At 39.0% G+C, this 141,861-nt stretch overlaps 12 protein-coding genes across 24 annotated transcripts in view; 4 read left to right on the top strand and 8 right to left on the bottom strand.

Annotated features, from left to right (window-relative positions):
- fa2h (fatty acid 2-hydroxylase) overlaps positions 1-15,840 on the bottom strand; it is a 19,939-nt gene extending 4,099 nt beyond the window's left edge. The window contains exons 1-2 of the mRNA XM_079450725.1: positions 15,432-15,840; positions 1,878-1,970 (exon numbers count right to left, since the gene is read on the bottom strand). Of these exons, the coding sequence (XP_079306851.1) occupies positions 1,878-1,970; positions 15,432-15,725 (387 nt within the window). The 5' untranslated portion in view covers positions 15,726-15,840. The remainder of the gene's footprint in view (positions 1-1,877; positions 1,971-15,431) is intronic.
- Positions 15,841-22,701: 6,861 nt separating this feature from the next.
- csnk2a2b (casein kinase 2, alpha prime polypeptide b) lies at positions 22,702-28,350 on the bottom strand. The gene is made up of 12 exons (XM_079450129.1): positions 28,211-28,350; positions 27,008-27,119; positions 26,794-26,895; positions 26,024-26,074; positions 25,622-25,681; positions 25,455-25,538; positions 25,176-25,286; positions 24,846-24,947; positions 24,525-24,625; positions 23,868-24,016; positions 23,694-23,776; positions 22,702-23,192 (listed from the first exon to the last, which is right to left on the bottom strand). Exons 1-11 carry the CDS (start codon positions 28,312-28,314, stop codon positions 23,700-23,702), a joined length of 1,053 nt encoding a protein of 350 aa, XP_079306255.1. The 5' UTR covers positions 28,315-28,350; the 3' UTR covers positions 22,702-23,192; positions 23,694-23,699.
- cfap263 (cilia and flagella associated protein 263) lies at positions 28,245-32,835 on the top strand. Its single transcript, XM_079450130.1, has 8 exons — positions 28,245-29,914; positions 30,011-30,113; positions 30,618-30,773; positions 30,865-31,017; positions 31,089-31,325; positions 31,577-31,684; positions 31,808-31,963; positions 32,036-32,835. Exons 1-8 carry the CDS (start codon positions 29,805-29,807, stop codon positions 32,108-32,110), a joined length of 1,098 nt encoding a protein of 365 aa, XP_079306256.1. The 5' UTR covers positions 28,245-29,804; the 3' UTR covers positions 32,111-32,835.
- Positions 32,836-34,109: 1,274 nt separating this feature from the next.
- On the bottom strand, positions 34,110-37,093 carry znf319b (zinc finger protein 319b). Its single transcript, XM_079450126.1, has 2 exons — positions 36,955-37,093; positions 34,110-36,348 (listed from the first exon to the last, which is right to left on the bottom strand). Exon 2 carries the CDS (start codon positions 36,071-36,073, stop codon positions 34,256-34,258), a length of 1,818 nt encoding a protein of 605 aa, XP_079306252.1. The 5' UTR covers positions 36,074-36,348; positions 36,955-37,093; the 3' UTR covers positions 34,110-34,255.
- usb1 (U6 snRNA biogenesis 1) lies at positions 36,816-39,574 on the top strand. 2 transcript variants are annotated; one of them, XM_079450132.1, is made up of 7 exons: positions 36,816-37,894; positions 38,120-38,316; positions 38,500-38,683; positions 38,759-38,812; positions 38,927-39,032; positions 39,170-39,253; positions 39,369-39,574. In XM_079450132.1, exons 2-7 carry the CDS (start codon positions 38,202-38,204, stop codon positions 39,471-39,473), a joined length of 648 nt encoding a protein of 215 aa, XP_079306258.1. In that variant the 5' UTR covers positions 36,816-37,894; positions 38,120-38,201; the 3' UTR covers positions 39,474-39,574. The 2 variants fall into 2 exon arrangements, with proteins under 2 accessions (XP_079306258.1, XP_079306257.1); XM_079450131.1 differs by having other exon boundaries at positions 37,254-37,889.
- On the bottom strand, positions 39,470-44,467 carry pla2g15 (phospholipase A2, group XV). Its single transcript, XM_079450127.1, has 6 exons — positions 44,056-44,467; positions 42,668-42,824; positions 41,846-41,964; positions 41,668-41,766; positions 41,304-41,528; positions 39,470-41,193 (listed from the first exon to the last, which is right to left on the bottom strand). The coding sequence occupies exons 1-6, from the start codon at positions 44,225-44,227 to the stop codon at positions 40,682-40,684; spliced, it is 1,284 nt and encodes a 427-aa protein (XP_079306253.1). The 5' UTR covers positions 44,228-44,467; the 3' UTR covers positions 39,470-40,681.
- Positions 44,468-45,049: 582 nt separating this feature from the next.
- lcat (lecithin-cholesterol acyltransferase) lies at positions 45,050-53,477 on the bottom strand. 8 transcript variants are annotated; one of them, XM_079450122.1, is made up of 9 exons: positions 53,276-53,477; positions 51,429-51,591; positions 51,014-51,315; positions 50,359-50,438; positions 47,679-47,835; positions 47,261-47,376; positions 47,074-47,169; positions 46,528-46,752; positions 45,056-46,444 (listed from the first exon to the last, which is right to left on the bottom strand). In XM_079450122.1, the coding sequence occupies exons 4-9, from the start codon at positions 50,372-50,374 to the stop codon at positions 45,888-45,890; spliced, it is 1,167 nt and encodes a 388-aa protein (XP_079306248.1). In that variant the 5' UTR covers positions 50,375-50,438; positions 51,014-51,315; positions 51,429-51,591; positions 53,276-53,477; the 3' UTR covers positions 45,056-45,887. The 8 variants fall into 8 exon arrangements, with proteins under 8 accessions (XP_079306244.1, XP_079306248.1, XP_079306246.1 ...); XM_079450120.1 differs by having other exon boundaries at positions 50,359-50,441; positions 51,014-51,174; positions 51,414-51,591; positions 53,276-53,407; XM_079450123.1 differs by having other exon boundaries at positions 50,359-50,441; positions 53,276-53,407.
- On the top strand, positions 47,696-56,056 carry ccdc135 (coiled-coil domain containing 135). The gene is made up of 18 exons (XM_079450117.1): positions 47,696-47,832; positions 49,386-49,522; positions 50,297-50,471; positions 50,778-50,903; positions 50,991-51,185; positions 51,469-51,627; positions 51,721-51,939; positions 52,014-52,124; positions 52,231-52,303; positions 52,393-52,521; positions 52,586-52,714; positions 53,291-53,502; positions 53,709-53,924; positions 54,358-54,468; positions 54,552-54,662; positions 54,747-54,941; positions 55,488-55,627; positions 55,901-56,056. The coding sequence occupies exons 2-18, from the start codon at positions 49,386-49,388 to the stop codon at positions 56,004-56,006; spliced, it is 2,544 nt and encodes an 847-aa protein (XP_079306243.1). The 5' UTR covers positions 47,696-47,832; the 3' UTR covers positions 56,007-56,056.
- A 69-nt stretch (positions 56,057-56,125) lies between these two features.
- Positions 56,126-74,892, bottom strand: ckap5 (cytoskeleton associated protein 5). 4 transcript variants are annotated; one of them, XM_079450114.1, is made up of 45 exons: positions 74,780-74,876; positions 73,432-73,514; positions 72,953-73,146; positions 71,619-71,825; positions 71,292-71,463; positions 71,077-71,209; positions 70,480-70,580; positions 70,272-70,385; positions 70,084-70,188; positions 69,866-69,955; positions 69,518-69,682; positions 69,293-69,421; positions 69,068-69,214; positions 68,884-68,982; positions 68,675-68,785; positions 68,474-68,566; positions 68,209-68,394; positions 67,338-67,432; positions 67,194-67,251; positions 66,941-67,066; positions 66,074-66,213; positions 65,707-65,881; positions 65,422-65,535; positions 65,184-65,312; positions 64,860-65,054; positions 64,560-64,692; positions 64,002-64,099; positions 63,814-63,900; positions 63,287-63,412; positions 63,009-63,158; positions 62,694-62,897; positions 62,458-62,593; positions 62,160-62,353; positions 61,901-62,067; positions 60,251-60,424; positions 60,039-60,159; positions 59,785-59,964; positions 59,385-59,572; positions 59,211-59,286; positions 58,881-59,069; positions 58,652-58,789; positions 58,321-58,404; positions 58,084-58,243; positions 57,836-57,960; positions 56,126-57,044 (listed from the first exon to the last, which is right to left on the bottom strand). In XM_079450114.1, the coding sequence occupies exons 2-45, from the start codon at positions 73,486-73,488 to the stop codon at positions 56,835-56,837; spliced, it is 6,075 nt and encodes a 2,024-aa protein (XP_079306240.1). In that variant the 5' UTR covers positions 73,489-73,514; positions 74,780-74,876; the 3' UTR covers positions 56,126-56,834. The 4 variants fall into 4 exon arrangements, with proteins under 4 accessions (XP_079306240.1, XP_079306239.1, XP_079306241.1 ...); XM_079450113.1 differs by having other exon boundaries at positions 74,630-74,789; XM_079450115.1 differs by lacking the exon at positions 63,814-63,900 and having other exon boundaries at positions 74,780-74,892.
- Positions 74,893-77,103: 2,211 nt separating this feature from the next.
- On the top strand, positions 77,104-80,016 carry cstpp1 (centriolar satellite-associated tubulin polyglutamylase complex regulator 1). Of its 2 annotated transcripts, XM_079450097.1 has the most exons (9): positions 77,104-77,306; positions 77,447-77,549; positions 77,765-77,895; positions 77,972-78,056; positions 78,151-78,236; positions 78,725-78,920; positions 79,238-79,347; positions 79,531-79,594; positions 79,677-80,016. In XM_079450097.1, exons 1-9 carry the CDS (start codon positions 77,258-77,260, stop codon positions 79,840-79,842), a joined length of 990 nt encoding a protein of 329 aa, XP_079306223.1. In that variant the 5' UTR covers positions 77,104-77,257; the 3' UTR covers positions 79,843-80,016. The 2 variants fall into 2 exon arrangements, with proteins under 2 accessions (XP_079306223.1, XP_079306224.1); XM_079450098.1 differs by lacking the exon at positions 77,765-77,895 and having other exon boundaries at positions 77,124-77,306; positions 77,955-78,056; positions 79,677-80,010.
- A 42-nt stretch (positions 80,017-80,058) lies between these two features.
- mapk8ip1a (mitogen-activated protein kinase 8 interacting protein 1a) lies at positions 80,059-93,312 on the bottom strand. The gene is made up of 12 exons (XM_079450096.1): positions 93,010-93,312; positions 92,094-92,205; positions 90,222-90,536; positions 86,433-86,514; positions 84,637-85,638; positions 84,438-84,510; positions 82,960-83,129; positions 82,774-82,877; positions 82,577-82,690; positions 82,186-82,256; positions 81,883-81,981; positions 80,059-81,569 (listed from the first exon to the last, which is right to left on the bottom strand). The coding sequence occupies exons 1-12, from the start codon at positions 93,078-93,080 to the stop codon at positions 81,497-81,499; spliced, it is 2,286 nt and encodes a 761-aa protein (XP_079306222.1). The 5' UTR covers positions 93,081-93,312; the 3' UTR covers positions 80,059-81,496.
- Positions 93,313-94,290: 978 nt separating this feature from the next.
- Positions 94,291-105,680, bottom strand: cry2 (cryptochrome circadian regulator 2). The gene is made up of 12 exons (XM_079450530.1): positions 105,376-105,680; positions 104,220-104,328; positions 102,117-102,259; positions 99,177-99,361; positions 98,314-98,402; positions 98,035-98,175; positions 97,607-97,918; positions 97,376-97,527; positions 96,665-96,867; positions 96,441-96,524; positions 95,901-96,088; positions 94,291-95,779 (listed from the first exon to the last, which is right to left on the bottom strand). Exons 1-11 carry the CDS (start codon positions 105,531-105,533, stop codon positions 95,907-95,909), a joined length of 1,758 nt encoding a protein of 585 aa, XP_079306656.1. The 5' UTR covers positions 105,534-105,680; the 3' UTR covers positions 94,291-95,779; positions 95,901-95,906.
- Between the last annotated feature and the right edge of the window lie 36,181 nt (positions 105,681-141,861).

Genomic DNA, 141,861 nt, shown 5'->3' with positions numbered 1-141,861 from the left:
ACAACTCGAAACCTTGAACTCAAGTTGGGTGCGTTCTTCATTTCTGCTTGTGTAATATCAGTCTACTCTTACATAAAACACAGTACAGTCTGGTAAGCATGCTCATTATAACACTCCAATGACACTTAAGATAGGATGACTTTAGGTTACAAAGTACGAAAGGCCATCTGCTTTTACTGAAGATCAAATATGGTCGGCTTTAAAACACGGTATCAGTCGATTCAAGGTGGTACTGCGTGACTACCAAGTCTTTAGATAACCCCGCACTTTGTTATCTACACCTCCTTTGTTGAATAAGGATGAGAGTTGAACAATGGAAACAAAGATAAAGATTTGATACTTGGAAATGTCATCTGTCAGGCCATCAACAGACACGGGAGGATAAATCACAGCCTTTTTTTGTCCCCAGAGCAACTTTGGTGTGAATGAAAGTACGACCTTAACCAGGTGCTAGACCACACTCCTGTGAATGATGAACCCAGAAATCTGGTTTAGCCTCGATGCCCATCCTGACTCGTTTTCTGTTATGGCAATAGCGATGAATATACACAACTTGTACGCTCTATTATAAAAGTAAAATCACAAATGTACTTATACATTTTAATCATATATATCGTCGCTGTACCTTCTTATCCTTTTTAATCCAAGTTGACAAGCACTTTTTAATACATTTTATTGGTTACATATTTGCAAAATCTAGTGACAAACATAAAGAGTGACTATAGGACACCGGCGACCTAAACTGAAATATGAATTGCCCATTCACTTTACGTCTGACTACTAGTTAATAAAGTAACATTCCTTACGAGCACATTTGTTTGCACATTCAAACACAGATATGCAAACATGGGAATCTCTGATAACTGCAAGTTGTAACCGACTGGTACAGCACGGAGTGGATCTGCTACAGGGAGGTCAGTGCACTGGAGATCACTGACCCCGTCTGTCAAACTCAGGGTGCTTTGGACCAAACAATCGATGCTTTTGAAAGACCTGTAAGTCTACCCACAGGACGTTCACATGGATACGAAAACAAGATTATATTCCTAGAGCTATTCTTCATATTCTTGCTTGAGTCTTTCTCGCCAAACCCTTCAGCCGTGAACAGGCGATCTATACAAAAATAATAAATGAAACGAAAGCTCTTTTTTATAGAAGAGGGAAACTAAGGTCGGAAGGTATTCAGCGTATCACACTGTTAGAGTGAGTGAAAGGCACAATGTTGTTTGTGGTTTCCTGTCATTTGAACTGAAAGCTTTGCATCCAGATGTCAAGCAAACAACTGTGAAATAAAAAAGGACAGATCACCCAAAAATATGTGAAATTATTAAAATTAGACCAGCGCCCATTCACATTCCGTTCCAAACCTGTATGACTTACTTTTTTATGAGGGACACAAAAGAAGGATTTTGAATAATGCACCGGCTGCTTTTTTATTCCTTCACAATAAATGGGGACTTGAGCTTTCAAGCTTCTAAAAGCACACAAAAGCAGCATAAAAGTATCAAATTTGTGAATCAATTGTTAGAACCGGTTTCTAATCGGCATCTATCGAGAGACAGAATATATCTGATTGAAATTCAATTGGACAGACCTATTCTCCTGTGAATTCTCATGAATGTACCGAGCAGAACTAGTGTGGATGTCCAGATTTACTTATTCAGTTTGTCTCACACCCAAAGCTATCAAATGGCCTCGGAAGACTTTGAATATAGCACCTTTATTTCTGAAATAATCAAAGTTGTGTAAATGATGTCAGAATGATAATTTTTGGGTGAACTATTCCTAACATAATAGTCTATTATTTAATATTGCTGCATTGTTCTTGGTTGAATAGATGATCCAAATGCATAGTTGTCAAGATTTATTTTACGTACCGTTTCTTCATCAACTTTAGTGCATTTATTGATGCCTGAGCTTTCCTCTTCTTCTGTCATGTCTTCTGTGGTCTTCTTTCTCTGTCTTAAAGTCTGGGAAAAGAGAACAGCAGGTCAGTAAAACGGTAATGACAATATTTGACAAGATGAGATTTCATGTTACTTTGGTCTCATCTCCTAAAGCGACGGTTCACCAAAAAAATAAAACTCTGTCATCATTTACACACCCCCGAGTTGTTCCAAATCTGTATAAATGTCTTTGTTTTGATGAACACAGAGAAAGATATTTGGAAGAATGCTTGTAACCAAACAGTTCTTGGTCACCATTGACTACCATAGTAGGAAAAATGACAATGGTAGTCTAAAGTGCCCCAGAACTGTTTGCTTTCTACATTCTTCAAATTATCTTCTTTTGTGTTCAACAGAACGATGGGATTTATAAAGTAATTTTTCATACTATGGTTGTCAACGGTGGCCAGAACTGTTTGGTTACAATCATTCTTCCAGAACAAAGAAATTGATACAGATTTAAACAACTCAATGTTAAGTAAAGAAAACCGAATCTTAATATTTGGATGAACTGCTAACTATTTTAAAATACCTTGACATTGTGATTCAAAGGAGAGTCATTACAGTTTATTTGATTCAAGTAACTTACTTAAGATCAAATCATTTCTCAGATTGCTTCGGTTTACTGAATCAACCAATATAGCAAAAATGTTTGAAAAAAACCTTTGGTGTGTGAACTATTCCTATAAATCACATTGACGTAAACTTGCTGTTGTTTGAAAAACGTCTTCTGGTTCGCATTCTTTTGTTTGCCTTGTTTCGAAGTCATTCAAATGTATTGGTATGAATTCCAACACTATGACACAAAGGCAATACAATATACGGGAGGTTCACGTCATAAGTGCATTCAAAACACACCCAAAAACAAAAACATGATGCTAAATGTACCAAAGTACATTGATGTCTGCTTGGTAGGGCTGCTCGATTATGACACAAATCACGATTATTTTGTAAGATCCCGATTATTTAACACCATTACTTATAAAAAAGAAAAGAAACTTGGCTTTTAAATCTGAATATAACTGAAAAATAAATGTCAAGAAATGGCAATCTTGAATCACTGTAAAGAAAAAGGATTTATACAAGAAAAGAGAGGATCCTTGCAAAATCGGGAAGGCAAAAATCGATGATTACGACTACATTTTCGATGAATTGCACAGCCCTACTGCTTGCTTGTTCATACTATACACACTTCAGAGAACACACACACGATGTCATGTCTCAAGACCTTATAGTCCTGAAATCACACCCTTCACAGATGGCTAGTTTGGTGGGACAGGTGAAATATTAATCAGGTCCCATGTCACACCGTACCATTCTAACCTTAAAGATGTGATTAACCCTGCCCTCATCACACCTACACACACATTAACGCGAACACGCTTCCATGGCAACCTAACACCTAGGTAGGGAATGCAAGCCAGGCGCATGCTCGGCCATACTGACAGTAACACAACATGCTACATAGGTTGATATGAGTCTTAGGAATAACACCTTGGATGTTCTTGTGATGTGACTGACTGATGCCCCTGGGCGGTTTAAAGGATAGCGATACCACCGGGGAGATGTTACTTACTGTTTGACCACATTTTTATGCTTACTTGTATTCATGTAACTAGCAAAGAATTATGTTATGCAACGCAAGGGTCATGGGTTTGATCACATGGGAACAAACATACAGATAAAACAGGTAGAGATTGCACGATATAGACCTCTTGGGTCTCGGTTTGTTAAAATGAAGGATATTTTGATCATGTTTTAAGCGGTCTATATATTTTTTGTACATCTTAGTATAAAAAGAATCAAATAGGGCTGTAAAACGATTAATCACAATTATTGCATCCAGAATAAAAGTTTTTGGTTTACATAATATGTCTGTGTGCTGTGCATATTCATTTTGTATTTATAAACAGAAAAACATAGACTTATACAGTACGTATATACACACCGTAAATACAGTATGTGGGTCAAAGACGTTAAGATATCCCCATCAAAATACATTTACAAAAGTGAAAAGAACTTTTAAGTAAGGGATATATAGAGGCAGCGGTTGTTATCGAAGAAAACGTGAAGCGGAGGGTCTTGTATCACACTGAAGGGGCTTGTTTCGGTCTTATGGTAAGAAACGACGTTCAAATGTCACGAACAAGCAATTTGGTTAAATCATTTGTAAATATAATGTCATATATGTTATTAAAAGACATGTTTATAATTAATTTGCCAAAGAAAATTGTCAAAAGGATTTGCTGCATGCAGGTTACTGAGAGGTTTTTATCTGGGAATATATGTTATCTGGACGCGACCGGCCAATCGGCATCAAGCATTCCAACAAGCCAGGTAATAATGCCATGAATTGATTTTGGTTGTGAATATGTCTGACAAGATTGTTACACTGAATGACATTTAAGTGGGCGTCTTCTGTAAATCAGGGGAAAAGTTCTTTTTGTTAAGAAAAACAGTAAAAGCAGTATTACGTTTTTTTGCTCAAACCTTTTTTCGTTCGCATTGATTCACATGTATTTATATTAAGGAAATATTTTGAGGTATTTATACATAAACGCTTATTAATTTTTAGATTTTTTAAATATATGCATGTATGTGTATGCGTTTCCAAATACAAAATGAATAGGCACAAAGTACACAGAGATACAGTATATTATGTAAACACAAACCTTTATTCTGGATGAGATCGATCGTCCCCAACGCCTTACTTATTTGTGAACTAAGAATGGTTTCACAAGCCATTTTAAGAAACATATGCTCTGTTTCTACTACAAATGATTTTGTCATATACAATGTGTTACATATTTTTACAAATGTTTTAAGTGACTAAAATGATTCTTACACAAATCACCGCAGTAGATTAAACTACTTCATGGCCAATTGACTGACCCACTTTACGATCAATTTACACAGAAATTAATTCTGCTCATGCTTTATTACTGAAACGCATTCACTGCTGAAAATGTGTCAAAACTGTGCAAATTTAATGTGGGTTTGGTCAAAAGATTTTCATGAACTTCAGCTTGATCATCCCGAAGACCATTATTCACATTATTCCTTTTAGGTCTTTCTTTCACCCCATCTCAAACCTTGAGGGTTTCTGAACAGGCAGGAGGTACATGAACCACTGAAACCACTTTGGGGCGAATAAAACCGTAGGCACATTCTTCTTGTGTAAAACAAAGCGGACGAGCCTTACCACATATTCCAGGCGACTGTGTGTCAGTCCATACATCACACAGATATTTCCATACATGTTTCTTTCAGGTAAGACATTGACTGTTGACATAACACCAGTCAAACTTCATTCTGAGCATGTCTGTGTTATTGCTGTCGGTGCTTTCAACATCCATTTTCAGGCTTTTTCAAGTTAAAAAAGTCATGATTTAGTAGAAATATTGGAAGTATTTTTGTCTATTGCACCTGGACACACCTTGCTCGCTGAAATGCATACGTGACTTCTGGTATGCTTCACTGTTTACAATGCGTCACGCCGGTCATTAGGCTAGAAAAACATACGGACCAACAACAGAAAGAGGCAAAGGGAACAAGGTGCATGAAGCTCCGTACAGGTGTGACAGTCAGGTATGAATGGAAGAACACAAGTATATAAATCACCTGATTTTTTCACACTTTTATAATGCTCTCGTATGCAAACAAGGAAAAGAGGCACAGAATTCAACACCGGACTGGGACAATACACACAGGATTTAACTCAGAAACAAACAGTGGTAGTTATAGACACAGTCACTATCAAAGCGCTGTAGTTGCTAAAAACCTGCACGACAGGCCTCTCCAACAATACACGCAGATCCACGACAGAAACAAAATAAGCTTGTCTTGCACATACGTGCTGTTATCTTGATCATTTGTGTTCGAGCAAAGAGATCGTACAGTATACATAAACATATGAATGGTGTAAGTACCAATTTAGAAACTGTGGAATGAGATCTGGTCTTCAATAAACTTCCACGGCTTGTCTGTGTCAGTGTAATACACATTTTTTAAAGTCATGGTCAAACGGGCACGGTTCATGTGAAAACTACGAGGGCAAATGATTTGCTTTTGTCTAAGAAGGTGTGTTTCATTCCAAATGGCACGTGACATCAGATGTGTGTCGCCCTTCTGGTTAGAATGAAGGTGATGAAGCAAAAACCAGGTTCAGGTGTGACGTGTGGCCTTTAGTGGTTTGGAACATTTTCAATGTAAAGAAGGTTTCTTGTATCCCAGCTTTAAGTAATCTGTTTATAGGTTGATTTCCATGAAAGGTGAGACACTTTGGTGCTATCAAAACATGACTGTTTGTTGGAGCCTCGTATCTAACAGCAACAATGCATCAACCAATGGGGTGTTGTGGGGCAGGACTATCTGTTTGTTGACCAATGGAAGACCACAAAATTGTTGTTTGGTTTGGTAAGTGTAGAAATTACACTTTGGTTATAAGACAAAGATAATTTTTTTCTGGGAATAATGCAGAAAATCAGGCACTGAATTTTTAGCACACAAATACCGTATAATTATATATAAACTCCAGATAAACAAAGAAAACCTCATCAAAATTTCCTTAAAAGACAACAAGTTCTCAGAAGTGTGCCTCAAAACCACAATAACCACGCTCCGCCAACCATGAAATTCACCACAAATCCAAACCACTCTCTATTTCCTTTTTAATGTATTTAAAATAGTTTATTAAAGGGATAGTTCTCTTAAAAAAGTGAAAGAACTCAGGTTGTTCCAAACCTGTATATTTCTGCTAAACGCTAAGGAAGATATTTGTAAGAATGTCAGTAACCAAACGGATCTCATCCCCATTTACTGCCATAGTAGGGAAAATAAATGAGATATTTTTGTTTACTAACATTCTTCCAAATATCTCCCTTTGTGTTTAGGAGAACAAGACATTTATACCGGTTTACAACAATCTGCGGATGAATAAAAACAATGACCGAATTAACATTTTTGGGTGAACTATGCCTTTAAGCGTTCTGTTTGTCATTTGTCTGGAGGATCTATTGAGAATATGCAATAAATTACATAACTATGTCTTCCGAGGTGTATAAAGACCTTACATAATGAAGCTTTTGTTTTTATTAACTTAGAATTAGCTTTTTCTATCTACATACACAGCGGGTCCCCTTGCACGGAAATCACCATGTTGTTTCTACAGTAGCCCTAAATGGTTTCATAAATATGACCAAAAAAGAGAAAACGTGATGATATCTTTGTTCTGTATCAGCCACCGGACGGCTTTCAAAGGGAGGGGTGAGGGGTGGAGTGAGCCGTAGGTTGTAATTAGCATCCTCACCGCTAGATGCGGTCAGGAGAGGTTTTGCTGTCTGATGGTGCGAAGACAAAAAGAGAGGAGGAAAAGAAGATGAATGATGTTGTCGTCGGTCTGGGCGGTTATTGACTTCACCCATGAACAAGCAGTCGAGTGGAATCTATGAAAATATTAGCATAACTCATTAGACCTGTCTGTTAGTGTATGTAATGTAGTATGTCATTTTCCGGAGTGGTATGCAAATATCGATGGACTTGCCTGTGGAAGCAAATGTGAAATTTAATAAATGACAGCATGCAGACCGATCTAAATGATAAATGTATCAGGTCCAATATTTTCCGGGTTTTCACATTGTGTGAGACAAGATCTAAATCAAGATTTAAAGACGGAGGACACAGATTTACTCATACAATTCTTCGTCGTTCGTTCATTTCGAACCCCTGTTAACGCTAGGACTGTGTGGAGATCAAGGTCAGAAATGAGTTAGGACTCAGGCCATGGGTTATGAAAAAAGCCTCATGTGTGAAAAATATGGATGCGAAAATAGTTCAACTGTTGTTTATTATTAAAACTATATTGTTAAGAGCAAAACTATAAAATAAGAAATATAAAGATATAAATAATAATATATGCTAATATTTTGAAAGATAGAGATATTTAAATTATTTTAAAACTATCAGCAAATATGGCACCTAAAAGAAAAAGGTAAAAGTGAAATCAAGCAGGATTTTTCTACTTTTTAATTTGGCAACTTTTTCTTGTTTAAATTGGTATCATGTGTAATGTGTGGATATGAGATGCAAGAAACATGCTTGCGCAATATTCTGAAAATGGAACTGAATTCCATCCTGAATTTGTCTCCGTGAACAATAAGAAGCATTTATGGAGCAGTAAGGATTTAGGGGACTGAATGACAAAGTCACATAAATACACAGAGAGAGAGAGAGAACAAAAGACATGGAAGAGAAAATAAAGAGAGCTCAGGCTGGTACAGTCGGAACAGGGTTGGCAGTGTGTTGGACTACATTTGGGGGTTGAGAACATATACCAGAGAGGGCACAGAGGTCATTAACATCCCCCAACCCTGTACCAACCCTACACACATTGTTCCATAACCAATCTAGTGACAAGATGTTTAGTCAGTTTATCATTAAACTGATTTTAAAAGAAATAATACATACATCAAAATAGTAACTCAAAAAAATACTCACGATACAAAACACTAAATATTAAGTATGAGAACATAAAAAATATATCTCTGAGAATCTTTGCAGAAATAGAAAAGGTCACCGCCACAGAAGTTGCAATATCAATGTGAAAATTAAAAGAAATAGATGGAACAAGTTACTTACAACCCAGGTTTCACAAATGTATCAATAATGATGCGGATTGTGACAGCAGACCGTGTGTTTTTCAATTTACTTCAGCCCACCGCATTCCTGGACAGAGATGTAGGAACAATATGTGGCCGCATACCATCCGGCAGAACACACACCCATATTGTTCTCAGTAATAGTTAAGGAGAAGCAAACAGAAGACAAAGTTCCTAATACCGTCAGAATGGTCGAAAATTGATTTCATTATTGAATCAGAATTGACATAAGTATGGGAGGGAACGATCGGTATGACTCGTCTTTGTGACAGCACAAGCGATAGTTCGGCTCCTTCAATGTGAGCGATGGTTCCGTGATGCTCGAAGAACGGGTCGTTTGTTCAAGTGCCATTGGCTGGCCAAGCCTTGTGGTGAGTCAGTGGTTGCCGAGCAGGGCTTTCCAGTGTAGTTAGGATGCCGTGGCCAAAGTTCACATTTACATTGACTGAGATCATAATAGGGTGAAACTCAGATTGTTGGTAAATATAAGTTCACATATAAAGATAATTAATTCAGCTCATGCTTAACAAAACCACAGTGAAAGTGAAATGGTCTTAAATGACATCGTTCACTTCTTAAATATTAGTTAAATGAACTGTGCACCCTTGCTGTAGCGTAAAAAAGGCTTTACCACATTACCTCACCGGTTTCAACAGCGATCGGGGCAAGGGGGTCACACGGCACGTGAGGGTTCTTCCGAGTCAATGATTATCCATTATCCATTCAGTGCCAGGACACACAGTTGGACGGACAGATCTTGATAAGAGAGGACCATTTGAAGCTGTCGAAAACATCAGCATGTGAAGTGGCACTGACCGGCAATAGCGAAAAACATCTGGTGTGTGATATTTAAAGGCAGACTTCAATAGGGAAAGTTAAATTCAATCATTTCAATAACAGACTAGGTGTCAATTTCATCCGGATAGAAATGAAAAGCTGCAGCTTTTTCATGGAAATGAACAGGTTTTTAACTTTGGAAAAGTTCACCCAAAAAATTAAGATTATATTTATTCACTCTATGTTCCAAATGTGTCTGACTGTTTAGAAGTCAAGTTGTACATAGAAAATTTAAATTAAGTTTTGAAGAAAAAAGCCTGGGCCGTCTTTTCTATATAATAAAAATGAATGGGGGCTGGAGCTTCTAAGCTCCAAAATATAACAAAAAACATCACAAAAGTATCCTCAAAGTTTTTATTGTTGTTGTTAAGTATACACGGTGCACAACAACGAAGCTGATCCCAGATCTGTGGATCTTAAACAGGTAAAATCCTGGTCCGTCTTTTCTACATCATGAAAGTGAATAGGGACTGGGGCTTCTAAGCTACAAAATAAAAAAAAACATTCTGAAAGTATCCTAAAGTATAAACGCACGACAATGAAGCTGATCCCAGACCTGTGGATCTGAAAAGTGTAGGCGAGCCGAGACTGGTTTGTTCAATCCAAAAACAGGGATGTTGATGGTTGGCAAGTCACATCACTCGTAGAACTGGCCGAACCTGCTGGGCCAGATACTGGAAATCCTCACAAGTATGTTCTCTCTCTCTCTCTCTCTCCCTGTCATATTCTCTTCATACCTTTCCTTATTCGCCAGGCCATATTTATCAACAACTCTCCGTTTCAGGAATTAGATGTGAAGGTGGGCAAACTCACACTTAACCAGTAGTCACTATCAGAGATGGTCTGTCCAAAAAACACCCATATTAAGACATTAAAACAAGTTACATAAAAACATGAATTATGGATACTAGCACGCGTTTTTGAAAGAAAGCTGTAATTTGACAAAACAAAATGGGAATGTTTAAAATGCCGTTAAACATTGAAGACTGTGTGATTATGAGACATAAATCTACGTACAAGAACAATAAGAGTCCCTCCCTTCAAACAAGGGTGCAAAGGTCTCTACCTTTGCAAGTTTACACACATGTGCCTGTGATACACAGATCATATTCACGTGTGGCTTCAATCTGAAACATTACAAAACATTATTACAAAACTGAAAATGTATGCAGCCTATGAGTTTGGAAGACGATCAGCGATAAAAAAAGAATGTAAAATATTTGTTTGGTTTTATCACAGGCACTGACATCCGCGTGCAAGTCTCTCTGTTATCGTCATCGACCTAAAACTTTGACTATAATTCACTTTTTGGAGTCTTTTTTTGCATGCAGGTTGCTGCTCAACAGCTTTGGGGAAACTTCGCTTTCATTTAGGCGGTCAGACTGGTTAAGTTACTTAAATGGTTGGTTAAAAACAAACTATCAAAATGAAGCCAATTTACAGAAGCTATTGAAGGGGACAATACAAAAAAGCATGAAACTGAATAAAAAAAAGATTCTCAGGGCAGATAAACCCATGATCATCGTTTCTGTGAAATGGGGAAGATCTTGGTTTCATGATGAGGCATATATCTGAAAGGCATTATTCTCAAAAGATTGTAAACAGAGCACTGGTGTGACATCCCGTTGAATCAGATGACTTTTTGCTTGCCATTTGTCACCTTTGATGCATCTTTTTTAACTTTGATGGGTTCGACACAAGGGTTTCTGCCATTTATACTGGATGAACCGGTTGCGTAAAACATGCTAGAAATTTTGAGGTTTTCTTTACCCCATCAGTGCTTTTAGGCAAACCACCCTAGAAATACCAGACACACAAATGAGGTCCAACAAAAGGTCCTTTATTGCCTTCCTTGAATAATTACACCAACTGGTTCTTACATATGTAACCATCACTGGTCAAACTGGTTCAGGATAGCGTCTTTAACAAGCATTTTTAACATGCTGTTCAGATTTCAGCCTGTGTGATCCAGTAAATCAAAGGTGAAGATACAACATCATCAACATAAGCTCAACATACAAATCAAGATATGGGAGATCCAAGTGCCTATTTGAAAATCTTTTGTTTCAATACAAACCCCTTTTCCTCAAGCTACAATTTGAACAAAACTTGTGAATCAGATTCAGTTCATACAATGATTCTCCATGCATTGTCCACACAGCTGGACAATACTAGACTCAACTCTCGGTGCAGATATGTTTGTTTCAAACTAAACTTCCCCAATAACTGATATGCTAAACTTTTCTCAATGAGGATTAGTGTGCATTTAATGTTCAAATGTTTCACTCAGGAGGAAAGGGTCTCGGGGCTCCACCCAGAGCCATGGCTACAGGTGTCTCCTGGTGACGACGGTCTTACGAGTCTTGTATTCAACATTGCTTCTCACTTGGGACCCCTCCAATAACTTGATGCAATTAATGAGCGTGCAAATCTTACTTCAGGGACCAATGGTGGCCGAACCATCTGCTTTTGCAGTGCGTTCTAATCTATAAGTGACCGACATGACAATCCAACCTCTGAGCCTCGGCTATGATTGGACCTTCCGCCCCATCCATGTGATGTCCCAATACCTTTCAGCAGCTTCCAAGGTGTGCGTCCGTGCAGTCTGACACAATCTCCTCTGGGAAAGACGACGGAGGGATGCAAAGTGAAGAGGTTTGATAACACTGGAGTAACTAAGTATCGAGGCTGTCCCTGTTGGCATAGCAGCCCACAGTAAACATTACCCACACCTGAGGATAGTACCTGTTCGCCTTTTGGTCATAGGCCTACCAAGGTCATTGCATGAACCTCTCTTTTCCAACAAGAGGACCTCTCACTATCACGAGACGAAAGTAATGAAGGACTGCATGGAATTGCAACTGTATTGAGCATTCCAACCGAGATGGCCCTTGGTAAGATTGACATGCGCCTTTGTGTTGGAAGCACTGGAAAACAAAAAGGCCATTGAAGGAGAAATGAGACTCATATTCCAGCCTTCATATATCTTTCTCCAAAATGTCTTATCGGGCAACCGGACATGTGTTCACCAAATGTTTCGGCTGGACTTGGCTAAATTTAAGAAAGCATGTTCACAAGAAAGATAAACTCAACATGACAGGGAAGCTTAAAAACAGTAAAGATGATTTCCAGGTTAACAAGGATGTAATGTGATGAGTGCAACAGGAAATAAAATGCAAAGCGGGCCTGGATTTCAGGAATCGATGTCTGCTGGGTAAAACACAGAGTCAGATCACTCAAAATGGAATATTCAGTTTATTTTATCTACCCTATTTTATAACCCTCTTGTCATTTCAAACCTCTCTTCTGCAGAACACAAAAGAAGATATTTTGAAAAATGTTGACATTTTGACTTGCATAGGTTTTTGGTTACCAACATTTTTCAACAAAAAAAAATTGTGTTTTGCAAAAGGTAAATCACAGAGGTTTGAAATGACAACAGGGTGAGTAAAAACTATTGCTTTATAGGCTAGACTACTGCATGCCAAGTCTTTCTTCTTCTTATACAGTTAATCACAGCCGTTTCTCTATTGGTCCAGTAAAGAGTAATATAACTGTTATGAAAATTAAACCAAAATAATGACATAATCCAAGAATCCAATCTTAATTTACAAATTCAATTTATTTTGCATGCATGTGTCAGAACCTCGAGGCGTAAAGTGTTGTACATGTAAGTAATGTGTCACGCCACGATGCTTCGTATAGCACGTCTAAATGATGTCAATAAAGCTGCCATTCAGAATATCGCACATGTGGGAAGAAGCCTTTCTCCTTTTACCCCTGTCCACAGTGACAGACAAAAAGTGACACTTAGCTTTACAAAAGTGGACCTTATGACCTCATCAATATAGTTACGAGTTAACTTCCATTTCCGGAACCCAAAAAGAACAAGCTTCTATAGCGATCTATAAACCCAACTACTACTTCAAGCATTTTAGTATCGCTCAAATTCTCGCATATACACAATACGTAGAACCTTATGGTACTGTTTGATCATGACATTGCAGAAAACACGGCTATAAATGTTCACCATCTCATCCTTTACTCATAACATTTCCAGACACAAAGCCGGCAGCACACATGACTAGCAGCCCCTGCACCAAGCCGGCAAGTCAAGCTGGTTTTACAAGTGATCGCTAAGCAAGAGACAGATGATCCCCAAGGCCTAAGAACTCTCAAATTTGCACTTGCAATGTCACAACAATTAATACCATGAATACTTGCACGTTTAAGAACTTTACAGCAGGTCTAGCGAGTTTGACAGTACCTGACTGATGAGTCATTCTCGGTTTCTTAGTGGGAGCGAATAGCAATCAACAGTCTTGAGATCTTGGGAGGAGCTGGTACAAAAGGCAATGATTACTAAAGACTGATAATAAAATGATAAGAATGATTAAATACTGTTGAACTTTATGCAGACAAAGCTGGTTTAGGGGGGGCCATCTGTTTCACTTTAGACTCAAAGAAATGGTCAAGCATCATGTCTTTTTCGATGTTGATCTTCAGTGTAAAGTATCCATTACTCAAATTTTAGATCATGGCGAGTGCTGAGATTACAACATGATTATATTAAATATGCATACAATAAAATCAAAGCCTGGGGTCATAAACTGGAAATCCCCTGATATAACACAACACTCACACTAAGGATGGAATTAAGACAATTACTTTGTTTCTTTTGGGGGATTTTCTGCATTGACAAAGGTTTCTATTCCAAAATGAAGTAACTGATGACTGAAAATGCTGATAGCTCCATAATTATTCATAATCATCTTTCGAAAATGTACCAAAGACGTTCTGCACCCCAAAATTTTAGGCTTCTCAAAAAACATGAATAAAAAATTTATCCTAAATATCACCTAAAGCAGTGTCCTCGAGTTGAGGGGTGAAGGGACGATTTCTCACACATTTAAACAGATCAGAGTGTTTACACTGCAATCATTGCAAAGCAAAGACGTTTGTGTGTTTCAGAAGAGGGACTCACAGATCGCTTAAATGCTTAATAGTCAACCAATTCAGTTCAATTGAGCTTTGAATATGGACCAGGATGCTGAAAGTCTAACAAGGGCTCAAATCCACAAAATCACCACACAAACACGGTACAAAAGATTTTACACAGCGAGTTAAGTTATCATTAATGACTTGTTTTATCTGTTAATGTGACAGACAAAAGCTGTATAAAAAACGGCAATAAAAACGTGGAGCTTCTGAACAACCTCCAATAAAAAAACGGACTGTTTCTTCAAGAAAAGCAGGTGGATTCGGTAAACGCATTAGCTCACAATATGCCTTGCAACTCAAAAGAGCTTATTTTAAATATCAAACTAAGCAAATCAAAGATCTTTATGACACAAATACGCAAGATGGCCATTCGCTTTCGTAAACCTCAAAGGATGACAGAGGTTCATGAACCTTAAAGTGACATGGAAATTATCCTCCTCTGCATTTGTGTCGTGGGTCATTTTGAGTATGTCACTGCTTGTACAAGACAGACCGGTTTGATTGTCTCACAGACATACTCATTTACACCTGTTGCATTTTGAAATATCCACCCTTCTTGTGCACTTTAGGCTTGGCCAGCACAGGTGTCAAAAAATAAAGGCAACACCTAACTGTTATACAATATACAGAAATATACAAAGTTTAAACTGGGAGGTGAGATATGGGTCCTCCATCACCTGTCCTTTAGGGAGCGACAGGTGAGAGGCAAACACAGAGAAACAGGCTTGTTTATCAAACAAGAGGCATGAAATATATACCTGCTGTCCAAATATCGCCCAATAACAAAAGTGTGTTTCACGATTTTCATTTCAAACTTTTTTCTCGTCTTCATGTGAATTGACTGAACTGTTCAAAGCGAAAATGTACGGTTTGACAGTCGAAACTTTTCAGTGTACCGCAGTTCCTGAACCAAACTGACATCTTCAGATGTGACAACTCGACTTCCTCTTATTTTTGACTGAAACACTCTCTGCGTGTATGCGTGACGTACCTCCGTATCTTCGTCCGTGCTGTCTCTGTCGATTTCGCCGATGTAGTACTGCTCCATCCACCTCCGGGCGTTCTCCGAGTGCCTGTGCGGTGGTCCATCCAACTCCTGGCTGATGTCCTTGCCGGAGCGCCGGAGAAGGAGCGCCTCTCCGCCCGGGTGCATCCGAAGGAAGCCCGTCACATCGTACACCCGCGTCCCTAACAACACCCAGCAGGATTCCTTGGTGCAGTGCTTATCTACCTCCTTTTCCGAGAAAAAGCGAGGCGGCAGAGAAGGAGACATTGTATTTTTCATTTAGGGGGTAGTCCGCGAGAGGATAGAGAAAGATGAAAGCGCGCAGGTGGGACCCCCACTGTCTTAACCCTGTGCTTGTTGCCTACAACTACTGCTGTCACTCGACTTCGCGTCCGAGTAGAGTTCAAACCCAGCCTGCTCATTTGCATATCATGAATAATGCATGACGTAGACCGGAGCACCTTTTGCACGTAACACGATTTGAAAAGTTATCGACAAAGTTATAAAATTCTCTGTTTGATCGCACACGATATCCATTGTGTGTGTTATTTAATATACGTTCGTTATAAAATGTAAACTATCGATACTTGATGTGTACTTCCTCGCATGTGGGCGTTGCTGATGATGACATAACCTTCCTGTTGTGTTTGCACATTTGGGTGCGTCTGAGAGATACGTGACTTGGTCAATGGGAGAGATGGTTTGTTTATTTATTAAAAAAAATATTTAGGACTAGAGAGACCGATGTGATGGATACATCGTTTTAACTACGGTCCAGCTCTAAATTTGATAGATTGTTATTTTAGAAGAAAAATAAGCCCTATTGAACGTGTCGTTTTATTATTTGTAGTTATTTGTTTTGAGACATCGCATATCTGTCCTTGATATGCATTCTGTGGGTCAAAATGAAAGGTTGGAATTGAGAATTGGGTTTATGACACGCTTTAAAATGTAATTGTTTGGTTTTGAGGTTTACATATGCTTCTTACAAAAACACACATTGGCTGAACATACAACTTCAAGAGAAGGAGGGAAAATGACAAACAAAACGTAAAACAGTGGACAATGAAAGTCAATGCTTATCTATTATAATAAATAAATTAAGGGGTGTAGTGTACTTTTTTTATTCGTATACTTTGTTTAAGCTAAATGTTCACTTATCATAAACATGAACTATGTAAACTTCCTTTCAAAGTCCATATTTATTCCAGCCGTCTTTGGGGCTCAAGCTCAGTTTTATTCTATGGGCTGTTCAGATTCGTCTCATGGGGGCAGTATTGTAAAGTAAATAAACAGGTTTATCATTAAATAAATGGACTGAATTTATTGTATAATATTTTACAGTTCGTTTCTACAAGAAACTCGTCCTTGGATTTCTTAAATCCATTTGAATATATTGGTGGAAGTTCTTCGGAAAGTAATTCTATTAAAATATTTTGCAAGCATTCTAAATATTTACACCTTTCAACAAGGTGCACGTAAACTGTGGCATTTGCCAACAGAATAATAGGAGCCAGTTAACAGGGAGGACATTTAGTGGCGTTGGAGTTTGCACTTGTGGTGTTTACTAATTTATTGCAGCTCCATATTTTATGGTGTTGAGCTATACGAATTTACAACTCTGTCTGAGATAAAGCAACGGGTTTACAGAGACTGTTCTAAAACATGAAATATTGCGGTAACACTTTACATTAAGGTACCCTTTATGAAGCATTTATAAATGTGTTCATTAATGATTAATAAGTCATTTACAAATGCATAATAAAGCAGTTATAATTTCATGAATGAAAAGGGGGATTCTAATGAAATACCTGCCAAACAGTCAGCAGGTATAAGAAAATCAACATAACACCCTACAGTTTCCAGTCTGACAGCCTATATTGCATACAACATCAAGATAATAATGCTTTCGAGTCAAATACATAAAGAATAAATACATTTATTAAGCAGATGTTCTTCAGATGTAAAAGGTTCTTTATATGGAACCTAAAGGTTCTTCTATGGCATTGAAGTACCTCTTGAAGCACCTTTTTTAAGAGCGATTTAAAATCACTCTTCCATGGAAAGCATGTGAATAAATGTGGGTGATAAAGCTTGATGGAAGTTAGGGGTTAAGGATGTTATCAGGATCATTTCTACAATTTCCATTGAACAAAACGTCTTATTTCCTACATTTGAATAACACGTTCGGCTTTCTGTACCTGGTCAGGTAAGGCCTGTCTTTGAGGTTATGCATGACAATGGTTAAGCTTTTGTATGACTGTCAACTAACTGACAGCTAAACAAGTCAACAACATTGCGGTCAATGTAGTGTTTGGGGGCATGTGCAGATGTTTGTTCAGTTTTGTGCCGCCGTACATCGTAGGTGTGCAAAACCTATGAATGCCATTGTCGAGCTCCACGTTTGTTGACCGAGCATCTTCATCTTTTCATGATGAGTTGAATGCTCTACTACACAAACATGTAACCCACAACCAGCTTCTTTGTTATTGTATTGCCAGTAAAGCATGAGCTGGTTTAATTTATGCTAGTGGGCCATACAAAAGCTTCACCCCCCAGGATCACGTCAACCATCACATAGTGCTCATCATTCTGAGGACTTTCTTTTGTTCTCTCATGCAAGATTCTAAATTTACCCACCATGTCACCGCTGCCGTGGGGCTGAAACGCGAGACACCCTTGCCCATTGTTGTGTCCAGTTTGAGGCAGTGACTGAGGAGAACTGACATCACCTGGTGATGTCCTAGTTAGAGGGCGGAGCTGCGCTGTTTGGTCCACGGTGATTGGTCACATCCTGTAACATCTGAAGAGACAACTTGTATAAGAGATGTATGCTCGGTGTAGATGGGTAAAATTTGCAACAATTCTGCATCCGTTGGACAACAACCTTTGAGTCGGATCTTATGGCAACTGTTGTGCCGGTGAGTGTGTTGTGAGTGCATTTTTGGTCTGGATGAGATAATCTTGAAGCAAACTTTAACATTTAATTCATACTTAAATTTTGTCTTAAGGATGTTTATTTGACATTGTGCATGCTTAGATTTTGACATAAAGGAGCTGAAGCTCACACATTTAATTGATCAAATATAAAGTTTTGCAGAAATGACACTAGTAAATTTAAACAGAAACACAATCGTTCATTTTATTGTGATTTATTTGAAGTTTGTGTCGTTGTTGACTGGATCAAGTTCTCTCTGTGATATTGATGTGGATGTATCGTGTCTGTTCTTGGGGGTGATCAGGTGTCAAGTAAAATAATCTGTGTCTTCAGGCATGTTGTATAGGTCTGTGTGTGTGTATATCTGAGGCTTTGTATTTCTGTAGTTAATACATCTTTTAATTTATTTTTTGGGGGTTGGAAACTAATAGCTTGGCAAACGTTTTAATCATTTTGTCATTGGATATCAAATCATGTTAGCTTCTTCCATGATAAAACACAGACATTTCACATTCATATAATTTGATCTTTTTTCCTTCAGTGTGCATCCTGCTATGGGAGCAGCAGTATCCAGATTTTTGGAAGGGGGCATGGTGGAGATTACATGTCCCTTTTTAGTTACAGAGGGCCCCGATGGAGTCCTCGTCCACGTCTTGCATGCCATGCACCAAAGATGACGCTACGGCAGATATATCGCATGCTGCGCATAATGCGTCAGTTGCGCATTAAAGAAGCAGCTGCTGCAGCCGCAAGGTGAGAGGGATGTGGGGTCTCTATGCTTGGGTCATTCTTAAGTTGACGGGACATTTCATGTTCTACTAAAATAAAATAAAATGAGATATATACTGTATATTCTAGATATAATTAAATCAATCATTATTATTCATATTAATCAGCAATCCTATCACTATTTACTAATCTGATGATGTTCTTACTAAGTGAATGATGTTATATTGTAACATACAGTATGTCCAAAACTTAACCAAACTCTAGAGTGATTTTGTGTCTCTGGTTCACAGAAAGCAGGGGTCTCCAGCGGTCACTCCAAGCTCACCCACGGTCATGTCGGAGAGGCGCTGCTTGCCCGCCTGTTTTCGCCGCAGACGCAGCAACAATATAAAAAGAGTGAGTTAAGCATCCCACCTCTCCAAAACCTCCCAACATCTTCAGCCCTGTGGCAGCTTACAAATTGGGGACCGGAGCCACTCCTCTCTCTCTCCACAGAAGACAAAGCAAGGGATCTTCAATCTTGTTGGATTCTTTTGTTGGGAGGACGTAACATGCATAAAAATCAGTTTTCTTTCGGATGATGGAGAAAATGCTGAGCAGATCTTAATGTGTCCAGAGCGCTGGAAAGATATTTTCTCTTTGTACTTTTTTACCTCACATAAAAGGACTTGGTTGAGTTTTTTTTGTAAAATTCCTGTAGGGTCAGTGTTTCTGTACCAGTAATAAAACAAATGGAAAGTCTTCATCAGGGTGGAAATGCGAAACAGCTATTTGTTTGTTTATTTATTTATCTGTTTGTTTGCTTCCTTGTGAGACTGGGGGCCCAAGATTTCCTCTTTTTAAGAAGTGTGATGTTAACTGAGCTACAGGTGTGCATTACCGTGCTGAAACTAACACTGCTACACAGCTCGTGTGTGTCAGTGTTGTGAAGCTAATGATTTCTCTGAATCTCACCTGAGCAACATTTCCATAATAAAACAGTGGTGAACTGAAAAACTGAGTTCAAACCCATAAATGTGGAATACTCGTACAAAGGTTTTAAGACCACTCATATCTCTCAACGTTTCCAGTTTCAAGTTGATGGGGTTTTATATCTTTTAAGTCATAAGCAGATTATGACCGTAATATCTTAAACAGAAACAGTGGAACTCAAAGGAAATCACATAATGATAAATTAAATGCAACAGCTTCTAGTAGAGAAGTGGAAAGTGCTGAACCTACAGAAAAAACATTGACAGTCTGGAGTTCAAATGAAGTGTTATGATCTATTTTGTATTTTTCTATTCATTTGAGTTAATTTTAGGTAGATTTTCGATTTAATGATCTAACAAGATTATAGCAAAAATTTGACATTAATGGACATAACACATTGTGTGCTCACGGTGAAAATGTCATGGGTAAGATGTGTTGTAAACGTGACCTGTCCAGGAGTCATGTTGTGCGACAAGAAGCCAGAGATCAGGTGTCTTCTTAGGCAGGAAGTTAATCTTGCAGTCACACTTAATCAGACTTGTGAAACTGTCTGATGCTATAAATAACACATGTTTTAAGGAGCATAGTTTCGCATGTATAAACAATACTAAAATAAAGACAGTTAGTCAAAGGAGCAGCAGTGCTATGGGAAGGTCACAATGTCAAAATAAAAACAATGCAAGGTGTTGTTGATTTTTACGTGCCATCTGACACAGCCCTTCTTCCAGGAAATGGTCTAATAGGTGTCTGTTTAGCAATCATTTATCATGATTCATTTGCTCATGCTACAAATACTTGTAATAAGTCATCTTGTAAGAATGCGGCCGGAATGTTTGGCTACCTGAGGCCTCCTACCTCAGACCATATGTAATCGATAACAAATGCTTTCAAATGGCTCCTGTGTTATCATCTTTACTTGGTTTGTTTGCCCAACCGTCATTTGTCAGTATATAAGTGTATAGGTAATGTACACAGGTCAATTTTCCACTGGAACATGGTAGTCACTGAGTGGGTTTTCAGTTTTCCTGAAGACCTCAAAACCCTAATGTTGACTTGATATTTTCTATAGGACGTAGCTATATATGACACATTTATCCAAAAGTTATATAAATACATGTTGTCTAAAGGGAAACTATAGTGTTTGAGAAATCACCTAATACTTTGAGCATACTTGGCTAAATTTAAACCAAATCGAGCACAACTATTTTTTATGAAACGGGACAAACTGGTCAAACATAATGCCATGTTTGTAAAACAATAATATTCATATTCATGTTTAAACAACAAAATATGAATGTTTCCTGAGTTGTTTCTCTGTTGAAATTCAATACACACTAAACTGGAATTTCCACAATACACACAGAAATGCACTCTTCATATTACACTCAACTAGATGTTAATGTCAAACACAGTTTGCATGCTATTTAAAAAAATGTATGTGAGAGTCTCGCACAGTAAGCTATTGGTCAAAGCCTCGCAAGGCAAATGTAAGCAAACAAGTCTTGGGCATGAATAATGATGAGTCTCTGTTTAACACTGTAACTGAGAAGAGGTTTAAAAAAAAGTCCTAAACACATGTGAACAATGACCTGTGGCGGTAGACCGGACTTGTGCGGACCGCTGAGAGCAAAGGAGGTCTCGGAGAAACCGCGTCATCCCGTGAGCCAACATCGGACATATGAGACACGGGTGGCACAAAGGGCCGTTATTGAGACTCCTCCTGCCATGCTCATAGGCAGTGGGTGTGGAGTTGATCACAGCGCCTGGTAAATAAGATCCTTTTATTCACACTCTTGCCATTCAAAACTTGTGTGACTTTTCTTCTGTGGAACCCAAAAGAAGATATTTTGAGAAATGTCTCTGGGGTTCGTGTCCACACAATGTTAGTCTATAGGTGCCAATGTTGTTTGGTAACCAGCATTCTTCGAAATATTTTCTTTTGTGTTCTGCACTCTCACGAGTGTGAGAAAATGAGTTCTTTTTTATGAGAATTTTCCCTTTAAGAACTTAACCTGTTGAATAGAAAAGGCCTCGTATGACACAGCACATGAGTGTGGAAACGTGCCAGGGCTAATTAATGAATCTGGCTGGCAAAATGCTGGATATCACGTAGCCATACTATTGCTAAACATCGGCGATGAATGGATGATCGAGTTGCACACAACACGGACACAATAACCGGTTCTCTTCCACATCACGCAACTCATCAATGAACTAAAGAAAAGAACACCTGCAACAATGCTAGAGTGTTGTTGCCAGGGTGTTGCTAAGTGGCCAATAAGCTGTTTGGAGTGTTCTAGATGCTTACTTTTTGCATTTACATTTATGCATTTGGCAGACGCTTGTATCCATAGCGATTTACATTGCATTATCCTATAAAATTTTTTTCTAAGCATGTGCAATCCCCTCGGATTAAACCAACGACCTTGGCGTTTTTATCACCATGCTCTTACCACTGAGCTAATGAAAATAAAGATAAATGTATTATCGATATTATAGTCATCAGATATGCGACTAATCTGGTCAATGCAAAATAATGAGCTACAGTAATGGCACTTGCCATGTGATTGGTCAAAACCCTTTTCCCCATCACCACACAACAACAAGGCACATAGATCTAAATAAAAATCATTTATTTCATTAATATAGTAATCAATCTAACTAGAGCAAAGAAAAAAAGGTCCACCATGCCACTTTAATACTACAGTATGTAGAGGCTGCGCCAAGGTCTGAAGACTGAACAGACAGACACGCAGACCAATAAGAAAAGAGGGGGCCGGGTTCATTCTGGTCTTCATTCTCCATGCCTAAATTGAGGTGGGAGGGGCCAGTGTACCAAGGGTAGAGTCATATTCTCTTTCATCTACACCTGGGAGAAATAACTTTGACATCTTCTAGAGGAACAGGCCTGTTTTAGAGGAGCAGACCAAACCTTGACAGACACAGAAAGCTGAAGTCTGAGTGCGAGTGTAAGAAGGTGTGTATGTCTGGGAAACAAGGTGTGACAGGTGCTGCTTATATCCGAGTTTCACTGTACACTTGTAGAGGTTTCGGACACAAGGGATAAAAAATTGAGGTAACAAACATCTTCCTTTTCTTTTCGTTGCCTGAGGGACAAAGCAGAAAAATGGCACATTTCAGTTTTAGAAATGTGAGGGAGGATATCTTTAGGAAATTAACGTTAGTTTCACACTAACAATACGGTGAAGAAAATGTAATATCTTAACTTCTTGTTACAATTTAAACAATTTCAAGAAACATTTTGTTACCTCCAAGGCTATTTTAGTTTAGCCTTGAAAACTTATTTTTATTGAAATCTAATAAAATCCTTTCCTAAGAAATATTAGAAAGACTTATACTAAATGAAAACTTGAAATGTTGCCTAATAAACTGAAATAAACTTAGTAAGTTGAGGCACCAAAATTTCAATAATAAAGAAAACAACAATAATAATCTTATAAAGCAACATAAAAAATAAACAAATAAATAATAAAATGACAAAAGCATATAACAAAATAACTACAAATGTAAATTAATGTACAAAATTTAAAAACAAAAGCTCAATTTAAATATGAACAAAAATGAAACTCTCTAATAACTCTGGTTACCTGCTCTCATCGGGGTGCATTGGTTCCACTTGACACTATATTGCCATCTGTATTATTGTGAGACTGCTCCTTCACCACTGGATCTAGAAAAAACAAAACACACAACTTTGCATAACTCAGGCACTATGAAGTGTTGTCTATACAAGTAGTCAGCAATGAGGGCAGTGAACTCACAGAAATAAGGGTGCTCCATTGCTTCGATCGCTGTCAGTCTCTGCTGATGGTCGTAGCGTAGCAGCTTGTCAAGAAGGTCCAGAGCCTCTGGACTTACCAAATGCTGGTTCTCCGTCTGCACAAACTGTTCCCAGCGTTTTCGTGTTTGTCTGTGGGTTTGGGCAAGACAGCTTAACCAACTACGAACGACTATTATGGCAGACGTGTGACACACATTTTTTAACACTTGTTTGTAGACTGCACTATTTATTTATTTGTATCATTTGGGGGTGCCTCGTGTATTTGTTCACCCTATATAGATATGCTAGTTGTTGTTGTTGTAAAAAACAACATTTAAAAAACAATCACCTGTTATACCTTTCAATAAATTAGTGTTCATAATACATTTATCAAAATAATATAAATTAATATGACAAATATAGCGTAGTGAATAAAAAACGATGAATTCTTTACACACAACTGAATTAAGTCATTGTTAAGGATAAGAGTCCCATAAAGGATAATTCTATCCTTAAAATTAACACTTACAAGTCAAATAACGTAAAACTGATATTACCCACAAAATCGTATAAATCATTATTATAATAATTACTGTATATGTTAATACAGACAATGACGTTTGGAAAAGTATCCACAGCGCTCTCTGTTGGTACTTACTGGCCAAGCAAGTCTTTGAATCGTGGATCCAGTTCAATGTGGTATTTGCGCAGGTAGCCAAAAAGCTCTTCTGTTCCGAGAACTTTTGCAATCCTTACCAACTAGATCCAGAGAGAACAATTAATAAAATAATTTATTAAAATTATGATTTATTTCAATCACACATCGATTATAAAGTTTCGTGAACATTTTCTTGTAATTTTACCAATATTATAGAAATGTGTGGAAAATATTCTGTGCAACAAATAAATTAGACAAAGCTAATCTAAGCAGTTCCTGATACAACTGGAGAATGTTGACCGTTTTTTATGTGCTAAATACCTGATCGTAGTTGTCTTGGCCATGAAAGAACGGCTCTTTTTGAAAAATCATACTAGCCAGCATGCAGCCGAGACTCCACATGTCCAAACTGTAATCATACATCTGTTCACACAATAAGACATTCATGTCAAACTCCTCCCAAAAAATGATAAAATACTGAATGGTATTTCAAAAATGTTTGACGAATTATTTAACTGGCAACACTGACAGACAAACTATTTTAAAAACATATTAAAAATGCTAAACGAGATATGTTTACGTTACATTTGGATTAGATGAAAGATGAGATTCGTACAAATTCTGCATAAATTCTACATTAAAAGTTTTTACCTGGTAGTCCACAAGCAGTTCTGGACCCTTGAAATACCGCGACGCCACTCTGACGTTGTACTCTTGTGCGGGGTGATAAAACTCAGCAAGACCCCAGTCTATCAACCTCAGCTTCAAACACACACAGAGAATGCAATATGTATAAATATTATCTGCGAATCAATGCATCAAAACTTCCCAGTTCCACAAAAACCTGATACGCTGCTGCCATCTGCTGGTACACAGACTATATGACATTGCACACTGCTTGAATCCACACTTTTCCAGAGTTATCTTTACCTTCCTTAACTGGTGGTCGATCATGACGTTGTGAGGTTTGACATCCCGGTGCATGATGCCCATACTATGGCAGTAGTCCAGAGCCTGTTATGAACAGAAAAAACAGGAGTCAGCACAAAACGTCATCCACGTGCAAAACTTGAAAATAAGCCAGACGTCAAGCTTACCTTTATTAGTTCATACATGTAAAACCGTATATCATAATCTGTTAACTTTTGATACAGCTCCTAAACAAAAGAAAAAACAGCAATTAGATAAAGAGCAATGTATGATGCACCTAGCTCACCCCAAAATGATTTTTTTTTCATCATTTATGCGTCCTCATGTAATTCCAAACCTGTATGACTTTCTACTGCAGAACCCAAAAGAAGATATTTTGAAGAAAGCTGGTAAAAAAAACCACTTTTTTAAAATATCTTCTTTTCTGTTTTTCTTATTTTTGGGTGAACTATCCATTTAGATGTATAAAAACAACAAGCCCACTGGAATACTCAGAAGAGAGTATATAGAATAATAATACAGAATAAAAATGAACCAGATCAGTTTAATATTCATTGCAATTAATATACCTTAAAATCTGTATTATTGATGCATTCAAAGACAAGCGCAGGTGTTCGAGACTGGAAGGAGATTGGTCAGCAATATGGAGAAAAAGAGAGATGACATGACAATTAAAAACAAAGCAAGCCCTTTCATCGTCGATGCTAAGCATTAATAGACATCACTGTGCGTTCTCGTTGTGATCAGAAAAACAGGAGGAACACAGGAGGCACATGGAGGGCAAAAGCGTCACAAGCATTATTCAGATGTAAAATCTAATTTGAGCACATCCCCACAATGCTCTAGGCTTTTCTGATGTGATCTCATGTGCCTGATCTCATAATACCCAGAAATCATTTTCTGCGGCTCACTTAGGTATGCACAACATCTAATACGGCAATCGGCAGAGGCATATTCTAATGTGAAATGCAGTTGTGGACACGGCTATTGTTTGCATTGCAGTTTTGACTAAGCAATGACCAAATATTCAATACACAAGAAACGTACCATGTATTTACACTTAAAGAGATTTTTCTTTTTTGTTTACAGCCTCATAAATATTCATAAGCCATTTTGTGAGATCACATCCGCAATGAACTGGTTTCAGCTTTAAACAAATCGTCTGCACCTGTGAGCAAGAGAAAGCTATTTGTCTCAAACTGTCCTCCCACAGCATATATGAGAAAGAAATTCAAAGATCTCCTGGGAAAAACTTGCGCCCTGATAGGACGAGCATCTTTGTCGACAGCCAATGGAAAAGGGGGGGTGGTGCTCGTGGGAGGGAACATGGACAACATACCACAGGATCCTTCACTGTGTCCATCAGCTGAATGATGTTGGTTCCTCCTCGTAGGTTCTCCAAAATCTTAATCTCTCTCTTGATCTTTTTCTTCTTGACAGGCTATTTAAAAAAAACAATAATACTCATATATAATCTCATATATTCATATAATTAAATACACAGTATATAATGAAGTGTTACACACTTATTGATGGCGAATTGAAAACCTCACCTTGAGGATTTTGACCACAACCTTCTCGTTACTGTTGACGTTGATGGCCTCAAAAACCTCGCTGTATTTTCCTCTTCCGAGCTTCCGCACCAGCTGGTAATCCTCCTGGTTACTGCAGGCGGTACACGGTCAGAAAGAGAATATACATCAGATATCGACATCTCCCACCCGCCGTGCGCCTTCTGGGAGCACGGAACACAGCCGATCATCTGGGAAAATGACCAAGCCCGTCATTTTCCCCCATCGGCTGAAGTCTGACTGACATCTCAATCGAGGGACGGTGCCAAAGACGACATTTTAAGCATCGTGCTGCTGTCTTGAAATTGCTCCTAACTATAGTAATAAAGAAAATGCTACTACTGTGACAGAGGCTGAATCATTGAGGATCAGATTATGGGTTTGTGATGACATGATGGCATTTAAAGGGACAGTTCACCCAAAAACGATAATTATACCATTTATTCACCCATAAAACATGTATATGAATCTTGTTTCCGTGACACACAAAAGAAGATATTTTGAGAAATGTTTCAGTGGGTTTTGTGTTCATACAATGGACGTCAATGGGGACCAGTGTTGTTTGGTTACCAAAATGTTTCAAAATATCTTCTTTGTGTTCTACAGATTTGGAATGACATGAGGGTGAATAAATGATGCAAGAATCTTCCAATCTTCCAGCTTTATTTTTTAGGTGAACTTTGTAATACTATGTGAATATATATGTATTGTACAAAACCAAAATAGACCCATGTGACTTTCTCTTTAGGAATCTGTACAACCAGAAAACATTAGAGCATCGGAATGATAATTAATGTCAATTGCACAATATTTTCATGGAAATCTGTAGATGATAACCACTGTGATCACAAACACAATAGTCATGTTATCCTCACACACAGCCTGCTCGATCGCAATCTGATGACTTTTCCAGCGAGATCGATACCCACCCTACAATGTGAACCACTGCGCAAAGAAAAACAGCATGACAGATACACAACACTCACAGCATCATCGCACACTTCTAACACACAACGATCGTATCTCGAACCCCAGTAGTGAGCTCCCTAGCTAAACAGCATTTCGCGGACATCACAACAGCTTCAATGCAAATTCATTCAAACTCGCCCTCGGAAATCCGACAACGTTCAACTCACTGGGACATACGATGATGCGTTTGGACGTTTATGACGTTAAATCTCTCACCTCCATGTGGGCACGTGGGCCTCATAGTCCCAGTATTCCCTGCTCTTCAAAGTGTTGACATCGGCATAAACCCGGGACTTACTACCGGCCACTGGGCCGGGCATGGCGGGCGAGGGGGCTCAGGGTGCGGGAGAAATCCGATCGCCAAATCCAATCCAAAAAAGGATCGCTCGCGCGAGGACCACAGATATGGTAGATCGGGTGGGTGTCCGGGTGCGTTAATGTCCGATATCGAAGCCTCAAAAAGATGGAGCGCAGTGATCGCTGAGTATCGCTCTTCCTCCGGCTCGGTTTAAATCGCCCGGTCGAGGTTGAAAACGAATGCTGCTGGATACACCAGATGATCTGACGAGGTTGCATGCAAAGTCGGGGTATAATCTATATCGGACCCGTGTGTGCTAACTTCATACAAGTTCTGCGGTTTAAAAATAGATGTTAAGGCGGGGGGGTTTGTTTAAATCTAATTACTGTGTTAAACCCCCCCCACCCGCACCCCAGAGGGGCCTCAAATCCTTAGATCCAAAGCATAGAGATCCAAGCAGAAGCCAGGACGTGTCTTCCCAACGTGGAAGATGCTGTTGGAAAACAAAGTAACTGTGCTGAATATAACAAATCAGGCTCTAGGCTTCAGGATATTGACGGTATAGCCGGTTATAGTGAGAGAGAGGGGAGGGCGGTGAGGGACAGATCGATATGTGCCTCGCAAACTCTACCTGACCCCCGTAAAAAGGTTTCCCAGTGGCGTCCTCCGGATATTGTCGATATGCAAAAATTGTGAAAAACGTTTATAGTTCCATGCAGTTGGTTATAATCACGGTTCGGGGTTCACAACGGTCCGGACTTTTCGTGCTGCATGAAAAACGGACCGCAACGAATTCACCCGGAAGTGCAAGATAGCATTTATCAATTAGCATTGAATAGCCGGAAGTAGTTGTTGTCATGGCCCCTGGGTATGGGTAGAGACAAGGAGGGATACAGCTACCTCTACTGGGCATGCGCACTTTAATACAGCGTAGGTTTTGTCACGCTGACAACAGTAAATTACAATTTGTTATGATTGTAAGGTTAGGTGTAGCCGTTACCTAATGTAATTTTTTTTTACCTAATGTAATTTATTGTCAATTTATGGCGAAATATTGCATCACTTCCGGTCGTAGCTGTATCTAGCAACAACAGGATGTCTGTCCGTTGTTATGCGCCTGTTTATGAAAGACTTGCGTGGATACGTAATGCACATGATCACGTATAAAATGCATTTTTTTTTTGTTTTATTTCCCCCCAACCTATTTAAAAAAATTGTATGTATTGTAACTGTTCGCGCGATTAAAATGTAAATGTATAAAAAAATAAAAATATTGACATTCGTGACAAATATTCGATTGATATTCGATGTATTGCTGTTTTAACTGCTTTTATTTGGGCGTTGTTTATATTTAGGAGATTTAAAACGCACAACCATTTCATGCAGTTTTTCAAGTTTTACCATCGTACACATGATAAACCGTTTATATATGATAACAATCTATAAATATATGAATATCTTAGTTAGAGAATATCACAATAATTTCACGAGTTTGTAAATAGTTAACATTTTATGAGCAAAACGAAGGCGACAAACGAAACCAATGCGAAGTTTACCATAGCAACCATGGCGGAGGCGAGAGTGGACAGTAAACCCGACGCGGAACTTGTCGAGTATTTAAAGTAAGGCACAACTTTACTCCGAAAACTATATTAATTTCGTGTTCTTTCAGCAAACATTAAACGTAAACGCATTCGTTTTATATTCTTCCACATAAGACGCTGTAATGCAGGGCTACAAGCAGAGATCGATTTGTTTGAACGCTATACTAGTAGGATGGATCTACGGGCTGAATCAGAGATCGCATCACAGATGGGAACGGTTTTGTATTGCCTTAAAAAAATGTCTTATCGTGTGTAAAATAAATGTAATTTTGTGTGCTGTTTTTGACGTGATCTTCATTTAGGTCATGATCGGGTATTACGCGTTCAAGACACCTCGGATGAAGGATATTTCCCACGACCGGAAATACGAGTGTGGATTTATTGTAAACATAAACATTAAAACGGTTGTAAACATAAACATTAAAAAGTTGTAACATAAAGCATCAATGCTACTTAAGATTTAATAACTTTAAAAATAGTTATTAACATTAAAACAGTACCGTTACAAAAATAATGTCCTGCTTAAGGTGGGAAATATCCTAAATCCGAGGTGCAGCGAAGCATTATTAATTTCATGTATTAGTATTATTTTGTTGTCGTTTCATATGAATCATATTTAAAGTAGCACTTAAGTAGCATTCATTTAAAGTAAAATACTATTTTATGTAATAAAACTGTAAATTGTATGCTTTGTCCTTTTTTCATTTTATTGTGACGTCAGAGTGGAGGAAAGAAGACTAGAGTACAGACTCCAGGGAGACAACAACTGCTCACACTTGAGCAGAAATGTGCTGTCGCCCAGAATGTGCACAAACAACTGAATGAAGATCTGAAGAGATTACAAAGCAATTCGGAGAGACTGCAGGACAATTACAAGGTTATTAGACAAGAGACAGAACAAGCTAATTTGGCTCAGCTACAAGCAACCCCACAAGCATACTGTGAATAATGAATCCGATTCTCTTCAGGCCACTCTTGAAGAAGCCGATGTTCACTTGGCAGAGGTTAAAAAAGAATGTTGCCAGTTTGATCGTGACATTGGTAAAGCACTGCGGGACAAGCCGAGTTTGATGAGGGTTGAGAAGGTTATCAGATACATTGAGGACAGAATTAAAGCCAAGGTAAAATAATATATCAGTTTAGGCTTCTGCCAGGAAATGTTATTCAGAATTACGTTTCAAAACCTTTTTAGGATAACCTGATGGAGAAGTTGGATCGGCAGAATGCAGCGCTCCTCGCACACAAGAGAAAACTGAACCTCCAACTAAAAATACAGGAGAAGATGGGTAAGGGCTTGACGGCCTTGGACTTTGAACAGCTCAAGATTGAGAACATCAGATCTCGGAAGCAACTGGATGAACAAAACCACAAGCATATGGATCTCAAACTTTTCGCGGGCAAGACGTTGCATGCTATGAACTCTAACAAGGTGAGATGTTTAATCCACCATCAAAATACATATCTAAAGATCTTCAATTGTAGCACTGTGCAGACCACAATTTTAGCACAGGAAGTTTTTTGTTGGCTTTGCAACGCCAGGCTTGTCAGAGCTAGAAAATATCATAGCAAGTATATCAAAACCGTGTCACACAGATTTTACATTTTAAGGGTTTTGTGTGATGTCTCTAGCATTGGCTTATTTTTCCAAATTACTACATACAGTATGTCTCTGTCTTACAGGAAAATCTTCAGACCTTGACACAGGAGTCAGATGCGCTAAGCGGTGACATTGCATCACGCATAAAGTTAATGGTGAAAATTGAGGAAGAGACAAAGCAAGCAGAAGAGGTCTAGATATTTAATTTCTTAACATGCACTTTTACTTTCCCCCTTTTTACACAGAACTACTTTAAAACTAAATTAGTTATATTCTATTGGCCATGTCATATCATGAATTATTTTTCCATAAAGGAGCGAAGCAAAGCAGAGGCTCTGAACAAGAAGTTAAGGGGCCAGTTGGCTGATTTTCAAGTACCACATGTACTAAAGTATATTGAAGTTAAAGACTCCCACAGTCAGTTGGAGAAGAATGTAAGAGCATGGGAACGCAAGGTGGAGATCGCAGAGGTGAGGACTGAAAAGTTACAGAATTCTAAAATGACCACTCTCATAATTCATTTTCCTGCATTTTTTTTTCAGATGGCATTAAAAACATACACTAAAGCATGGGACAAGCTTCGAAAGTCTGCAGGAGCCGGGCCAGCGCGTGCATGAGGAACAACCATAATAGCAGAATTGCGATTTTTTTAATGCTTAATTCCATCATGAAACACCAGAGTTTTGAAAAACAATCAGAGTAAACAACAGACAAACACCAAAACGTTATTAATGAAAAGGTTTATTAGTTAGTGCTGTGTATATTAAATGCTACATACAGATATTGTATCATGAATGTCACATCAACCGCCACATAGTCTTCTTACTAGCTCATCCACAATCTACAAATTCAAAAAAGCTAAGTAGTACGTGCGCGCAAAAGCGCAAAAACTGGGAGTACAGGAGCTAACACAGCAGGCATGCACGGGGTGAAGAGGTCTCAAAGACCATAGCAGAAGGCCAAACACTTTCATACAGACAGACCAAGGTCTAGCTTCTTTAACCTTCCACTGTGGTCTTGACACATCAACCAAGCATATAGATATTTATATTGATTTTAAACAATATTAATAAAAAAGATGTATATACAAACATGAAAACGTAAAATACGCAACAAACTTTGTATTCAAATCCTCATTGCTATTTTAATCTTAATGCCCCTTGGTGTTTTAAAACAATGTATAAATACACATTATTAAGAGAATGTGGGGGAGGCAAAGGGGTCACATAGATGTCACTGATTCAGGCTACAGTGTTATTGTCACCTCTTACCCCACTGTACAGGATTTGATAAAAGAAAAAAACCTTCAAGAGGGGTTTACGGTTAACATAAAAATTTTGTGAAAAAGCATACGTGTCTGTTTTCTTATACTTGATGGGCACTATGGGTTAAAAAAGACATATCACTTGAATTCAAATTATGTTTTTGCATTACTATCAAAAGTACTTTGTATCAAGAAGTACCATTTCCCATCTATATTACATATACATTTATGTACTATGAGTGTTTCAATCAAAAATAGTAAAACGGATTAGTTATCTAATGAGAGTCCAGAAAACACATTAAGAATAAAAACTGTTCAATGATGTGCCATAAAGAGCCAAATCAAATACTATGATCCTTTTAAATTTTTGATCTTGCGTCTTAAATATATATATTTATATATATATATATATATGTATATATATATATATATATAAGAATAACATAAAAAAAAAATGGGCAACGGGCAAACTGCTGGCAAGACATGTTTTTGGCAGGTTAGAGATAAAACAAAGGTTAAAAATGACACTTGGGTTGCTATACAGTACTTGCGCCCGGTGAAGATAGTAAATGGGGGAAAGTGATCCCTAACGCAAAATAAAAAACATTAGGTGCTAAAACCTTTCTAAAAACCTTGAACACACCACTTACAATCCAAACTACATCTACGAAGAGAGGAAAAAAATGAACGCATGAATAAGAACTGCACGTAATGAAAAGCTATGTATAAAATTGTGATAGAGTTTAAGAAAGACAACGTAGGACTAATAAACAAGTTGCATACATACTAACTATGTACATACAGTAATACAGCCTTTTCAGGATTTCAGGTGATTTTTCTGTACGGATTTCTGTGGTAAAATGAATTGTTCGTATACAAGAGTGAAGTTTACATGTCTAAGGATTCTATATATATTTACGTATAATCTCTGTGAAATGTGAAGATAGTTTGAGGTCCTTATTCTTCTGCTGGTTAACAACCGCTCCCCTTTAGAGGTGCAGTACAGTACGCTGATGGTTTTTGGTACAGACCATTAGATACCAATACAAGGGGAACGTCCACAAACATATAGTAAGAAAAAGTTCATAACAGCACAGAATATACGATAAGCTGTGGGGCAAACTAAATGCAGGAGACTGTCAGAGGTTAACCAATGTTGTTGCAAGTGTAATATACTCAGATCACAAAAACGGTTTTGATTCTCTGAAAAAAGGGGCGGTGTTGTAAGATCCAACTGAAACCACTCAAAAGTATCTTTTCTCTGCAAATGCCCTACAGGTCTAGAGAAATACTGTTATCTGGAATAGTGATTTGTTTTTCAAGACCCAAAATTTTAAAAACCAAATAAGAGGAAATATATGCATGTATGTATCATAGAAAACAAGATATGATTAGGTTATTGGGTCTTAGACCCATATACGGGACATTTTGAGTAAAAATGTTGACTCGGGAATACATTTTGATAAGTTTGCTTTAACCTTCAGAATGGCGTTAAAGATTACTGAATAAGCGAGGACACCGGATAGCCCCCGCCTTCGGCCGTGTGCTGAACCGTATGCTCCTGAAGAGCTCCTAGATCAGCGAAACGTTCTCCACACCATACACACTTAAACTGGGCATCTCTCGCATGCACGCTTTGATGCTTGGCCAGGTGCTCTCGTTGCTTGAAGCCCTTGTCGCAGCTGGCACACTTGTAAGGCTTCTCCCCGGTGTGTACGCGTCTGTGCCGCTGCATCTCCGAGGAGTACTTGAAGCGTTTCTCGCAGTCGGGACATTTCAAGGGTTTCTCCCGCAACGGGTCGCATCGGTGCTGCACGAACTCTGAGGAGGACAGAAATCGTCGGTCACACAGCGAACACTTGAGAGGCTTGTCAGAGCAGTGGGAATTTTGATGGCGCTGTAGCGTGGTGGCCTTTTTGTACGCCTTTCCGCACACGTCGCACTTGTAGGGCTTGTCTGGATTCGTGGGTGTCGATGACGGCTCGCCACATTTGTGACGCAGAAGCTCCCCGGACTGACTGAAGCCTGTGCCGCAGGAGGCACACTTGAACAGGTTGTCCATGCCGTGAACATGCTGGTGGTACAACAGGTGGGACGGCTGCAGGAAGCCTTTGTCGCAGAGGTTGCATTTGAAGGGGCGGTCGGCGGAGGCTTTGTGCGTGCGCCGGTGGCGCACCAGGGCGTACTGTTGTTTGAAGCTCATCTGGCAGTCTTCGCAATGAAACGGGCGTTCTTCGGAGTGCGTGCGCTCGTGCTGCCTCAGGTCGGATGGACGCTTGAATCCCTTCCCGCAAGTGGCGCAGCGGAACGGACGAGCGCCTTGCGGCTGACACTGGTGGTGCAGAAGCTCGGAAGACTCTTTAAAATGCAACTCGCAAAGGTTGCACTTGAATAGATGCTCGCCCGAGTGGGCGTACATGTGGCGCACCAGGTGAGAACGATGCTTGAAGCTCTTCTCGCACACGGCACATTTAAACGGCCTTTCTGAGCTGTGCGTGCGCTGGTGATGGGCTAGGTGTGAGGATTGGCTAAAGCTTTTGTCGCACGTTTCGCATTTGAACGGCTTCTCGCCTGTGTGAACACGCTCATGACGGGTCAGCTCAGACAAGTGACGGAAGCCCTTGGTACAAACAGAACACTTGTAGGGTTTGTCAGGTTGAGAAGGCTCGAATGTAGGCTGGCCGGAAGTCCCAACTGCAGCGCTGCCACTGGATGATGCTTCATCGTTTGATGGCTGCCCTGCGTTGCCACTAGTTGAAGTGGGTGTGGCATTTCCAGAGGAACCTGGTCGGTAAGTCTTTTCACATATGGAGCATTTCATCGGGTTAGTGCTGTTATGGGCATTATGATGCTGCGCTAGAGAAGTCAACAGGGAGAATCCCATCTTGCACACTCCGCACACAAAAGGTTTCTGCTCCACCTGCACGCACTGGTGTTCCAACAGATCGGTGGCTTGGTGGAAGATCTTTAGACACTGAGTGCACTGAAAAGACCGGTCCTGGCTCACCATGCACTGGTGCTCATGCGGATTAGCCAGATGGGAGATGTCATGGCCGCACGCGCCACACTTGTGTCCGCCATCATTGACTACGTGCAGTGAGGGCTGCTGCGCTTGTGCCGGATGCTGCTGTTGGTTGTGCTGCTGACTATGATGCTGCTGCTGCTGTTGCTGCTGAGACTGCTGCTGCTGTTGGATAGCCGTGTCCGGCTGTAGGACGATGCCGTAAACGGCACAGCCCAAAGCGTCTGTCCCTGGAGGTATGGTGTGGACGACGGGAGGCGGGGCAACAGAGTGCTGCTGCCATGCCTCCGTCATTCGTGCTCTAGTGTACGGGTTCAGTTTGGCGCCGAAGTTGGACCTTTTGCCGTGCGAATCCAGGGGAATGTGATCGTTGGACTGCCCACGTTGGGAGAGGTGAGGAGGCAGAGAGGAACTTATTTAGACAGCTCTTGGGAAGATGACAGATGGAGAAAAATAAGGAGGACTCTAAAATAACCGGGTTTTGACCATCCGCCCAATGTGCTTTTGATGAAATTAGAGTTTGACTCTGTGAACTTGTTCAAGCTTCTTTGTCATCTCCTGATTTAGCCCTTTAAGGAACAAAGAAGAACACAGGAAGAGAAATTACAATGAAACCTCTATAAACCAATGCACTCCAAATCCTAAAAATACACAATAATAAATGGCCACATTACGTGTGGCTGAGGATTTAATATGATCTGACATAACCGCCCATCATAAACCAGTCAAATGTCAACAACGAAATTATGTGGCTTAATTTTGGCCCCCACACAAAGCCCAAAATGCTGTCAAAGGAAGCCCGCTAAGCTTTGAGAAACATGTGTGCACAAAGGGACACACTAAAGTTGAGAGAATGTAATACACGTGGGACATAAACATATATATCGCTTTACTGAATTCTCCCGCATTTATTGGTTTATCGGGTTGCATAAATGACCGTCTAAAACAGAAGTAAGCAACAAATAAAAGTCAACAATATGTATGTCAGACATCGGTCCCAAAAGATTATAAAACAGGCAGGTTCCAAGCCACTCGGGAGGAAAACACAGAAAGCTCTGCCAAAATGGCTAACGAATACTCGCAAACTGGCTAGCATGCTAACTTTAGCTTTGGCACATTTTCCCTGAATCAAACACACACTCTAGTTTCTAAAATATGAGAATAATTACATTTACCTTCTTTAGAACCGTGTACCATACATGTTTATTTTCAGTAGACAAAAGCTTCGTATGGTCATTTGAGCCTGCGTAAATCCTCCTCCGATTTGCGGTCTCTGCTAGCTAGGCCGCACCGCTGCTCCGTGCCTACAAAACACACCAAAACGCCGCCAATGTTCCGGATTACTCCGACCGCTCAGTAGAACTCGAATTGCTGGGTGTTTTGGGCGCTTGAACTGCATTTAAGTGAAAAAACGAGCCCGATACATAATTTATTTTATTTCGGACCGAGATCGCTGACCACCGAACCCCCGACAGCCGCACGGGAACCTGTATAACACATAATTGGCATCCTCGCAGACCATACCGGAACTAAATTTATTTTATTCAAATATTGTATTCGCAAACCCCCAACATAAATTTGCCTTACAATGTAACTATTACTATACGAGTCGAGTTTATTCTAAATAGGAATTTTATTGGGATTTATTAAGAAAGTTAAATGATGGATAACAGCCTGCGAAGCTTTAACAAATACAAACATGCCCATGTAGGTGTGGACTCTCTTTCTGTATTCAAACGTTTCAGACATGCGAGGTTATGTTCGTATACTTTAGTGCACTTAGGAGTTGTTGCTTCGTATAATGTTGAGAGTTGCTGCGTGTGTTTGAGAGGCGGAACGAAAAGCGCGGATCTTTCGAGTGGGTGTTTGTGGACAGGGGATCTTTGATAAAGAAGAACCATTTGTATCCAACGGAAGTGCTTTCCGCATGACAGATTGTCATCACGGATTTGAGAGGGTGTTTTCCCCAAAACAGTTTTAATGTTCCTTTTTTTGGGATTTCTTGTTTTAGAATGATCGTTAGTTATAGTAGCAGCAGCTCTGAAGAGGAAGATGAAAGAGATGATGCTTCGCCTCCTCAGAAAATAGCCAAACCTGACTCTGAAACCAGGTTTGGTGCGTTTGATCATGTGTATGCTGACTTTGGTTGACCCCACGAGTCTCTTTCACCAGTCTCTTACAAAAATAACAATAAAATTGCTCAATGTGACATTTGTATTAACAGGAGCAGTAAGTGTGATGTTGGTCGTGAAACTATTGTAAAACAAACAGTAATTAATCCAACAGAAAACTTGTTCACTAGAATTGTACTATAGTAAGTTAATGGTTCATTTTCCTAAGGGATGAGCATACGGCTCATGGGTCTCTTCAAAAGAAAGGCACCTCGACGCGTCGTCTGCCCCTTCCTGAGTCCGTCAGGGAGATGTTCAGAGAATCAGAGGAGCAGTGGACTGATAACAGTGAAGAAGAACATGGAGGAAGACTGCGCTCCTTCCAACACGAGAGGGGAAACTGGGCCACATATGTGTACTTTCCTTGTAAGCATTTTGCCTTGTTGAAACAATAGAAATTCAAATATATTTCATGTTTATGAACGGGAATTGAATTTCTTTTAATGGAAACAATATCGGCATCTGTGGGTCTTCGCTGGAAATGAATTCTATCGGTGTATTGTTTTTTAGGCACTGCCATGGTCTAACTGACCTTTGACCTCTCTTTAGATTTCCCAGAAGAGGGATTCCTGGAGCTGCTTGATGATATGATAGCGGCCGCCGGTGCTCACAACATTCCTCTGACCCAGTGTGATGAGTTTCATATCAGTATCTCAAAGACAGTGGTTTTACGACATCACTGGATCCAGCCATTTGTTCAGTCCATTCGGGCCGGGCTGACACAGTTTCAGAAGTGAGTTATCCTTTAAAAAATGTTTTATCAACCCTTAGTTATCTCCTGTGTGTCTGATCAAGATTGTTTCATCAGGTTTTTCTGCTTGGCTGATACACTTAGGGTGTATTGTAATGCTGAAAAGACAAGGTATTTCATTACTGTATATGTTATGCCCACATCTAGTATCATTCATTTAAAACAATGGCCACTGCACATGCGTTGTTTTTAAAATATCATAACATAATTTGGGATGTCATACAGGACTTTCCTTGGTATGGAAATCTCCACTGGGAAAACTCGGTTGCTCGAGCTCATTAAAATAGTGGATCAAACCATGAACGAGTTCAACCTTAGCACCTTTTATAAGGTTAGTACATATGATTGTATTTGTAAACAAGGTTCCAATATGTGTGGAACATTTAAACTTTACAAGAATAAAGACTATCCGAAACACTTTGTAAACATGGCCACTAAAACTCCCCCACCCTCTTTCTCTCTATATAGGATCCATCTTTCCATGTAAGTCTTGCCTGGTGTGTTGGTGATCACACAGAAAGACTGAAAAGGACATGTTTATCAGATCTGCAGGTATCAACTCAGATTTGCATCACAAACTAAACAAAGATGAGACAAGTATTGATTGAAAGCAAAGGTCATTGTGTTGGGGTTTGAACTATAGTAACCTGTGCTCAACTCTTCTCAGGATATTGTTGACAGGCATGAAGATGGTCCATTTCACATACAACTAAATTGCAGCGAGGTTCGCTGCAAATCTGGAAATAAAGTTTTTCAGGTTCCCCTATTGTAAAACTCACATCTTTAGTGATCATGTGAATTTGTGACACTTCCAAAGTGTACTTTATTTTTAAAGCTTGTATTTATTAAAACATTTTATATATTTGTACAGAATTTAATGCTTTTTTTGCAGTAAAATACACTGAAAGAATGATCTCTGTTTTACAATGCTACACAATGTTTTTGATGAAGACAAATGTATTGTACAGAATTGCAATGTGGTGTATCCAGAATATGTACTTGTAACTTGTTTAAATGGTTAACAGTAGAACATCTGACTGGTTGGAACCTCTTTTAAAATGTCAGCACATTAGTTAAAATCATACCTGTTATGGGCAACACACCACATCCTGAAATTCAAAGATCAAGTTCCTCTCTCCATTTCTTGTGTTGCTTTGTAGAATTTTCAAAATAAAACTGGCCCCATTTCAACTTTCTAGTACACAATTTAAGCTTTTACAATAAGTAAGTTAATGGAATTAAAAGCATGAAACGAAATTATTAATTAAGGATCATGTTAATTTCTGAATCTACTAAATTGACGCACATTTCACACTGTATAAATTAATATTAGGAAATGCATCATGAATGAATGCTGAATATAAAATTGTTCATGATATGTGCATTTACCAATGTTAACAAATTGTACCTTATTGTTAACTTCTCAAACTTTTAAAAGGCAAAAAGCCCTTGTTTAACAAATCATTGTTTTATCATATTTAATTTAAATAAAACAAGACCATTCACACAGAGGTTATGCTGACATGAATTGGGCAATAAGATATCCATCAATGTTGCACTTTCTACATTCAAAAGCACAAGAAAAATGTGTGTAAATCAATACACAAGTCAGAAAAACAGCCAATTGCACAAAAATACTGCAATGTCAGTACAATTCAGATATAAACGCTTTTGGAAAAATCATTGGCCCTAGGACAAAAAGTAGGACAATTTTAGGAAACAGATTTACGACAGGGTTTTACTTCAATATTACATGCTTTAAAATCTAAATAACATTAAACTTCTATAAATTTTATTTGATCCCGATAAAACTAAATTCCCAACAGGGTATCTCCGAGAGCCCATTTATCGCAATGCGATAAGGAACATGGCTCAAAAGTGATCAACCACAAGCGGTTCACATCCGCCCAAAAAGCAGAACCGCATCATGTCTCTTTGGCAAACAAGAATCGTCATTTTAAACTTAAGGGCTAAGTGGCATCAAGGTGAGAAGAGCACTGACTTTATATAGGAAACAGTGGTCATGTTTAATAACATGGCAACGTGCTCATTTCCAGGCAGCTCTTTCATATACACAGGCTGTGTCTGCTGACCAATCCAGCGCTTGCACTGTATCGCGCTCAGCAGGTTAACTGTCCCGTCACCTTCTCCGTTGATGACGGTGGGTTCTCCATCCGGAAAAGTTGTGTAATTGAAGCTCTCAGCTGTAGGGATGCCGCTACCATACAGACAATGAACGGGAACACCTGGAGGCTTCAGAGCGTTGACCAGCGGTTCTGTGTCCTCCCTCATAGCCCAGCCATCTTCGTACTCAATGTCTTTGAAGAAGCGCTGATAGTCTTTGACGGTGTAGGTGGTGTTGGGGGTGGAAATCATGACCTTATTCGAGGGCCACGTGTTGGCGTAGGGCAAGAGCCAGATGGTGGATACGGCCGTTCGCTGCTGGGTGCGAATCTTCAGTGGACTAATGACAGGAATGCGATTGTTATCACCTGTAAAGGAACCACAATATTTAAAATCGACAAACAAGGAGAACAATTCTTTAAAAATGATTTATGCTTGCTAACCAATAGAAGACCAGAACCAGAATTTTAACCCTTACCTGTTGCCACAACTCTAAGAGTTTTGGCCACTCCGGCCCACGGGGGGCCAAGAGACACAAAGGCCTTAATGTAGCGGTCCTTCCATGCCTGTGGTTGGTGATTAAGGAAATACAGCGTATACATGTTCCCCATGCTGTGAGCTATAAGGACCACGGGACCTCCAGCCTTTTCAGCCATCTCCTCGATCATTTGCTGCAGTTGCAAGAAGTACTCCTTGTTCTCATCTAAAAGGAACAGACCAGAGGTCGAACCTCAAACATCCTAACACCAATCATATTTATTTTATATATTAAAAATCATCTGCAAAAACAATGTCATGAATTGATGATGTCAAGCCAGACTGTAAATACTACAAACACATACTTGGGGCTTTACGCCAGTCATAGGGAGCTCCGCGTATGTCATCGTCCCTGGTATACCCCCACTCCACCAGCGACTGCACTATGGTGAAGAAGTACAAACCTGAAAAAAACAAGGCATTTGTCAAACAATGGAGTTGTTCGTTATTACATTTATACTATGAAAGATAGTTGCTACTCACCCAAACTTCGTTTACTGGGATCCAGATATTCTAAACTAAACGTCTTGCCAAACCCAGGCACTCTGACATCCACCCCTGGAGGAGCTTCAGTCAGATGAGTGGTCTGATTGTACAGTAGCCTGGTATAAAATATAGATTTATGATAGACGTATTGCTTATAACTGTCAAGGCAGATCATAGGTACTATTATACAACTTGTAATTACAGGTTTTATTGAGTAAAATAATGATTTGAAATTGTGTTAGATTTTTTATAAATGTTTTAAATTGCCTTGCTTAAGCATTTTAGAGCTGGAGTAAACAGCCAGAAGGTTTCATGGCAGGTGCCGTTGTGAAAACTATTTAGGCATGTTTTCAAGCTGTGTCAATTCTTTTTTATTTTGTTGGCAAACATGATTTTTAACTGAGAATGTAATACATGCACCCATACAGAAAGCACTTTTTTCACTATTCCTGTTTGCTCTATGTATAAGAAAAAATATAAAACAGCTGTTCCCAAACATCATACCAACACCCTAGACAGGTACTATCTCGAGACCCAGCTAAATATTTTTAAATGGAAATAAGGGGAGAAATACAAATTCGCCAATTCTTAGTAGAGAGTAGTTTTGCTTATTTTCCTTTTCATTATTTGAATTAAATTCAAGTTTACTTGCAATACCAAAATACGAAAAGATATCAAAATCATTGTCATTCCTAGTCAGTAACTTGACTAACTGTTTTTCTCCACAAAAACCAAGGGACCTCATCTCATTGTGGGTCCCATCCAAAGCTTTCTGAAAGCCAGGCCTGGTCACATGACCCCAAACACCATCAACTTTACCTCATGTTATCGATCCAGCAGTCAATGGCTACCGGCACCAGTAGCTCCAGGTTAAGCCATAATGTAAAGTAGTCTTCAGTCTTCTTGTAGCAGATGTAGTGCACCACACTAGGCTTGTCAAGTCGGGCTTCCAGTTGATTTCCAAGGTCTCCTGGAACTACAGAGAAAAATCCCATCTAATCTAAGAACGGCACTTTTATACAAGTTACAGTTCAAGTCATAAATAATTATATTGATAACACATTCATATTCATCAGTTATCACAGGAAGCTCAATATGCAGCACTTTACTTAAGATCTCCTGTGCAAACATCTACAGATATGATTAAAGACTCTTTGATAAAAAAGCTATGATGCTACCATCACTCAATAGAGATTATCCACTTAACACCTCTTGATCAAACATGATCACTCATCTCTGCCAGTTTCTTCTGGTTTGAATACCTTCAGTATTTTCCTGCCAAGTTGTGTTTTTTAATCACCAGCCGGCGCAGAATAGTTTCCACCACATATTTGATATCAAAACCAACATATTTTGAAACCAAAAATGGGAATTTAATGTCAAAATGCACCTTGTTCCCCTTGTATGAAATCCACTGCAAATACTGCCTCGTCAAACACTACACAGTGTACATAAGATTGTTTCAACAAAAAATGAGTATGACAATCTAAGATATGGCTAAACTGTGCTGTAGTGTTAGTTTAGCTAGGTTTTATTTTAAGTGAAGATATTATAACAAGGGTTTATTGGGAGCGCACTAATACAAACACCACGTGGTTCCAAACTGTGATTTTCTAAAATGACGATTTTTTATTATGTCATCAGGACTTTATTGTGTTTTATTGTACAAGTTAGCTTTATTTTTTGTTATTATGGCCTAAATGAAAACCAACCAACCACAATTTAACCGGTTACGTAAACATCCACAAAAATAACAGCTACTTTTTTGTCATGTCATGTCATATGACCGCGTCATATGAGAAACCGCAGAAGAAAAAAACCCGACTATCAAGAATATGGCTGAAAACAAGACACCTCGGATCTCATGATCATTTTCTACATACCATACATTTTTATATACATCTTCTTACATCCGGTTTCGTTATTTTTCGAACGATCTCTTATAGGATTCAATGCACCGTGGCGGCTGTCTGACAACATGATTCATGTTTTGTTATATAAATATTGACAACTGGCCATTATGACTGACAAAAACAGATCAGATGTGATCGTAATAACGTTTTATATACATATATCAGTACAGTCTGTAACAACGACCTTGTTTCAAAACAGCACATCCAACAAGTAAACATATGACATGTGCGAAGAACAGACAAACCACAAGGAAATTACAGCACGGAATCTTCTGCGATAAAAACAAGACTTACTGAGAACCACGGGCGGTCGATCCGAGCACGTTCTCCCCTGCGAGCATTTCTCTAAACTTCTGCCGTCGGTAAATGACAACAACAAGCACGACAGCAGGAGCGAAACGAGGATCGAGCGATGGCTGGAAAGCATGTCTTTCAATGGATCAGACCTCCTTACAGGACCCGTCATGAATTCATTTTACCCGTCCACCGTGAGGTTTAGCAGCGACCCGAGAAGTGTCTGTGATGAGTCTGAGTGACACTGACAGCGCGATGTAGACGGACAGTGTCGCGATCGCGTAATGTGTGTTTTTAAAGAGGCTCGACGCGATAAACAATGGCAGAAGTCATCGAGTTGGTGGGCGGGGCCGGGAGAGTGGATGGGCGGGGCCGGGTTATGCCGTTCGAAAACGCAATAGCTGAGTTGCCTAAAGAAGCAATCGAGGCTTATTTTATTATTTATTAATCCTTTTTTTCCTCTTTGTGTGATCTGAATAATATTGCAACTTTCGAAGATTTCTTTGAATAAAAAAATAAATAAAAATCGAGGCTTATTTATTTGAACACATGATCTGAATAATATGCACGAATAGTTAAACGTTTAGACACACGTAGTCATCAGTTATTATTACTATTTTAACATTTTAAAATAATTATGAGCACTTCTAAATTATGACGTCATGCAAATGGGGGAGGTGAATCAACCAAAATAAAGTGAGACTAATTCATTATTTGTCAATTAACATCTTATGTTTTAACTGTTTCAAAGTAGCTCCATTTTCCTAGATTGTAAAATCATGATGTCATCAAATCAAAATGTAATTTAATATTTTTTTTCATTGTAAAAAAATGAATATATTTGTGTAAAACTGTGCTAGGCTTTAATGGACTAGTTTTGATGCATTTATGTATTTTGTTGCCTATTTTGTTATAATTGCTTCCAATGTTTCCTCATCTGTAAGGCGCTTTGGATAAAAGCATCTGCTAAATGACTAAATGTAAATGTAAAACTAATTTCAATGATTATAATTTATTTGATGATCATGAGAAAAATAAATGTAGTTAGGTGTGCAAAGTCAACAATTTCATTGTAAATAACATCCCAACATGTAAAAAATGTATCATCATATCACATTATTTAGTAAATATTACATTATTTTCCGTCTCTGCTTGTTATTGAGGATTTTAGATCATGATAAAACTGCACATGACCCATATTGCTCTCGGTCACTCAGTGTGAGAAGGATGTTTAAAGATCAAAAAGGTTTGAGGGGAAAAAGAGATAGAAAGGGACTCCCAGTTTACTTTAGCTATATTTAAAAGAAAAAGTACCCTTCTAGAATAGGAACATTTTTCTAGCTTAATGTTTCTGTGTGCACACCGGGACTGATGTATTCGCACTTGATTGCAAAAAGCCAAGCGGTTTAAAGGGTACAGATATCCAAATGGTATATTCGGTACTGTGTAGACAAGTGTTAGTTTATTGAGGACAGATTTGTACACAACTATTTTGGATAAACATGTGTACGGTCATCACCTGTATTAATTCGTAACACTTTAACAGTATTGTTCAATACAAAATTCCCCTTTTATATTGGAAATATAATCAGCAAAAACACTATCTTATACATATACAAAACATAATTCTTATACATCACACACTTCAAAAGCTATAGTATCTATATTGTCAATGTACAGAATAAATACAGATGATAAATTCTGTATAATACAAAACTATAACAGAAAAAAAGACTTATTGATGTTCATGACAAACTTTTGCACAGAGATATCACATCAGTACAGTTCTGCAATGCTTTATACAAATGTTACAACATCTACAAGGTGGAGTTTTAATTCAGCTCATCGGGAATGACGTTCCCGTCCGCCAGGAAATCTCCCTCCAGAATCCTCTGGATGACTGTGAGGACCTTTTGATTAAAGATCATGTCCAAATGAGCTATTCCTCTGAACTCCGTCACATGCACGGCCTGTTCCTGTTTTCCTATCCATCGCTTACAAAGACTTAAGCTGCGACTGTCAACTGTGTCATCTCCATCATCGTAAATAAAATCTACGGGATCCATGTTTGGAAACTGTTCGTCATACACGTATGTCACAGGCGTAGGGAGGCCGACCCCATAGAAGCAGTAGACCTCGACTCCAGGTGCGGGCAGACCGGCTGTGAGGTTTCTGGTATCCTCCCACATGTACCAGCCATCCTCAAAGTCAATGTCTTTGAAGAAGCGATGATAGTCCTGGTTGGTGTAATTGAAATAAGGGGTGGAGATAAAAGCATGGTCTTTGGGCCAAGCTTCTTCAGAGGGGATCATCCAGGGGTTTGTGGTTGTCATCCGCTGCTCTTCACGGATCTTGATGTTGGACACGAAGGGTATACCATCGTTTTCACCTAAGAATGCATAAAAATAAAATTCCCAGCTCTATTGAATTATTTATAAATGGAATGAAAATTGATGATTTGTTCACATCTACCTGATGCTAAGACTCTGAGAGGCTTGACCGCGCCACCCCATGGTGCTCCGAGAGAGATGAAGCCCTTTATGTAGCGGTCCTTCCAGCCCTGAGTCTGCTGGTTGAGGAAGTACAGGATGTAGTTGTTGCCCATACTGTGGCCCAGAAGATAGACTGGTTGTTTGTACTCATCATGCATTTCCTCCACCAAACTTTTCAAACGCGAAAAATAGTCTGCCTGTTCATCTATGGGATGCAAAAATGGTTACATAGAGTGTGTTAGTAGAACACAGAACTTATAAAACATTAAATTAATTCAAATGAAATAAATTTAACTGAATTGATTTAGAATAGATTTCATTTTTATAACATATATTAACAATGAACAATACTTCTACAGCATTTATTAATACATTTTTAAAATCAAATGTTGTCAATGTTAACATTTGTTAATGCACCATGAACTAACATGAATAACTGTATTGACATGAACTCACTTTAACAGACTTTATATTTTTAGTTTATAATAACTATATACTGTGACTCTGTTTGCAGGGGTGTTCTTACTTGGAGCAATTCTCCAGTCATATGGAGCGCCACGGACAGTCGCATTTCGCACATATCCCATGCTAACCAAATGCTGAACCAAGGTATGAAAGTAACCTAAAAAAAGATCAACATAAAAATAGATGTTTTAAGGTATTTGTTGTAATATGGTAATAAATGGATTATGGTTCAGAGATGTCATGCTCACCTGTCAGCTTGTTCAAGTCCAGAAACTCTATAGGGTGGGTCTGTCCAAATCCAGGTACCCTGACCTCCACACCTGGTGCATTAGATGTCTTGTGAGTTGTCCTGTTATACACAATTCTATAGACATGAAAGATACAGATAATGTAATGATAAGGCAATACAATATGATGTATTTAATGAATTCAGAAGCGGGGTGTTAAAATATTTTATAAGGGTGCCTCTGGTATGCCTCATTGGAATGGCTACTACATAGTTTTATTAAACACTGCTTGCTTTGCACGAATTTTCTTAGGTCTAGCATCAGAATTTGAGAATTTTCCAAACACAACAAACAAAAGGTCAATGACCCGAAATGGAGGGCAGCCATAAAAAACGTGTGAGGTCACCATTTTTTATATGCGATCGAAATGAAGTTTGACCTTATATTATCAATCCAGCAGTCAATTCCAACGGGCACGAACATGTTTAAGTCAATCCAGAGCGGGAACCAGTGCTCAGTTTTCTTGTAACACATCCAGTGCACCAGTGTGGGCTTGTCTATTTTGGCCTCGAGGCGATTACCCAAGTTTCCAGGTACTGGGGACAAAAATGCAAAATTTTGTTTTTGTAATCAGGTACATAGTGCATAGTTTTGTTATCAAACATGGACCTTGAAGGAAACCGTGCAGAAAATATGGATTTTTTTCCTTAGAAATCTTACACTTCAGGTTGTTATCTTGTCTACTTTATAGTATGCCTCAGTATTAATTCATCATGAATTGATTAAGCAATAATTAATCATAAAGCTTAAATAAAACCACTTTAGAGTTAAATTCAACTATAATAGCTTTTAAAGAATTGCTTTGCTTACCTATAATAAGAGGTGGAGTACTGTTCGTTACGAGGTTAGGTTTGGCTGTCGGTGGGAAGATAACGTTAAATAACCAGAATCCAGAGGTCTGGTGAAGTACGATGAGAAAAAATGCTATGGATCTGAAGGACCGAGAATACTCCATCGTGTCTATCGTCTCTGTTGGGGTCTCTGCTCTGACTATTCAGTACCGTTCAGCGGATCTTTTAATGCGTTCGTCCAATGAGTCAATGCGAGGGGCGTTCAATGTTTATTATGTAAAGTCACTCTTCGTGTGCCCTGCCCCTGTTGTGATTGTGTTATATTCGGTGACAGTAGGCGACAATAAGTACAGGTACGCAAGCGTGCATAAAGAGGCTAACTTTAGGAAAATTAACATTTAAAGTCACGTCACTGTTTTGTAATAACATAAACAACCGTTATCGAAACATAACTTCCGATAGAGCAAGGACAAGGTAGTTTTAATTTAATTCAACACAATTGATATAGGCTACAATATATATTTTTTATTAACAATAAATATTATTATAAATTAAACAACTACAGACCAAGTTAACTTCGGGCCAGGCGCGTGCGTACTTTATGCTAATGTAAACGACACATCTAATGAACATCCTTACGTCATTAAACTTCTGCTTTCGTCTTTGCCAGATTAATCGCTAGCAATTGTAATGTCATTTATCTCCATGTTAACATAATGTGATGGGATTAGATGATGATATCAAACCGATGATATTATTATTCCGGATTAAATGAAGGATTGTTAATGTTGTTAATTTATTCCCCCTCATTCTTTAAGATGATCCCATGAACTCGAGTGTTATTTTCATTTCTTTCAAATTCTGAAGTTCTCGAAAGTTTTATATGAGGAAAACATCTGGCGTGCACGCCTCCTCCGTTTGACGTCAGCGCGTCCCGCTGTTGTTATGGAAACCATGTTGCGCGTATTCGGGTCAGAAAACAAACGGGCAGATTCTCTTTATTAAAACGTAAGTTTAAACAGGTATAACTGCCTTATAATTGTGAAATACAATCGCAACAAAATGCAACTACGCTTGTTAAATTTTACAGTTGCTTTCACTTTTAAATAATTTTAATAAGATAGTGTTTATAGGTATTGAAAAGGCTCTGTGCACGAGACAAAGCAAAGTTTGACCTTAAAGACTGACTGAGCATTGCTTATATATTAAAATCCATGTCCTTTGGATAAAAGTAATGTAATAATTTAAGATATATAACTTCTCTTGTAATTTACACTCTTGAAATGCTTATTTAGATGGAAGTTTTACTAGAGCTGGAGGAAAGTGTTGTGACAGATGGTGAAGAGGAGGATAGCGAAAGAGTTCATGTGGAAGGTCTCCGGACACTGGAGAGCAATCTGTCCAACATTCAAACAACTTCTACTACACACACGTAAGGTTACTACAGTTCATTGACTTGGGATACACTCATGTGTGCATGAGCCCTCATGTTTAAACATTTCATCAGAAGCGTTACTCTTACATGATCAGTCCAGGTCATGCACCCATGCCTGCAAGGAAATCGCCTCCTACTCTTAAATGTAACAGATAAGTAGGGTACACTGTAAAGAAATCTGAAGAACAGTTTGTTCAAAGATAAATTATCATTAAACATTGACAAGTCTTTATCCTTACAGAAAAAACACTATAAATAACAGCCTCATGCAAAGCATTGCGGGAACCAAAATTAGAAAAAAACTGAAAAAGGTTTATGTGGATTTCTGGTTCCCATAATGCTTTGCCCGAGGCTGTTAGTTTTTCGATTTTTTCTGTATAGATAAAAACTTGTTAATGTTTAAGGATCATTTATCTTTGAACAAACTGTTGCCACTAAATTAGATAAATATAAATCAACAGTAAGTTACCGGCAACTAGATGCATAACAACAGCAAAAACGTTTACAGTGTAGGCCTACAAGCAGAAAAGCAGAAATCAAAGTCCGAATGTTTTTCTTAAAAAACTATAGACATTTAATTGATCATTAATGTTCATCAAGTCTGTTTTATCAATTGATATGCACTGTTTTTACATGACTGTAATAAAAAGGGTTGCTTGAAAAAAAACATATTAACCCTAAACATTCATTAACATTCAACACAGTATTTAATATATATGCATGGAAATATTTATATATTACACTCAGTGGTGTTTTTTTTTGTTGCTTCAGTGCAAAGCAAAGATCTCAAATGGACCCTTCCAAATGTCCGTCTTCAAACATTGAGAACTCACCACAGGAAAAACTCATGCTCGCAATGGCTGAGAACTTTCGGCAACAGTATGCTCTTTTGTACCCCGATCGCAGACCACTTCTGCTGTGTCCCGTCAATGAGTGTGGAGTTCAGGTACATAAAAAGCAAATACCTTTGTTAGGCATACATTGTACTGTAAAAATGTTTTTTATAAGTTTCAGCAATCAACTAGTCAAGATTTAAAATACTAAGTAATGACTTTTATAGGTTTATACTGTATATTAAGGAAATAATAAATACATTTAGATTATTTTTTAATTATTATTAAAAACGATGTATTCATAATGAAGGCAGAATAAACGTATATTAACATTATAACACATTTTTGTATTATTATATAACTTTTCTATGGTACTCAGTTTTATGCATTGTGTCTAATTTAGTCCATTATATCAACAGAAATTTGTCAGCACCACCCTGCGATGCACTTTGCCTCCTTATCCAGAGCTGTACTGCTGGGAGGGATGTGCCAGTTTTGTATCCGATTACCTTTCCTTGGAATTACTGAAGCCACCATTTGAAATAGTGAGATGCTCATTTCATCATAATCTGTACTGGAATTTATACAAGTTGTTTGTGCAAACATATATATTTCATTTCTGTTAAATCTAGCCCAAGCAGCTGTCATCTCCCACCTGGGTTGTGCAGACACAGAGGGGCACGTGTTTTGATTTCTCCTGCCTCCTGTGTAGTCTCTTGTTGGGCGCGGGATACAACGCTTACTGTGTCAGTGGGTACGCCAGTAAAGAGATGTGTCTCCTTGATCAGTCGCACCAAGAGTGTCCTCAACTGCAGCCTGAAATCCAAGTAAGACAATATGCATTAAATTGAATGTGAATTTCTTTGTAGGATTGTGTTTTTTCAATAAGCGATACTGTATGTCATACAGTTGCAATAATACAATAGGTGCTAGTTTCAACAAAAGCCAGACCTATACCTGTGAGGAGAAAGAGTTAGTGTTTTATTATTTCTTTTTTCATTTATCTGGCAAGTATTCACAGAAGAGATGGGGTTTAAGTAGTTTTTTGAATATACCCTGTGAGCTAATACCAAGTGAGATAAGATGATTCTTTTTGTCTGATCAACTTAGGGTATTGAAGACCAACAGATGCAGAAGATGAAGAAATACTCTGTAAAACCACCACGTGATCTTCAAAGCTCCTTTGAGAAACATCAGGATAAGAAACGGCATGCGGATGCTACAGCAACTGCCCTAAAGAAACAAAAAGAAGCAGAGAAACTTCAGAAGGTATGACATTTGGGTGGGCAACGGAGACCAAAGTGACATTGCTCAGACATATTTAATAACAATTTAGAAATGTTTGAATACATCGGTTGACAGGAGCAAGAATGTCCCCCGGCAGACCCTCTTCTGGGCCTGAGGGTTTATAGCTGGGTTCTAGTGCTTTCGGGGAACCGGGAGGTCCCTGAAAACTTCTTCATTGACCCACTGACTGGAAAGAGCTACACCACCACCAATGAAATCTTCCAGGGCATAGAGAGCATATGGAACCATCAAAACTACTGGGTCAACATGCAGGATTGCCGTTTTGGTTGTACGGTCAGTATTTCTTGGATTCTGTGAAATAATTTTCAAGATTACAGGAAGTTTACGGAGTTTGTTTGTGTTTTAAGGAGATGACATTTGACTTGAGCGATCTATCAAAGTGGGAGTATATGTTATGCGGCCCTTCTAGCCAATCACTATCCATCATTCCTGAGCCAAAGGAGACAGAAGACGACGAAGTACGGCAATAGTTTTTTATTTCTAATCGAACTACAGTTACAGATTAACATTGTGGTTGTGAAATTCTGTCTATTTTCTGTCTAATGTACTTTTCTCCCCATGGAGGATGAAATGGAAGATAAAAAAGTATTTGAGATGCCTCCATCTTGGGTGCCTAAAATAGACATTTCTCCAAAAGGTGATCATATATAGATATCCGCAGCTTCTCAGCTATTTCTTAATAAATGTTTTGGTCATGATATCTCTATGTTTATTATCATCATTTAGATATGGAAATGCGTTATCCAGGAGGCTCGAAGGTAGTCCGGTACAGGAAAGCCAAGCTGGAAAAGTTTGCACCTTATCTTCTGAAAGATGGTCTTGTGACCAGACTTACCACTTTCAAAGACCTTGAATGTAAGAACTTTCATCAGATAATATTGAACGTGTAAGCGAATATTTAAAGTTTGGCTTTCTAAAGGCACCCAAGCGGACACTGTTCAGGAGTGGTTTAAACATCGAAGCGATTGTCTTGAGGAGAGAGAACTGCAGACAGACGCCAATGTGACAGCTGAACGTTTTAGACCTGGAAGAAGCGATGCACTTAAATGTAATGTCACACACACACAGGCTGATATAACGGTGCATTTCTAATAAAAACCTTACCCTGATTTACAACTGAATTATAAGATACGACTTCATGGAATGTGTCAGTAAAGACACTTGTAGGTCTTAAACAGAGATGGCGGTATTGAGGCAAAAGTTATGGATTGCAGCTTTATAATTGTAAATTTAATAATAAATGTAAGAATTTTACAAAAAAATGTACACACCTCAACCTTAAATAATAAAATGAATCCTAACAATGGACTTTTATTGCGTAAACTTTAGAATCTTAAACTTAGCTGAAGAAATATCTCATACAAATACTGTATATCTATTATATGAATGTATCTGGGTAGTTGACGTAAAAATCGTAAATGTATCCTATGGTGTGATGCAGCTAAATTTAGAAAACAAACAGTTAATATTACATTGTTTTATATAAAAAAATGGCATGAGATTTATCTTTATTTTTTCAAGATTTTTGCCGTCTCACCATAGGACACATTTGCACATTAGTACACATGTAAACTACCCATCTAATGTGTCTAAAGTATCTAATACTTACAATTTCACTGTTTAGACCATAGGTACATAACTTTGGTCCCTGAAACTGAGCATCAAATGGACTTTTATAGCCATACTCGCTCCGACGGTCTAGCCCGCAGAATCCAGAAGCCTTTTGAAATGACAGAAACCTTTGAAGATCGGACAGACTTCCTCTTTTATCGACATGTTGTTTATGGAAAGCGGGTCAAAGTGTCTCAGTCTGGACGAGATCTTGAACCTCTACAGGTAACAAACAGACTTTAACCTTTAACCCACTAAAACACTGAGCGGTTTAACACAATATTATCTTAGAGGTATAACATTAACCAACAATACTAAAGAAACGTCCAGCGTAACAACTGGTGGCCTTGCTTATAGTAATTGTATCAAAGTCAACTTTGCTATGTTGACCCACCTTGGGTTCATGGCACTTTGTTTGTGTTGTTAAACAGAAGGTGGAGGAGATGTTCCACAGAGATCCTTCTAAACGGGCCTGTAAGGAAGTGGCTAACAGGGTCTTTATGATGTCGGAGGGGCAGATTCACGTGACCTATCATCTAAAGCAAAATAAGATAATCCCATTTTGGCTGAATTTCATCAAACCCAAAGAAGCAGCAGGATCGGAAAAAGCACAAGCTTTCACTCCAGACATGGTTTCCGGCTTTCAGGTCTGATAACAAGTTTGTTTTAGCACCACCCAGTTTAAGGGATAGTTTAGCATTTTCAAAAATGAAAATTGTGTCATCATTTACTCACACTCGTGTCATTCCAAACCTGTACTGTATGATTTTGTTGTGCAGAACACAAAAGATCATTTGAAGAACATTGATAACCGATCAACATCGGCCGTTATTGACTTTCATTGTATGGATACAAAACAACAAAGACATTTCTCAAAATATCTTCTTTTGTGTTCCACAGAAGAAAGAGTCACATACAGGTTTGATATTTTGATATTAGGGTGAATAAATGACAGCATTATTTGGGGGGGGGGGTGTAGTGTCCCTTTAAATCTCACCGTTTCAAAGTTCTCCCTCACATCATTGTCAATGTTTAAATTGGCTGCCATCCTGTTGAAAGCATGTTTATTTTTTCCTGCAGGTTGATCCTTCTACGAAACCCTACAAGAACCTGAAACTGTATGAAATGCTTGTGGATCTGATGAGAGATGAGGAAAATGTTGTGCTTCAAATTAAAGATTCTGAGAAAGAGGTATTTAGGGAAAGAAAACATTCGGTTCGCAAATAAACATGTTTTTCTGAGCATTGGTGTTGACCGTTGGGGATGCGTTTCAGGTTAAATCAGTACTTTCTGCAAGAGAACAGGAGGAAAAAAATACAGAGCTTCAGATATCTATGTACAACACCACCAGAAATGAGACAGCACGTCGACGTACGGAAGAGACGGTGAATCAAAGATTAAATGAATCATGAATTATTTGATGTGTTCCACAATACTCCTCGCGACATTTTTTTATTCTCATTCCTCAGGAGCGTATAGCAAAAGAAAAACAGAAACAGCAGCAATTGAAGAAACTGGACCCGTTGGAGCCATTTCTGGTCGGGCTGGGACCCTCAAGACCCCTCACACTCCAGGCTGCTTTTCAGATAAAAACAGACTGTCTGGCTGAGTTTAAACAGCAGTTTATTAACAAAGCCAAAATCCTTCAGAGCCGACTTGAAAAGGCATGTCTGCCATTTCAAAACCTTTAAATGACTTTTCTGTGGAACACGTAGATGATATTTTGAGAAATGTCAGTGGTTTTGAATCCATATGATGGAAAATCAATGGATGCCAGTGTAAACGTTCTTAAAAATATAATCTTTCGTGTTGTGCAGAAGAAATATCCTCATGTCATATCAAACCTGTATGAGTTCAAGTACATTTGGTAACACTTCAGTATAGGGGGCAATTCTCACTATTATAGTTGTTATTAGCATGCATATTATTGGCATATTGGCGGTTTATTAGTACTTATAAAGCACATATTCTGCATGACCGTACTCTACATCCATAATCCTACCAAATACCTAAACCTAACTACCTTAATAATTATTATGCAGCAACAAATAAGTTTATTAGGGAAAAGGTTGTAGTTAATGATTTGTTAATACCGAAGTAAACATTTGTTTTTCAAACACGGTTTTAAGAAACCAACGGTCATGCACTACTAGTTTTATGGCGTTAAGACTTTGGTTACACTAGTTAAAATGATCTCAATCTTTGTTCAGGCGACTGAGGAGTTGCAGAAGAAACAGTCGTGGTACCAGAAGAACCAGCTCAACATAACCAAAGAGGATGAAGATGATTACCATGCCTACTGCTCTGATGCACTGCTCAGAATCCACATCCTCAAACAGAGACTCGATTGGTATGTAATCTCAGATCAATGATTTTTGGAGTATTTCTGTAGTGGTTGATCGTATAGGTGGAACTTCACTGAAAGAAGTTTGTGATTAAAGGGACAGTTCATTCTGTCTTCATTTACATGTCTTTGTTCTTTAGAACACAAAAGATCATTTAAAAAAAATGTAGGAAAGCAAACAGTGGCACTTTACTGAAATTTTTCCTACTATGGTAGTCAATTTAAAGGTGTAATACAAAAATTCTGCGTTAGAAACCGTAAACCTGTATTGTTTTGTAGTTACAAGGAGAAGGCACCGAAGATGTACCTTGCACTGGAGGAAAAGCTGAAGAGAGATCCAAGGTTGAACCAACATTTTAAAACGGCACTATTAAATAAAGATTAGAAATGTCATTCTACCATTTTTCCTGAAAATAAACAATCCAAATACATTTTTCATACATTTTAAGCAAAGCTTGACTCTTAAGTCTCTTAAAACAGTAAAACACCACACATAGCAACGTTGTAGTTTGTTAAATATAAAAAAATGTTTATTGCCATTTTCACTATAGATTATACACTGAAACCGAAGCAACACTAAATCCCAGTTGGATAATACAAAACAATGCGTTGATTACCAACATTCTGCTACAGTGTGCCAAATGTTGGAAATGCTGTTAAAGAAAAACGGAATAACGTACTTTAGTAATGCAACCTTTATTTACATAAAAAGATCAAGTACTTCATGCCATGCTCCTTAAAACAAAGGAATCAATCCTTCAGAGTTATGAAAGCTTCAAGATAGCTTGAGAGAAAAGGCGGAAAGAAAACAGCAAAAATGGCAAACGGATAGAAGTTGACAGACCAAGAGACATTTTAAATCAGGTTCTCTAAAATGTCCAGTTAAAAAAAGGAAACGGCTTCAGTTACACATATTACAGCATTCTGCACAAAGAAACTGTACACTGGAAATCCTAAATGACACGTAAAAGCCTGCTGTGGTTAGCCACTATGTACAAAAACAATTGTGCACAATACTAACATACAGAAAAATGAGTTTACTTAATATTATACAATGTAGACAGATTCAAGTTATCTTTTGTCCTATTCGCATAACCGCAACTATGCACGCGTTTACCCTGAAAAACGTTGGGGATTGTGAAGTTCGGGAGGGAAAGCCTAAAACGTGTTGCCGACTATCTGGTGCGTAAGCATATATAGGCAGAGCTTTCTTCTACTGGCGTTTGCTCTTGATCCTCTCCAGCCTCTTTTTGAGGTCGTCGAGGTTTGAGGCGGAGGAGCGGGTGGGGCTGTGGGAATGCGACTGCTCCTGCTGGAAGTGCTCGCGAGACTCCTTCAACTGAGAGAGTTTGCTATGGAGCATGTCTGTGCAGGACGCCACCGATGGTTTCAAGGAGCTGAGGGGTGGTCGCTCTTCCTCTGGCTGCAGAGAGACAATTTATCAAATAAATACTTTGCATGGGAACAATACACGTAAAAAACAGAATACATCGGCTAACAAACTCAAGATGAACAGTTTGAAAGAACGACAACACCAACATCAAGGGCCCGATTTTAATGATCCAAGTAAGCGCATGGTCTAAAGCGCAAGTGTACTCGGGGCGTGTGCGAATCGTAATTAGCAAGGGCAAAGTGATGCAAGTGATAACGGTCTCACGGAGGAGTTTCGGAAGCATAAAAGGAGGAGCGACAAGTGTGAAAGGTGAGAGAGGACCAGGCCTGGACTTTGTCATGTTTTAAAATTTTTGTGTGACCGGCAGTCTACCTTGAGAGATGCGAGACCGGTGCACGCGTAGCTGGAGTCGTTCATTCATGGCTCTCGTCCCAGTGACTAAAATAGGAGTACTCTGACCATCTTTATTCGATTTGTTTGCTACGATTATTGAGTTTAGACGGATTAAGCTCATCAAAAAACACGGTTTACATTGTCCATTCTTAATCAGAGTATTGTCTTAATTGTGTTAATATCAGATTAGTGTTTCCAAGTAAACGTAGTCACTGGCGCAGTCTATTTCAGTTGCCTCAAAATAGCAACCCGCCAACAATGTCCCTGAACACACCTCGCTTTCAGACCAGCAAGCCCAAGGGCGCAAATGCACCTGCTTTTTAAACAAAGTGGCGCAGGACCTGAAAATAAAGCGAAAACTAAAAAAAAAAACGCCACTCCTGACGCTGCATTGCGCCGAGTGTATGATAGAGCCCTAAGAGACAAACCGTTGAGTTCTCCAGGCCACGCCGTTGCCGCAAGATCTTCAGTCTTTCGTAATAGGCAGCAGCGTTCAGATCGTCTCCATTACCAAGGGAAACAGAGCTGGGGTCTGTGCTGGGCGGGGGGATTACTGTGTGATAAAACAAATACATCAGTGAACTAGCATTTCCAAAAACTGATGCGAGAGATAGCTGTATAACTGACAGTATATTGAAGTACTACATGTGTGACTATTCTCAATTTTAGGTTTCACCTGTAGAGGTTGGGATTCGGCCTTTGCCTTCCCGCTCTGACTCAATCATGCGAAGTCCTCGCTCCACATAGCTCTGAAAAAACTGTGAGGTGTTTCTCAGGAAGGGCTCTATGTCGGCATCAGAATACTTCTGCTTGTACTCGTACAGCTCCGTCAAACCCTGAGAACCAATCATTTGGATACGTTAGTTAGCTAGAGCCCATTAACATGTGAAAATACTCAAGGCTATAAACTCACCTCTTTGGTGTTCTCCTTGGAACCGATCTTTTTAAAGATTTCAGACAGGATGTCACTCACGTTAGCCTTGATCACTTTGTCATCCTGTAGAAAATGAAAACAAAGACATGACATTTTATAACATTAGTAAACAACAAAATACACATATCAAAAAACAATTTGATCGATTGAGACAAACAAAAAACAAGTCGGTTCTAATGCGCCGTTTCATCCATGATCGGATGCAGTATTTAAAAACAAGACTCGACTTATTTAAGAATAACACAAAATATTAGACTTTGTTCCACTTTTTTAGAAAGCACACCATATCAGCTGTAGACAGCACACATACCGATCTGAGGGAACCCTTCTCTGTGCTCTTGTCAGATTTGTGTCCAGAAAGGTTTGCCAAAAGTTTGACCACCTTCCTCAGGTGTACCTCCAGCTCAGACTCGTTGCGATTCTCAATCATAGACATGTGATCTAAGATCTAAACGACACAGACAAGTCAATTTCAGAAGAAAAAAAAGAGAGCAGTCACACACAATTATCTTAAAGTTACCAGTCAGTCTTAAGTATACCTTGGCACCGGTGAGTTTACAGAGTGTGTGTAACAGTGTTTTTAGAGTCCGGTGAGGAACGTCGCTCTTGAGCTGTTTGAGCTTCTCTTTAGGGAAGACCTTCATGAAGTTGTGCACGTCCAGCAGGATGCGATCTAGATTGATGCTGTTGATGGTCTGAGGCAGGAAACGGATCATTCTCCACAGACACTATATGATAAAGAACAGCGCAAAGATGTTGCAACATTGTCACCAATACTACGTTTTATTGTGCATTATTCCGTGCTTGGTGTTTATAAAATGTTCTCATGAGCTATTCAAATTAAATATTAACATGTGCATAAAGTGTACCTTCATAACAAGCTCAGAGAACATGGGCGACCCTGCAGTGCTGGTAAGACTGTCCTGCAGAAGCACCAGCAAAGCACTGAAAAAGAAACCAGTACATTTAACCTACATGTCTACATCTCCAGAAGACAAATACAGAATGCTAACGAAAAAGCGGAGGCTTTCAGCGCTCCTAACCTCAGGATGTTGGTCTGGTCCGACTTCTCAAGCACTCGAACCATAAGCAGGTTGACAGAGCGAATGAGCTGCTGTCCGTCCTCGATGTCCTCCACTCTGGAATCCAACATCAGGGTGATCAGACCGTGCATCAGATCCTTCAGGACGCCCATTGAGGCCTCTCGCGCCAAACTCTCCATTGAGAACAACTGAACACATAGGCACGTTGACTCAGATGCTAAACACAGTTAATATTTGTCTGTTTTACAGACATGTAATGCATTTTAAATAGTAAAACAAACAGCTATTGTAAAATTCCATTACAGATACAATTGCCTATAAACATCCTGCAAAACAATTTGCACGAACAAAAACATAGGACTAGTCAGATTAAGAACAAACTTAAATTTCTAGCACTCACAGACAGCATGTTGCCTATAATGCAGCTGTAGAGTTTAAAGATATCTTTTTTGTCCAGGCGATCGTCAGCCATGTGCGTGTTATAAATGAGCCGCAGCTGCATAAAGGTGGCGATGAGAAACTGGTCAATGTGCCCAGACATGGCTTCTGCTTTGTCTGACTGTCTCAACACCTCGTCAATCTGCATCACAAAAGAGCACAATTTATGTTAGCACATAAACCCTGTGAGTGAAGATTTGAGAGCCAGATGCCCACCTGTGCCAAAGCCTGGATACTGGTGTTAATATCTCCACTGGCCACTTGAGAGATGACAAAGTTGATCGTGGAGGCAGTGCTATTGTGAATGTCGTCAAAGTGAGGAGAGACCGAACGAATTCTGCAGACAAAACAATTGATGTTTAAAAATGCCAATTTGTAAGTACTTAAGCATCATTTCAAGTGAGCTCATCATCGTGACAAACTCTTACTTGCGCTCAGGAATCATGACTGGCTCCAGAACTTCATCCAGTTTGTGTTGCACCAGGTCGGGTATGTCGCTGGCGCATGTATGGTTGTTCTCGAACACGTCCAAATCCAGCTGAAACTCTTTTGGGATGGATGGAGCCGACTGCTCCAACAAAGCGTTCTGCGCCCGAGCTTGACTGTTGATAACAGAGGGTGGGCCAATTTTGGGAAACATTAGAAAACTCCATATTCACTTTAACATATGAAAGTCCTTAAAAGGAACCTTGGGTATAGAAAGATGCATAGCTTAATATATTACAATGGCATTGACTTTGCTACACTATAATGTCACATTATTCATAAACCGTATTACAGTGAGGCCACCATTTTTTTGCATCAAAATCTTTGACGTCAAATGGTTGCAACCTAAACCAGTTTTGTTAAAGCTGCAGCGAAACTCACACGTTTTCCGTATGTTTGACATTTTACTTTTATATAAGATCAGACATATAAATACACAGGGACAGTAGGTGGCGGTATGTCCTATTGACACAAGCCAGCCAGCATTCAGTAAGCACCTGTTCAAGGTAAACATGCATTAATTCATAGTCTTTAAGACTATTTTAGACATCATCCTCCACCATAATTATATATTTTATACATTATGAGAATATACTGATAAACAATAATAATAATAATAATAATATGCTTACGTCAGCTAATGACCGACAGAGTGAAGACAATAGGCTACTGATGTAAATCAACACCAAAAGGTCAAAATCTGGATGGAATGCACTTTATAAATGGTAAAAAACATTGTTTATATTAAATTTGCAATGACTTGGGTTATTAATATGCATGTTTGTATCGTTTCTGACAAACAATATAAACTACACCAATAGCGTCTTTATTATGTATATATAAGGTTTATCCTACAGTACCTTACACTGAAGAACTGATAAGCGTGTCTGGCTGCTTGTGCTTGCAACCAGTTTACGTCATCGAAAAAGAACATGGCAGCCTCCTTAGGTAAAAATGAGTATTACATTTATTTTTAAGAATCGAAAATATTTGATCGGTTTCTAAAGACAAATGCTAGTAGTGTTAGGCTATTACAACGTTTTAAGCCATACATGTCTCTATACCCCGTATTGCCTTTAAGAACTAGGTTACGGTTTGTACGCACAAAAACTGGAAATGGTGTTTCCTGGTTCTTTAACCACTTCACTGTTTTTGTTTTCAATGAAACTTGCAACAAAACGAGACCAAATATAACATTTCATTATTCAGCTAGTAGGGCTGGTGATGTCAAATAAAGCCACATTTTAAATTATGATTTTATTGTATTTGGTCATTGTTTTCTTAAAAGTGCAATCCAGATGCATTAACCTATCACCCAGCCTTACAAGCCAACATTTGGGGGGGATAGTTGTCTCAAACTCCAGGTTGACAGTACAGGATGAGCAGTGGCTACAGAGGTACGGCAGTACTTACATCCTGTACGTTCGATACATTATTCTGTCCACGGAGGGCAGCAAAGAAAAAAATCGTAACGGAGAAGAGAAAGGAGGCTAGAATGAGACTAGACAATGCGCTTTACCGTGACATAGAAAGATAAACAAGAGTAGAAGAGAAACAGTTGAGCTTTTACCCATAAATACAACAGGACGTACCGGAGTTTGTTGGGCACCTCCTCCTGTGCAGGTTTGCGGAGGAAGGTGGCGTTGGGATTGGTGGGTTGTTCTTTCTGGACTCGCTCCTGTTTGGGCGGGGCCGCGGGAGACTTCTTTGCGGAGCGTTTGATTCGTTCCTCGAGCATGCTCATTTCTTTCTCTGAAAGCTAGATATGTGAAAACGGCATAAGTTAAGACTTTGTATTTGCATTTATAAGTCTTCACAACAAGGTCAATATGAAGTCTGAGGGTGTCTTACATTGCCGATAAGCTTGAAAACTTGTTCCCCGCAGGCGTTGTAAGCAGCCAGGACAGTATTGAGCGCAGCGTTGCGGACCGTGGTGTCACGGTCTCCAATGTGAACAGCGATTTCTTTAAGGGCCTTGGATGGAGTCGGCTGACACACATTCATGCCAAAGTTTTCGATCAGGCACCCAAGCTCCTCGAGACATTCTAAAGAACGAACATGACAAAACATACAGCATGTTCTGGGTCATAATCCGTGATCAATTATGCTCATCATGGTGCATCATGCTAAATTGTTCAGTTTTAGTTACCAGATCTCTGTTTGGAGTTCTTAGATTTGGTCCCGTCCATAAGGAAGGGGAAGACTTTACTGGCTGCGTAAACTTTACACAGCATTGTCAGAATGGCACGTACATCTTTGCGCACCCCATCCTTCGACTCCCCAACCTGCCCGGACAAAAACAAATGTCACGACAAGCTGCAATGTGTCAAGAGGATCATCTTTATTTTTAACTTTAAAAAGCTGAAGTTTAGACTAAAGAGCCACCTTAAGGATCAGGTAGGGAATAAAAGACGAGGCTTCGTAGTCGTTGAGCTGGTAGTTCCTCTTGCTCAGCATGGTAAAGAGCAGCTTCAGGAACTCCAAAGCTTTCATCAACACACTGGTGTTCGTGTCAAAGAACCTGAGTGTGAACCACTTCAACACCAGGTCCAGACAGCTGATCACAGCTTCACACTCAGGTTCCATGTGCTGAGAGTCAGTAACAAAACATACATTTATTTAGAAAACATTTGTCTACGGGACAGGAAGTGATGTCATCTGACCTCTCTGAGCTTTCTCACAAACAAACTACATATTTACCTCAATCATGGCTCCGATGGCTTTAACGTGACGTTGAAAGTCGAAGTGAAAGAGCTCATCCAGGAGCCACCTGGGCAAACATGTTGACAATTGAGTCTTCAGCTGTTCCACGTATTCGTCACGAGGCGTCATGAAGTTCCACTTCAGAATCTAAATAGTAGTTTAAGAACCAAACATGCCAATGAGCTGCATTGTACTACTAACAAGACTGACATCATAACTTGATCCTGCCAACACCATTCATGGGTACAATATTAGATGGACTGGGAGATGCTCACCTTCAAACCTCTCTCTTCCTTCATCCTCTGCTCTTTGCCATTAGGAACAAGGATGTAAATGGGTCCAGATTTATCCTCCTCATCCTTTGCACCAGCCTTGACAGGAGGTTTCTTACCCACAACACCCTAAGTAGTAAAATACTCAACACTTAAATCTTGAATTGACAAGGTCTTGCAGACACTTTGCTACGAAATAAACACCAGCTTTCCCCCCAGAATTGTTAGTAACGTGATGTTCGCAGTCATACTGAACTTGAATGCTTTCAAGTACATCTGTAAAATAAGGCGAGAAGTGATCTAAGTCCAGGTTCTTACTACCCAGTATGAAAGTACTCTGGGTTGACACCTCCAAAGCACTTCAAAAATAAAATAGAATTCCTGTTAGCAGGTGAATTGAAAAGCCATCTACGTAATTTTAGCATTGTGACACAACACTGTATGTTACATGCAGTGCTACCACACCTTCGTGTACCATGTCACCTCACACCAGCCCTGTTGGTGCTCTTTACTCTGAGGTTATTCAATACCTGCTGGCTGCTAGGCGTGCCTCTGGAGAGCCTGTTTTGTTTACTATTATCTTTATCTCCCTTCACTTTAAGTTCCATACTTTCTCTCTAGCAAATGCAACAAATACATGCTTCAGAATAAATCAAACTCCAAAATGTGGAATGAATGATACAACATGGGGTCCATGAGATATTAAAGTGTGCCACACCTTTTTAGCTGCAGGACCTGCTGATTTAGCTTTCTTTGGGTCTGGTTTAGTTTCTGGTTCACTGAAGTCTTCACTGGGAGTCTGATTCCTGGCAGGAGCTGTACAATAAGGACACACGATTTAGTTGAATTTTGTCTCTAAGGGGATAGTTCACTCTTAAAATGAAAACTCTGTCATTATTTACACGCCCTTGTGTCATTTCAAACCTGTTTGACTTTCTCTCTTCAGCAGAACACGTTTGACTTGCATTGGTTTTGTGTCCATACACAGAAGAACTTTTGAAAAATATTGGTCACCAAAACCGTTGTTTCCAGGTTTAAAATAACAACAGGGTTTAGTAAATTATGAAATATGTTTTTATTTTGAAGGTGAACTAAATCAACAAGTTTTGAGGATTAAAGGTGCTCTTAAAGGAATATAGTTTATTCGGGTTGCCATATCTCTACCAAACTCACTCTAGAATAAGAACATCCAACAACCATTAACCATCTATAGCAATTATTACTTTAATAAATTCTGTGATGTCACCGGACTTGTGGTTAAAAAAAAAGAATGAACCTGAAGCTGGTTTGGCAGCAGGGGCACTGGGTGCAGGTTTAGAAGCTGCAGCTTTGGCAGGAGCTACAGCTTTGGCTGGCACCACGGCCCTGGCCTTCTCCAGCATGCCAACCACCTGGTCCTTTGAGGCCGGCTGCACAAAGACAATAGAGAGAGAGTGACGTTATGTGGCTGCTTCTGACAATGCATTCCTATTAACCACCTGTTCTTTATGATAAAGATCTAGAGGGTTCAAGCTATTCAGCTACCAGCCCAGATCTTTACCGAGGCCTCATAATATGCTCCCCATATCCTACTTGCCTTAAGTTTGCTGGTAGCTTTGAACATCTTTTCATAGCCCAGGTGCATCATGAAGGTGGGGAGGGCGTCCTGAGCCTTCTTGCGCACATCACCGCTACGGTCTTCGAGGCAGGTGTACAGGTTGGGAATGCACAGCATGAGGTCTGAGGGCACCGCACGCAGGGTGGGCAGCTTCTCAGCCAGCCAGCCCAACAACTACAGGGGACAGACGTTAGAGTAAAGTCACTTGCTGTGAATTCCCATGATAATATAATCAATTCAATATTTTAACTTAAAAAGAAAGGATGTCAATTTTGTTATGAGAGTCTATCAGAAATGCTATACCTCCTGTCTGAGGAAGGGATTTTCCTTCTTCAGCTCCTCGGACAGGTCCTCTCCTTCAAGCCACTCCTTCATCCCCGTCTGCTCCACCCAGGCGTTCAGCGTTGCCATGGCAGCAGCGCGGACGTTGGCCTGAAGAGATAAGTCACATTTCTTGCAAATAAGAAAACCTTTGGCCTGAGCAGTGAATTTTCAAAAACAGTAAGGTATGGAAATTATAAATTCAGGCTGCATATCATACTTTGCTGTCTCCGAGGACAGTGATGACTGGAAATCCCAAGATCTTGACGTGCTGTTTGAGAGATGGACCCATAGCAATAGCTATCTGCTGTAGGATAGTCAAGGTTTGCTGGACCTACAGCCACAAACACACATTAAACATTGTAATGCAAAGTAGTACATTGAATAAAGTGGACGCCTCTACTAAGCCACACCCACTAAGGTAAAATCAGGAAACCAAATTCAAATATGAAAACAGTGCAGTCAGTATTGACATCAGATGGTTTAAATACATAAACCGCATTACCATAAGTTTGTTGGAGTCATTAAGGCGGCCCTTCAGTGCCACGGGCAGCTCCCCGATGTTAGCCTGGATGAATTTAGCCTCGGAAATGACAGCGGCAACCTCATCAAGGCCTTCCTTCCTGACCTTCCAATTCTTGTCTTCGATTTTTGACACCATGTCTGATGTGATTTTATCACTATGAATGAGAAAAGTCACATAATATTAACTCTATAGTCTTCACTTTAAGTACGCTGCCCTTTGAGCATTTACATATTGGAATTCAACAGCTGCTTTTATCCAAAGCAATTTCTCTTAGACATTTATAATTGGTAACATCTCAAAGTTGCCAGCCACAGCAATTATTTAAAACAAGGAACCATTTGATAACCTGATATCAGTTCTAGGCAACAGATCCATGATGTCTCCAGCTCCACCATCAACCTGCTCTTCATCTGCTTCTTCTCCCTCCTCTTCAGGTCCCGCTTTTTTGTTGCCACGGATGGAGGCAGGAGGAGTCTGACCCTGCATCTATGAGGAAAGGGATGCAAAGGTGAAAGACCTTATTTGATATTATCAGGCATGTGATCAGCCAAGGACGAAAAATAAGACTGCACTCACTCAACCCAGATTCCCACCCAAAATAGTATCTAATTAAATGTTATATAAAAACAAGCAACCGTTTGCCAAAACTATGTTTTTCACTAAGCAAAACAAAAACAAAGAATACTGTGGCCTCAACATACTTCCTTATACAGCCACTAGATGGCGCATCTACATTCATACAGCGTTTGTCAGCATGAATCCACGTGTATTAAAGGTATGGTTGCATGTTGCAGTTTTAGTTCATTTAAATGTATGCATTCAGCACGCACAGTTTCAAGCCATTAAATTGTGGAATGGCCTATAGACAATGGGAATGTGACGTCGCAGCGCAATGGATCCTGTGACTTTGGGACACCGACACTGCGGTAGACACTTCAAAATAGTAGAGGTAACTTAATTTATATTATACGGTTAAAAATACATTAAAATTTCTAACTCTTGCGGTAGTTGCCTCACCCCCATAATCCCATCATGAATGAAAATAAATGCAATTTGTTGATACCATGTGCTTATAAATAGCTAGACATGAAGCCAGGCAAGGAGGGGCGATTAAAACAAGGTGTGCTTTGGTGGATATTCACAAAGGTTTTATTGTGAGTCTCTTTGAAGAGGTCAATTTCAACTTTTGCGTTGTCGAGAAGGAAATGTTTACCTTTTCAAACTCTGCATCGATTTGTGAAAGCAGCGCTGGTTTTTCATCTTCAAAGAACATGCGGAGTGGAGCGCCCATATACAGGTACATGACTCCTAAGAGAGTGATCGCTGATGTCCTCACAGCCTGAAATGAACACAGCCAATTACACAAAACGTCAAACAAAAAATGCTACTAAGCTAATAAACTCTTTCAAATATGTATTGTTGTTAGACTAAAAATGATTTAAAACATGACTAATAGAATTACTTACAGGATTTGTGGCACCCAGAGCGGTTTTAACATTGTTGATGAATGCCTTCACATTTATTCTGAATAATTGGAAACATGATTTAAGAGTTACAAACGATACAAGACAAACATAATAAATAAATAAAACCAGGTGTAAGGCACTCACCCAGCAAATCCAAACTCCTTCATGGCATTGGCCAACCAGTTGAGGGTCTCGGCTTGATTTTTAGGATTCTTCTGAGCAAAAGCCATTGAGACCATCTGCCGAATAAAAAATAATTCAAGATGAAGCTTAACTAAAAGCAAACAAAAACTCTTTATTTGCAGCTTCACAACCCAATTAGGATTGGGCAGCGCCTACCAAATTGGCATCGGACGATACAGTGAAACATCGCGATGGACGATGACATCGCCTGTGGCATTATAAAGTAAGGCGCATCTAGGCACGAGCTGCCCAAAGAGACAATTTACAGTGCGAGCTGGGCAGTTATAAATTTAGCCATGTGTTATCTATTTATAAGTTATCAAGTGAGGCTTGTTTTCTTTATCCAAAGCAAGGTGTGCAGACACGCAACTTCTCTTTATACTATGCAAGCTCCACATTTATAAAGTCAGGCAAGTCTGATCTGTAGCAGCATGAGTCACATCACAATAGTGAAACATTTAAAGAGTTTGGTTCCAAAATGAGATAACACGATATTTGAATATTTTAAAACAGTTTTTTATTTTTAATATCAATCAAACTGCAGGTGGTTTGTTTTGAGCCACAATAACAAAATACAGCCAACTAACACAATAAAAACAAAGACCATGATTGTTGAATAAAAAACTAAAATCGTGTTCTCATTTTGGAACCAAACACTCCATTTGTTTTAATCACAACGCCGGCTCAACATCGTCCATCGCTGATGGCATCATCTATCGGCTCAACCCTAAACCCAATAAGATGAGAGACCCGTCTTAAACGCTACATTTCTTGAGATCAAGAGGGTAGACCCCGTCCAATTTGTTTTAAATGTCATACACTTTAAACCAACCTGTTCCGCAGTCCATGGCAAAGAACAGGCCTCGCCAATCGCAGTCAGAGCCTCTTTGGCTTTGCTTCCACACTTCACATCTCCGATCTTATCAACCAGACCATCCAAAACAACCAGCGCGGACGTCTTTGAGAACAAGCCCTTTTGCGCGATCAGACCCACAATATGCAACTTCATTTGCATGACCTAAAAAAACAAAGACATCAGAATCTAGCATCTAACATAGGCAAACATCTGAACCGCAGGCTCCTCTGCATTTTATTACCTGAAAGTTGGTCTCTTTCCATCCAGGTTTCTTAGCCAGCATTCTGACCAGAGCCTGACATGGCATTTCAGATTTATCCATCTGCTCCACAGCCTGAGAACAACATAATACGACAGATAAAGTCAAGGTGCAAATTTAATCATAGTATCACAAAAAGCTAAAGACGCATCATAGGGGAAGTGAGAGATGTGCACAACTAACCCTCTGAAACTCTTCCATGCTAGCGAGTCTTTCTTTCCAGTTGGCGCTGTCCAGCAGTTGCATACAGGAAGCTGGCAGCACAGCAGCCGCCTTCTCCTCGCATACTTCCGTCTGATGTGAAAAAAAAACACTGAGGTCAATCAATATGTTCAACAACAACCCATTTCCAAATATATACGGATACGCCAATGCATAAACTGAAGACTTACAGATAACTCGGTCTCTACGGTTTCCTTCATTTCTGGAGCTTTCTTAGACTTGCCACTGGGGGCAGAAGCAGGTTTGCCCTTCTTGGGTGGTCCAGAAGCCTGGTACATCCAATAAACAACATAAATGAGTCTAATCTTTTACTCATTCTTTCAAACAAATGCAACAGCCAGCAGATTACTTTACCTTTCCTGGAGGAGCTTTCTTAGGAGGGCCCGATGGTTTGGCAGGGGCTTCAGCAGGAGGGGGTGCTTTCGCAGCCGGCTTCTCTTTCTTCTCTCCTCCACCCTTCTTTCCTCCAGCAAGTTCCACTTTATCGGCACATTCTTTGATCTATAAATAAACAAAATTGAACAACATAGTCAGGTACAAATTGTTATGTAAAAGATAGACGATAAAATGTGTATCTACCTTGTCCAACTTGAGTTTGTCAACATCTGCCAGGAACGGGTTGACGGCTTTCTCCCCCACCACCTTCATGGCAGTCCCCAAAGCCTCAAAAGCAGCATCTCTGACCTCTGGGGCAGAATCATTCACTTGCTGCAAGAAGAGTACAACGATTTAGTACACAGAGAAGTCTTCAAGACTGTCAATTCGGAAAAACCTCCATTCGTCTAGACATCGTGAAAGCCATACCTTGAGGAACGCTGCACAGAAGGGCTTCAGAACGCTTTTTGGCAATGTACTCGGGGTGCAGTGACGGAAGCTTCTCGCCAGGAAAAGCGAAGCCTGTTGCTTGATGGAGGGGTTCTTGTTGTCCATCACCGCCAGAACATCCTCGCTGATGTTTTGCAGGGTTGTCTGCAATACAGTTGGAAGTTCATACATCAGTATGTAAAAAAACAAAGTGAGGTGGTTGCCAGGGCATTGCTTAGGTAAATGGTTGCTCTCTAGCACATGACAGTAGCACTCCCCATGTTTTAAGTAAGACAAATAGTAATAACGTTTACTAAAGATTTGTGATTTTTTTAAAGAAATACTCACAGTTAGGAAGACTGCATCGATGGCCTCTTGTAAGGCCTGTACAACCTGAGGTTTCTTCTCCTTAAACTTCTCCAGAATGGTTGGCACCACCTTTAAAGATTCAGGAGATTATATGTAAGCTAAGCATCAGACGAAAGAGGACAAACTATGTTTGATCAAATATTACTTTTCTAACTAAAGAAAATCAGCCAAGAACCGTATGCATTGCGAGCACTTACATGACCTGCATATGTTCCAAACTTCTTTCTCAGTCCTGTTGTCAGTCCTGCCAGACATTTAGCTGCCAAGGCCACTAGCATCACATTGGCATCTTTACCAATAACCTACAAAAAAAAAATGATTTTCTAAGGTCTGTCCACAGAGGAAATCCAATTTATCAGAGATCACATTTGAATATGTGTTTGACCTTTTTAAGTGCTCGAACTAGGTCCCCATAGTCTCCATTCTCTAGTTTTGGGTTCTTGGTCAAGGCTTCCACTGCCTCCAATGCTTCCTTTCTCTCCTGCCATTTCTTAGCTTCCTGTCACAATACATTGCAGGAACAAAATGAGCACAGTTGGGATAAAAAAACAAGCCAATGATTCGAATCAAGATCTTGTTGGTGTAGTTCTCACAATTTTATCATAGAAGTCTTTAGGAAGTTTTGAAAGGATCTCAACGGCTTCCAAGAGCTCATAAACATCCACCTGGGCTTCGGTTTCCTCATCAGCCTCACCTGTAGGAACAAAAACACATTTCAAACTATTCCAAGCTTATTTGAACATGTGAAAAATGTGTTTAGCTTGTTTTCTGTACACTCACCAAATTTCTGCCTGGGTGCATAAACAGAATACGTACTGTCTACATAAGCAACACTGTATATCCAATTAATAAAATGAAAATTCACTACATTTTAAACAGTGTAAGGCTGGAAAACTGCCAGGCATGAGCTAGGCAAAATGTCCTGCTTTTCAATACAAAGTCTCCTAGCACCACGCTGACTGTAGACATTACTATGGCAACTGGTGAAGATATAACACATATTGAACACACACGCTTCACAAACAAACATGATTTCATTACATAGAGTTTTGAAATCTGATCTTTAGAATGACTGATAAGATCTTTTCAAAATATGCTTTTTACAGTAGTATCTAATGGCTTGTCCCTGAATCGCTACTGAAGACTGTATGATTTATCGTTTGTGCAGACGTCTTTTGTTTTATTCTCACCATCTGCTTCGTCTCCTCCAGCTGCTTGCTGCTTCTCAAACTTGGCCTTCAGATCCTGCTGGGAACGCAAGAACCTGATCTGCTTCGGAGGTGCTGTTGGCAGCTTCACCCATTCTTCCTCCAACTCTTTCAGCTAGTGGAAATGAATCAAATACATTTTTAACTGATCGAACTGACCTGATCAAAGTAAAAGGCTCTCCGGTTAGCAGCTTTACCTGTACAGAGTTGATGTTTTGGAGGGGAGGTCGCAGCGCATCACGGATCCACCTATAGATTTCCACAGCGAGTAATTTGGCCTCGTCTCGAACTGCCTTTTCTCGAGACTCGAACTGTTTTGGCAAAACTTTCACTACGGGCTTCAGGGTTATAATCTTTGATCCGAATTCACTGCGATTAAAAAAAACATGTTAGTAATCTACAGCGCAAATAATTATTTGGCAAGCCTGTGAATTAGTAAGCAACACTGACTTCCGCATTTCATTCAACACTTCGGTTAACATGGTTCTAAGAATGCAAATATATACAAAACACTGCCTTCTCACCAAAGCGCTTTCCGTAACGTTTCAATACAGGCAACGACAACTTTAGGGTTTTTGTTATCCAATCCTTTGATCAACTCATCTTGGACGACTTCCGCCTTCTCGATCTCTATGTACATGAGGCAGATTTCCATCCCCAGCTCTTTAGCCCGAGCTTTGGGCTGATTGAAGACTTTGCAGACCACACCAGAAACCACTTCCCCTGTTGTTCTATGAGACAAGATTCACTGCCATTAGAACCCATTTAGAGACTGTGGATAATGGGCCAAAGGAACAACGATCAAAGTTATATGTGGGGGTTTCTACATGCTTTGTCTGCTCAGCTGGAGTGCATGTATGAAGTATCGTCCCTGGTTTGTGCAAATGCCCACCAAACATACCAGCATTATGCAACTTTGCTTATTTTTTAAATAAACATTGATTGACTGAAGCACACTGAACTGGTAAATACTAGTTTTAAATGGAACATTAAAATCACACTTGAAGCAAAAACACCATGAAATAAACAAGTTGTTCATCAACTTATGCTTAATTAAAAATCAATACGCCATAATTTACAACTAACTAACTGAATTTCATTCTGTTATATTTAGACAGGCACAAAGAGGCTACTCAATAATAGATAGCAGCCTTGGGAACTGCACAGCAAATGAAATGAACTTTAACTGATGGGCTTGTTTTCATCTTATTTGGGAATTGCTCTGCGCCTCATGTGAATCTGGATGTGCAATAACTTTGATACTGAACCCATTCAGAAAAAACGAACGAATTTGAATGTATTAGTTATACAACACATCAAAACAAGCTTTTGATAAATCTGTCATTTTGGAACTCGACAGCACCTGGTCCAATTTACTGTCACTGAATGTTTAAGGGACGGTTCACAAATTTTTTTATTGAAATTCTGTCATGAATGACACACACTATAATTGTTCCAAACTTGAATAAATAAACACAAATAAAGATATTTGGACGAATGCTTGTGACCAAACAGTTCTTGGACCCCATTGACTACCATAGCAGGAAAAATGAAATTGGTAGTCAAAAGTGGCCCAGAACGGTTTGCTGTCCAACATTCTTCAAAATATCTTCTTTTGTGTTCAACAGAACAAATAAATCGGAAGTATTCTTCCTACTACGGTAGTCAAAGTGGTCCAATAACTGTTTGGTTGTAAGCATTCTTCCAAATTTCTTTCTCTGTGTTCATCAGAACAAAGACATAATACAGATTTGGAACAAATCGAAGGCAAGTTAAAGACAGAATTTGTATTTTTGGGTGAACTAACTATCCCTTTAAAGTACATTTCTGTGCAAACTATTGTCCAAAAGTCACTTACCTGCCAGCCACATGTGCATTCTCAATATATGCGAGTGCTGCCTCCAAGCCTTTAAGTTGGGCCACGGCATTGGACTCCGTTACAAATTTTTTGACAAGTCCCAGATATTTGCCCCATTCTGGGCTCTTTTCGTCTTCTATCCTCTGGAAAAGCTTCAACGCTTCCTCGTATCCATTTAATCTGGCTTTCCAAATCTTAAAACCGACCAGAACGTAGATTATTATAACAAGGATATAAATAAATGTAACTCACAGCAACAAAATTATTTTCTTCAGAAGACTTTTATTTATTAAAAAATACGTTTTATTACATACAGCACAAAGACAAGCAAATAATGTGTCTTACATGCATCTTTACGAGTAAAAGCAACTTTGTTGACATGGCGAGTTAAGACATTTTTTTAAGTCACGCCATTTTAGAAGGCCAAAAAAATTATATATATACACATACTGTATAAGTCTTGGAGGATGACGACTCACCTTGTGTTCACATTTCTGGTCTACGGGTAACTTCATCCATTCACTGTCATCCCCCATGGCTGTTTTCTGTTTGATCTATTGAACTAAACAGAAAATGGAAACTTTGTTCCTCACATGCCATAAAGCATACCAAAAGTTATTTGAATAGTAAGTTTCACACATGGCCAAAACAGCAAACAGATCACAAAACTCATTCAAGTTTCCCAAGCGGCATACATAGTCCTTTAAACAAAACAAAGTAAAATGACGAGTAGTTGTTATGACACTCGATGAAATACAAAAACGTTTGATCCAACATGACGCATGCAACAAGCACGTCCATTACCTCATTTACAAAATGATGAATTGAAATGACAAAACTCGTCAGACTTGAAGTTTGTCTAATGATAAACAAGGTTTTAAATATCACGTGGACTTCGACAAAAGCCTCCTCAGCAACACAGACAACTAAACAGCAATGCAAATCATTCAGATCAACAACAGCCAGAGTGAAGCAACATCCACTAATGCATCTCTCTTTAGGGCAGCTTCATATTACACATCGACCCCATACGCAATGTAAATCCTTAACAACAAAAGGCTTAACGCGATGAACATAACATGTGAAAATAACACACTAAAGTCACATGTAGAAAGATGATAAATTAACCATGTGCCGCCAATTCTGCCCGCCCAAATCAAACACTAAAAGCAAACAAACACCCATGCGTGCAATATCTAAGGTTTAAAAAGCATAGAAAAATAACTGATGGTCAATGGGTGTAGTTACGGGATTTGAAAAACGTAATGCTGGTTCGCACTGCATCACGTGGATAACATTATGGGGTGCAGCAGAGCCGTTAGTGACCCGCAGTTGCTGTGTCTACAGCGGACGCTTTTAGCAGAATAAATCGTTCAAATGTCGTTTTATACCACACACGACAACACAAATATAATCCTCGTGGCTTCCTTAAACCATTCCAACGTATGGTTCGTTTCATTTCTGAGTGTAAATATTAGTCATTTTAAATATACCGGTTAGCCGTTAGCATCTACGCGGGCCTGACCGACTGTACGGTGCCCTGCAACAGCTCAAGCCATCACAAGATTGACATTAACATTGCCGTTTTTGACACCTTATTCCAACAAACCCATCAATTTACGCAACGGCTTGTATCGTTATCATCTTGTTTGACCGATACATGTAAAAACGACTCACGCTATTATTTAGCACTGATGTAAAGGCAGGTTGATATTATTCGATCCGTCACATTCAACCTCTAACGAAGCAGAAACGCTAAAATGACTCGTATATAAAACCTCCCTCGCCACCGAACACGGACATACGGGAAATTGTTAGTTAAATTACCTGCTTGAAGAGAGGGAAGACAGGACAATATTCTTATAAATTAAGGACGGTCTTCATCAGCTGGGTCCGATATTTGGTCATTACTCTTCGGGCTTTGAAACGCCTCTGAGGGCGGGGGGGGATTGGAGGCGTGTTTGACTTCATGCGGCACCGCGCAGATTGATTGATCCGTGACATCACGATACCGCGAGAGCGATTCCAAAACAGTGCTTTAAGATTTCTCTCGCGGCACTTCGATGTCATAAAGCCGTTGGTGTGCGTAGTGACGCACGACGGCGAAAACAAATAGAGAGACAGAGGGAGGAGACGCCTAGCACCCATTCAAACGTTGAAATATATTATTTATAGTGTATACTTCATTTTGGTGCTATTGTTTAATGTACTTTAAATGCCATGGTCGCAGATAATCGGACTGATCAACTAATCATAAATGCGTAAATTATGTTTATATAATGTTCTGAGGGAAAGATACATTTGTACTGTGTGTGCATTTAAATATTGAATAATGTGTATGTAGTCAAACTAAATTATAAAACTCCCCGGTTTATATAATACCTAAAAGAGTCCACGCGATTGCCCTTTATTGCACCAAGTATATGTGCAAAAATAAAAGACGCAAAAATAGACTGTTATTCTGTATTTAAAGAGCACGCAAACATGGGTGCAATGAAACTGCGCAGCACGCGAAGGCAACGCCCACAGAAGTGACGAAACACAGCCGAGCATTTTTCAAAAAAGAGGACGTGACTCCACCCAGCGCTCACGTCGATTGGTTACATTAGGCTTGTTTGAGATGCGCCTCGCTCGCCTGAGATGTAGGTGAGAGTAGGCGGCTGCAGTAAGGGGAGGAGTCAAAAAAGACCTTTGAAGTCGGACACTTTCTGAATCTCGCTGTTTTCTCGCCTGCTAACGTGAACAATAGAGGAGATCGCGTTAGCGTTTTTTATCGCAGACGAAGTGGATGTAATCGAAATACCACTGTTTTTACATGAAGATGGTTACAATAATAATCACAGAATGTACTGTCAAATAATGTACAAATAAACAGCTCACACAACAACATGTAAGACATTTTCAAGGATTATATAAACACATGGCAAATGAAGTAAATAGCAAGTTGCTTTTGAGAGACAGAGGCCATAACAAATGTTATTTTAAAACAAGGAGGTTTCTGCCACCATTTCAAGTCCATAGTATTTTTCCATACCATGCAAGTCAAAGCTGTGTAGCAAACATTCTTCAGAATTTCTTCCCTTGTTTTAAGACCCAGACACTTCTCAGATGAAACCACATCGTTTTCCCCCTGTAAAGCTGCTTTGGATGCAAAGTGTAAAAGCGCTATATTAATCGAATCGAATTTAGATATGTATGTGTGCATGTATATTTTTTATTGATTGATTTATTAATTCACACAAACATACAATAGAATAAAGTGAAAATTACAACAAGGAAGAATTCTAATGAAGAGAAATATAAAATAAACGCACGTCCTAATTCTTAACTTCACTAGGCGTGTTTTGTTTTTGTTTAGTTTGCATGTAAATATAAATTAACAGATGCGTAATCTAATTCTTAGAATAAAGCGAAAATGCATCAGTCGACATTCTCAGCCAATGAGCTTGAAGCTGTGTCGTCAGTCAGTCGTTTCCCATCATGCTTTTGAATAGCGCAGTCGGAGGAGAGCAACTGCGCTCGACTGCTCAATCCGACACAGCCGCCTCGCCGTCGCGAGAGTTTTTTGGCACACGTCAGCATGACATCAGAGCAAGGCGGACGTAACTCGGACACTTTTCTAACCGGCATGCAGCTCGCGGTGATCACCGGTGATCGGTTCTGCGCAGATTTTGCTCATCTCAAACAAGCCTTTTATCTCCAGTTGAATATTCGCTATAATGCCAGAGCTGATTTGTATAAGAATGTATCTGCTTTGTGGTACTTTTGTAAAGTAAAAGAAAAATGTTTACGCTAGATTTAATTTAATCTTTGTTTTAATGTTTAACAAATTGATACAGATTACAGAATATTTATTTTACATATCGTTGAAAATTATGTACACGTCGATTGCACCACAATGTTGCTTCGTTTAATGGGTAAATGTATTTATCTTAAAATAAAATAAATCAATTAAACATGTCTAGTTGTCTGCTGATGTCAAACATATAATATGCTTATGCATACTACATATCATATCAAAATACTAAGATTGTCATACATTACATTATGTCATTTCATCTTTCCGTGACGTCTATATGTCGCATTTGTTCTATGTTGTTATTTATCTATGCTGAAAAACATTTAAATACCTTTGCACGGAGGCACTCACTTCCGGGACCTGTCGTCACGTGACTTGCAGTTGCGTCGCAGGAAAAGCGTCTCCTTGACAATGATGATGACTACTAAACCGCATCATTCTGTATGGGACGCGCGCAGAGTCATGCTCCGCATCTGCATCCCAGCTTCTGAAAATAACCGAACAATATGAAAATGAACACGGATCGTTTCAGCCTCACAGTTGACGAGTATTTAGGTATGTTACGCTGTTTATTGTTTGGTTTGTTCTGACGTGGGCAGATATCAGCGTCAGTCGGTTCCAAGATGCCTGCTTGCAGAATGATTGACAGGTGGATTGCTAAGTAAAACCACATTGCTTTTCGTTTTATTTTACAGCTGAAACAAATGTCCTGTTCTATCTGAATGATGCAGTCACACAGCTGCTTGAACATAAGGAGGAATACACCCAGTTTGGTGTGGTCCGGTATGTTGCTGAATAGTAAGTTTCTGATTTTATATTCATACTTTAGCTACTTTACAATATTCATCTAACCTATAGTCAATAATTAAAAATATAGTAATAATATATTTATTACTGTATAGTACATGGTGCTGTACAGAATAGCATGATCGGGGCATTATTATTCTGATATGTTCATATGGTTAGTGACCTGATATTAATCAAAAGATTCACACAATTACATAATCTTGTAGTTTTACCAGTGTGAAGAATGGAAACCATGTGCTCTTCAGGGAATTCAATTACATCAAGGCAACACCTCATAACAGAGTCTCCTTCATTCATATTTTCTGGAAATGCTTCAGACAGATTGGAAAAAATGCAGGTAAGCAGTCGCAGGAGAGACAAGTTATGACAATATTACATGTTTTTAAACAAATGCAGTTTCCGTTTGATTGCAGATTTACTGGCAATCTCCGAATACAGTTCACTTTTACAGCTGTTATGCCCAGACTTTCCTGTTGAGATGGTACAAAATACAGCCAGGTAATTTCACATTTGTTTTTGGATGATTCTTTGCCTTTTATGTTATAATTGGGTAATTCAACATATATGTTCCTGTTATTATAATCCTTGACAGGATTGTTCTTATGGAGGATGCCATAGACTGTCTGATGTCATTTTCAGATTTTATCTACTCATTCCAAATCCAGTTTTATTATGAAGGTAATTTTCTTATGTTATTATTATTTGCATTAGAAAAAAATAGCTGTGAAATGAACTCAGATTTAAGAACCTACTTTACAACAAAGATGAAAGGGTTTTTCTTTCATTTTCTTCTTACATTAAGATTTTCTCAGCTCCGTTTTAAGAACATGCATATTTCTTCAGATTTTATCAGTGCTTTAAAAGGAGAAAACGAATTTTTGATCTATTATTATGCACACAACTTTCATATTAATTGAAAAAATTATACTACAAAATTAAAAAGTCATCAAAAATACACTTACCGGTATACGTGTCAAAAATCTTCACAGTGCACAGATAATCACAAAACATTCCTACTGTGTGCTATTTAATTGTCTTGTCCATTCTGACGTTGAGACTTTTACAGAAGTGTAACAAAGACGGAATGACATCACCACTGGGGTGTATAAAGGGTTTCCATGGTTACTGTACTCTCTGCCTTTCACCTCCACTGGTCCCTTTCACAGAGTTTGTGCAAAGTGTGTCTGTGATATACCAAGACCTGCTCTCGGGGAAGAATCCAAACACTGTTATAGTCCCAACCTCCACCTCAGTGGAGCAGTTATCCAGCGCAGCCAGTGAGGAGCAAGAAACCCAGAAAGGCGTGGATTCCTCCATCTTTAGTGAATGCATAGAAGCACTTTGCGAGAGGCTCAAACACAAGTAAGAACAACTGTAATATTTTGTTTACTTTTAAAATCATAGAGCACAGTTATTAGGCTTGTGTTTACAACAGTAAGACTGGGGGTAAATGCAGTAACTTATATTTAATCATTTATCCAAAGTGACTTACAAATGAGGAAAGTCAAAAGGAATGAATAAAATCGAAATAAATATTTCAGCGATATGTCGTTATAAGAGATTCAATTGGAAAAAGAATGAAACAACTTTCTCTGTTGGCATAGTCACTGTGTTTCGGCTTTGTAGGGCAGTACACACCCTGTCTGTTGGAAAGTGGTATTGATTTGATCTTTTCTTAGATATCCTTCCACTGCTGCTATTAAAGAGGTACTACGAAGCAGTCCGCAGCAGTCTTTCCATGGCTTTCTGATGGCCTTGGCCAAACATGAGGGAATAAACCAAGATATTGGTACGTGTAAAATCCTGTATAGTGCTGCAGCACTTGTGTACTTGCATATAAAACTCAAAAATTATAATTCTGTCATCATTTACTCACGCTTAAATTGTTCCAAATCTGGATTCATCCTTTTTGGCTGAACTGTCCCTTTAAAAAATACTCATAATAATTTTTCTTCCGTCATATGTACACCAGGTGCACTTCCAAATAAATCAGACCTGCTAATTGATCCAGAAATGGACCAGGAGCTGGAGAGACTGTGAGAGAAACATTTATTCAAAATGTGTTTGGCTTTATATGTTTATATTTACATTGTTTATGTAATACTGTGATTCTTTCAGCATAGCTCAAGTCGCCATCAGCCCCACATCTAACAGCAGCAGCAGCGCCGCAGGACAGAAGGAGTTGTCCAAAAAGGCCTCACCGCGCAAATCCCTGCACCAACGGAAGAGGATCGAAATGGAAAGCGACGGTTCCACGGAGGAGACCGATTCTTCTGAGAATTAAAGGAACTGTTCACCTAAAAATGAAAATGAATGTACTCACTTTCAAGTTGTTCCAAATATGTATTTCAATAAAATTCAATAATTCAATAAAATATCCCATGTGGATGCGTTAAAACTGTAGATATTACATTAAATGTAACAAAATCTAAATAAATAGAAAAATCGCTTCAGTTCCATTTTAGTTGCTTTCTTTACAAATACACAACAGGACAATAGGTTTACAAATAGGATTTAATTTCATGGGTTCCACGGAACAGTTATGATCATTCGAAAAACAAATGTACAGTGATAAAAGAAACAGGCACAACTTGTGATTTGCAGGATCATTTTTTTTGCAGACACATATGGTCCTAGCAATTGAGAACCACCTTTCAAAATGGCTGTCCCTACTGAAACGTCTTTCCAAACAGTTAAACACCGTCTTACGAAATACAGATTCGGTCCGTCTATTCATTTAACAAGATTCTGCTCGTGTGAATATTGCATATTAGTTACTTCAAAGCGCATGCTGTGCGGTTGTGCCATTTTGAAAGGATTGGTGAAGACGGGTCCATTTTAGGCATTGACTTTGAAATGCTCCTGCTTTGAATATCAGGGAAACAAAAGAAAATAAAAACAAACTTTTCATAACCAGGCGGCCATATTCCTCAGGACCATTATTCTGTCATTATGACAGTAGCTCTGCAGTATAGTTGCTTATCATTCTCTCCTTATATATGTTTCAGGTGCCAAAATAATTAAGGATTTCTTTCTTTTTAGCGATAATTATAAATAAGACATCTTATATAATATTTAAAAAGAAAATAAACTTATTTGGTTTTCACAGCTACATACTTGAGGGGTACTGAGATTCAACAAGAATGCAATAGGCCCAGACTCTGTTTAACAGAGCAACGTATCTGAAAATTTGTACACACAAACAATCAATACATAACCGAAAAGCATTCACAGAAGAAAGCATGGATGCCATATTGTATTCGCGATGCCTAAATAGACGTGTGCATCTGACCAAAGACAAACAGTGTAAATGACCTTATTACAGCATTTATGTTATTTGGGGGCTTTTTACACCTAAAACTGTTATCACATAGGCTATATTGTTCCTTGTTTTCTATTGATATTCCACCCTGGATTAGTAATTCCCACTGTATACCTTTGGCACCCGAGTTCTCTGGAACAGGGCTTTATAACCCAGGTTAAATCGGAGTTAACCAAGGGTCAAAATGTTAACCCAGGGCACGATTACATTTCATACCAGACAGACACCAGACTGATAAACCACCTGTCCCAGAGAATATGTCCAGTACAGCTTTAGTTACAGAAAAACCCTCTCCTATCATTGTGATGTCTTTGTGCTTTGAACAAATTCAAAACCAAGCTTTGCACATATTAACTTTAATAAGTAACACTGAATATTTTTTAACGTCGTAAGGCCTTACACCAGTCAGTAATACTCAAGGTCAACGTAGTTGTACTGTAGCCAATATCTGTTTTGTAAACACCCGGGGTGTTTCTTTGATTTGAACATTTGATTTGTCTTAAATAGACATCAACATTATATAATCAACATGACACGTTACAAAGAGGCATAAAACCACCATCATGCGACACCTCATATAGTATGTGATAATGCAAAAGGACGAGTAGCTGGAAGGTCATTCGAGGAAGATATCTTCTGTCGGACAGGAATATTCCACGTGTTGTTTGTAGAAGTGCTGAAAAGCTTTTCTGTTTGAAATAATAAAAGCATTAGACATTACTCCGTGACGATAAATATGGCCTTATATTCGCTAAATGTATGCAAAGAAATTGTGCAGATGAAGAAATGGATCTAGAATCATTACACATAGCTCACTAAACTGAAAGCATAATTCAATCTCACTTTTTTACCCTTTTCGACTAATTCAGCAAATCGATTCTCTGCTTTTTTGAGCGATCAGCAATGATATTCTGCTTTTCCAACCAATCAGCAATAACATTTAGCTATTTCTGACCAATCAGCACAAAGATATTTAAGCACATACAGTACTGGACAACTTACCCCAAAGACTCTGACAACTTCGTCGTGGTGTCGTCTGAAAAGAAAACGTGACAGGCAAATCTCTGGGATGCTGGATGTTTTGTTATTAAGCCAAAATACCTGAAATACACACATGAAGCAGATTTTATATTTATTTAAATCAGCCAATAACATCCATTTTGTATTGTTTGTCTAACAGGGCATTTTCCTCCCTGTAGGGGGCACTGCAGTATGGCCACACTAAATCACTAAACCAATCTGGTCACAATAAAAAATTATTTGGAAAAAATAGCATGTTTGCTCTATGTTTCTGTTCATACTCACTTGTTGTTCTTTGGATGACATCCGCAAAATGAGATGTTCTTCAACTGAAAATAGTGAAAGCACTTTTCACCCTGTGAAAAAAAACAGAAGTGTGGTTTAATCAGTAGTGGGGAATGAACCGTGTAAGCCGCTATAGCTTATGATGTCAATGCAGTGTGAGGTTGCACAGTTTGTGAGATTAACTCAGAGGCTTGCATCATCGAAATTGGGCTCAAATTCACTCACAGGGGTTTAGGGGACCATAACCCCCTTTATTATGTCTAGAGATTACCATTCAGATTTAAGATGCTTCAGGGCATAAAAGCAGAACCAAAAATGTTGTTTCACTGAATGCAGAAGAGCTTTTTGGTGGCACCAACTGAGCTATATGAATATTCAGAATGATACAAACCCTTCCAGATGTCTGACAGTCATCCTGAACAATAATTTTCACTCCTCTTGCATTAATTTCCAGAATGCATGGAGAGGGAGGGCTAAACTGCACTTTTCTTCTGTTTGATGCTATCTGTTGACATAATCACATTACATATGACCACAATATATGTTCATTTAAGACAGTGTTAGAATAAAGAGAAAGGGTTAGCATACCTTGTGCATAGCAGCACAAAGCACATCGTTCCCTTTGTGGTACGGCACTTGAACAGAACCGAGGAATTTCACCCAGAATTTATCCATCCATTCACCTTTATCCTCTGATAAGAAACAGGAGCCATTGGGGCCACAAGGAACAAAAACTCAAATGTTTCGATACAGTACATTATAGGCAGGGTTTACCTTTTTCGTGTTCGTCTTTCGTAACCTTGACAGCGTAGAATGCAGGGAAGACGCCTCTGGATCCAGTGCGCATGTTGTAGGCCTCGCACCATAGATCCTCAGCCTGAACCTCCACTAGTAAGGGGTCGTCTGTCTCCAATTCTAACTCGTCATCATGACGAGGAATAAACCTGTGAAAAAAACACAATTTTAATAATGCTAATGCTAAAATAAAATTATTGTTGTTATCCATGATTTGTCAGATTTACTGTCTTACAAAAAAGATAGCATAATTTCTTAAAGGTAGGAATAAAAAGTTTATTCAGATGCCCGATTACAGAGATTTACTTACAGTCTTCTATAGACAAATACGTTTTAATGGTTAAATGTTATTCGTGATGGATTTCTGACTTCTGAATTTCTTACATGTGTAAAAAGTGAATAAAGAGTATTTAGTTGTTTTATATTTGTTATTTACCTAATAAATGTTAATACAATGTTTAGTTTTAAACAAGATTTTGACAGTTTCCTAAAATATTTTAGTTTTCTCTTTATTATGACAGGTCAATTTGTTAAGCACTGTATCTATAGAGCTTATTTATCACCGTCAAGCCGTGCTGAATAATGCGCCATCTTGGGAGGATGGCTGCTAGCGCGTTCAATGCAGTTTTTGTTTTTTCAGTTTTTTAAAATGGAAATATAACTATGGTAGGTCGGTCTTGCTGTGTTAAAAACTGCAATAGCATTACGCAGAGTCATCCAGGAAAAGCCCCTGGTTCTTTCACTTTCTATCTCTTCATATATCAAACAAAACAAGTAACGGTACATATCAAAACAATAGTAGCAGTGGAGTATTAACCTCCCAAGATGGCGGCACAACATGCAACATGGGGCATGATGTCAGCTTTACATTCTCTATACACACACTTATATAAGGTAGTGGCCGAAAGTGATGTATGGAGTGCATTTATATTTGCTTTTTGGCCTCTCGGGGAGCTTAAAGCATCAAAATATGAGTAGAACGTGAACAAAACACGAATCTTTTAAAGGTCCAGTGTATGAATTTTAGTGTCTAGTGGTAAGGTTGTGAACTGCAAAGCACTATGGTGGCTGACACAGAATTATCACGTTTTTGCCTCTTTGCCAAAGGAGATAACGTTTTTCCAAAACACGCTCTTTGTAGAGCAGTTTGTCCATTTAGGGCTTCTCTAGAAACAACATGGCGAATTCTATGCAAGGGGACCTAGATAGAAATAGCTCATTCTAAGGTAATAAAAACATAACGCTTCATTATGTAAGGTCTTTATACTCCTCTGAAGACATAGTTATGTTTAATATATAGCATTTTTGTCAATAGATCCCCTAAAAACACGACACACAGCAGCACTTTTAAAAGTTATTGTTTTGTCCATTTTGTACCATTCATCTCATGTTTTGATGTTTTATTCGAACCTGAGGGGGCATCACTTTTGCCAACTACTGTATACAGTATATCTCACCTGAAAACTGCCCTGTGACTCTGTTCTCTTTCCTCTCCATTAATAACACACGAGAAATGTCCAAACTCAGCACCTAAGAGTAAAAACTCAAGTCACAACTAGAAGAACATCAAAATAAATGGACATTTTCCTGTGAACTCAGTGGATTTGATCATTTTGATCCCAACTGTGACCAAGCAAATCAAACATGTTCACTCACCTGAGAACCGTGTCCGTCTGTTCACAAACACATTCATGAACTTCCGAGAACGTGGCATGTCGGATGTGGTGTCCGTGGTCGTGTCTGCTGACAGACCGGAGGTGTCTCTCCTCATGTCCCTCGCTCCTGACTCTTCGTCATCTGCTTCCTCATCTGCTTCCTCGTCGTCCTCATCGATGGCAGACTCGTAGACGGTATTATCGCTATCGCTATCGTAACCTTTGTAGCAGTCTTTGATGCTCACTAGCTCAAGCTTAGCGTGCTCGTCCACCACCAGGGTGTACTTAACAGAGTCATACGTCAGCCCGGAGGCGTCCGTACTGACCGCGGCGGTCTTTAAAGTCCCCGTGTCCTCCTTTACTGCTTTAGACTTGTGGCTTTCAGTCCACTTAAAAGTGTCCCCTGGGTCACTGAGACTGACAGTCCTGCAAGGGGGTGTGGGGGGGTATACCTCATCCTCCTCGCTAATGGAAGGGTTGGCGCAACCCGTTAATGGATAATATTGAAGGGGTGGCAACTCCGTGTCCGAACTGATGGACATACGATTGCTGTCGCTGCTCTGGGAGAGAAATGGACGGTCCTGTTCGCCGTTCACCGGCGTGAGGTGGATCTCCTCCGTGGCATTTCCTTCCGATATTCGATAGTCCTTGTTTTTATCAACAGACGGCTCACACGTACCCCCGTTCTCCACGGGATACTTCACTTGTTCCCGATAGCCGTTTAAAGTATGATAATGGGCTTTTTCCTTGCAACCGGTGTCAGTGTTGACGACGCCCTCTATCAGGGTCACCTGTCCGGATTTTACCCTCATGACCGTCTGTGTGGAGGGTGACTCCGTGGTGGGGTTGTTCAAGGACTCGGATAACTTGTCCTGTTTCTTGTCGTGGACGGCCGTTGCTCTGTTGGTGGTGGAGGTGGGGCCTCGAGGTTTTGCATCAGGCCTGGGTTGAACTTTGTCCCCATCGGTGTGGCTAACCTTCTCAGGTTTGGCCGCCACATCCCCTGTTACACACAGAGAGAGTGCAATGTTATTAGAGATTATAATTCTTTAGTAACACTTGTCTCCAGCGGTACCCATTGACTTCCATTGGTTTTGTGTCCATACAATAGAAGTGATTGGGTACCGCAGTTGTTCGGTTTCCAACATTCTTCAAAATATCTTCTTTTGTGTTCTGCAGAAGAAATAAAATCATACAGGTTGGAATTGACATGAGGGTAAGTTAAATATTTTTGGGTGAACTATCCCCTTAACATACAAAAAGACTACATCACTCATTGTTAGTTCATGCTAGCTAATGCATTTACAAATGTTAATAAATATCTTATTAAGTCAAGTGTGCAATCATTTCTGTGCAACACAATATAGAATTGCAAGAATTATTCGTTCTAACCAGGCTTCCGAAACACTCCTTCTCAGACGCAAGTGACATCTGATGGCTAAGAAGATTAAAACTAAAATCCCATTATGGTAATTCAAGCACGTAAACATGTTTTTATTTCGTGGGCCACGACAGCAGCATGTTTGAGGATCTACATTTTCTTCGAGCACACAATAAATATTTCATGGTCATCAACTATAAACCTTTATGATCAGTGAAACGTCAAGCAACTATACATCAATTACAGAGATGACAAGCAGACGTTTGTTTGTTGGTTTAATAAGTGCATTTGTCAGTACACTTGTATGCTAATTTCTCTAGTCATATTTCAAACTCGCTTCTATGCATTAGTTTTATACAGTCTCAGCAACTCAGACAGGATCATTTGTGTGAAACGCGTGGTAACGAATGACTCACCCTTAATGTGTGGAGATGAAGAATGAGTTTTCTTCTCTTTCCTCCGGTCTTTATCGCCAAATGAATTGTTATTTATTGTGTCCTGTGAATTATATTGAGAACAATAATGAAGGACGTGATAGGAATAACATTGTGTTCTTTAAATAACCCTCAGAACATATGAACAGCATGGGGGTTGTTAACCAAACAACATTGACAAAGCAAAATGACACATTTTTCAAAATATCTTATTTTGTGTTCCAGAGAAGAAAGAGTCACATACAGGTTTTGAATCACATGAGGGCGAATTGATGATGACATCATTTTTGGCTGAATCTCTTTAAGCTATCACCATCTGACACCATCACGGAACACCACCATTTGTTCTTATTTCTAAGCAAAGGAGTCGAAAAATCCAATTTTCTCACAATAACATAAACAGACAGATTGAACTTCACTCCTTCTTAGATCGATGATTTTGTTAACATTCCTGGCAGATGCGACAAAGTACGACACAAACATCATGAATTTACAGGAAAAGCAATACGACACCAGTTACCGCTGTCCTATCGGATATCGCATACTTACGATTGACTGTGCTGCTATGATGCACCTATAAGGCACTCCTGTGTCGCCATAGCAACGCACTCATCGATGATGCAGGAATTTGCCGTGCGTGAGCTAGTGTCACTGTATGCGTAAGTGTGGGGGTAGATGGGAAAGCACAGTGCCGTTCGTGATGGTAGAGGCAGACACAGATGGTGATGATGCTTTATACAGTGAATCTAAAAATGGTACCAGTAAAAGGAAACAGATGGGAAAACAAAGTAATCAACTAGTTCTGCGATAAAAGGCTGCGAAAATCTAATAATAATAGATATAATACTGAAGTTTGAAAAGGAGTCTCGATAAGATTTTGTCTAAAATAATACAGAGAAGTGTAAATTAAACTCAGCATAAAATCACAAGGTATGGGAATTCATTTTTGTAGTTTAGGAAGTTTAAGAAGTTACTCTATGAAAATGTTCAAATATAATACACTGACTGAAGAACACTAGACTTTGCAGTATACAGCCGTGGACAAAATTAAGAGACCACTCCAAGTTTTCATTTAAGCAGTATTTCGAGATGCATTGTGGTCAATCCAGTCCAGTGTCTGTTGAGTTTCAACGAAATCAAAGTGACAATGTCATCCAACAGCAATGTGAAAGACTGACAACATGAAAACTTTCCATAAATACATGCACAGATATTACTGTTTTGCTTAAAGGTGAATATGCAAAATATCTTTTCTGTTATTTTGACCTGTTTCTCCAGTTTCCATTTTATGCAATTAACCGAAATAGAAAGAATCGTTTTTTTTATTACCTTCCCTTTTGATTCTCAGTGGATACAATCATTTCTTGACCTCCATGTTTAAGTTAATATCCTCAAAAATATTTCATAGAAATGAAGATGCTGTTGACTGGCTCCTTCCTCGGGCCACTATAGATATCTCTTGAGAATACTTTATAGTTTACTGCTCTAACCCTGTTCACTTTCTGTGGAAAAGCTCTTTGTTAATTCCTCAAATGCTCTTTGATCCCACGGGCCGCGCCAATACCGCAGACGTGGAGCAATCTGACAAGCCACGATTTCAAGATTAAAGAGAGAGAAGCACGTTTACAGTCATCTTATGTAGTCGTGAAACAGTTTGTTAACCTGGATATGATTTTGTATGCATTAAAAGGTGGGCTTGAGGTCTGTGCTCAAGCTCAGTCTATCATTAAATGGCATATGTAAAATATCCCACTATAATGTTTGACAACATCAGGAGATATTTGTGAAATTTGCTATGTACTATTATATTATTATAGAATTACTGAAGAGGAAAAAAGTTGAACATTGTGTTTGTATAGGCTAGATATTAAAAAGACTCAGTTTGAAGGGAGTGCTCCAAAAACTAAAACGATAGCCCATGGTCACCATCTGCTTTCAATGTACAATATTAAAACAGACGCTCAGCCAAAATATATCTTGAGTCAGTAGAGAACAAAAATGATGGGGAGTGGGTTATTGAAAAATAAAGCGTAAAGGTATTGAATGGTGTGACAGCAACATCTTTGAACATTTGCTATGTCACACCGTACGAAACATGGATGGTACATTATATTTGTCAACTACCGAGAACAACAAAAGCATAATTTTTGGATGAACTGTCTCTTAAAATTGTTTTAGAGTTCTAATAAATTTTATTTACTATAGTGCCTATATGTAACTTGACTTTGGTGCCCATTCAGTGAATGGAAAACAGATCATTCGATGTTTTGTTCAAAAACACATCAAATCCCTTTTTAAGAATGCATATTATCAGAAATGTCATTTTTAAAGTCTACTGGGAAATATAAGATATGCCAGTAAGCAACATAACCAAAAACAGAATTTCAGGTCATTTTGAGTTCAGTCGGAGTTGTAAGTCTTGTAGGACACACCACAGTGATGGCCAATTACTTAAATCATTCAGTTCCCTGTCTAGTAGAACAGCAGCATCATTACCCATGATGCTCCGCAACAGAGAGCCAGAGAAGAGCTGGACGCCGATGAATAGGTGCAATACTGTCAGAAACATACAATGTTTTATCTATAAGGCATTTGATGTCACTGGACATCTAATAGTAAGGATGTCTACATTTTCCAAAAGGTCTGAGACCACATTGAGATTTGTAAACTCTAAACTCATTTAAAGATGGTATTCTGGGTTACAAATCAAAATGTTCAAACTGTTTGTAACGTTGACAACATTAACTGCTTCATAAACAAGGCCATATTACATATAGGTTGAAAAAAATTAAGAGACCATTACAGTTTTTCTGAATGTAGCATCGTGTTTAGGTAAGATGATTATTTTTGTTTCATTCTGTGTGTACTAATAACAATATTCCTCCTAAGTAAAAAAAAACATTTGCATTCATTTGCAGAAGAAGAAAACAAGATAAACAGGTCAAAACAACAAAAAGATGCTTTGTATTTTTTTAGACGTCAAATACTGCAAAAAGCCCGTTCATATTCACTTTTAAGAAATACATCTATAATATCTGTTCATGTATTTAGGATGTTTTATGCGATAACCTTGACAGTTGACAGTTTTTCACATTGGATGATGTCACTCCTGAGGTATGATTCTAACAAATTAAACGCGAACAAACTCTGTTTGTACCCCATTGTGTAACACACAGATCAACAAGTTAAATCAAATGAATGCTCTTCTCTCTATAAGCCACAGCACCATATGCCAAAACCAATTCTATCATAAAGACCAGGCCTCAGAGGACATCCAACAACCACGAGGGTCAAACTCCCATTTTGTGTTGTTTTTCACAGTTTGGCCCATTAGAGTGCCGCCCCCTGTTGTTTGACCCCCGTAGGTCAACAGGAACGATCCACTCTCTCTCTCTTGTCAGATTGCGTTACACATGGAGGGCGTACAGCAGTGATTCATAGCAGGTGGGCCGAGCGCTCGCAAACAGAAAACGTCAGCGTAAGCATCACCGGCCGGTAGTATCAAAGAAACCCGACGCTACGTGTCACAGATTAGAGTAAGGCTGAAATCACGAGAAGAGGCTAAACATACCCCCCACCTTACCTTTCAATGATTCCCTTGTGAATAAGGAAAGGGCATACAAGGATGCATACAAGAATGTTGATTCCTGTATGTGCAGTATGGAAATTAACACATTTTACATTTCTAAGCCCTGTCGGTTTGCATACAGATCGGCGCCCGGCCGCAACCCTTTCAAAGGCCGAAACAGAAATCAAAAGCGCTCTTCTCACCTGAGTCCTTGGCACTTGGGGGAAAAGATTCAGGGTGGTGGGTCTCTTGGGCCGGTAGGTATCCATGGCAACAGGAGGGATGAAATCCTTCAGCTTTGGCTGGATGACAGGCAGCCCAGCTCCCTGTTCCTCTTTGTGGTTGTCATCCACGGCATCAACGGGATCTAGCGGCCTGTCGTTCTCCTCTTCCTCCTCTTCCTGGATTCCTCCCTCTGCATCAATTAGGTCCAAGTGGAGCATCTCCGTCTGCAGTTCCACCACCCCCCTCCTCCGGCCGCTCCTTGGCATGCCATTGGCCGGCTCAGTCATGTGATCCTGGGAAGAGCAAGCAGCAGAGCTTTAGAGGCGAGAGAGAAGGAGCTGCAGTCAGAGGCAGCCGGCCAATCGGAGGAGAGGGGTGACATCAGCCCGTGGCTGCTGTAAGGAGAGCTAATTCAATCTCGGAGAACAATAAGGCGTGTCACACGACAGACAAGATAAACACACGCAGAAATTCAACAACATTGATGCCGTTCAATAATATAGAGCAAAATGTAGTACAATAATATATTATATCCATGAAGCGAAAATAATCAGATGCGATCCGGCTTTGACTTCTCTCCTTTGCTTTAATATTCAATGACTAAGCTGATAATTAACTTTGGCAAGCCTCACTTGACCTCACCCACGTTCATTCAAACACCTAAACAATCTATACACACTTTCAGACAGCAAACGATTTCTTTGCAGAAAAAACGATCATGTTCTTTGACCTAGAAATCTATTTTCGCTGTGGGGTAAACAGCTCGGCAGAAGATCCTTCATTCAGCATGAGAGTGCATGACTGTGTGTATCATACAAAGCTGAGCAACTGTTTGGTTACGAGGTGGAGAGAGAAAAACGGTGACTAGGGCACACACACCCACATACACGGACGTCATTTTATATGGTAGGGAACTCCCTTCGATTTCTGCAAATAATTGTTATCGTAGTCATTTGAATTACTCATCACATTCATTTCAGATCCATGGTTTGGGTTTTACTGCCATTTTGGAAACATGGAGGAAGCATAACATCACATCACATCACATCACACACCGTCACCACAGAGGTTGAAACAGGTACAATAGGTAAAGTAAATAGAGGATTCCTTATTCCAAACCAAAAGCATTAAATAAAAGCGTGACATTATGTGTTATAAAGTTATGCATAACGTTATCCTGACTCTTCAAGTATTATCAGACATTACAGTGAGCTGTAAATTACATAGTTGGATTGAAGCCCATAAGATTAGCTACAGAACAGATGCCGATTAACCCCTATAGACATGTGCAGGTGGCAGCATGGCACACCTTCCAAAACCTCACACTATAGCCCATGTGTACTTTAGAGTTCAGAGACAATAAAATGGTGAATAACAAACTGTCTACTTTCTCAGGAAATCTTTCTTTAGGAAAGGTTCATGAAACCAGAACTGATATAAAGCATGAAGATGACAGCATGCTTGTAAATTTCAAAATCAAAAATGGAAAGAACGTGAAGAGTTTAAATAAAGTGGTGTCTTTAAATATATTTAAAAGAATATATCTAAAAAATACAATTGTTATTGAGATATTATTAAATTACACTTGAAATATACGTAAGACTTTATACTGTACATTAGAATGATAGGTGTGTTGCGAATAATAATCCATAACTGATTATGACATTTTATAATAATGATTATTTTAAATATTAAAGATAAAAATAGTAAAACTAGGTGTATTATGTAAAAATGACACATTTGGCATAAATATAGAAAAACAGGAGAAAATCAACGTGAAATTTAATTGAAATAAAAAAGTGTTATTATTCTAAAATGAATATCGTGGATATTTAGAGCAATAGACTTACTTTAAAGTCGAGGTCAAGGTGGTTGAGAGTGATACCGTTCTCATCTGTGATTTCTGTCACCTCTGATAGGTCGTCATCCTCATATTCATTCAGACTGATGTCATTAGTTAACCTGCAAAGGGGCAAAACACCCACACAGACATTGACACACATCATACGTCACACCTCCACGAGACTAGCGTCAGATCGTGTGCAGAAAGGGCACGGTTTATCTGATAAGTTCACAACTGCTGCAGTGATGTAACCTTCTGCTTTAATCGTAGGCCAAATATGTTGCTTAAATATACATTTGATTTAAAATAAGTATACATTGATCTTAAACAACATTTATTATAAGAGAAAGGTTATAGTACATTTTGTGTGCGATAGCAAACACAAACATGGTTTGTCTATTTTTCATTTTCCAACTAAATATAGTGATATTTTTGTTCAGCCTAATCTCTTGAAATCAGTCTTTGTTTTTAAGTGCTGTCAAGCTTGAGGCTGTTTAGATATAACAAGATAAAGATAAGGTTTAAAAGCACTAAGACATGCTAAATTTCCTGTATTTATATACTTGTGAATGCCAGTTTTTGGAAGGCAGTAAGAAATACACGATCATTTAACATTACGATCAACTAAAGATTCAACAAACCATAGTGTGTAACTTTCGTAGTTACTTTTACAATTTTGTATCGTCTATAGACTAAACGCACATCTCAAAGTACGTCTCATGTTAGAACAAAAGCAACATCCACACATATTCAACTACAAAAGCCCTCCTCTCTCACTCCGTCCCACAAATTTCCTTTCGTACACACAACACTAACATTTCAAAACCATAGAATCCCATTTTAAAGCACCAAAAGGTGATCCAAGGTCAGTTATGTAGAGCTCAAAAGGCCGAGATGGGGACACGGCCGTATCACTACTGTACCATTTTTCCCACTGTTCCTCCATCCAGCTGTCCCCATCCTCTCTGGAGTCCATGGTCAGGCTGAGCACCATCTGCGGGGCAGGGCGGGGTGGCGTTGGACCCTTCTTGGGGGATCGAAGAGGCTGGCAATTATGGCACTTTTTCCTCCACCACCCGGCCGGGTTCTGGTTCCTTTCAGAAACGTCCTACAAAAGGTCCTAAGGGGGGTTACATCAGCCACAGGAAGCCATAGCTGCCGTGGATATCCTCACTTCCCCTGGAAAACATTCTACTTTACAACCCTGACACTCCTTGTACTGCTCTGCATGTGTCCTTCAATGAAGCCATTAAAGTCAGTGGTGGATGACAGAGCGAGAGAGAGAGAGAGAGAGAGAGAGAGAGAGAGAGAGGCGTAGTCTCTCTAAAAGTGGTGCCTAGTGAGTGATGGTCCAGATCAATGCAGATCAAGTTGCCACCTCCACAGAAGAGCAGGCCAGCAGAAGACACGTGATGTCAGTGGGATCGATGCCATTGATAACAAATGAAAAACATCTGCAAGGCCACCTTTGGACATCTATGATTTATATAGAATCATTACAATTCATTACTGTATTGTTGATTACCGCCGCCGTTAATAATTCTGGATGGGAAAGTCAAGCACTTATATAATAATCAAGCATATGAAGACATCATCAAGATCTTATTTTACAATGTGCTGTGGGTCAAACACAGATAATGCACGCTACTGACTAGTAGATCGGTTTCATTGGAGGACTTAGCAGATGATGTGGAGGACAAAGAGAAATTAGCTGAAGAGGCAGAGCGAGATAAGATACAGTTGGAGTCTTTCTATGGTCATTATGCTCTATAAGAGCAGACATTAGCTGACCTGGGCAAGAACTGAGAGCTCTTCCCTCATTAGTGCTGGTCCCACAGGACCCCATTCACATCAAGTCTGCATGCAGTAGCTATATTGAATTACTACAATACATGTCTGAGATGAACACCATACCAATGCTGTATAGTGCACTCAGCAGACCACTGATGCAATATTGTGCATGTTAAACATGGCAAACAATTGAAATACGATAATTCACATCATTTAAAATTAGACATCCAAACAGACAAAAATACAAATGTGAGTTTAGGCCAATGAACATGTTAAATGCGGATTATCAGATCTGGATGTTTTTTTACTCAAAAAGCTACAAAACATATTTCAATTTCAAGAGATTGATAAACACAGGTAGCAAAATTTAGCAATTTACTAATCTGTAAAAATAAAACAAACTCAAACATGTTCTGAAATAGGTTAAAGAAATTTATTTGATATATTTTATTCTAATGCGATACATTTTAGATGCAATAGAATGCAGAAACATTTTGCTCGTCGCTGAAAGGAACATGCAGTGAAAGGCTTCAATAAATTACTGCCGACAAACAGAACACATTATACTATCCCGTCAGCCATTTAATGAAAATAAACTCTTTTATACATTACAAAAAAGAATAAGGGACAAAAATAAATAAAACTTCTCCACATCGTTGGAAAAGGATTAGTGTGACCGAAAACGAAGTGGAATGTTAAATTTTCAGACGGATTAGAAAACCTGTAAACAGAAAATGAATCGCTTGGTTAAGAAATAAAGTTTATTGAATTATAAACGGACAATTTTATATTATTAAGAAAACCTCAGTGCAGCAAGAGAAAACAAAATGTTTTTAAAGTTTAAATGTTGTTACGTAAACAAAACGTATAGGGAGAAACTGCTCAACCAGAAACCAAAGAAATCGAATTCTTCATCGCTTGTATGAACTAGTTGGTTGTGGTTTGCAAGCCATTATAGAGACTGACTACATTAGAACTAATACCAACGTTACGCATAATTTATGTCGTAAAACCCCAGCAGGTCATATAGTATCTGAGGTTTCATCATACGTATTTATTGTACGCCTTCATACCAACAAAAAATACATTACATTAGGTTAGAATTCATGAATAATGTCTTTGCTGTTGAAAGATTAGGTTTAAAAAACATTTCAATGGCAATATCCACTAGTTCCTGCAAGTCTCTTTCTACGCTAGCGATAAACTTCAACCTAGAACTGCTCACCTATAAACGTATTGACTGAATCACTCATTTTAGACCTGTTTGAACTTTCTTCCCTGGAGTACAAAAGTATTTTTTTTTGAAAAAAGTAGCAATTTGTTCCTTTTAATTTCAATGAATGCAGACCAGAACTTTAAAGCTTTCAAAGGAAGCCAAAGGACCACAGATCTAAATAAGTGTGTTCCTCGCACAAAGCGATTGCATGAATTTAAAGGACTTTGAATATAACGCAAAGGTCATACCGAGCACTTTAATGGTAGCTTTTTGGTGAATCACCATTGGATTTGAAGTTTGGAAGCTCCCGTCCCAGTCCTGAATTTCTCCTTGTGTGCTTTTCGAATGAAAGGAGGGCGAACAACATGAGGGCGATGAAATGACCATTTTCTTGTCTGAACCATTTCTACAAACCCAGATTCAGACCTGTATCTTGATACAATAATGTTCAGTTTTGAGCAATAAACAAAGGCAGCTTTATTGGAGGATGGATGCTGAAATTGAAACTCTAACACCCTGACGAAATTGCAGCCGTTACATTTTCTTGTGGAGTAGTTTCAGTTTTGCTGCAGCAGGTGGCGCCATTTTACAATTTTCTTGGCTGTTTCTGGATGATTCAGGGAGGCAGAGTCCTCAGATTCCCTCTGATATTGAACTGACAACACAGTCTTAATCTGTCAATCAACCTGTACAGAGCAGAGATACAACTCAAAATCATAAACAGTATCATCATTTCATACAAAAAAAAGGCAATATGTTATGTATATAAGGGATTGAAACATTTATAAAGCAAATATTGTGCGGTACCTGTGATCACTGCTTGTCCTCTGTCGTCTGCTCGATTCCTTTGGCTTGGCTGGTGTGCTTGACTTTTGATTTCTGTTTGCCCGTGAGTTCCGAGGTTCGGACCCTCTTTCTCTGGACGTGGGGGGCGGAGCTCTCTGAGCTGGGTGGGGACAATGGTGATGGGCTGGGCTGTTGTGGGGAGGATAGACCTGCAGAAAACAATGGTGATGGAGCTTCTAAATCAACATGTATTGCAATACACTAAAACGATAATAGTATAACGTCATATTTTGACACGTCTGATACTCTATTGCCTGAATAAATATGCAAACAAATTAGTTTTGAACATAGTCATGTTAATCTAGCCAATATTGATTCATATGAAATGACACAGCAGACAGAGACAGGCTTATTGACATTGCAAAACATGCAGTGAAGAGATCCATCTTCTTGGGATATTTTCTCAGAGTCCCATTTGTTAACATTCTCTTTACAAACCAACCATTAACGATGACACAGATTAATAATGTCATAATAATTCATTTACTGAAAGTTTCTCACCTCCAGTGCTGCTGCTGGCCTGAGAGTCATCCGACATCGGTGGCTCCGCCTCTTCCTGGATTGTCGGGACTGAGGCGAGCAGACCTGTCGAGAGTAAAAGATATGAAGAGATTTGTAATGCCCACCTGGACCCTTAAAATGTTCATGAATTGTGGTTGCTGAAAACGGAAAAACTGCTAAACAACAGGTGAACAAAAAACATCATGACTGTGCGCATCACTTACTAAGGCCTCTGTAGTGTGAGAGCTGCTGGTAAACTTGCTTCATGCGTTCGATGTTGAGCCGGCTGCTCTCGGCGTGGTTGATCATGGGTTTGGGGTAATCCACGCCCACGATGCAGTTGGCCGCCTTCTGCACGGATTCCGGGGCGTTCCACGGCTCGTAAATGTAGCGGTTGGGAAAGTCTTTCAACTTAGGGATGTACCTCCTTCATGTAATAACAGAATGTATCGTATAAAAACAAAGATTCAGAAAAGGTCACACCACATTGTGTTTTCATTAAAAATGTCTGAACAAGCTGTTGTGACTGGTTGCTAGGGTATTGAAATGTGGTTGCCAACGTGTTTTGAGTGGTTGTTTCCTACTTGTCAGAGACAGAAATGCACAAACAAAATGTTTTCCCTAAAAAATAAAGCTTGTGCCTTTTATTCCATGGGGTATTATCTCACCATAATGTTATATCTAAACATGTTAATCCAAGTATGAGCAAGAACAACACTGAAGCTTGCTTTAGAAATAAAAAAAAAACAATGAATTATATACAGCAGCTGGTACACTTTACAATGTCACCGTGTTTCTTTGAAGTATACTCAGTGGAGACACAGAAGCTTTTATGCAACACAAATCTATGATTGTCATAATATGTACCACCGGTCAGTGATATAACTCATGCTGTGTGACTGTGTTCCAGATGCGGTTAGGGCTGGTTTGTGTACCTGATGTAGTCGCCGCTGGGATCCGTCCGGCGACCGAAGCCAACGGGACAGTAACAGTGAAAGAACTGCTGGAAGAACGCGCTACAGGACAACCACATCCAGCTGCCCGCGTTCACGCTCCAGTCTGCGTCCAACAACAGCTCTTCAAACACCTGACACAGAGAAGAAAGACAGAAGGTTACACACTGCAAACGAATCACAATCATCACTGTGATGTCATGAGTGATTTACTTTCATTCCGCTCTCCCAGCTGATCCACAGGTCTCCTCGAGTGAGGAAACAGGCCACGGCGTGTCGGGCCAGGTGGTGGATCCAGCCCTCCTGTCTGAGCTGGGTCATGATGGCATCGATCCATGGGAACCCCGTCTGACCCTTGGCCCACTTCGCCAGCGCCTCAGGGTTGTGATCCCAGGGGATCTGCACGCAGATGGGGTTTCCTTCCATACGGTCAAAGTTGGGATTGATGGTGGCCGCCGTGTAGAAAAACTCTCGCCATAGCAGCTGGCCGAAGAGCGAGAGGGGGGGACTGGAGCGTCTCCGAAGCTGGAGAACAGCAAGAGATCACATGACTTTTTCAATATTAACAGTCTGTCAAATCCTATAAAAGCAGTGATTTGTAGTGCATATAAGGTTCACATTTTGTTCAATATATCTCTCACCTTCATATAAAGTTCCCGCAGATTGTAGTAAAACACGCAACATGACAGACAGCCGAAACGTAGGTATGGACTGAGGCCGGTCGGGCTGGCAAACAGAGACTGAGCACCTATTCTAGGCCTCTCGAAATTCGCTACCCAAGCCTGCATTCAAACATGATATATTTTTATTATATTGACATGTATACTACATTTGTTTATCATTTTTTATTAGATGTTAAACAGTTGTTAAACCTCATTATTGAGGTTTAATAACATTATTGTGTATACACCACATCTCACCTTTCTATCTAAATGTTTGTTGAGTCTCTCCAGGGCTTCAGTTTCACCTCCCTTCCACACATGTGGGCTGTCGGCATGCGTCCTGAAACCTGATGGACGACCGGTAAGAGAAACAATTCATTTTTTTAAAAGACTTCATAGTCATAGTACAATACAATAGAATTTCAAGTGGCTGAAAGTAATAAATTACACTATAAACCTAAAACTAGAAAATTAAAGTAGAAAATAGATACATTATAATATGTAGAGAATATTGTACATAAAATGTATTGCTCTTTAATAAATAAAGTGTTTATAAGTATAAAACAAATTGTATTTCCTTTACGTTTTTAGTAAATTATATATAATTTTTAGTTAAATGTATTAATAAACTGCCTCTTAAAGGCATAGCTCACCCAAAAAACGTAATTGCTTTGTTCTGCTGAACACAAAGGAAGATATGAAGAGTTTATTTTCAAAATAAGAGGAGAACTGAAGTTGGTTTGTTTTGATTTAAGCCAGAATAACAAAAAATACAGCTAACTTACACCATAAAAATATGATTGTTAAAAATTGTAAAGACCGAGTTCTCATTTTGGAAACAAACTCAACATATTTTAATTGTAAGAAAAGCAAACAGTTCTGGGACACTTTTGACTACCATTGCAATTTTCACTACTATGGTAGTCAATGGTGGCCAAGAACTGTTTGGTGCAAAGCATTCTTCCAAATATCTTCCTCCGTGTTCATTAGAACAAACAGATTTTTACCGATTTGGAACAACTCGAAGGTGAGTAAATGATGACACAATCTTCCTTTTTGGGTGACTGACCCTTTACCAAGAATCTAATAATGAAAAAAAAAGAAGTTTTTAAAGGATGTACCCAGCTCCTCGAGGGACGGCACGCCGTAGCGGTCGTCGTGATTGTCGGCGATCTGTGTCCGGCACCTGGCCATCTGCTCTTGAGTGATGGCTGGCAGGGGCTTTCTGGGCAGTTCGAGTCTGTTCACGATGGCTTGAAATCTTTTGAATGTGAGGGGGGGACTGTGGTTGTTCATTTCTATGATCCTGAAGGAAAAGAGAACACGGCTCAGTTTCCATCATCTTAAAGTGGCTCTTTTCTCTTTAGATGAATGTTAAAAAAAGGACAAAAGGAAAACTGGTCATGTTGACTAAGTTTCATTTTTTGCAGATCTTAAGTGATTGGCAAAGGCATCGGTGATTTTATTTACATGGAGATACGATACACAAGGTCTGCGTTATGTTCTCATGTTTTAAATGATTTACGAAGTACATTTTAATTAGGGCTGTTGAATATAATCCTTCTTATGATGCTGATGTGAAGGATTATTGTATTAATGCATTAAAACAAACAATCGATTATAAAAACGCAATTCAATATAATTTGTGCCAATGGTTCTTGTTTGACTGTAAATAAAGTATTCCTTTGTCTTACTCATTTTGACACAAACCATATAAATACACCTTTCAGATGTAATTTCAGAAGAGCATCTTAAATTACAGGTATCGTTGCAAATTCGGCTGTGTGTTGAACCTGCCAAAAGTATTTACGATAGTGGTGGATCAAAAATAACATCATCAGAAACACTTAATGTGTTTGATTTCCAGCAAAATGTTGAGCTTGTCTTTTGTCGTTTTTGGAAACCAAATATTATGTCGAAATCAACATTTATTTGGTGATAATTATGTGGAAATACAAGCAGGGCAACTACAAATCTGAATGACCGTCAAGCTAAACCTCCTTACATGGACATTTAAAGCTTTATTAACTGTAGGAAATAGATTTTATTGCATGTTCCACACCAGCAGTAGCGCTGTAATAAATCCCAGAATCTATTCCTACGGAAACAAGGTCACTAAAGCTGTCATTCTAGATCAACCGCGAACGTTCGTCTGCCGACGTGTCCAGAGACAACACATTTCACAACATTCCAGCTCCTTTTTGCGAGGAGCCAACAGTCTCACTGACTGTCACATTAGCAGCCTTCTCTCTTATCTATATAATAAATATATCATAGTTCTGATCTTATACAACTGTCTATATCTGTCTGGGGTGGAGCCTCTGCACACGGTAGTATGCCGCGTGTTTGCTGGGAGAAACCTGGCGCTCGGCTCGCACATGTTTGCAATGGTGACTTGCATGCTGAGCTAATTCACCCTCCCAACCCGTGCAGCACATGTTTCACAGTGTGACCGTCAGCACCGCCGTTCAGTCACTTGATGGCAGCATGGAGTCTCTTCATTCAAAAGCCTAGAAAGCTTTTGACGTCACACGGCACATGTGTTTATACAAGAGCATGCATGCAAGCTCATGCTATTCCCCTCAGAATGAGGAGCAGAGTCCTGGCGTATCACCAGCATCTCATTTATGTAACTTGCGCAGTTAGGCCACTCGTTTTAAATTACACATCACAAAAAGAGTGAAAACTGCACGTTGATCCGAGACGGACGCAATTCTTCGGTTCTGTTTGGTGGTTTTGGAGGTTTTGAGAGAGCAATTTGCATATAAACATAGTACTCACTAGGGATAGTTCACTCAAAACAATCTTTACATTATTAAGTCACCCTCATGTCATGTCATTCCAAATCTTATCTTTCTTAGGCAGAACACAAAAGAGGGTGAATGTTGGACTTCCTGTATGAAACCCATCAAAGCGTTCCTCATAATATCTTCTTATGTGTAACACAGAAGAAAGAGTCATATTCAGGTTTTGAATGACACGAGGGTGAATAAATGATGACAACATTTTCAGTTGTGGGTGAATTATCCTGTAAATGATTGGTAAATTTCCCACTTGTTTATGTTCCCACTTATAACTCTGTTTTAATAATGCATAAATGCCATAACAATGAAAAAGTGTGTTCCACAACTTATTAACCAATCATTTTACTTTTCCAAGTAGTCAATAAGCACTTAAAATACCAATTCACACAAATTATTAAATCAGATTTGAATTACATTAATTTGTGAACAATCTCGTTTCTGATCCGATGTGGGACCTCAGCATTTATCTGTCGAATACTTGTAACAGCGCTGAATCGTGGGTTGTGTTTTAAAACTATTTTAACACAAATTTATATTTCTCTACAAAATACAAATGTAAACACATTTAAAATTGTTCCACATAGTTGAGTACATATGACATTATTCAATACTAGGGCCATACGGTAACTGCAGATTTTTTGTTAATACTGTGCTAAATGTTTGGGAAAATCTGTAGATTCCACATGTCCCTGGTATTGAGTAATGTCATATCCCTCTGCAATAAAAATAAAATGCACATTGTAATTTCTGTGAGTCGAGCCTTTCTATTATCGAAGTATTTTGGGAAATAAGTCAATAATTGCACCTTTGCGCCACTTAAATTTTCAGTCAGGGGTTACAGTGCTCCAAGTAGTCTGGAGCCCTGCAATTCATAAAAAAAGCCAGATTTGAGCAAGTTTCATGAGCAAGTTTCTCTCTAGAGAAGAGCAATATTTAGCTGCTGCTATGTAAAGTGTTTTCACTTCTGTTTTCCAATGACTTAAAGAGCAAAAACTCGGCTTATATTCAAGGTGAAAACCCAGATGAAGGCTTGCTAGCCACAACACACAAACATTTCTTTAAATGCCTCATTGGCTCAACGGAGTCTATGTTTAAGACGCTTTGCTTGAGCAACGGCAGACGGGGAGTGTTTGAAAACATTATTCTTGCAGCCACAAAAATCATACACGTCAATGTAAATATAAGCTTATCGTGTGCACATGCTTTTAGAAAAGTCTGCTGGTATCAGAACAGTTTAGAAAGCACTCCATCACCCACCTATCGGGATTGTAGAGCGTGTGAATATTCCGTACCACGGTTTCCACACCGTACTCCTGCGCCATTTTGATGATGGCCGTATCTCTTTCCTTCCCATAAGGCTCAGAGTCATATTCGAACGTGAGACGTGTGACATTCCATTCCTGAGGAATTGATCAGATGTAAACAAGATTAAATACATACAAAAAAAACGCAGGTTTTACTTCTTAAAATAAGTTAATATGCAAGTTTTGTAAACGTGATGTCAAAACTCTGTAAAGCACACGAAGTCAACCGGCAATTACTTTTAGTGGCAAATCGTATGTTTCAGCCCCAAGAACAGTGCCTGTTTTCCCGCAGCTGTTCGGAAAAATGTAAAGCAAGTTATGGTGCTTCCACCCCCTGATCTGATAAAGACCAACCTTGCATAAAAAGCACTATTAACCTGCCAGACCGACCACTGGAAGTCTTTCAAACGTGTGGGTACATTACCATGATCAGCTGGTCTGGCTGAATGGAAATGTCTGAATGAAAACTTTTATAACAAAACCAACTTTAAAGGGATAGTTCACCCAATAACCAAAATTCTCTCATGTTTCACTCTCAAGTTGTTACAAATCTGTATACATTTCTTTGAGTTGAGTATCTAACTTTGTATATGCAAAGACTGTGTGGGTTTAAAAGATGAATGTAATAAGTAATGGAAAATAATGGAAACCCAAGTGTCCATAGTATTGTATCAGTAAAGATGCATGTGTTGGTGAATTGGGTGTTGTGAGTGAAAGTTGCACATTGGTACTGTAGGTGGCTGCTCACCCCATATTTTGATATGTCGGCCCCTACATATGATTCCAGATCCTCTTTTAGTATACTACAGTGCATATGATAACACTAACTATCATACTTCCACAAAACAAAAGACACAACCTAAAGGAGAGGGTCATTTTCTCTCTCATAAAAGTAGGGATTACGATACAAACTTTTCTACAGAACTCAGTAGGCATCTCAAGGGCAAGCAAGTGCGTTTAATGGGCAAGGCACGCTGGAAGCTGTTCTGAACAAACACAAAAAAACGGAGAAGGCTCATCACCCTTCATGCAGGCTGTCTCAAATGTTTGTTTGTCTTTTAAAGAACAAGCTGCCACTCACTGAACACAAGGTGAACATCTTTGCATGTGATTTGCACCTAACAAGGTCAGCGTGAAACTGCCTTACTACTGTCCTTACATCCTGTGCCAGAGAAAATCATCACTTTTAAGATGAATCCGTTACCTGGAAAAGTTCAATACACTGAGAGGTGGCTTTCCTTACACAAACCAGATGCGTGTGTCCATTGGAACCAAAGCGTTTAAGAGAGTTATTAAGAGAGATAAATCACCTGATTTATGCGAATAATAAGAGCTTCCATAAAAAACAAAGGTCAAAAAGCAGATACAAGCTATTACAAAATTAGTCCCCGCAGCTAAAATGTCATTCTACAACATATGTACATTCTGAAGGTATCACATCTTCATTTATCAGCCCATATCAATATTTAGCATGATAACCAGCTTCAACCAAAATATGATAGTCATCATAACAAAACTAGCCAGTGGCCACCCCTTAAAGGATAACTCCTCCCAAAAATACAAACTCTGTCACCAGTTTTCCAAACATGTAGAAATGTCTTTATTTCAAAATATCTCTCTTTGTTTTCAACCGGACAATGTTAGAAACTAACAGTTCTGAAGCACTATTGACTGCCATAGTAGGGGGAAAAATATACATTTATATTTATACATGCAAACAAAAGAAGATATTATGAGGAATGTAGGAAAATAAACAGTTCTGGGGAACTTTTGACTAGTCAATGCTGCTTCAGAATTGTTGGTTGGCTGCTAACATTATTCCAAATTATCTCTCTTTGTAATGTAAACATGTCTGGAACAACTAGAGGATGAGTAATTCATGAAAGAATTTTTATTTTTGGGTGGAGTTTCCTTTAAAAAGAACTGCTGCAGTTCAAACTAAGAATACCGGTTGACCTGAGGCCTTGTGTATAAAACTTCGCTTTTAGATTTCATCCTTAAATATAACAAATATTTGATACAAGAAGACAAAGGTCACCCGTGTCATCGTACTAACCTTGAAGAGTCTGGGGAAGACATCTGTAGGCTGTCCCCGTACCACAAAGAGCCTCGAGTTCAGTTTTCTTAAACTTGTGTCCAAATCCTCTAAAGATTCCAGTAAAAATCTGTCAAATAAAGTGCATCACTTATAAATCATTATAGGAAACATGCGTTTAGGTGAAACATCAATAGTTTTCAAAGGACATTTTGTATTTATTTTAGATATCATACAACTTGGAAAATGTGCTGATTTTTTGTATTGACAGTAATGTGGATATACCTCCTGCGTCTTATCTATTTAACATCTTTATTACTACAGGTATGTCACTTTTCATTTGCACTTTATTAAATATTCTATCAAATACATAATATTGCACATAAATAAATACATTAATTATACAGTTACAAATTGGCATTATTATTGAATAATTCAGACATGTTAATATTGCACTCGTCATATTCATGCTTTATTCGCACAATACGATTCCTGGCATGTCAGATAAAACCAAACAGGTGAATCGAAATCCATCACGTGACTCGCTATTGCATTTAGACTCTTTTGCTCGCGCGTTGTTACGTCTGTCTTTGCGCTTCTAGCTCGCGCTTTGCGGATACACATATGTAATGTGTGTATGTAATGACGCAATAATGAAATTGGTCATTAATGCGTTACATAAAACACAAGTGAGCAAGTGGGCGTGAGCAAACCGACAGGCTGCGATTAGCATGAGTTAGCTTCTAACGTTATATACCTCAATGGTTTTATCTCAGTCAGGGCACCCTCGCCATTAATGATCGATATATTTGCGCGAATTGGTTGAAAAATAAAACGACTTGCTCAGATAAGTTCAGCTAAAGTGCTTGAAAAGTTGCTCCTGCTCTGAACAGCAGCTGGTCCCCTATATAGGACAGATTTACGACACTTTATTATAACTGTTCACGATTTACATTATAACTAATACACAGGTAATACAAATCAGCACTTTTTGAATAATAGATATTTTCACACGTGTTACGTCACATGACAGATCGTCGGGTTGGCGCACGCGAGGGCCAAAACACTACAGCAGCTGCGCAGTTACGCAATTTACGCGCCACCATCTAACGTTTGTCCCTCTTCAGATAACGTTATAAAATAAAACGTTAAATAAATAAAAATACATGCCGCAAACCTCCATCTGTTGACTCCAACGTTGGTCGAACCTGCGAACCACGGGTCCAGTATATAAACACAGCGTACAGTATCCGCGCCGTTAAGAGCTTCCTGCAACGCCGGGTTATCGTGAAGACGCAGCCCTTTGCGAAACCAATGCACGGAATTCACCACCATAGTTGCGTTTTAGTCCATCCTAGACGTCCGACGGAAATCGACGGCGGTCCGAACGCAAATACGGCCTCGTTACGCCTCTCTCTGCGGTTTGAGATCAGGGGCAGGTACAGTACACTCCCGCCTTCTCCCTCGTCCATTGGTCAGAAGGAAGACGCACGCGCGGATGATAAGAATGAGTGACGTGGGCTTCCGGGATGCTATTGGTTCGTAAAACGTCGCACCCCTTTGTTGGAGATCCGTCCCCGTCACGTTTCTCTGGTTTGTTGTTGCTCTCGTTTGCGGGAATTAACGTCACGTTAGGAAATCAGTTCGTGCAACACAAAATACACGGACGGGGAGTGATGTGACGATGTCTCGGGTGTCGTTCACAGAACGATATTCGGGTCACGTGACAAGTTATCATACACAAATGACTGTTACATCAATGAGAAGGGGAATTGATAATACATATTGGTAGTACACCAAATTATTCAACAGGGCACTTTTTTACATTTATATATGGGCTTTTTTCTTGATGGTCTTGATCGGTATCTTAATTTTTTTATTCACACACTACAAAACTGCATCTTTTTGCGTTTAGATTAATCGCAATTGCGATTCTAGCATTGAGTTGTTTGTAGTCGCTTTGAAGGTTTCACGCATTTATTTGTGTTGTTTACATAAAGTGTGTTGCACTGCAAATCTCTGGAGTTTGGCGCCTCCTCGTGGTTTTGTTGCGATTGTGTCTAGTGCAGGATCCGTTTTGTCCTAGAGGTCATGGGCGGATTATGACTTCGATGCGGACGTTTCATATCATATCCCCCCTGGCATCAGCCCATATTTTACGAGAACAGTGTCGATGCACAAATGCACAGGACTTCGCACAGAAACGCATCTTTGCGTCTTAAAACGCATGACACAACGTAAACCATCTCATAAAACGACAATATTCAGCGCGTCTTTATTGAACAAATAACATAAATGAAAAATATGCACGTATTAAATTTGCCTGGGCCCCCTTGCTGGTCTAGTGCCCTGAGCACGTGTGTTAATCCGTCCCTGCTAGAGGTGGCCTATTTCTGTGTCCCAGACAGAGTACTTCTCTTTTTTTTCGAAAGTGGTTTGATGTTAAAACAAGATTAAATGTATCATAAAACACATGCATCGATATATATATATATATATATATATATTCAAGTCTACCAATTAATCGGGATACAATAATAATGAGCAGCTAAGCTTTTCACTTGTTTTCTTATCTTTAATGCAATGTTTTTTATGCATTTACTTTGTATATGTGTATTAGGGCTTTAGAATGGTAAGAATAAAACTGATTTCATAGGTCAGACACAACATAACACCGTATTACAGACTGATGTTGACCTTAAACCCGATACATGATCATTCAAACGTGTCTCGTTTTCTACTAGTCCAGTCACACTCTGTCCACTAGAGGGCGCTTGAAGGCAAGTTTTAAATTTACAACGCATCTTTCTTTGAGGCTTTATTTATTAACCACTCAGTCTAGACTGTTGTGTTATAGCAGGGGTCTCCAACCTTTTTGTAAGCGAGGGCTACCAAAATATCTAAAATCCTCCAGAGGGCTACTTTTTGATAACATACTTTCAAACTTTAAACACGTGATGCCTTGTTTTTACACTCACAGAACCAAATTCAGTTTTCTTTCAGATATTTTTGCACTTGAATATATTAAAGCTTATAACACTTGCTAATAATACACTTTTAAGACGATGTAGCACTTGGCTGATCGGTATTACCACAGATTTATCAACTGTCTTGAGCAGTACTGGGGGAGCCCTGTGTTTAGCGGGCACCGTACAGAGTTCATGCGGGCTACCAGGTGCCCACGGGCACCACGATGGAGTCCCCTGTGTTATAGCATTAAGGTGTACCGTTCAATCACTTGCATATATATATATATATATAATATTTTCCCCCTTTAAATAACATTCAACTTTTTATTTTGAATCAAGTTGTGCTGTCAGAGTGAATTTGACATTGATGATTTATGTTGAACCGATAATTTGCAATTTTACATAAACTGTTATAAGGTTGTTGGGATGGGTTTGTCATCTGTAATGCGTACTGTATGTATTCTGTGTGTTTTACAATTGTCCTGTTTTTTTTTCTTTCGCCCGAAAAACTGTACTTTGCTCTCTATATAAGTTTTTTTATTAAAATGTTGTTTTGTTCTGACATGCAATGTTCTGGTGCAAAATGGTGTGAAGCGCTATAGAAATAGTTGAATTAAATCAAAAAACAGCACAGAAGGGAGAATTGATGCTCTCTGCCTAAAACAGCAATCTTGCTTTAAGCCGTAGAATTACCATGCTTAAAACCTGGACATAAAAGTGAAGCTCGCTTCTTATTTGTTATACGTTTTTCAAAACCGCCAAACCAATTTCAGATATGCCACACGCTTTGATCAATAATGGTAAGTTTAGATTGAACTTGGGGAAATTCCAGTCGTTTGTTATGAATGGCCTGATAAAATTCAGGGCGTTAAAGGCTCTAAATTCAATCACTGACAAAGCAGGAGCAAAGCTGCTGACAAGTAAGAACCTGCTCTGCAATAAGCCTCCAAAACTCCTTGTGTTTATAGTGATATCAGAGAAACATCTCGTGAAGTAATCCCCTTTTTATTGCCTCAAATCAGCCAAGGACAAATAAATGTGCCTGCTTAACAAATTGTTTTAATAGAGCTGACCCTTTGGTAATTATAACACTTTTGCATTAAATATAAGCAGCATTCGAGGAAATCTGCATGTTCCTTTAGTTCCGGAACAGTATTTGCTTTATTCCATTTGCTTTATTCCTTTTCAGTCCTGGCATCTTTTAATTACCATTTCCTTTCATTTACAGCAATGCTACATCTAAAAGTAGAATTTGCTAGAATCATTTCCTGCATTTAGACATATTCCAGATATTACAAGAGCTAAAAGGTATTTGATGGCTGCGCTTTATCATTCTACGAGCTGTACGGGGGTTTAAAATATTTACTCTCAAAATGTAGGCATGAATAATAAAAGTATGCCTTTGCAGCAGAATCCTACAACACAGCTTATTAAAATGAATACGTTATGTTGCCTAATAAGCGAAAATAAAAGACACAGCAATGAATTTGTATATTGTTGACTCTCATGAGTGAGAAACTCGACACTGACCTCTAGCAAGGACCATTATGTTGACTTAATTACAAAGATAATGGATCTGATATGGGCCTTATCACACGGTATCATTCGAATCAAAGCACAGCCCTCGTGGAGCCTTTTCATGCTGGTTAAAGAATGTTTTATGTAAAGTGTTATCCTTGAAAGGAAAGCCGTGAAGTTTAAGGTTCTAAGGCTTGTTGTTCTGAGAGAACAGGTGGTGCTGATCCACGCTGTATTAGGCTCAATTCATGTCTTGCCAGGCAGGAGCGATCATGCCAGTTAACGCACGGGTGATTTATTGGATGTCAAACAGAGCTGGCATGGGGCAAGGGGACAGGAAAGCAGTCTTGTCTTACTGATCTCACATTTGAAAGACAAAAAACGAAATAACGAAGACAGCAACAGATGTAAAAAGTTGAATAAAATATTTCATCTTTGGATATAGAAAATGTTGTGACACGTCACAATAAGGTTGTATTTGTCCCACTGCATTCGTTCATCTTATCACCTAAAAGTCACCTTTAACGATTAAAATAGCGCATGTAAAAGTGATGATAATATCTTAATTCCTGAAATGACTCGAATGTAGGGCAGTTTTCAGGGCGTTGCTATGGAAAGTAAACCTACAGTATACAGTAAACCCTTATACGTCATACAAAGAAATTTCAGATTATGATTCAAGATTTTGAGGGCACATGGATAAAAAAATTTATCACAAATAATTAATTTGTGATAAACACTGCAATATTACATGAAGAAAATATGAAATGCTGATTTAGATTTCATGGTGACTAAGGATTCTCACCTGTCGTCTTTATTTGAATATTCTGGCTTCCTTCAATTGAAATCTATGAGACTTTCTTGCCAATTTTTTCATTTGCCTGAAAATGATTTGCCAATCAAATAAGTTGGACAAAAGAGTAAAAAGGTAGTAGTACACCTCTACTCACTAGGCCATGGCTTTTCTGTCTGTAGTGTCTGTAGGACAAATGATGTATCGTTACAAGGGTCAAAGGTTTGTTCAAATCCATAACCCAGCACACTGTAAAGCAAAGGACAGAAACACACCGAAAATGTTTAATGGAGTAAATTAAAAACTGAAAAACTACGATCACCATTTCTCACCCTGTACAAAAATATGTCAATCGCAGCTGCAGGTGCAGCCTGCTTTTAATCTTCCTAAGGTTTTTCCAACCCTCGAAATACATCAGATTCTGTTCTCCCGAAAATGGTTCTCCCAAGTAATCTTTCAAAAGCAACCTTTGTGTAAGGCACCAGGAGGGGGCCAAATGTCACGTCCGTAAGATTGATGTTGCACAAAGTGTTTGAAGGCAGTGACCATCTGTGAGCATGGATTCAGAATCTCAAGGCTGTGCCGGATCACTTTCTATTGGCTTAAATGTTAGCGAGACACAAGGACGGAGGTGATACCGAATGGTATCTGGCAGCCTCACTGCGAGAGCTCTGTAATTATGACTTCATCAGTAGCTAATGATGAGCATTTCTAGAACGCTGTCAGTTTTAAGAACAGTTTCAGATTACTCATCCTCCATATACTTGGGATCGGGAATACTCATTGGGAAATGTCATGGGGTACCGAACCGAGATTAAAACGCAGGAGGCGATGAGTTGGATGGCCCCGCGGTAGGAAATTGATGTTTGGGTAATTGACGGACCTCCCTGGGAACGTTTACCTCAAAAATTGGGCTGGAGATGCTCATTTGTTTGGCACGAACAGGAAGGGTCAATCATATTAACAACCACTGCAAAAATACATCGTCTTATAGGCCAATCACCAAATTGAGGAATCAGAACAAGAAAAATCAATGAAATGAAGGGTGTAAAAAATGAAAAGCGATGCCCTGCTGAAGTAAAGGTACAAATCAAACCTTACGCCGGCTCACCAAAACAGAATTTTTTTTTCGAGCAGACTATGTCCAGACGTGCTTATGACCATCCCGCTAAGCAGGTACCGGTTTATTTTCCTCTTTTCCTCGGTTACACCACATATTCATGTTGTTGCATAACCCTTTTCACGCAATACCTGTCAGGTTTGATCAATAATATATTCATTCAGGACCCTATCAAGCAACCCACAATATTTCACTCCCGTCCAAGATTTTTCCTCCCGTTGCCAAGATGAGAATTTTTTTTAAAGCTTTCTAGTGAAGGAAAATCCTGCAGATGAAATATGCCAAGCTTTTGGTTTTCAGCGCCTTAATACTTTAATGTTTTAAAGATAACAGTTCAAGGAAATGAAAGTTTTCCCATTTCCTCTCAGAGCCGTTAAACAGTGGTACCAGCTGGTGGGCAGAAGATTTTCTCCTACATCTTTCTCAGAAAATGTCTCTCTGTCAAAATGGATGACCCTCCGCACTGGCTTGCTTCCTCCTGAGAAACCAGTTGATGAGAGTAAAAGCAACTGAAGACACATATGAATCTCAGGGGGCTGGTGGATCTATTGAATGTCAGAGTTCAAAAGTGTCATCAGTGCTCTCTGTAAACTTATTTGAGTTTTGTAACTTTTGGCTTCCATGTTTTATTGAAGCTCTGATGGTGCGTATTTTCTAGATGAATCTGGACGTTCACGTCTTTGCGGATTGGGCGGGATGGAGGGTGGATGTCCTCAAGGGGATGGGTCTGTTAAGTGTCTTCCCTGTATTTTTTAAATTAGCGTTGGTGTCAAATCTGCTGCGTGCCCCAGAAAACAAAAAGGAAGCCCTGAAAAAAAGCACAGTTAGCAAAATTAGCGCCTCGAGATAGAGAACTAGCCTACTGTTCCTTAGGCAGTAATGAGAGGTTGCACTCATTAAAAATGACAGAGATGTCGCCGAATGGCTGAACTCCGAACTAGCTAAGCTGGATTTGCGTAACGCTAAAACACGGCTAGCATCCATCAGCGCGGTTGCGAAAGCCATAAATCCCCACAATTTGAATGCATTTTATTCAGTCTATTGTTCTTAAACGTGCATATTCCCAAAAGGGATTTTCTGGTCTCAGCGGACACAAACGGTTGATGGAAAACAACTCTGTGATCCTTTGTTTGCGTGTGAACGTAATTGCTTTTAAAATGGAAAATGAATCCCTCTACAAAACAGTGTTAGCCATTAAAGCATTAGAAGGGTTTATTATTGTGGCTTCTAACAGTTATGAATGACTTCTCTTAGCGCTGCTTTAGCTAGCAGATCATTCATAGTGATTAGCTTCCACGCAAGGCGATTTGATGCGAGCGTTTGAATAGAATTAATGGGGGACATGTTTCAAGTCGAAAGCTTTTTAATCAACAAGCTCCTCTTTCTTCCCGTCGCTAAATGGACACTAGAGATGATCATTGTATACCAGACATATTGTCGTTGTCCCTCCGTTCTGAATAATCGGAAAAGGCAAACAGAAATGTCCCTAAGAGTTTGGATGTCTGCTAACATTTAAGGCCGTCTTTGTGGGAAACACAGGATATTCATTTCTGTCTCGTATAGCCATACACCGCCTTACACTGAAGGGTCATTGTCCTAATCATCGTATCGGGTGACAACACAATGTAATAAAGTTGGCTTGAAAGGAGATGGGGTTTCTTGCGCACAATCTCGTCGTTTGTTCGGCTTAATCTTGAGCCTGTGAAGGAAAAACCCAACAGATCGGTAAAGTCAGGCTTGGGTCATCTTAGTTTCTTGTGATTAGTCAGTTTTGGGTGGACGTGAAGGAACATTCCCTCCCATTTTTACGGGTGTTTGGCACACAAGAAGCTATCGGCTAACGCTAAGCACAATGTTTGGCAAACTGGAATGGGTCGCTTGGGGTTTGCTGACATCACTTGTGGTTCTGCGGTTATGTTACGCCTGAATATTTGGCATCTTTTGTTGATGCATTTCATTAAGCGGTAGACAATGAGTAAGCAATTTTATAGAACCAATTTGAATAATTGAGAAAAAATGGCAAGATGTTAATTGGGTTTGTGAGGTGAATGCAAATAATAATTGATTTTGTTGATTGGTTTTGCTAGTCTCTGAGCCAGTGTTTAGCTGGTTGGCCAGCCAAATCCATCCAATCCAATTTATGGGAGACCATCTATCCGCCTTAGTCTGTTTTAAACTCTTTTTTTTACAGTGATTAAGCAATTTTATAGAAGTGGTTCAAACTTGTCAGCTTGAAGAGATGAGGTTCAAATTATCTGCCCAAAGCTGGACTGTAAATCAACCAACTTTGGTTTCATTATTGCCCGAAGCTGCAACTCTCCAAATGTCTTCGTATTTTAAAGGCGGGGAGTGAAACGTGACGCCTCAATTGGGTCTTAAGAAAGTTTGTGTTTGCATGTGAATGAATGGCGTCTATCCACATTCTTATATGTGTGTGTAGCAGATGTTGGAGCCGGTGGACAGAGGTGGAGACGGCAGCTGTTTGATGTCTGTAATGGGGCCCGTGGGATATTTTTATGACAACACACAAGCTCCAATTATCATCATCATTACTAAACATGAGCTCATTCAACTGGACCAAATCATTGTGAATACAAATACTGTCCTGTCATCATTATTTATAATCAATGTGTGTGTGTGCAAGCATGTGCCGTCCTGATGGATCTTATTTCTATTCTATTTTATTTTCTCTGTACAAGTTTTGGCGGGTTAGCATGGCCCAGTTAGCCCCTAACTGCACCATTTGGTAAAAAGTATTTTTCTTCATTGACCGTCATTGAAAAATTACAACACAGTATATTCTGATAAAGTACATTTCTAACGTATTATATTTTCCTGTTTTTTATTCAGTTTTACATGTGAAAGCTCATGGTAGTCTCTTGCGAAGTGCTTGGGACTGTGTGCCATCAGTGCCAACCGAGCCATTTAGATGAATGGGATTGTTAACCGACATCTGAATTTTCCAGGTGTTATAGACCTCAATTCCTCCCTACAGGTGTTCCTTACATTAAACACATTTTCGAGGGTATATGAGCTCCAGTAGACTAAAAACACAGTTCTCATTCTGTAGGTGCATTTTGTGCCCTGGATTTAACATCCCCAGGTCTATTGTGCTTATTTATAAAATTTCCAAAATACCAGTTTGCTGTTCTTAAAACTTAAAGAGGTGTCGTTATAATACCTCATTTTGTTATCATCTACATACAAACCAATTTTAATATTAACGAGAAGTTTGCTGAGCCACATCAAAAACCCAGTTCAAACTAGTGAGTGAATCCATCCTGCTCTCCACACAACGAGACCAGAGTTTCATTTAGTTTCTACTCCATTAGCTCTCTGCTTCATTTATGGCCTTGTCTAATGAATGTTGACATTGTATCCACTCTCAATCCCAAGCATTTCACCGTCAGCCCGCCGCGAGTAGATGGAGGTTCAACGCATCCCTCTTTGAAATTCAGCGCGTGCTGCTTACATCGATACAATCACCCTCACACATGCCAGTGGACACATGTTCACTTTGATATCTGGTCTTTTGGGGAGAGTAGATTTGCAAAGGCCTCGCTATCACAACAAACAAAGCAATTAGAGGTCCCCTGGGTCCCAGACAGAACATTGTAAAACTGTTTAATATGTAAAAGGGTGTGTTTGTTTTGTTGGCCGTCCTTTCAACAAACAGAGGATAATCCACTCATTGAATATGTTGTAATGGACAGACAGTGTTCTTTTTGAAGACGAGCTTTGTCAAATACGGACAAAGTTGGTCACGCCTGCGGCTCGCGGCTGACTGCAGAATGTTCCTCACCGGTGCGTCTGAATGCAGCTCAACTTGGAGGTCAGCGGGAAGGCTCTGTGGAGCAGCTGGGGTAATATCACAAAGAAATGTCTGGGTGTTTTTTACTCCAGAATGGGTAAAATTGTTCTGTGTTGTGATATTATGGTCAAGCGTCTTTCTTTACTTTAGTTCACTGAATTAAAAAAGCATAGATAAAATGTAAATCTACAAATAGTGAATTCTCAAACATTTACAAAACTATTTACCATTTTTGTAAAACTATTTACAATTAAACAATTACATAGTCATTTGTAAATAGAAATGTCCACAGTTCCTTTTGTGCCTTGTAGGGCTTGACCCTGTAATGGCTGCTTGCAGCTATATTTTAAATGTATTTTAAATTGGGAGAATTAATTTTATGTAACAATTAGAGTGAGAATCTTTGCACATTACATCAGGTTACTAATATTCAAAGGGTTCAAATGTGTCAGGGCAATAATTTCACAATGCTAACAATTCTTAGTTTTGTTTTTGAAAAAAGGGTGAAATATGACCTGGTCATGCAGTTTTCGGAACATGGTGATGCTTTCAGAAGAGGCAAGAGATCCATAAACAAAGATGGTATTTCATTATACAATATTTATTTATTATATAAAGCATGTTAATGCGGTATCTGAGACTGCAGAGTAAAAAAATACTCAAGCCTTTTTTCAAATAATATTTCAGAATCCTGAAGCTTCAGTAAAATAATGGCTATTGAAGTACTTCCATGAATTCTTCACACTGGGTAAGGAGCAGAGAATTATTAGACTCTCCCATGCAGAACTCAAATCCTTTAATGATAGCACTGCTAAAGTGAATGAGTCAAGGGAAGCTCTTAACCTCTAATTATGTAAGAGGTGAATAGATTCACAATGGCATCGCTGTGGTCATCGGGTGCTGTGACTTCTTGGTGTTATCAAAGAAAAAGGAACTCTGCTGAGAAACCATGACATAGACTATTTCCCAGAAGTGACATGAAACAAAAGACCGATGATGAGCACCTGCTTTGGCTCATGTATCATGATGCAAATTGAAATAAATTAAAAGGGTAATTTCCTAATCTCTGCAATACTGTCCTTTAATGAAACATTTCCATTAATTTAATATTTGACTGACTTCAAAGTCTGTTTGTTGTAAGTGCTTTTCTGTAGGCATGCTATTTACATATTTGCTATGTGGTTGCTAAGGTATTTTAAGTGTTTTTTTACAATGGGTGCTAGGGTGTTGCTGGGTGGTAGCAAAAAAGTTGCTAGGTGTTTTTTTGGGTGTTCTGGGTGGTGATATTTTGTCATTGATGTAATCTACTTGGAATGTCAAAACTTGCCACCACATGCTTAGTTTGCTTTGGGTGGTTGCTAAGGTGTTGCTAAGTGGTGCTTTTGGTAATCGTAGATGTTGCTTGTTGGTACATTCCCAAATCTACCTGTAGATATGGCGTTTATTATTACAGGATTTGGGCTAAAAAGATTGTCTGCTAGTTGTGCCAAGGTCTGGGTTATTTTAGGGGTTTGTCCAAGAACCACTTATAATGCTTGCGATGATAAACCTAATGTCAGAAGACTTCTTTGTGGCTTGCTTAAAAAAAACGTAGTATTTCCCTATCACACTAAAACTTTGTTCAGCATTACGACAGCTTCAGTTCATAGACATTACACTAGAAAGCGAACCATGTTTAAAATTCACTGCTGTGCTAAAGCCTTATTATAGCATAAAATACCAATACCGCACAATAAACGTACAAGATATGACAATATGATACTGAATATTAAACATGTCCTTTTGTAAAAATGTAACGTGACTAATCTGAACGGACAGGAAGGAAATTGGTTTTATATTCAAATGTTCTTGAGTGAAAAGAGATAAGAATACAATACTTATTCATATTCTAATGCAGGACATTTGTCTGTGAGCCACTGGTCCGAACTATTTAACTCGCCCGTGAACATAACAAGTGCTAACTCAGGCAGGAGATTAGCTGGTTGAGTGTTTGTGAGACTCCCGTGTGTGTGTGTGTCTTTTCATTTTTAATGTGTTGCAGACGGCAGCTTCAAGCAAGGCACACAAATACAATTACACAGCGTCTGCATTCGCTGTATTATCAATGCTCAGCCAGAGAGAATGCTGGGTAATGGGACTAATTAAAGCACTATGCAGGTGTTTCACAGCACAGTAATTAGGTTCTGTGCTCTTGAAGGCTTTTCATTATTATAAATCTACATTCATATGCAGATGCCGAGGAAAGTGTTTAAATCTGAACTTGTATTACTATACTTCCAGAAATACTGCTGCTCTTGTCAGGTTCATTTGATTGACCTACACTCCCTGGGTAGCGTGACAGAGTAGTATGGCTGTAAAAAAACATTAAGTGCTTTAAATACTGCAGGTATTTTTACTAATCAAATGCAGAACGAGAAGGAAAAATGGAAGCACAAAATGAAACTTTGCTTCAATAACCAGGTTCAATGCTAATTTACCCCTGTAATGCCCTTCATTTACCCCTGTAATGACGGGCTTGAATGAAGCTGTCATTTTGGAATCAGTCTTAAATTTCGCATGACTTAAGTACAACTCATCAACATCCTTGGCAACCAAATAGCAAATGTGTATTTTCTTTCATTTTGCTATAAATGGTGCTATAACAATATCCGAGTAACACAAGTATATAATACTTTGGATCTACCAACATCGTTTCAGCAATAAAAATAGTATAATAATGTAAACCAGGTAAAAAATGACATTTTCAGCCCATAATGCGCATGGAGATTCCCTTGATGAAACAGAAGCTCAGCTGAGCTCGATTTTCTTTGTGAGCTCTCCGTGGTGCTGAAATCTGACTGCAGCCTGCTACTTCTGGCTTTGTAAATGAGAGACGAGTGGATACCGAGTGGAATTGAAGTTCAGGTCAAACAATTTCCCGAAATCAGAGTTTCCAGGAGTACTCCCATTGTAAAACCAGAAGGGCACGTCATATTCATTTAACAGCTTTTAGGACAAAAGGCATTCAAATCAATGCACTTATGGTACGATAGTAAAAATCATTTTCTTCAATTTCAGATATTGAATTTTTAATTTCCACACTTACATCATACTGTACAGATGCGTGAGTCATTTAAGGTCTAAATTAATCATTAAAACAGATAAGAGATGCAATTTAGATAACCCAGCTAATGAAGTTGAAGATAAGAGTTTTTCCATTTCCCCTCCGCTTGCTATCAGCCCAGATAAGTTGTAAGTGGGATAGAAATGCAATTCCATTCATTTGTTTTTACTGTTACACACAAGTACTTTCAATTCAGGTTTCTATTCAGAAAAAGTATAGTGTCTTTTTTAAGTGTTTGCGTGTTTATCCCTCAAAATCAGACACTCAGAGAGGTAGCGGTGAATGTATTTGAGTACACAGAGAATAAAATATTAGAGTATCTCAGAGCAAACAAACGCTGTTTATTTTCCAAACTCATTTGCACCGGTCACGATCGCGCAACCTCTTCTATATGCAAATGAGTCGTTGATACTCCCTCCATCAGTTCCAGAAAATCTCAGCTTAGGCAAGAAACACCTTTATTTACAAGGAAATGAAACGATGTGGACAAAAGTCTTTGTGTCCTGCCTTGTTTCAATTAACGTATCATTCCAAAGCGTTTCAACTCCAATGGAACATCATTAGGAAGAGGCACCTGCAATCTATTTATTTAAATGTATAAATCAGCTATTTAAGCTTTAATGTAATACCCAATATCACTGACCCGGTTGGATTTACAATGCCATCTATTGTTCCTCTGGGCCTCTTTTTTTTGTCGGACAGCTGATTGGAATGAAATCGAACTGTTAAGACAGGGATGCTGAGGAGTTTAAGAGAAAGTGTGTGAGTGAATGAAAGGAGGGGGGACGAATTAATGTGGAATGAAAGGGAATCAAATTAGAATGCAGAGAGCAAGAAAAGTAGAAGATCGCAGAAAAGTAATGGTGGTAACTGACTGAATCTAATTTGAGCTCTCCAAATGAGAAAAGGGAGAATTGGTCTGACAAACAGCTCCGCTATAACTCCAGCACTGGCCTTTAACGGAGTATTTTCATTGGGGTGAGCACTTCATCGATTCACTGATGTTGTTTTCTTGCACGTTTGCAAAAAGAGCTGCGCGCATGCAAGCGAAAACAGCCACGTGCACTGTTTTTCACGTACACGCATATCCTGCGTAAATAAACATACGCCACATGCTAACCTTGCTCTTTTGACATGTTCGGTTTGAGCCGCAATGTTATTTTTACACCCTTTCCGCTGAATATGTCTATTCAGCACGTCAGAGATAATTTTAGTCCCTCGCAACAGGAAATTGTGCCGCTACTTTATCGGGGTAATGTCTGACAAGCGGAAAGGGGTCATTAAAGTGAGAAGCAAATATGCTGATGTGCTTGATAGATCAAGCAACTGCGAAATATGCTTCATAAACATGTTTGGAAGAGGTTAAGTGAGCCAGAAAACCAACTTTATATCGCACGTGACCAAATGTTTCGCTCGAACATATCTGCGATTGACAGATGCAGTAGAGAAAATGATAAGCATGTTTTAATGTCATAACTTTGTGTGCGTGTCATATATCTACTGTTTTTCATGACTAAAGATAAGACATTAATTGATAGGCATGTTCCCCATTGTATTACACAAGTCATATCTTTATGCAAATGTATGAATTGTACACATATTGAGATCATATTTCTGTGGCCTTATGTTATGTTCTAGGTGCTTCCTTCTCATTTTGTTAAAGCCAGACATCCTGAAATATAATTATTAGGCGTATTTGTTTTAGCTCTATCTAATTTCCCCTTGCCTGGAGGACGATGTAAATGGATAGTTCACCCGAGAATAAAAATTCTGTCAGCATTAACCCTCATCTCATTCCAAACCTGTATGACTTTTCTTTTCTGGAACACAGAACACAATGTTGTCTGCCAGTCGGATGTACGAAATGCTAATTTCATACTAAGTGAATGATGACCAGAGCTGTCTTTGATCCCCGTCTATCTTTCATGGCATAGAAAAAGACCCCACTCCCCCCCAAACTTTTCTGTATGGTTGGGAATCCAGAAGAGTTTATGCCATCCAAATTTGGCTTTGAAAACCTGGAATGTATTTCAAAACTTTATACACGATTATGTGAAGGATCAAGGTTACGAAATAACAGGACTGAAGTTGCTGTCCTCGGCTGTTTAAGTTTGTGATGTGCATAGAAGTGTTGTGATGCACTTTCTATTTTAGTCTGTTTACACGCATACACTCACAAATTGGAGATTTTGAGTTTTCCCAAGATGCTCTGTACCTTTGTAGTGTCCTCCTGTCGTCTCAAGAATCATTTTTATGGAAATCAGATTCCATTCTGTAAAGACTTATTCAAAGTCACACAAGCCTTTGCTTCTAACACACTTTTAATTTGTCAAACATGCGTCGGCTTGTGCCAAACCGCCCCGTTCCCAAAACTACAGTTAACAAATAGTGTTGTGGGCATTGGAGTCGGTCCGCTGGGCATGTTGGTCAGAACGTCTAATTGCTGATAATGACAAATCCACCCTAGTGGGCTTTCCATCTGTGGAAGTTTCTGAACGACATGGAGCAGTTGAAACCAGGCCCAGTTAATCCATTTGAGATATTTTACAAATAAACAAACAACTGTCGCGAGGAAATAGTAACAACGTGTTCAAATAATCTTCCTGCTTATGAAAAATCTGTGTATCAGTGTTTTGTTTGACATTGATGAAATTCACCCTTTGTGCTACCAATCACTGCAGACGTTTAACCTTGTCACATTCAAAAGTCGCAGTGCGTCGTTTGTCATTTTATCCAGAACAAACGAATGATTGACAAACTCTTATCAAGGACAGCCAAAGTTTAAACACAGTTTCGATTTGTCCTCAAACTTTTCCGAGTAGTGTAGCCTATATAGTGCTAACTGAGCACTCACGGGTAGATGGCTTCCTCCAAACAAATAATGAAGCGTAAAACTGATTACCAACATCCAGTCTGCGGCCGGGATCCACATCTTTTATTTTCATTAATGCGGGAAGAAATGGTTAATGAAGTGTTTGTGTTTCCCGACTCTCTTTCAGCATCTGTCGGGGCAGAGAGAAGCCGGCTCTGCAGGACTCATTTTCTGCCAGAGTGGATATTAATTTGCATTAGCCCGTGGGTGAACAGAAACCCGGACCCCGAAGAAAAAAGGAGAAGGGGTGATTATTAATCCTGGTCTACCCCTGATGTCACTGCCATTGGGAGGGGGGAGAACAAGATTCATGACTGTACTTAATGCTCCCGTTTTGAAGAAAGGTTCAGTTGGTAGTCCAAACAGCATCATTGGAGTGTGCGCCGCTTTATTCAAAGAGTTTCACGCAGGTTATTTAGCCCTTGCAACACTATGTAATATGCTGCGTGTGGATAATCATTGGGAAAACCAAATGAGGTTTGAAAATCTTCGCTAGGTTAAATACACAGTTTGTAGGATTTGATCATATGATCAAGTCCCCTTAACTGTATGCCACCTCGACGCGAAATGTATTTATTTTCCATTTACAGCTATTTCAAAGTAGCTGTGTATTCTAACAAACTAGTTTTTTGCAAGGATCGTATGAAATCCTTTTATTTCATCATATTGACATCTGACCGCTTTTAACGTCAAAGCTCAGCAAAGTCTCTGCTCAAGGGTTTGGGATGCCATGCCAGCAGGCAGTTATGGTTACGACTGCACACTTGATAAAAGTATGTCGCTTCCATAATGGTTCGAGTGCCACAGTCAAAATCTCATCAACTTCCTGTTGCTCCGCATACCACAAGCCAAGGCCCTACAGAACTTCCCCATGGTAACCACAGTTTCCTTATTTAATGACACTCACAGCTTATACAACGTTACTGTAGTCATTATGGGGTTTTGTCATAAACTATGGTTACCGTGGTAATTCTTTTCTTTTTTGGATAGGAGGCCACTCGCTGCTTAATGGCCAAGCCGCTGCGATGATGGATGTCCGCCATCAGCTGAACGTCTCTGGCACGTGTCTCATTAGCAACACCATGAATCCAACTCTGTGCCAACTTTTACGCTCAAAAAGCCGTCCCTCTTTACGGACACCAGATCTCGTTTTTATAAAAAAGGCTATTTTGGTGCCGGAAATCATCTCGGTGGTCATAAACTCCGCCTCCACGGCGTCGCAATCAGCGCGAGGCATAAAAAGGTTTTATTACGTCCCAGCTGGCAGCTGCTTTGCACACCCTTCATCAGCGATGTATTACAGCACGCTGGGCCACTCACTAGATGCAATTATGCAAAAATAGCATTCTTTACTTCACTAGCTTCGGGTCGGGATATCAAAACATTGGATGGAATGGACTGATGCAAAACTTTCTGTGTACATTTAAGTGGTGCAGGTTGCAAAAACTGGCCTTTCAATACAATAATGCTTTTTGATCTTGTTCACGGACGTAGTCGTTTGTATTAGCCTTCATAAAATGCAACCGCGGTTGGGTAACGGATGTCATTTCGGTTAATTTATCTGCCAGTCAAACGTGTCCCCTGTGGAGAAATATCAAACTCAATTCAGTGTAGGCTATAGTAAGGGTCAGTGTCAGTCGCTTTTTTGGGGGATGCGTTCGGCCTAAGTCAGCATTTCTACCCTGACTTGAGAGTTTCCATCTGCTATTTGTCAAATGCTTTATTGCCAGTGTTGCTTGGATATTTCCTGTAGCAATTTATTTAATACCTTGCTATTTTTGCTCGGCTCCTTTGTACGAAATCAAAGAAATAAGTTTTGGCGTAAATGTTTAATAAAGCTCCAGAATTATGCAAGCAAACGTCAAAGGAGTCTAGCCTTCAAATGGTTTATACAATCTCATAGCATGCCTGCGCATTTTGTCACTGTAATGAACGTGAATGTTACAAATGCATAAAATATTGAAAGTTTCTGGCTCTAACCGAGTTTTATGAAATGCATAACTTCCGGTGACAAGTCTGTGTCTGAAGAAACTGCAAAAAGACCTGATGTTTGTCACTTTAGAAACAAAAATTGAGTCAAAGAACATAAGATGAATGCAGTTTTCATAATGCATTGCTACTTGATTTTTTATATTTTCTAATTTTACATTGAGTGCTGTATATTATTTATGAACATAAGATGGATTGTCTTTAATGCTAATGTACAGTAGATGTAAAGACTACTAGGAATTCCTATCGCATGACATATATTTCCAAAAACTACATTACTGAAAGAAGTACAGTATGTTTGACATTCAAGCAAAACTGTGGGTTTGGGAAAGATAAATGCATCCTTGTGTGATTCATCCTTTTATCTTTCTGTACTCGTCTTGTGTTTATGCAGAGGGATTGAAGCGCTTGCCTACTGTATTATTTATTGTCAAATAAATCTTACTTTTCTGCGGGCTCTCTGCAACGTAGCGTCAATCTCTTAAGTTCAGGTGCAGAAGCTTGAGACAATTTCATCTCAAACGATCTCATCAGATATACTCCGGCGAGAACGGACGCATGCTTATACGCATGTCTACACATACAATTACAAACGCTGTGTTTGCGTGCGTATCATACAAATTGCCTTCTGCTTAAAACTTCTGCATTTCGAGAAATGTGCTTTATATCATACTGTATGTATTTAAAATATGAATAATGTGGTCCAGATGTTTTTTTATTATTCCTTCAACTTCCTTAAAAATGGCTTTTTGGTGGTTTGTGGTAACACAAAATGTATATGTACATATGGGAACATACGCATTTTTAAATAATGTATGTATAATGTGTGTGTGTATATATTTAGAATCATTTAGGGATGCACTATTAATTATTGGCTATATCCATAATGACATTTAGGTTGATATGGTAATAAATCAAATAATTTCTTCAGCTAACTTCTTAAGTTGCACGCTGCTCACCGTTCAAGTTCAGTACAGTACTGTCTTTCTGTCATGATCATTCACTTAATGCTATTAGCAAAACGTTGTTGATGTAGGTACAGTATGTACAGTAGATACAGTATTTGTGAATGTGTAAATGATAGGAACGAAAGCATATTGTTTAAATCAGACCGCTGTCTGAATGCTTTGAAGGGCTTTGAAGGGACGGATGCCGTGGCTCCATTGTGCTTCTGATATATCCTTCAGTGTGGTTTTCCGAAATTATGAATAAAAGATGATCAGTATTTAGTCTTTAATTATGATTACAAGCAATGGGCAGAAACATCTTATCATTACGTGTAAGAGAATGCAAACGAACAAATCATTGCGGCCTTGGTGTGTATGTGTGTGTCTTCGTAAGGCGAGTCAAGGAATGAGCAAGAAAGCCACAGATGGACAAAGAGGAGATGACCTATGACTTGTGTATCCCCAGACTGTTTGCTGTCACACCTGATAATCCATTGAATCCTAAATTCTCCGACGTATATACTAAAATTGTTCTTTTGTCCTTTTACAGAGATCATCTCTTGTCCGACCAATCACGGAAGGATGTCTCAACTAAGTAATGACGCAGTTTAGTTGACTCTGTTAGCATAAATATCACTGCATTTCAAATGTAAAGGAGAGTGCTGAAGCTGACTTCTGCTGGCAAAAAAAATATTAACATTTGCTATAATGTCATGCATGCTATTCCATATGTAACCTGTATATTTAACATATTTCTTTGTTCTCTTTTGCAGTTTCTTTTTTCTTGTAAAGCTGCTTTGATTCAATGCAACATTCAAATTGAATGATCTTCCATACGCCCCTGTAGTGTTCAAGGATTCAGCCTGTGAATTTTCCAAACCTCCCAACACCCACAATTCTCTATTACTTAAGTATTGCACAATACACAAAACTAAACGAAGCAGTCTATACGTCTTCCCAGACTCTCTGCAATAACTAAAAGTGTCAAAAGGGACACCGGAGGCACCAGTTCTGCTTTAAGTGAAACACTGAATGACGGAAGTTGACGAACTCAGAAAGGAGCCAAACCAAGTCTACCAATTAGAGCTCACAACATAGCAGACCAACAAAGAAACCAGAGCAGGTTGTAAACTCCTCTGTTGCCAATTTGCCAGCCATTGTGGATTCATGTCACGTCAGAACTGTATCAAAAGCACATCGACGTTAACTATGAGTTTTGAATGGATTCGTTCAAGATGAGAATTTCAATATCACGCAGGATGCGAGGGAGCCAGCTACGTTCCTTTGACTACACTAAGCATCGTGATGATTGATCAAGAATGAAGCAAAGTGCAAAAGGGGTTCAAGTACCCTTATCGAAGATGGTGGTTTACAGTTAACACTACACGGTGTGCAATCAAGGGTGGCTTGTCGCAATAGTAACAATACTTTACTCTTGATTGTATTCTGCAAGATGGAGCAAATCCCAATTGGCTCTTCATAATTCAACTCTAATGCAGTCTCGCCCGGGTGACTTAACTCGTATGAAAAGTAGGCGTTATTTGCCAACGCCACAGGTCTGACAGATAATTGGGATGCCGTGGGCGTATGAAATAGAAGTTGATTCCCCAGAATGTGAGTTTTGCATCAATTTTATTACAAGTCCTGGTGCGACTCAACAATATTAGCCGTTTAACCTTTCCGGTTGCTAATAAGAAATATCAGGAGAGGCGGGAGCGTAATCCCATAACAGGCTGTGAAATGTGTGTTTTTAGACCATTTAAATGCAAATAGGGTGGTGCTGGAGGCTGTCCAGCTTTTAGTGAAGGGCTGATCTGCGGGGGCAGCAGTGCATGGCCTGAATGAGACAGGGGTATATGCAATGAGATCAGACAGGCGAGGTATCGCAGAGGGGTGCCAGTGCGTCGGCGGATGGGAGATGGTGGTGACTGTAATAAGCGAAAATAAACATTTCCTGTCTGCTGGAGATGCGATCTAAGGATGATAAATGGCGCGACCACAGGTGAGGATGATAAATCGGTCGGCTGGGCTGATTAGGACGTGGCTGGTGGGGGAAAGGGAGGGTTGATCGGGTCCTTCTGGATATCAGAGGCACTGCAGGGCTGGATTAGGAAGTTGTTGGTGTTTTATTTGCGTGATGGAGTGGGAATGTCGTTGCGTGTTTGTCCGGGTCTGTCATTTTTAATTGGGAAACGCAGCAAATATTACAGTCCAAACAAACCCTATTGGCTCTGGAAATTTTAACAGCTGTCAGTTGACCTTTGCCGGCCTTTTTGCTTGGCTGTATTTGCACTCCGCTTCAACTTTTCGAGGGGGGAAATTGGTAAATGTCTCTGCGGGCCTAAATCCCAGATGAGTCTTTAATCTTCAAATCTGATGTGAAATTGGCGTGGAATAATCGGCTCTGGTATTGGCATCAGTAAAAGCACTCGTGTGTGTGTGTGTGAGAGAGAGACTCCATTTAGGGGTACATTCTCAGGCTGATAGAAAGGGGGTCTTCTTTAATCCCCCCTTAAGTCCAACTGCCTCTCTGATCAATACATGCTTATTTCTCTCCACATTTTATCGATTGCTCAGTATGAGGTACACAATGAGAATCAACAGAATCCAAGACATTTAGAACCAGGCAAGTGTCTAAAAATGATGCATGGGCAAGTAAACAAGCTAGAAAGTGGGATATGCGCTTCATTAATCAGTGAGTAATATTCTCACAGGATCTCGGGCATTTTAAGATGTAAAAAGAAAGTTGCAAGATTACGAGTCAGATTTCACATCATTTCAAGCACAACATGTCCCAGCATGTCGTATGCTGCTTACTTTGATAATAAATCAGAACATGATAGATAACTAATATATAATGATTGTGTTTATTGTTGTTTGTAATAACCAAATATAATAATGCTCTCCTTTGAATCTCTCTTCCAGAAACATTGTCCTAACCAGTCGTCCAAATCAAAATGAAACATCACAGGTGACTGATGTGAAACATTACAATTGTGTTTTATCTGTGTAGATTAACAAGCTATAGATTGATGATTGATAAAATGCTGGGTTATTTTCAAATTTGAGTTGTTTCAACTTAATCAAAAATAAAATGTTGTTTATATAGAATTGAGAGATTTAAACTCAAAGTTGCAAGTTATGAAATCAGATCTGCATGAAAAAAATAGATTTTGACATTTTTCTCGTCACGCAGTTTCATGCAATTCTGACATTATAACTTTATAACAATTCTTTATTTTTTTCTCAAGCTCACAATTCAGAAAAAAAACCTGAATGTTTTTTTGTCTCATTGGACTGACGGATGCAGTTGTAAGTGTATATCTGTAGAAATCAGATTTGTGAGTTATAAACTTGCAATTGTGAGAAAATGTCAGAACTGTGCGATAACGGAACTCTGAGATAACAAAGTTCAAATACCTAAACAAATTACAAGAAAACAGTCGTTGATCATTCAGGTGACCACAGACATTAAGGATTCATGGGTATGTACATTTTTAATTTATATAAATTCACTCAGTTTGTGTTTTGGAGTATATGTAAATATATATTGCGTGAAATAGCTTATTCTGAACTGTACTAAATCAAATTAATATGCAATTTCTATGAACGCAGATCCCTCTTATTTAAAAAAAATCAACATTTGCGTATTTTGTAATGGGAGTGAAACCTATGAGCAGAACTGTAGTTTAGGATGCTTTTGCAGATTGTAAGAGAACCAAAGATTGCTGTTTTACATGTACTGGCCGTTACAGTTAATATAACGTTAAAATAAAATAACTGCCATTAAAATTCCAACTAATCACTTTGGATGTAACTGTAAATTGATTACCTGTAGCTGTAATTAAATACAGTTACTAACATTTTGTATTTTAAATATGTAACATATGTATTTCGTTATGCCCCAGCCCTGCTCCTTACTCATAAAATGTGTGTCTTTTACAGATGGATGCGAGGGAAAAGGTGCTTTGACAGTCCCAATGTCCTAATAAACAGCAGCGCTCGCTATTATTAAGAGTTCACGCAGGTGATGTGTGTGCTGAGGGCAGTGGAAAACACGCTGATGTAGCCGCTTGGTACCGGTAACTTTCAATTTTCGAAGCGCTAATTGCCGGAGTCATAAAAAAAACGCTGATTCTGGCAGCAGCAGTAAAGGGCCAAGACCTCCGGTGGTGGTGATTTTGTTTTTTAGCCGAGCATTCACCGGGCAGAAGAAATGAGTCAGGGAATAATATTGTTCTCTACCCAGAGGGCTCTGGGGGTTTTGTCATAGGGTGCAGATTATACGCTCGCTGTGGCGATGGACCACGCTCCGTTTGGAGCACAGGGTGTGTGTCTTGAGGGGATAAAACGATGTCAGTGTTTGTTCACTGGTTTGTGACGGTCGATGGAGTAGTACAGTAAAGACGACTTCTCTTTCTGGGATGGGCGCAGAATTGTCTGCTGTAAGCCTGTGTAGGCCTATAGATGAGAAAATTCAGTCTTCATTTGTTTACCCTCATGTCATTTATAACGTGTAAAACGTGGAACACAAATGAAGATATTTTGAGAAATGTCTCAGTGGTTTTGGGTCCATACAACGGAAGTCAATGGGGGAGGATGTTGTATGGTAACCAACATTCTTCAAAATATCATATTTTGTGTTGTACAGAAGAAATAGTAACACTAGGGTGAGTAAATGATGAAAAGTCTTTCATTTTGTGGGTAGACACTTCTGTCGACCATTCTTTAGACACAGGTAGCTGATCCCAAGTTTCTAGATGTCCAGTTTATGTATTTCATTTGTCAAGTAAGGACATTTTACTGTATGTGGGGCATTCCAATCAATAAATATATAAATTAAATGCTTACAGTAGAATAAAATGCTCACAACAGCTATAAAAGAGATGTACAATTTGTATTTTAAAATTCGAAAACATTTTCCCATGGCTGCTCATTATATACAGCAAACAATCCTCAAGCTTCTATTCATGGCCATTCAGAGAACTTTCAAAGCTAATATCTGAAAACTGATAACATGGACCTCCAGAGCTTTCATCGATTCTCACTCTTATTAGTTTTATTATGAGCTTGGTGGGAAGACAAAGAAAGAGGATTTTTCTTCAATTTTATCTCCGTGGACAGGTTCTCTGTTATCCAAATTACATTTCAGATAAAGCCAGGAGAAAAGAATAGCAGCACTTAACTCTCTATAAACCTTCGACTTAAAACATTTTGTGCATTTCCACAGCGTGTAAATAAACAAACACGAATGTATGAAGAGGTTGTAAACTGTCCTAGAATTGAAAAGGATCGAACAAATCATGACATTCAGTGAAATGGAAGCGCATTAGCTACTCTCCTGTGACATTTGGTACCATACTGAAGTGTAATTTTTGTGCCATCTGGACGTTTCATTTCATTTGTTAATGGAGGATCTGTCTTAATCTGACAGATGGACAATTCGCTGTGAACTCTAAACAATTTTGAAAAACAGCATTACGTATTCATTTTTCTGAAAATATGATGACAGAGTCTGTAAACTCCGATAGGATAAATAAATATTATAGTCTGGGTACTCAGAATTGGTTTTCCTCAAAACTTGAACATCATTTAAAAATTGGCAGTCTTAAATTTGATATCGGAGCAATCTGAGATTTTCTTATTTGCAAAAGGAATACAATTGTGTAATATATTTAATTGAATATCTCTTCATTATCTGTCCTTTAAGAACAGTTCACCCAAAAATGAAAATCTGTCTTCCTTTACTCACCCTCAAGTTGTTCCAAATTTGTATAAATGTCTTTGTTCTGATTAACACAGAGAAAGATATTTGGAAAAAGGTTTGTAACCAAACAGTTCTTGTCCACCATTGACTACCATAGGAAAAAATGCTTCGTGAATTTCTTTGTTCTGTTAAACACAAAAGAAGATAAGAATGTACGAAAGCAAACAGTTTCTATTACACCTTTGACAACCATTGTCATTTTTCCTACCATGGTAGTCAACGTTGGCCAAGAACTGTAGGTTACAAGCATTCTTGCAAATATCTTTCTCTGTGTTCATCAGAACAAAGAAAGTGTTATCAATTGTGGACGCAATGTCGAATAAATGATGGCAGAATTTAAGCTTTTGGGTGAACTGTCCCTTTAAGAGCAATAAGGATAAATGGAGCACAATTCGTGACATTAACTTAAGTCTTTTTCTATTTAAAAGAATCTCAAATGTGTCTCCTTGTATTAGAAGTGTCTCATACTGTACTTAGATGTGGCATGTCTGCCCCATACCTGCGCAATATAACAGCATTATAGTGTATATAATAACTGCTTTCTTGTCCATATATCTGAGGTCCATGCAGATATTGCAGTGTTTAAAGACTTTGGGGGTCAGATTTACGCATTGCAAAGCCATCTATCGATCCGCAGACTCTTTTCAGAAAATTTACTCGTAATTTATCATGAATTTGTGTGATTTTGCTAGTGGTGCATTTTCACTTCACTTTCGCTTAGGAGGTTGTAAGAAACATCTTGACTCCTGGAGTCTTTCCGCCCGGCTCTTTTATCGACGTATTGACTTTATGCAAGCATTAAAGCGGTTGAGCAAAGTCATTTTTGAAGAGCGTTGATTTCAAACAGAATGGGCCTTTCTTATATAGTAAATTATAGTTTGCTTGTTCATTTCAAGTGTGCACAGACAGACCTGATGGTTCAACTTATAGCAGTGAGCTTGTTTTCTACTACTGTTGTTAATGAGGTCCAGAGGCAAAATGGAACCACAGGTGAACCTCTAGCCTACCAGTATTAACACACACACAGAGAGAGAGAGAGAGAGAGAGAGAGAGAGAGAGAGAGAGAGAGAGAGAGAGATACAGCGTCGCACCCACACAGTCATCACACATTGGCTATTACTGTGAATACTGAGCACAGCTGTGTCCTGTAAAGGTTGGTGGGCTGTAGACGTGGTAGATACACATACACATCTATATGAGGCTACAGTGTGGCTTAAATGTTTATTATTTGCGTTCCATAAAGAAAAATAGTAATATTTTTTAGTTTAATTGTAAATAGCTTATCATTGTGAGTCATTCTCTTTTTTAAATTCACACGCCTTCATAATCTTCAGTTAAAATCTGAAAATGCACTTCCACCCTCTAGTAACTATCCATCTCAAATGTTGTAAGTTACATCGTGTCTACAGCGAACACGACACAGATGCGCTTGTTCTAATGAGATTGTCAGGTCGTGCCGCACCCAGTGTGGACAAATGTAAAATTATAATGGGTTCTAATAGATTCTGTCGTCTCTTGTAGACACAGTGTTAGACGGCTTGGGTGGAGCATCAGTTAACTCCTCCCCTTCAACTGTCAGTCTCCTGCCAGTTTCATTTCAAAATGCAATTATTTGTTTTTATACATTCAATTAATTTGCAGTGAAAAACACAAGCCACGGCCACTATTTTTTCTCATAAAAAATTCAGTTTCACTCGGAATTATGTGGAATACGGAAGTGAAACCGATGACAACTTCCGGTTCACAGGGACTTTAAGGTTCTGAGTTACTTTTCTTGAATTGGATCTTGGCTGATTAAAAAGCGACAGGCTACATATGTTAGGGTATTCCAGATGGTTGCTAGGGGGTTGGTGCGAATTGAGTTACTGTATGCGCCAAAGTTAAAAATGCTTAAAAAAAGTTTGGAACCCAAAAGAAGATATTCTGAGAAGTGTGTCAGTGGTTTTGTGTCCATAGAATGTAAGTCAACGCCGGGGCCGGTGTTGTTTGGTTGCCAACATTCTACAGAATATATTCTTTAGGAATGACACAAGGGTGAGTAAACGATACAGCAATGAAAATACATTCAGGGATGCGTTAAGAATAAATTAGAGCTTAAAATAAAACACGTGGAATGGTGGATATTAAGATCGGAAAAAGAGGTATTTCCCCACAGACAGTCATATTTCACTGGAACTCAATGCTTTATTTAAGGCCAAATATCTTGCACTGTAAAAACTTACAGAGGAATGTGTAAAATGATACCTTGAAGTCTGAGAAAGTTTTATTCAATAGAGCTTAGTTGAAGAAGCTTTAATGACTATGTGATTTAGATAAAACTCTTCTGGAACAAATTCTGCCATGATGGCGTCTCCTATTGTCATCGCTGGGCGGGTTTATTGCACGAGGGGGTAAAAGATAGCACTTGTGATATCTTTCAGCCTATTTAAAAGCCTCAAAAAATGACATAAAAGTACAATATCACACTGATTCATATAAACTCTAATATGGTGAATTCCAGAGCAATATTACAAATGGAACCATCACATTATAAAAGAAAAGGCTTGTAGGTCTTGTTGATAAGATGACACGTGTATTATATTTTACCATCTTTTTAAATGTCGCAGGTGACGCAAGCAGACGAAAATGGAGCTACATGAGATTATAAGGGAGACATCTGGCCATAAATTGGCACAGGTAATAGCGCAGGGCATGAGGAAGCTATTATGTCCTCTACTGCTGTAGTTGGTGCGTTATCAGACCCAATTTGAGGGGACAGATTGCACTGTTAGGAAGAACGCCTGACTCCTGAGTCTTGTTTGGTTTAGAAAGTGTGTGCGCATGTAGTGGCATAGACAGTTTCCACTGCTGCAAGCCCATCGTTGCCACCACACACACACACATCACGCCCATTCATCATTTTCTATTTGCCGTACACAGCTACTGTTAGCTAGGGGGCGGCGGTGAGAATGCAGCGAGTTGAACTGGCGGCGGCTCACGGGTCAAAGTCCTATTTCGGTGAGCAAAAGCGTGACCCAGCCTGCAAGAACAGCAATTTAGACAATGCACAACACAAATGAAAACAGGACTGCTCAGAGAGGTGCCTCCGACTCCCTGACGCTTAGCAGGGCGAGTCAAACCAGTGCTAGTATAGCAGGCAGATCCGGGCTTGATGCGAAGCGCGTAGGCGCTGGACACGTTCCGCTAATCTGGGAGTTTGAGGCCACCTTGGGGCGATTAATAGGCCGATGGACGATTGTGGCGTGGGTCCCATCGAGTGTGAATTAGTCATGTGGGTGTCAAAAAACCAATGTGGTTTGATAATGTGAGGGTTTTTTTTCTCAGAATGATCCTGCTTTTAAGCATGTCACGGAAACATAATCATTACAGGGAACCACACAGGATATTTGTAAACCACTACAGCCTACGAATCATGACATTTCAGGCATTTCCACATCAACCTAGTGGGTTTTGATGGCTGGTAGGCGACCCACTTTATGTTTAATGGCGATTAAAGAAATTTATTTCTAGGACGCAGTACAGCTGTAGGAAAACACTTTTCCTGTTTTTTAAGTTGTTCAGTTTTAATAATAAAAGAAAAGCATTTAATTAGATTGTTTTACGGAAATTCTTCTCCATGTAAATCTAGTTACGTTTCTTTGGTGTTTGAGGTGGTTGTTAACATGTTGCAGTATGATAGGTGCTTTTGGTTTGTTCTTATAGTGTTTCTGACATAGTAATTTATACATATGTAAAACGTTATAAACATAAGTTGTCCACCTTATTGGAATAGTCAAAGCTGGTAACTGTAGCAAGCATACAAAATGATAAATGATAATTGGTAAACTACCACAATATGAAATCAATAACATCGATAACAATACAAAAAATATCTGTAAAATGAAAAGATAAAGTACTTGCAGAAAAATCACCAGTATATTTTATGTATTTTTTAAAAGTATACTGGCAAAAATGGTCATTTTCCAATGTTCTGTGATAACACAACATTATTGAGTAATGTTGAGTATAAAACATAAAAAAACACCTGTGAAAGGTTATCGCATTTCCCCAGGAATTTACCAGTTACAGCAGTTGTTCCAAGAGCATGGTGTGCAATGTTGTGGGAATGTAGGGAACTCATCGATATTTGCTCTAAGTGGTGACGCCAATGAAAATGTTGGCCGTTCCAAAATGGTGCACATGTGGACCAGTCTGAAGTGATCTAATGTGGCATCCACCTACACTGGTTGCTTGCTATGTGATTCCTTACTGTACAATTAAAGTCAGCAGTGGCCACCCTCAAGCCTCTCTTTCATTGTGTAAGTTAAAACCTTTTGCTCACATATGTCTTACTTTTCAAAACAGCAGCTAACTTTTGCCTCCCGCAGGCGCAAACACCCGCTGGAAGAAAGCATTTTCCGCAACTGGAATCCTACAACTTTAATGTATATAACTCCAGGTAGCACTCTCTTGTTTGTCCCAGAGACTTGCAATTGTGAACGAGGGAATATATGTTTTATAGGCCATCACAAACCCCCAGGCATCAACAAAGAACCACAGAGGCACATCTCCGCCTTTTGGGCTGGTTAATGCCTTTTTTTATATTTCACGTGGTATTCCTTATCGTAGTTCGCAGTAAACGCAATGTGGATTTCTGGCAAGAATAATCCATTCGGCGCTGAGAAACTGATAGCTATCGTTCATTACGTCGATTAAAACTGCTGATTGAATGTCATACCGTGTTGATCACAGTAATACAACCTGATTGTAATCAAAGTTTGGCTGTCGGTGAATAATCAACTGTATTCATGCGAAATCCACAGAGAGGGCTTTTAACACCAACACTTGTGGGAGATTTAGTTATACCACTTTGAAATCTCAATTGGATACCTGTCGGCCAGGTCTTGGCAATCAATAAAACATTTTTTTGTATAAAGTGTTCTGATGTTTTACTGCAAACAGGTTGACTCGCATCAAGAGAGGAACCAGCATGTCAAGGCTGTAATACATTTTGAGCGCTTTTATAATTTTTCCCATAATGGTCTCATTTTTGTCCTGTTAATAGGCCGTATTTGGTGAAACAGACCTCTGTTTTTTAAGAGAAGGAATGAGCTAGCGCTGCTAGAGACACTCTGCAGTACCGATGACCTAGATAGAGAGTCGAGAAAAAGAGAGATTGAAAAAAACAGCAAATGCATGAATACTTTACCTTTTTCATCTGAATTGGACTGTACAATGTTTAAAAAATAACTTGAAAACTTGAAAAATAAGAGAAATGTAAATTAAAACCTTTTGTCAGCAACCAATCGAGAGCATGTGAGGATACCACTGAGCATGTGACTGATTTCATCACATACCAAAATGTGACCATGGACTTTATTTCATGCTTGAAATGGTCTAATAAATGTGAAAAAATGTAATAAATAAATGATATGCCCAATTCACAGGGACTTGTGAGGCAACCTGAATTTTTTATATACTATTTATTATTATGTGTCACACTACCAGAGGAAACATGAGGGGCAAAATACGGATTATTAGTGAAAAGTAAATGGGGGGAATTGCACCGGATTTCCTTTCTTTCACTTAATTGCTTTTTAAAAGACTAAAGTGCCTATTTTGGGACTCTAGGACAAGCGTTCTTATTTCTTAACCAAGAAACAGTGGGAAAGTTTCCCAGACAGGGTTTAAGATATAATCCCAGACTCACTTAAATGTTAGAGATCTCTTGATCGAAAACAACTTGCACTGACATATCTTAAAATATATCAGTGCGATTTGTTTTTGTGTCAAGATGCACACAGTAATGTTTTTGTAAAGTGTGTTTGTTTTTTTAAATGACTTAAATTTAACTAACACCCTAGTCTTGTTTTAAAGGAAACCGCCCCATATGACCAATTGGAGATGTCATCTTTCTGTATGTTGTTTAAAGTAGGGTTCGGACTGAAACGAGAGTAAATATTGAAAATTAGTAGTATTCCTTTGAATCCTTTGTTGAGTGGATATTGTTGATGCTGTACATTTTCAATTCCATATTCATAAAGACAATATGCCTCATCTGGTGCCCTATGGGAGTACATTGGAAACAGGTCAAATCTTTTAATTGGATTTAATACAATGCTGATGTCTGTCTGTAAATTACTGCATTTTAGCCAAATGACTGAAATGAACCTACAGAAACATATCTGTGTTAATAAAATCATGTTACCAATGAAGTTGAAGAAATAGACCGAATCAGCCTCATCTAAACAGCACAATACATTGGAAGTCATTGCAGCAATGATTACTTATCAAATGAGGTTTGTTTAATGTTGAGCAAGTGTGATACATTTGAAATCCGGAATAGTTAAATGGCCTTCAGGGACAGTGTGGAGTGAACATATGCTGAGGGTAATGAACCCTGTACAGTAATATGGGAAAACAAATACAGAAATACAGAAAACAATTATGTTGGAGAGGAACTGGAAGGTACAGAATCCCCTACAGATTGTGCTCTCCACATTTTGTTTCTTTTCACCCAGAAATAACAAGTAATTGTCTTTACAAACCTCACTGCACTTACTGTGTAGACTATCAAAATCCTAAACATCATCGTTTTTTATGTGCTGTGTCCATGTTCACACTCTCACCTACAGGCAGTTTAAAGACTGCAAGAAGGGCCGCATGGTCGACAGGGACCTTCTTGCTGTGAGGCAACCCCTTGCAAAAGATGTTTATTCAAGCGTGCTTTAAATCTCCTTTTTGTACTTAGAAATATATTTAATAAAATGACATGTAAGTACACTTGTACCACAATACTGACATAAGTCTTGGTCCATTTGCCATACTTTTAAGTCTTTCTTATTTAAAAGAGTATACTTGGCTTGTATTTGTTTAGTCTTTTGATTGATAAGGAATGCTTTATACTTCAATGGGTATTTTCATAAACAAAACACATGCTTTGCTGAGTTTGTATAAGCTTGTGAAATTTTTGTATACATGCCATACCGTTTATCATGTTTACCTGTCATGTTTGCACCAAACTCTAGTGTAGATGCTAATAACTAATAAAGTGGCAGGGCCGCTACAAGCCTGTAAATTCCATGCTTTACAACTGCATTTTTTTATGAACCCAGGCTGAATAAAAGGAACTGCATTGCAACTACTTGGGCACAACTAACACTTAAAAATGACACCACTTTTCCAATGTAATTTTGTATTTAATTGTCTAAGTATATGCTGCTCTTTGGTAACTAAATGTTTTTGCTGTTGTTACAGAGGAATAGTGGGTATCAATCCGAAACTGGATCAAAAGCTGCTGCTGGAAAGCGTGACAAAAAAAAGCATGGAATGAACCCAAATGTATGCACACTGCTACGTAAATTGATGGACTTTAAATGGGTTGCCATTTAAAATAGTTAATTCCAATGGAATTGAAAAAGAGACTGACCAGATTTTCTAGTGTGTGGTTCATGTAGAAGTTGATGTACAGTATATATACGTCTGGCCTTTTCGTAGTTAAGCAATTGAAAGTGCACAGTTCAAACCATTTCTTATGTGTTTTTTAAACTGTAAGTTTGTGACTAAAGTTCAGTCACAATGTAGTAATGTGTTCCTTTGTTGTTAACTCAATGCTGCTGTTAGTGGTACTTGTTGAATTTCCAAGGCTTAAGCCTTATTTTGCAATCTGCATTGTTGCAGAAGAAAGTAGTTTCTTGTATTCCGAAGGCTAAAGCCTTGAATGGCAATCTGCATTATTGCATTTTTATTTATCGTGTAATCTCCACTGTTGTGGAAGGAAGTATTTTTGTATTTTCAAGGCTAAAGCCTTATATTTATTGTGCAATCTCCTTTTAACAATTTTAACAATTATCAAACCAAGTTTTGGAAACTAGTGCTAACGTTTGTTTATCGAAAATAAATGCATTTGTTATATCTATGAAATCCTGTTATTTTAAGTGTTATTCTTTACATTACATTAAATTAACACATGTAAACACTACTTAAATTTACACAAATGTTCTATCACAGTAGTAAAAAAATCTTACTGTAGTTAATTTAGTGACTTGACTTTCACTGCTAATGGTTCGATTCACCATAAAAGTAGGGTAAAGCAGTCTAAATTCACAGTTGATCTTGTACAGTTTATAAATATATATACAGTGTACCTAAATTTGAATGGCATTGATATATTTTAATATAGGCCAGTGCAAGCTGTTGTAGTCTAACTAGTCTTAAACCCTGTACGGAACCCCCCCCCCCAAAGTATACTAAAACTTTACAACAGTCGATAGCACACATACATTTAAACTTCCATTTGATGTCTGCATTTACATCTGCAAGATTATGATTGTTTGCTCATTTGTAATATGTCTCTAAGACGTTTCCTGTCATATGTCATATAGACAAATGTAAGTAAAACGGCTTTTTCTAAGATGTCTATAAGATGTTATTGCACAGCAGATGTTTCCCAGATCTCCAGATCTTTAGCAGACATCTCACAGACGTACCTGTGCTCTCTGGGTGTCGGAATAGTACACGTAATGATATTAGTATACTATATAAAGAATACATAAAACTATACTTGAATTGTACTGACTGTAAAATGAACCTAAAGAGGACGTGGTTTTTGTACAGATAAGGGACCGTGCTACAGAGATACCATACAAAAAAGACATTACGCTAAACTTCTCCTTTGGTAGGTGTAGTGGACCATATAGAGTACACGTTGTCTGTCTGGCTCTTGACAACACACACCATTTGAATTTATTCACTCAATTGATTTACAAGTGTAATCCTACGCTACTCCAACAGCCATTAATGTTATTGAAGAGTCTAGCTGCAGTTTTTCAAACGGAAATGTAATTCTTCGGTTCTGGGTTAGCACTTTTGACTGCATGTTTGATTATTCAGCCACATTTCTCCTACAAATCACTCACATTTATGCATATGCATGAATAAAATGCTACGTATGGTCACAGGGGGTCAGGGGCTAACGGTGCATGTGGATGAATGCAGGGTGCTCACAGGCGGGGGACTCAAATCCACCTCTTTTTTTTCACCAATAACACCATCTTGCGCAATTCAAGGCAAAGAAGGCATTTAAATAAAGCCAGTAAGCCAGTTTGATTTTATCCTGGGAAACACAACGCAATGTTGAGTAACACCAATATGATAACATGTGTAGTGGTTTATAACAAAAATATAATTTCTTTAAACAATTCTAAAATCAAGTGAACATAATCATTAGCCTGACTGTAGGCAGATTCAGTTGCCAGGCAACATTGCAAGTTGGCTTTAATGTAGAATTCAATTGATGTATGGTCACAGGTGTGTTTATTGGCTTCGAACGTGGTTTATCTAATCACAGTTTAGAGTTGGACGTATCCGTTTTGCACATTGTAATAATTTCCTTTGTCTGAAAGTGACTCATTTTTCGTTTTTGGTCATTTTATTTGACAGGGCTTTCGTCTGGGACAGTTCCTTATAGGATATGACGTTAAAAGTCTAGACAGGCTGTTTTGACATTACTATCAGACACAGACGCTGGTAGGGTCGTCTGTATTGAAGCCGTGTTTGGTCCTTTATGGGATTAGGCATAATCCAGCCCAGACTGAAAATGACAGAAAATCCCTGTAATCCAGATACTACATGGCTAGCCTTAGAAAATGGTCTTAAACTGCAACTCTTTTTTCCTTTCAGAGATGACAGAATGGATGTTAAAACGGCAGTCAAATTGTTTCAGGGAGCTCTAATGATGTGCCGTGAAGTGCTTGGACCCATTTCTGAATTTATAATTGCTTGAGGCAGTTTTTGAATGAACATTTTGTGTATAAAATAAATGGGTGAAAAGCGAAGAAAACGTCTGTTCAAAAAGATTTCTTCTTTCTGCCTATATAGACAGGGGCCTCCCAACTATATATTTAAAGAGTTATGAAATATGATAAGTGACAAATTTACAATGCTGATTTAAACAAAGCTGTTCACTACGTGAATGCAACTCTGCAACAGAGCCCTGAGTTGCAAAGGGGTTTAATAGCTGCATGCAATTCTAATTATAATATCACTGCACAGTATGCACAAGTATTTTAAATTGTTTTTTTTATTTTTTATTTCCTGGTAAGAGCATGGCACTAGCAACGCCAATGTCATGGGTTCGATCCCAGGGATTGCACGTACTTATGTATAGTAAAAAACGATGTAATGAATGCGAACATCAGATAGAACATCAAAATTAAGCCATGGTTTTACAACATAGTCAACTATGGTAATCATAGTAAAGTCACAGCACAACCACAAATATTTGTAGTAGAGCTACAACCAAACGGTTGTTCACGATTAATCGCATCCAGAATAAAAGTGTGAGTTTACATAATATTTATCTATGTACTGTGAATAATAATTTTCTATTTATTTTAGAAAAATTAAACAAACATATATAACTTAAATTATTACTTATTAGTAAAAAAAATACATGAAAACATTTCCTAAATATGTATACATGTATGTGTTTATAAATACAAAATTAATATGCACAGTACCCAGACATATCTGTTGTAAACACACATTTATTTTAGATGGGATTGATCGTGATCAATCGCTTGAAAGCCCTAATTTGTAACAAATCTATGGTAATAAACCTATGGTAAAAATAAAATGTTTACAAAAAACATGAACACGACCGTTTTACACTAGTAAGGGTAGATCTGGCACGACTATTCCTGAATCACAAAGGGCATGAATCAACAAAAACTAATCAAAAATCCAGTTGTTATTCATTTTAGTAAGTTTATTTAGTTTGCCGCATCCACCTGTCAGTACAGTTTTTATAATAGTGACACCATGGTTATATTTCAAGAGTTTATAAATGCTCACTAGGTTTGAGAACAGAGCAAAAGCAAGAGCGCACATGTTGTTTAGAGTCTGTAGTGGTTGCGCTTGTCAATCAGCAGCTAATCACTCGTAACGCATCCTGTTGCACTTTCCGCATTCACACGGGCAGACATTGAGCTTCGATATTAAGTGGATCAACTTCCTCCCCGTGAAAAGAGCAGCGAAGGAAGGCGACGCCATCCTTCAATTACCGGCAGGCTGAAGGCCGGTTCTGTGTGTCATTTTCTAGGCTTTATTTTACCAGTTCATGTCCTCTGGCCTGGCGTCCTTTCAAAGGCGGTCTCGCTCAGCATGAACGTGACAAACAGTGACAGATCTGCAGCACTGGAGCTGCTTAGTTGTCTGTGCCATGCACGCACGCGGCCGAATGCAAACGCGCACAGCTGCGTCTGACAGGCGGGCCAGCAAAGGCGTCTCTGCGACAGTTATCGATCGAGACAAATAGCGTCCTGTCCTCCACCCTTTCGCTTTCTCTGTAGCCGACTTTGACCTCACATCTGGAGTCCCGTGTTAGGGCTGGCGTAGGTCTCCTGTGTAAAGTGTTTAATGGATAAGGTCACCACAGCAAGACACAAACAGCGTGTTTAATATCCAGCTGTCTGATCTGTTGTCTTCTGCTCATCAGCGTGGGCGAAAGCATCATTGGGGGAGCATTCATGCTTATTCGGATAATCAAGCTGTCACGAATAGGCATGTTGAAGTACATTGAATTCAAAATGTTACTTTTTAGGCTCTGTGACTTATAAGTGAGTAGTTTTATATTAAAAACATAATCCTGTGTAATGTTCACCCAGGAGAGGTTCACCCAAAAACATTTATTCACCCTCATGTCATTCCTAACCTGTATGACTTTCTTTCGTCTGTAGAACAAAAAGAAGATACCCTCTTTGACTTCCATTGTATGGACACAAAACCACTGAGACATTTCTCAAAATATCTTCTTTGTGTTCTGCACAAGAAAGAGTCATACAGGTTTAGAATGACATGAGAGTAAATCAATTATAATTTGGGGGAGGAGGAAGTCTCCCTTTAAACATTGTTTACATTGTACTGTAAATATATATTTTTTCTTCTTGTCAAATGTTCTCACATTACGGTAAAATGGGTTCTTAATGTTCTTGTTGACATTAAAGTATTGCATTGTGCGTGCCTGATTTGCTATGTAATCCCAAAACGCCCATAATGCACCGCTGCTGCCGCTCGTTTTCCGCCCCCGTCTCCAAAATTCGGCTCATATGTTTGAGGGCTTATGAAAACAGAACCCTATAAAAAGCTACGGTGCTTTAACTTACAACCACACGTCCCCGTTTAATCGCACCAAAGTCTTTTTTTTGGAACGCTATTTATAAAAAAGCGTCGCTTTTAAGGGTTTAGCTCTTAGACTCCTTTATAGCTGTTGAAGCGTGATTACAAGGCGTTTTCTCACGGATCAAAGCCTCGGAGCAAATCGATGAGAATCAATCCAGCCCCTCCCTTTCTCAGCATTCAACTTTTTACAGACAATTAATTCCACAGATGGTGAATTGCTACAAAGGCACTTAGCATTCTCGGCTCACATTGACTTCCCTTTAAGATTACAGTATTTTATGACACTGGATCTTTGAAAAACGGCAGGGTGCAAAAGGCCTCTACCGTCTTATCTTAGAGGAAGCAAAAATTAAAACGGGTCATTGATCCAGAAAACGTTCAAATTGGAACCGCTTAGATTTTTTTCAACATCAAAAAGCGGGAGATTTAAAAAATGTAGCACAGGATATGAAGCAATATTAGAATAAATCCAAGTCTTGCTGTTATAGCCGTCCGAGCTCTAGTTAATATTGCAGCCGTGTACTTCTTTCCCTGGAAAGAGTACGTCAAAATGTAAATACAAAAACTAGAAGTCCTCTGATGTGAAAGGCTAGAGGAGAAATCGAGGACAAGCCT

Source organism: Barbatula barbatula, assembly GCF_947034865.1.
Source record: "Barbatula barbatula genome assembly, chromosome: 25".
In the NCBI taxonomy this organism is placed as follows: Eukaryota; Metazoa; Chordata; class Actinopteri; order Cypriniformes; family Nemacheilidae; genus Barbatula; species Barbatula barbatula.
This window is presented reverse-complemented; position numbering and strand designations above follow the sequence as displayed.

Excerpts from the sequence above, each read along its gene's own strand:
- csnk2a2b (XM_079450129.1), bottom strand. The coding sequence starts at position 28,314 with ATGCCCGGCCCAGTGGCCGGTAGTAAGTCCCGGGTTTATGCCGATGTC. Across the intron at positions 24,626-24,845 it reads GCCAAGACAACTACGATCAG|TTGGTAAGGATTGCAAAAGT; the intron begins GTATTTAGCACA and ends CTCTGGATCTAG. Across the intron at positions 23,777-23,867 it reads AATGGAGCACCCTTATTTCT|ATCCAGTGGTGAAGGAGCAG; the intron begins GTGAGTTCACTG and ends TGTTTTTTCTAG.
- cfap263 (XM_079450130.1), top strand. The coding sequence starts at position 29,805 with ATGAGCAAAACGAAGGCGACAAACGAAACCAATGCGAAGTTTACCATA. Across the intron at positions 29,915-30,010 it reads GAACTTGTCGAGTATTTAAA|ACGCTGTAATGCAGGGCTAC; the intron begins GTAAGGCACAAC and ends CTTCCACATAAG. Across the intron at positions 31,326-31,576 it reads ATGCTATGAACTCTAACAAG|GAAAATCTTCAGACCTTGAC; the intron begins GTGAGATGTTTA and ends TCTGTCTTACAG.
- znf319b (XM_079450126.1), bottom strand. The coding sequence starts at position 36,073 with ATGACGGAGGCATGGCAGCAGCACTCTGTTGCCCCGCCTCCCGTCGTC.
- usb1 (XM_079450131.1), top strand. The coding sequence starts at position 37,792 with ATGATCGTTAGTTATAGTAGCAGCAGCTCTGAAGAGGAAGATGAAAGA. Across the intron at positions 38,317-38,499 it reads CACATATGTGTACTTTCCTT|ATTTCCCAGAAGAGGGATTC; the intron begins GTAAGCATTTTG and ends ACCTCTCTTTAG. Across the intron at positions 38,813-38,926 it reads TGTAATGCTGAAAAGACAAG|GACTTTCCTTGGTATGGAAA; the intron begins GTATTTCATTAC and ends GATGTCATACAG.
- pla2g15 (XM_079450127.1), bottom strand. The coding sequence starts at position 44,227 with ATGACGGGTCCTGTAAGGAGGTCTGATCCATTGAAAGACATGCTTTCC. Across the intron at positions 42,825-44,055 it reads TCGACCGCCCGTGGTTCTCA|TTCCAGGAGACCTTGGAAAT; the intron begins GTAAGTCTTGTT and ends TTTTCTCTGTAG. Across the intron at positions 41,965-42,667 it reads TGCTGGATCGATAACATGAG|GCTACTGTACAATCAGACCA; the intron begins GTAAAGTTGATG and ends ATTTTATACCAG.
- lcat (XM_079450118.1), bottom strand. The coding sequence starts at position 48,254 with ATGGAGTATTCTCGGTCCTTCAGATCCATAGCATTTTTTCTCATCGTA. Across the intron at positions 47,170-47,260 it reads GGACTTGAACAAGCTGACAG|GTTACTTTCATACCTTGGTT; the intron begins GTGAGCATGACA and ends ATCTTTTTTTAG. Across the intron at positions 46,445-46,527 it reads TCTCAGAGTCTTAGCATCAG|GTGAAAACGATGGTATACCC; the intron begins GTAGATGTGAAC and ends ATGCATTCTTAG.
- ccdc135 (XM_079450117.1), top strand. The coding sequence starts at position 49,386 with ATGGAAGTTTTACTAGAGCTGGAGGAAAGTGTTGTGACAGATGGTGAA. Across the intron at positions 51,628-51,720 it reads AAGCAGAGAAACTTCAGAAG|GAGCAAGAATGTCCCCCGGC; the intron begins GTATGACATTTG and ends ATCGGTTGACAG. Across the intron at positions 55,628-55,900 it reads CTCAAACAGAGACTCGATTG|TTACAAGGAGAAGGCACCGA; the intron begins GTATGTAATCTC and ends ATTGTTTTGTAG.
- ckap5 (XM_079450114.1), bottom strand. The coding sequence starts at position 73,488 with ATGGGGGATGACAGTGAATGGATGAAGTTACCCGTAGACCAGAAATGT. Across the intron at positions 69,422-69,517 it reads TCTGTGCAGCGTTCCTCAAG|CAAGTGAATGATTCTGCCCC; the intron begins GTATGGCTTTCA and ends CTCTTCTTGCAG. Across the intron at positions 62,898-63,008 it reads CCATCGGAGCCATGATTGAG|CACATGGAACCTGAGTGTGA; the intron begins GTAAATATGTAG and ends ACTGACTCTCAG.
- cstpp1 (XM_079450097.1), top strand. The coding sequence starts at position 77,258 with ATGAAAATGAACACGGATCGTTTCAGCCTCACAGTTGACGAGTATTTA. Across the intron at positions 77,550-77,764 it reads GTCCGGTATGTTGCTGAATA|TTTTACCAGTGTGAAGAATG; the intron begins GTAAGTTTCTGA and ends ATAATCTTGTAG. Across the intron at positions 77,896-77,971 it reads ACAGATTGGAAAAAATGCAG|ATTTACTGGCAATCTCCGAA; the intron begins GTAAGCAGTCGC and ends GTTTGATTGCAG.
- mapk8ip1a (XM_079450096.1), bottom strand. The coding sequence starts at position 93,080 with ATGGTGCTCAGCCTGACCATGGACTCCAGAGAGGATGGGGACAGCTGG. Across the intron at positions 92,206-93,009 it reads GAGGAACAGTGGGAAAAATG|GTTAACTAATGACATCAGTC; the intron begins GTACAGTAGTGA and ends GCCCCTTTGCAG. Across the intron at positions 81,570-81,882 it reads AAGTTGTCAGAGTCTTTGGG|AAAAGCTTTTCAGCACTTCT; the intron begins GTAAGTTGTCCA and ends TATTTCAAACAG.
- cry2 (XM_079450530.1), bottom strand. The coding sequence starts at position 105,533 with ATGGTGGTGAATTCCGTGCATTGGTTTCGCAAAGGGCTGCGTCTTCAC. Across the intron at positions 99,362-102,116 it reads ACGCTCTACAATCCCGATAG|GATCATAGAAATGAACAACC; the intron begins GTGGGTGATGGA and ends CTTTTCCTTCAG. Across the intron at positions 98,403-99,176 it reads GCCGTCCCTCGAGGAGCTGG|GTTTCAGGACGCATGCCGAC; the intron begins GTACATCCTTTA and ends GTCGTCCATCAG.